This window comes from Micromys minutus (assembly GCF_963924665.1).
Source record: "Micromys minutus genome assembly, chromosome: 28".
Taxonomy (NCBI): domain Eukaryota; kingdom Metazoa; phylum Chordata; class Mammalia; order Rodentia; family Muridae; genus Micromys; species Micromys minutus.
In genome coordinates, this window is record NC_137963.1 from 7,256,267 (window position 1) to 7,400,445 (window position 144,179).

The following is a 144,179-nucleotide window of genomic DNA, read 5'->3' on the forward strand; positions in this document are numbered from 1 at the left end:
TAAGAACGGAAGCATCTGAGGCCTGTGGAGGAACATCTCCTCCTTTGCTTTCATCAACCCTCCCTATGTTCCCATGGACATATTTTTAAAGTGTTTAACTTATAACCTCTCCATTGTCTCACTTTAAAAACATCAAACTATGGTCATGTTGAAACACTGATTTGGGGGGTTGAGGTCTAGAGAGAAATTACTGGGAATAGCCTGGGATTCTGAAACCTCATATTGACACACCTCCTCCAATAAAACCACATCCCCTCATCTTTCTTAAACAGTTCCATGAACTGTGGAACACACACTCAAATACATGAGGCTATGGGGACCATTTTCATTCAGCCCACTAAAATTGACCTCTGCTTTCCCCAGGCAGGGTCTCTCAACAATCTTTACTGCTTATATATGACTGGGAAGGGAGAAGGCTAAAATGATCAGTTTCACATACTTCTTGTGGCTATTTAGTGTTGTTTGCCTTGAGGAGTTAGTGAGTTTCCATGAAGGATGGAATGCTTCACTGCCTCTTAGCCTGGTAGCTCTCAACCTAGGGCTCACAACCTCTTTTTGGGGTGGGGGGTTTGAAGGCCACTTTCACAGGGGTCACCTAAGAAAAATTATTATAGTACAATTCATAATAGTAGCAAAATTACCGATATTAAGTAGCACCATAAATAATTGTACGGTTTGGGGTCATCACAACATGAGGTACTATATTAAAGGGTCCCAGCATTAGGAAAGTGGAGAACCACTGCTTTAGGAGGTCCTGCTGTTTTATATCCCATGTAACACGTTGTATCTCAATGAATTTACATCCAAGGTAAACTGTTTGATCTATTAGTACATTGCTATACAACAGGTATACCCTAATGGTATCTTTAACAAAAACTATAAAATTCAAAGGGGGATGAAACCAAATACTCTACCTGGGCTATATCATGCTATAACCTTAAAAACTAAGTAATATCTCTGTATACTATCTACATCAGTAATACTTCATTGCTTAGCAGCATTTTGGATTAATTGTGTAATTAATATTCTATTTTAAGACACTATTAATTATTATTATTAGAGGTAATAATAGTATTGCTGCTGAGAACTGAACCTAGGGCTCTGTGCATGGTAAGCAAGTTCTACTACTGAGGTACATGCCTTGTGACATTTTGGTGTTTTACTTTGACACAGAGCTCTCACTGAATTGCTCAAACTATCCCTGAACTCATTCTGTAACCCAAGCTGGCCCCCAACTTGTGATCTTCCTGCCTTAGTTTCTACAGTTGCTGGAGTTATGGCCTCTGCTATTATGCCTGGTTAGGATATTTTATATTTCCTAAAGTGCATTAAATACAGTTTCTTCATTTGGTTTGACAGACTTCTGGAATCATGAAAATGATACATGTTATATATTTAATTTATCTCATTATTAGAAAAATAACTATGACTAACTAAAACTGTACCATTTTAATGTGTCTGACAATAATTTCTAAGTCATGTTTGTCTAATACTTAGCTAATATGATATTCAATGAATAATGTATCAAGGAAAGATTGTTAAACATAATAAGGAAGGGATCTCATGTAAATAAAAATGCTCCCAGTTGAATAATAAAAAAGCAAGGAAAAAAAGGCAGATAGAGGGTAATAAATATAAAATAAGGACAAAGGTTGACCATCTTCAATATATTCTAACACATATCATATAAAAATTATTAATTTCACAAATTTGAGACAAAACGTTTGTCATAGTAAAAACAGCCAAGAGTAAGAAAAACAAACAACTCAGAAAATGTGAAATATTCCTTGATTTAAGGTTTTTGAGAAATCTACTTTAAAATTCTTAATAAAAAAGAAAAATTATAGCGCAGTTATAAAGAATTATCTGCATTAATGTTTAATAATATATGGTGTCTGAAGCACGTACATGACAACCGCATAGAAGCAGAAAGTATAAAGCCCTTGGCACTAGCTATCTTTGGGGAATCACAAAGTGGCTTACAAGTTAGCTTCTCAAAGAATATGGATACAAATACAAGAAAATGGCCTGAAATTAGATTCCCCAAATTAATCCAAGTAAATTAATTCAATTAGCCACAAGAGGTCAAACTCTCAGCATTTAGAATTGAACGTGATAAACATGATTTTTTTTTCCAGTTCTATAAAAAACAATTGTTATCTGGGTTCAGGGTACTTTTTTAAACTGAGACCCTGATTTTTATCAATATTTCTTTGGGTAAAAAACTTAAAACATTTCACATAGACACACAACACACACACAGTGGGGGGAAGAGAGGGAGGGAGAGGGGAGGAGAGACAGAGACAAAGTGAGAGACAGAGGGAAAGGGAGAGAGAGAGGGAGAGAGACAGAGAGAAAGAGACAGAGAGGGAGAGAGACGGAGAGAGAGAGAGTCAAAGAGAGACAGAGATAAAGGGAGAGAAAGAGGAAGAGACACAGAGAGAGCCCTGAGTATTTTATAACTTTGTTCTTCTGAGGAGTAGGTTTATTTACATTTGACTCATATTAGAGTAGGCAAGAATTCAATATTCACATAACAATTGACCTATGAAAGTCAACAGAGAATAGATAGCCTCTGTCCTAGTAAATTGTTCATCTGTGAATTCCAATAGAAACTGGATACCTTTATTAAGAATTCAAATCTCTTCTGATAGCTTCTGACAGATACAAAATTTCTAATAAGATGCATATGCATTTTTATACCAAACAAGGAATTTAACAGCACGATGTTTTAAATTGATTGCATTTAAATTTCTACAAACATTTTTCACCAGTAATAGTGCTCACCTAAAGGTGCATAGACCACAGAGCTTCTGAAGGTTTAGGAAAACTTTTAGGTAAGCATGCAGAGCCTTCCCCCACCCCCCATCTGGATGTGAACCATAGGATTTAGCTGAGTGAAACTTAGGTTAGGTCTTAGGTTAGGCTGTTTCACAGTATCCCTGATTTCCTGCTTGTATTGTGTCAGGAAAATGTTAGGTTTAACATTTCCTTTGACGGATGTCTTGGTTTACCGACATTTTTCCATTTCCTGTATCTGTTGGTGATGTTTGCATCTCTTCTCTGCGCTTTCTGTCTCCAGGATTTTCCCAGACTGTGTTTTCTTTATAACTTCTCCTTCCTTATCCCTCTACTTTCAGGTCTTGTACAGTTTTAGTTATTTCCTTTGCCTGTTTAATTGTATTTTCTTTAGGAAATTTGGATTTATTCGTTTCTTCTTTAAAGACCTCTACCTGTTTGATTGTATTTTCCTGTATTTCTGTAAAGAATTTATCCATTTCCTCTTTAAAGGCCTCTATAATCTTTATAAGATTGGATTTAAGGTCATTGTGTGTGTGTGTGGGGGGGGGGTGTTGGTTGGTTTAGGATATTCAGGGCTTGCTGTATATGGTAGTATTGTGCCCAGATTGCAAAAATCCCAAAGAGACCACCAGGAACCACAGCTCTGATGCAAGCACATGAGAGTCTTTATTCAAGTTCTTGAGCCTGGGCCACAAACCTTCCTGATGAAGCAAGATAGGAGAGTGACCCCAGGACTCAGTGAAGGGGGGTTTATAAAGGAAAAAATGCAAGTGGGGGTATCCAAGTCTTGGGACCATATGAGAGGGTAAAGGAATGTTGGTCTTTAAGCTAAGTGGTTTACAGCACCAGGTTAACTTACAAGAAGGTAACATACATCGAAATAGGAACATCTTGACCTGGGAAAGACATGTTTTCTTAGCACACCCCATTGTTATCAGCTGGCTTCAACTACAGTGTCGATTTTGCTACAGCCAGGGACATTTTGAAATTTTTATCAGACCTCAAGAGTGGGTGGTCGTGCCCCTCTAAGGACAAGCTAACTTAGAATGGAGTCTTAAAAGAAAAATGGAGTCTATTCTGCTACCTCAGTTCCTTTAGTGGCTGTGTTCTAAGGGTGTCATATCCCTCTGACTTTTGTTGATTTTGTTCTTTTGAGGGCCTTTATCCATCTGGATGTGTTCGGTCCCTGGATGTTCTTGTCGTAGTAGGTATTGGAGGAGGTGAACCTTGATGGTCCTGGTGTGGCAGACCTCTGATGAATATCCTTGGGTTGCTCAGATGGGTTCTAGATCTACAGGTCTTTATGGCTCAGGAGCCACGGGTTTGCTGAAGATGGGCAGAGAAGTGATAGGAGAATGGAGGTCTGCCTGGGCTAGCAGGCTGTTCAGGATAGTTTGGCTTGGCCCAGAGGACTTAAGGTACATGGAAGATGGGTGAGAAAGGGGAGGTTAACTTATATGGCTCAGGATCCACAGGTCTGATGAATGGGGTGGGGGGAGAGGTGGAGGAAGAATGAAGGTCCCCCTTGGAGAGCAGGCTGCTTAGGGCAGCTTGGCTTGGCTTGATTTTCTTTTTTAAAGTCAGTTCATGTCTGATGTTATTTTAGGAACATCTAAAAGACAAATGAATGTCTGTTCTCCAATAAAGTTTTGCTTCATTTCTTGTTCTTTAAGCACTAACAACAAATAACCGTACAAAAGAAATTCCTAAATAAATATTTTTTCATGCCATGTGGGTTTTATATTAAGCCACAAATCCAAATGAAAATCAATACAATTGTGAACAATTGCATTGGAAAGAGAAGCCCAATAATTTTATGATGCCTCCTGTTGGGTTTTGAGAATGCTTTATTCTTTCTCTGAAAGTTGGCCATTGATGTATCTCCTTTGCTTCTTTGAACAACCACAGATTGTTGTCTCTGATACACTCCAAATACAAAGTGAGAAATATTCTATCACTTTAAATAAGAATCAAGTTTTAAAACTACTGAAATAGGAATCTCAAAAGATTGTAATGCTAATGTGAAGTAGAATTCTCACTTCATATGCGCTAGTGGAAAAGTAATTATTGGGAGCAGGGTAGGCTTTGAGATTTGTAATTGGTACTCTGCTGGAAGAACAAAATAACTGTTTGGCTTTAGTTCAAATAGTGAGGAACAATAAGAGAGATAAAAGAATGTTGTCCTATATTACTTATTGATCATTAACCATGGGAACTAGTGTCTGCCTTTAATTTTGTTGATTTTATTCTCTGAAATATGGTTTATCTGATATTCAAGATCTTTCTCCATTAGATGTCCACTTTTCATAATCTGATGCATTATGAGGTTGTAATGATGGTAACTGCTAAAAACCAATAACAACAACTCCACTCACCTTTTTTTCCTTTTAAAATATAACTATCTATGTATAAAATGCTCATTGAGTGAATTCAGTGTAAACAGGAGTTGTCGACTCATAACAAAATGATATACAATCTTAATATATGAAAAACAAAACAAAACAGGGCACTCACTTACTCAGTGCATTCTCAGATTATTATCTCTCTAAATAAAGCACAACTTAATAGACATAACTTCTGGAGTTGAAACCCTATGTCTGAGACTATTGGGGTTGGGCTAGAGGGATGGATTATCAGTTAAAGGCTCGGCTAACAACCAGCCAAACAATAGACTGATGGAGTCAAAGTCTCCAGTTTTTCAGCTCACTCTGGACCCACTGCAGTAAAGTTTTTGTTTTGTAGTGACCTCTGGGGACATTGTAGCCCTAGAACTGGTCATCTCTAGTCTTGGTGGAGTCTGATCATGAGGTATATGATGTTCCCTGGTCTTGCTGAGCCAGATCCATATGCGTAGATGTCCACACCCATGTCCAACCTCAGAGCCACAGTCTTCCTATTATTTTTATATCTTTTCAGTTTTGGGGAGCATCAGCATAGGAACATATAGTATCCTTTTCAGTATGCAAACAAGTACCAGAAAAAGCAGAAAAATAAGGTTAAAAAGAGTGTGAGATGTTAAAACTTATTTTCTGTCAACCATCTAAGTGCAACACCAAACAAAAGACATCACTTTTCTCCTTCTACGAAAGAAGAGTATGGATTCTTACCCAAAGCAAAACATTTTTAGTAAAACTCTTTTTTCTTTATATAAGCTAACATACTAGTTTATACACCAGCATATAGTTTGAAGGCATTGGGAAGGTTAAGAAAGTGTTTTATGCCTTTATAATGTTAAAGCAATAAATAGTAAGTACGATCTGATTTCCACCAGATATCTTTCTACATATTTGAGGAGTAAACAGTTTGTTAGAAAAATGTCAACACTATTATCATAACAGACTATATTTTAACTACATAAGAATAGGTTGAATGCAGCATTTGTGGGAAACGTAATATGTCTGGATTTCTTTTGAGTTATTCCAGAAAAGCACAAAGGTGAAAGGAACTGATACTATTAGTGTGGGGAAAAGGCAGCCCTCTACTAATGCTGCTGCCTGCTGCATTGGCTGGGACCCAATTATTCCTTCTATTCCATCTTCATTCCCCCGTGACTACCAATGGACCAGCAGAACTTTTCTATACTATGGATCCCACAAACACCACCCTTGTCTAGAACCAAGGACCAGCCACTATACTTTATTGAGACCAAAGAACACCACAGTTACCACACCTGGCAAAAATCCAGAATAGGCATAGTTGTTGTTAGGCTTACTATTGCTCTGGTGAAACAACATGGACAAAAGTAAGTTGGCGAGGGAAGGGTTTACTTGTCTTGTGTTCCCACATCACTAGTCATCATCCAAGCAAGCCCGGGTAGGAAGTCAAAAATGACAGGAATCTGGAGGCTGGAGCTGATCCGGAAGTCATGAAAAAGTGCCTTTTATTAGCTTGATCCTTAAGGCTCTCTCAACCTGCATTTCTGTAGCATCCAGGACCACAGTCCCAGGGGTGGTATCATCCACACAGGGTTGGGCCCTCCCACATCAAATATTAATTATAGAAAATGCGCTACATGGTTTTCTATGACCCAGTTTTATGAATTATTTTCTTAGTTGAGGTTCCCTCCTCTCTGATGACTCAAGCTTGTGCCAACATGACATAAAACTAACCAATGCTGTACACAAGAGCAAACAAAGAAAGCCACACCCCCTTGAGCAAAGTTAAAACCAGATGTCTACACCAACTTCAAACATTTGCTGTAGATACCTACATCGCAGTGCAGAAACACAAAGATGAATAGCTAAGATGACAGGTCAGCCATCCTATTATGATGAGCATGGAGACGCAGTATAGCTGAAACTCAAGAACCTGAGTGAAGGCCATGAAAACACAACAGTTGAATGTAATAATGAAAAAAAATCAAGTAGGAGTTTTGTTTTGAGACAGAAACTACTTTACTACCCTAGTACTTGCTATGTAGACCAAGTTGGCCTCAGACTTTCAGAAATCTGCTTACTTCTGCCTCCTCAGTGCTAGGATTAAAGGCATGTGCCATCACACTCAGTGAAATTAGAATTTAACAAAAGAGAATCACTAGGGAAAGGCTAAACCAAAATAAAGCTAGAAAAGAGAAACTTAGCAACTTAAAAAAATGTTCAGAGGTAAATCTTAATAAGAGATTAAAAGACTTGGAAGAGAGAATCTGGAAGAACATAATTCTAAGATAGAAGAAATTAATACCTCAATCTAAGAATATGTTAAATAGAAAATGGAGGTAATTAAAAAAAAACAAGGTTTTGGGGGGGGCTCTGAGATCTTTTCAAAACACCCCATTCTTAGATTGTGAGACCCTAAAGACACAGAAATGGTTAATGTCAGACTCAGAAATTTTCCAGTCATCCCAAGGCTATGAGATCCCGCCTGTGCCTGACAAATAAAAACAATGGCCCAGAGTAATTTTCATAAAAAACAAACAAACAAAAAAACACATAATATACTGACTGATAGCCACCTGGCTTTCTAGAAAGCCCTAGATAGGGTCCAGACACATGTCATAATTAGCTCATGCTCTAATCACCCAATTCTGAGAAACAAAACAAGGACAAAACTCCTCAAAGTTTTGAAATATATAAACAAGTCTCTGAAAATATAAAAACAAAATTTTAGTGGACAGGTGAAGCTATACTGACCAAGCTAACTTAAGACAAAACAAAAACAACTGCTTTAGGAACAGCTCTCCTATCCTTCCCTGTACTGAATTCCAAGAAGAATGCTAATTGTCAACAACCTTACTGCCAAAGTTTCTTCCCCCTTTCCTCCCCACTTCCTCTCCTCTTTCTAAAAATTATACTGCTGACCAATGGTAAAATAGTAGTTCACAGCCCTCACCAAAAAGTATAAAAAATGGATGCTTTTTAAGTTCGGGGTTGACTCTCCCTGGAGGATGAGCCACCCCACATACATGGAATAAAAACCTCTTATTACAGTGGTCTATCAAATGACATCCAATAAGGCAAGGCAGATGCTCTAAGACCGAGGCTAGACAGGGGAAAGGAGTACCAAGAGGAGGCAAATGACCCAAAGACACAGTGACTCCCACAGTTAGAAGTCCTTCCAAAACACCAAACTCACAGCTACAACATATTCACAGAGGACCTGGTTTAGAGCCCTGTAGGCCTCTTGCTTGCAACTTCAGTCATTGTGAGCCTGTATGCACCCTGCGTATCGGATTCAGTGGGCCCTAGTCTCCTGGTGTCCACCATCCTCTCTCATGCCTACAATCTTTCTGCCCCCTCTTCTGTGAGATTTCCCATGCTCTGGAGGGAGGAACCTGATGGAGAAATCCAATTCAGACTCTTTCTCTGAATAAAGTATTGCTGAGGGTCTTCCCAAACCCTCTGTCATCTACTGCCAGAAGAAACCTCTCTAATGACAACTGGATGAGGCACCAGTCCGTGAACTCAGAAAATATCACTAGGAATCATTTCATTGATTATTACTATTTTCTTTCTGTAAGGGGAGGAGCTGATTCTGAAATCTGGGTGCCCAATTGTTTCTTGATTACGTCACTAAAGACAGCTGAAGTTACTGATGGAAAAAGGTGGATTTACTAAAGACAGCTGAAGTTACTGATGGAAAAAGGTGGATTTCCAGGTCCCACGAGGAGGAGAACAGGATGCAAAGAGGATGGTGGAGTCAGATCAGGCCGTGGAGTAGACAGGAAGTAGCAGACATGTAGGTCTTGTGGGGCATTTATAGTATGTAGACTCCATCACTAGCAGAGGCCAAGGAGAATGGAAAAGGCTACTGTTGAGGTTAGGATAGGAAATTCTTTGTCCAACCATTGAGTTATCTGCTCAGTTGTAGAATAATAAAAGTCTCTAGTGTTTTCTGTCGGGGATAAATGGGGCAGAAGAGAGCAGGCAGCTGGGGGATTCGCTGGAAGCACTGGAATGGCAGCGCCCAGCATTTGGGGGAAGGGTAGTTGTTGGTAGCTTGGCAAAGCTTTCTTGGGAAAATGCCAGTTGGCAACTGACAGGGCTAGGTGACACAGTGGCTTGGCAGTGGCCGTACTTGGAGCATAGCCGGAAACTCAGGGAGAGTTCCCAAGAAAGTATTTATCTGTCTGTGTATCTATCTGTCCGTCTATCTATCTGTCTATCTGTCCATCTGTCTGTCTGTCTGTCTGTCTATCTATCTATCTGTCTGTCTATTTTCCTTCCTTCCTTCCTTCCTTCCTTCCTTCCTTCCTTCCTTCCTTTCTTTCTTTCTTCCTTTCTTTCTTACCAAGCATGTTGGGTTCTACCCTAGGCCTCTGGCCTATGCAATTGTTGGTTTCTGGCCATCCAAGTAATGTTGGGCATGGGCTCCCTCTTGTGGAGTGGGCCTCAGGTTAAGTCAGACATTACTTGGCTATCCCTACAAGTTCTGCTCCACTACTGTCCCAACACATCTTGTAGGCAAGACAGATTATAGGTCAAAGGTTTTGTGTTGGAGTCCATGTTTCTCTTTCAGTAGCCTGCAGAATAGAGACTTGTGCATGAAAGTGACTATAACATAGGGGTGAAGGTTTCATATAGGCACAAGCACAACCTTTCTACATTCAATGAGATGTATAGATGTTGTCTTTAGCAATGGGTTTCCACTGTCTGTTTCTGGAGAGTGTTCTAGCATACGTTATTTGGGGATGGTGAAAGTTGGGGATGAAAAGATTTATTCAGCTTACACTTCCACATGCTGTTCATCACCAAAGGAAGTCAGGATTGGGACTCAAGCCGGTCAGGAAGCAGGAGCTGATGTAGAGGCCATGTAGGGATGTTACTTACTGGCTTGCTTCCCCTGGCTTGCTCAGCTTGCTTTATTATAGAACCCAGATCTACCAGCCCAGGGATGGCACCACCCACAATTGGCTGGGCCCTCTCCCCTTGATCACTAGTTGAGAAAATGCCTTAAAGCTGGATCTCATGGAGGCATTTCCCCAACTGAGGCTCCTTTCTCTGTGATTACTTCAGCTTGCGTCAAGTCGACACAAAACCAGCTAGTACAGCAAGGCACCCATTTTTTGTATTATGTCTTCAGTACCTGAGATTATCTTTTCAATGTCTTGTATTTTGTTGGTGAAGCTTTTCTTTGAGATTCCTGTTTGATTTCTTAAATATTTTTATTAATTAATTTATTTTATCAAATGTTATTATAGCTCACAAAATTTGTTACATAAGAATTTATAATGAATACAAGGGTTGTTTTTCCCCCTTTTTCTTGTTCTTTTTTTTTTTTTTTCCTAAGAAAGACTGAGGCTTCCACATTTTGGCCTTCCTTCCTTTTGAGCTCCATAAGGTCAGTGAGTTGTTTCTTGGGTATTCAGAGGTTTCTGGGGCTAATATACAAATATCAGTGAGTGTATACCATGTGTGTTCTTTTGTGACTGGGTTACTTCACTCAGGATGATATTCTCTAGTTCCATCCATGTGCCTTGGAATTTCATAAAGCCCTTGTTTCTAATAACTGAGTAGCACTCCATTGTGTAAATGTACCACAATTTTTGTATCCATTCCTCTGTTGAAGGACATCTAGGTTCATTCTAGCTTCTGGCTATTATAAGGCTGCTATGAACATGGTGAAACATGTGTCCTTATTATATGTTGGGGTATATGCCCAAAGTGGAATAAATAAGTCTTCAGGTAGTACTATGTCCAATTTTTTGAGGAACCACCAGACTGATTTCCAGAGTAGTTGTGCCAGCTTACAACCCTACCAACAGTGAAGAAGTGTTCCTCTTTCTCCACATCCTTGCCAGCATCTGCTGTCATCTGAGTTTTTGATCTTAACCATTCTAACTGGTATGAGGTAGAGTCTCAGGGTTGTTCTAATTTGTATTTCCATAATGACTAGGATGTTGAACATTTCTTTAGGTACTTCTCGGCCATTCGGTATTCCTCAGTTGGGAATTCTTTGTTTAGCTCTGTACCCCATTTTTAATAGGGTTGTTTGGTTCCCTGGAGTCTAACTTCTTGAGTTCTTTGTACATACTAGATATTAGACTTCTATTAGATGTGGGATTGGTAAAGATCCTTTCCCAGTCTGTTGGCTGTCATTTTGTTTTCTTGAATGGTTCCTTAGCTTTACAGAACATTTGCAATTTTTGAGGTCCCATTTATCGATTCTTTATCTTAGAGCATAAACCATTGGTGTCCTGTTCAGGAAAATTTCCCCTGTGCCTATGTGTTCTAAGGTTTTCCCTACTTTCACTTCTAATAGTTTCAATGTACCTTGTTTTATGTGGAGATCTTTTATCCACTTGCACTTGAGCTTTGTACAAGGAGATAAGAAAGGATTGATTAGTATTCTTCTCCATTCTGACTGCCAATTGAAACAGCACCATTTGTTGAAGAGGCTGTCCTTTTTCCATTGAATGTTGTTACCTCCTTAGTCAAAGATCAAGTGACCATAGGTGTGAGGGTTTATTTCTGGGTCTTCAATTCTTTTCCGTTGATCTACCTGCCTATCTCCATACCAACACCATGAGGTTTTTATCACAATTGCTTTGTAATATAGCTTGAGGTCAGGGATGGTGATTCCCGAAAAAGTTTTCTTGTTGTTGAGGATAGATTTCACTCCAATAGGTTTTTGTTGCTATAGATGAATTAGCAAATTGCTCTCTCCAACTCTATAATGAATTGAGTTGGAATTTTGGTGGAGATTGCATTGAATCTGTAGATTGCTTTTGGTAAGATGGCCATTTTTACAATGTTGATTCTTCCAACCCATAAGCATGGGGGATCTTTCCATTTTCTGAGATCTTCTTCAATTTTCTTCTTTAAAGATTTGAAGTTCTTGTCATACAGATCTTTCACTTGCTTAGTTAGGGTCAAACCAAGGTATTTCATATTGTCTGTAACTATTGTGAAGGTTATTTTTTTACCTAATTTCTTTCTCAGCCTGTTTATCCTTTGAGTAGAGGAAGGCCACTGATTTGTTTGAGTTAATTTTATATCCAGCCACTTTGCTGAAGTTGTTTATCAGCTGTAAAAGTTCTCTTGGTTTTTGGGGTTACTTAAGTATACTATCATGTCATCGGCAAATAGTGATATTTTGACTTTTTCCTTTCTGATTTTTATCCCTTTGACTTCCTTTTATTGTCTGATTGCTCTGGCTAGGACTTCAGTACTATATTGAATAGGTTGGGGGAGAGTGGGCAGCCTTGTCTAGTCCCTGATTTCAGTGGGATTGCTTCAAGTCTCTCTCTATTTAGTTTGATGTTTGCTACTAGTTGGTTGTATATTGCTTTTACTATGTTTAGGTATGGGACTTGGATTCCTGCTCTTTCCAAGACTTTTAACTTGAAGGGGTGTTGAATTTTGTCAAATTCTTTCTTTGCATCTAGTGAGATGATCATGTGTTTTTTTTTCTTTGACTTTGTTTATATGATGAATTACATTGATGGATTTCCGTATATTGAACCATTCCTGCATCCCAGGAATGAAGCCTACTTGATCATGTGTTCTTGGGTTTGGTTTGCAAGATTTTTTTTTGAGTATTTTTGCTTCAATGTTCCTGAGGAAAATTGGCCTAAAGTTCTCTTTCCTTGTAGGGTCTTTGTGTGGTGTAGCTATGAAAGTAATTGTGGCTTCAAAGAATAAGTTGGGTAGTGTTACCTCTGTCTCTATTTTGTGGAATAGTTTGAATAGTATTGGTATTCGGTTTTTTATGAAAGTCTCATATAGAATTCTGCACAAACCCATCTAGTCCTGTTTTTTTGGGGGGGGGCTTTTAATGACAGCTTCTATTTCTTTAGGTGTTAGATGTTTAGGTGTTATACTGTTTAGATGGTTTATCTGATCCTGATTTAACTTTGGTATCTGGTATTTGTCTAGAAATTTGTCCATTTCCTTGAGATTTTCCAGTTTTTTTTTTTTTTTTTTTTTTTTTTTTTTTTTTTTTTAGTATAGGCTTTTGTAATAGGATCTGATGATTTCTTAAGTTTTCCCAGTTTCTGTTGTTATGTCACCCCTTTCATTTCTGATTTTTTTTTTAATTTTGATACTCTCTCTTTGCCCTCTAGTTAGTCTGGCTAAGGGTTTATAGATCTTGTTGAATGTCTCAGAGAACCAGCTTCCAGTTTTGTTGATTCTTTGTATAGTTCTTTTTGTTTCTCCTCGGTTGATTTCTGCTCTGAGTTTGATTATTTCCTGCAGTCTACTTTTCTTGGGTGTATCTGCTTCTTTTCATTCTATAGCTTTCAGCTGTGGTATCAAGCTGCTAGTGTATACTCCAGTTTATTTTAGGAGGCACACAGAGCTATGAGTTTACTCCTTAGTACTGCTTTCATTGAATCCCATAGGTTTGGGTATGTTGTGTTTTCATTTTCATTAAATTCTAAAAAATCCTAATTTCTTTCTTTATTTCTTCCTTGACCATGTTATTGTCGATTAGTGTATTGTTAAGCTTCCATGTGTATGTGGGCTTTTTGTTGTCTTTGTTGTTATTAAAGATGATTTCATAAAATTTTTAAGTTCCAGATTTTCCTCAATTTTTAAATTAATTTCATCTCCACTTTTAGGTCTTGAACTATTTTCTTCCATAGTTTGTGATTTCATAGATTTGAGGGATTTATTCATTATCTTTTTAAAGCCTGCTATCATATTCATAAAGACTATTTTACAGTCTTGTATGTGTGTGTGTGTGTGTGTGTGTGTTTCAGCTATGTTGTAACATTCAGGGCCTGATGTTGTGGAGTTTTTGAGCTCTGGTAACAGATTGTTTTGAGACACATGTCTAGAGACATATTTTCTTGTGACTGTTTTGTTTGTTTTTTTGTTTTTTTGAAATATGCTGGTGTCTAGGTATCTGGATTGGAAAAAATATATAATTCTAGGAGGTGATATGTAGTTTTGTTTTTGCTGGGAGGTTATTTTTCCACTAAGTTTTTGTTGCCCTCTGTTGTTCTTAGGAGTGTGTGATTATTGCGTATTGTCTAGTAGAAAATCTTCTGCGATCCTAATAGGCCAGGATACTGAGAGTGACAGGTGAAGTATGATTCTGTATTTTAAGGAGGTGAAGCCATAACAGAGATGAATAAGGAAGGAGGACCTGAAGAGTCAACAGGAAAGAAAACAGCATTTCACCAAGTTCTGCTTGTTTCTGTGGGAATGGGTGTACAGTGATGTGTTTATTCAGGTGAGGCTGGCACAGGTTAGGTCAAGGCCATTTCCAGAAAAATCAACAATACCCAGTTGTGTTTCAGATCAGTCCGCAAAAATTTAACCACAAAAATCCAATGGAAAGACCCAGGGCCAGAAATACTCAAAACAATGTTGTTCCTAGTGTGCACTTCATCATCTTCCTGTATCCATATCCTCTTCCCAACCTGCTGAGAGCTTTTGGTGCTGCTTCTAGAAACTTGACATCTGTCACTGGGCTTTGACCAGGACATTAGAAACAGTGATCGTGGGGGTGTGTTTACTACTTTGCGGAATCACTACCTTATGTGATATCTCTGCTTCCTACTTTACTGTCGTGCGTGATCTCCTTGTTCACTACTTGTCTTTGATCTGGGAGCTGGTCATGTCAAAGGTATAGAAGCAGCTGTTTCAGGTTCACTACAGTCTGGTGTTTCATTCTGTCTGTTTTTCCTTTTCAGCCCTCACTCCCTCCTAGAGACCCTGTTGACTGACTGAGCTGGCTTGGTCATGAACCCATTTGGTTTGCTGGTGTGCTGCGGCTGTAGGACTGAAGTTACACTTGTCAATGTCAGCCTGGGCCCACTCACCTCCTGACCCTTAGCTCTGAGTTGTATGTCTTTCTTCTAATATAAAACCTCCATTCTTTTAAGGCAGAAGGGTAACTGAGTTTTCGGTAACTTAGTGAAATCACAGACGTGAAATGAAGTCTGTGTATAGTGCATTCAGGTTCTTTCTTTTTCCTGTTCCATGATTCATGATGAAATGCAAACTTCTGACTCAACTGAGAAGACCAATATGCCCAAACTGCACCTTTGTTAACATGGAAGCATGACAAAGAACTCTGCTATACCTTCATAAAATGGCATCAAAAGTTTGAACCTACCATTCCTCCTTCAGTGCTAATGATGAGTACCGTGCGTGCTGTGGCTGAGATGTAGCATGCATTGTGAAAACATACATAATTAATTTTCTTCTATTTAACATATTATTGCTATTATTACTATTATTATCATTATTATTATTATGTGTGTTGGCAGAGTTAGACAAGCCTATAAGCCATAGGACATGTGGGGGAGGCAGAGAACAACTTTCAGGGCCTCGTTCATTTTTTTTTTCATTGTGGGATCTGAGGAACACACGCTGACTGACATGTTTGCAGCACAAGAGCATTTATCTGTTGACCCATCTCACCCCTCCATAGCCATGTTTTCAGAATACTAAGAGTTTTACTGAAGTTTGGTAACTGCTAAAACACAGTGTTATAGATTAATTACAGAAACAAAAGCCACCAAAGGGGAATGTCTCTAATGTTTTATTTAAAAACTAGACCAGAGGCAAATGTACAATGCTCACATTTAATAATTTTCAATAAAAGGTATATTAGTATCCAATTATTTTCTCATGCTTTTAAATATATATGTATGTTTTTAGATTCGTATATGTTAAACATATATTTAACATATAATATACTTTTAAATACATATATTTAATATATACATCAAATAAAAATATCATTTAAATATATATAAATATACAGACTTCATATATATACATATATACATATATATACATATATATTTCATACTGCATTCTTTTGTGTGTATCTTCAACATTTTCCCTTTCCTTTCTTGGGAATGGCAATTCATGAGTCTATATTCTTGAGAAGTCATGCCCATGCCGTGATATCGCTGTTTCTGAGTATTTCTGGACTTACTGAATAGTCCCTCAGTGGTGTGTAGCATTTGTGGGAGATTTAGTTCCATCTTAATTGGCCTATTGGATCTTTCTGAAACAGAATAAGTGCAGAATTAAGTCATTGTGTGAAGAAAGCTCTTGAGCCCAATGGAAACTCTACACTGTGAATTACAATGCATTTCCAGTAAATGCTTTTCCCACTTCTCAGGTAAAAAGCAGGTTGACCGGCTAGTGTTCATTACTGTTAATGGAAAAGCAAGCTAATCTACAACAATGAGCCATTTATTGTGAGTCCCAACTTTTTACTAACATGAAGATTCACCAAATTTATTGTTAAGAACATTTATTATGTAGGAATTTATTTAAATTAATACCACATCAAAGCCCAAATTAAAGAATTTGTATTTAGGAGATTGTCGCGCGCCCCACTTCCCGCCAGCAGGAGAAGGCGTGCAACAACAGGATTCTTCTGCGAACAACCTTTATTGTATGTTGAAGAGGAAGACCCTGAGCAGGAGAAGGCACCCTAATTTATACCCCCCAAGGGTGGCGTGTCGCTGTGTGATTGGCTGCCCACTAGTGGTCTGATCGTGACGCCCCGGGATGGGCGGTGACTTGGCTCGCACCACTCTTTGCACGTGTACCCAGTGGTTATTTACCACACTTCAGCTGATTCATGGCACCTGAAACCAGCGCCATCTTGTAGGGCGCAGCCTTCGGCCCTAACAGGAGATATTAATAGTTATATCTCATTCTAGAAAAGTTGTAGTAGAACTGTTTCCCAAGTTTGTTTCTGCAGCATTTCAGATCTCAAAATTCTTCCTCCCCAAGAAGATCTTTTAAGCATCCTTTTCCACATTTATATCTGACGTCCATACTTCTCAAACAGCCAGGGAGCAGGCTGTCCCTAGAAAGCACAGTGGTGACTCTGTCTGTGAAAGACTTCTGTGTTCTCTCCAAGTCTGTCTCACTCTTTTCATTGGTGATGCAGTAAAAGAAGAACTTCGTCTTTCTTGGCTTTCCCCGCAGAGCACTCCTGGTGATGTCCCAAAGGTCCCTGCAGCCTGTTACATGATATGGGGGAAGAGGATGATAAGCCTTGAACTCATAGGTGACAGATTGCAATGAAACTGTGGGAACCGGGTCCTATTTCTCTGACACTGATAAATACTGTCATTAGATGAGAGAAAGGGAAAAAGCCATATTTATGCTAATATTCATCCTCTTAACAAAGAGCTGTTAATTTACTTATATGATAAGTGTGGCTAAAGGGAGAAAGATTTACATTTCTACAACAGCAGGAGTTTGCTGAGGACTGGGACCAAGCAGAGTATCCCTTGATTCTCTCTAATTAAAGCACAACACAATATGTTTTGAGGTAGGGTGACTCTTAAGCCTTTGTTACACTGATATCTTCACCAGGTACTTTTATGATGGATAATCTGAGCATTACAGACTGTCCTGGAGTATGCCTAGTCTGTCTATTTGATTCCAGTATCATTTCCCTCTTCTTGAATTAAGATGAATGTCAAAAACTGTGTTTAGGTAGTTCAAAGTTGATGGGAGGATCAACGCTGCCACATGCCCGGGGACCATTAACTGGTGAATAACAAGTGTTAGAAAAATGACTGCTCAGCTGTGGCAGTGCTGGACAAGATGGAGGGTATGCATTAGTGCCTGCTATGGTGTCTTTGATAATGCCTGTTATCTGGTAATGGTCTACAGAGAAGCAAAGACCTCAGCATCTATGACTTTGAGTGGTGCCCTTTCACATTGACTTAGGTGTCCTTATATGACCTGCTCCGGTTTATGAAACAGCACAGACAATGATCTTTATAGCATAGGCTGACCTTTAAAGCACACTTGTGCATGGGACTTGTTATCTTGGGATGCTGCCAGCATGTGAAATAGCCAGTGCCAGTCTCCCAAAAGCACAGGCTAGCAGTCACCCAGCACCCCTCTGCATGTTTCAGAAGCTTGGTAAGTGGTTAGAGAAAGCAACCAGCCAAGTGATCCCTGCCCAAATGGAACTTACGCACAAATAAATGACCACTGTTGAAAATAACTGTGTATTGGCTTTGTTACTAAGAAATAAACAAACAAATAAAAACCAAAACTCAGCTAGCTTGTCTGGAGTAATTTAACCTTAGTGGGAATGAAATGTTTGTATATGATATTTTGAAAGTCTGTGTTTCTTGGTCTAAACAAAAGGCTGGGAGAATAGAAAAACAGGTAAAAAAAGACATAAGAAATACTGGGTGATAATCATGAATCAAGTTACCTGAACTATTTCTAAGAATACACTCCAAACTAAGCAATACAGAAGCATTAACTCATCTGTCTTCAAAATACACCCATGACTGTCTAACTGCATGAGGCTGAGCTTACAAAGAAACAGTTTAATTAGTTTACATGTAAATCTGTAAAGGTATTTCCAAGCTAGTCATTTTTTTTTTACATGAAAAAAATCAATCTATAGATTCAATAAGAAAGTACATGTAGCTTCCAGTTTCTTCCTGTGCCCAGAGCAGACCCGGTACCAGAGCACTCGGTACCCAAAACCTGCTGGGAGACTGCTTGCCTCACAATAGTGCTGACACATCTGAGGACACACGTGAGACCACCACCTCTGTTCAAATTCCTGGTCCAAGAGAAAGCTGCCCGGAGCACTCAGGACACAGGAACCAAGGAGCAGTCTGGGTCAGGATCCTTCTGGTATCCACCGGTGCCTAGAGCTGACCCAGGATCAGAGCACTCTGACCAGACCCCGCTGGGAGAGAGCTGGTCTCCTAGGAGTGCTGACACACCGGAGAGCACTGGTAAGGCCACCACTGCTGCTCTGAGGGACCTGCCCAGAGCCTTGAGAAGCAGGTTGGAACAGGATCCTTCCGGTTTCTGTCTGCTCCCAGTGCTTACCCTGTGCCAGAGCTCTTTCTACCCTGCTGAGAGAGAGAGCTGGTCCCTCATTAGTGCTGACACGCAGGCTAACAGGAGGGTCAAGCCACTGTTAAAATCAGCAAGAGCAGCTAACCCCAGAGATAAGCAGATGGTGAGAGGCAAGTCCAAGAACCTAAGTAACAGAAACCAAGGTCACCTGACATCATCAGAACCCAGTTCCCCCTCCACAGCAAGTCCTGGATACCCCAACACACTGGAAAAACAATATACAGATTTGATATCACAACTCATGATGATGTTAGAGGACTTTAATAAGGCCACAAATAACTCTCTTAATTCAGTAATCAATGTCCCGATCCAGAGAATTAGACAACCAAAGGAGGTCAAATGAACATAAGTTGAAAAGGAAGAAGTAAAAACATCACTATTTGCATACGATACGATAGTGTACTTAAGTGACCCAAAAATTCCACCAGAGAACTCCTGCAGATGACAAGCAACGTTGGCAAAATGGCTGGATGTAGAATTAACTCAAATAAATCAGTAGCTTTCTATGTTCAAAAGTAAACAGGCTGAGAAAGAAATTAGTGAAACAACACCCTTCACAATAGTCACAAATAATACACAGGACCTGGGTGTGACTCTGACTAAGTAAGTGAAAGATCTGTACGACGAGAACTTCAAGTCGCTGCAGAAAGCAATTGAAGAAGATCTCAGATGATGGAAAGATCTCTCATGCTCATGAATTGACATATTAATATAATAAAAATTGCCATCTTGCCAAAAGCAATCTACACATTCAATGCAATTTCTAACAAAATCCTAAGTCAATTCTTTATAGAGTTAGAAAGAACAATTCGCAAATTCATTTGGAATAACAAAAAAACCCAGGTAGTGAAAATTATTCTCAACAATAAAAGAACTGGGGGAATCACCATCCCTGACTTCAAGTTGTACTATAGAGCAGTAGTGATTTAAAAATGCATGGTATTGGTACACAGAAAGAAAGGTAGATCATTGGAATAGACTAGAAGATCTGGAAATGAACCCACACACCTATGGTCAGTTAATCTTTGACAAAGGAGCTAAAATCATCCAGTGGAAAAAAAGATAGTATTTTTAACAAATGGTGCTGGTTCAACTGGCATTCAGCATGTAGCAGAATGAAAATTGATCTATTCGAATCTCCTTGTACAAAGCTCAAGTCCAGGTAGATCAAGGACCTCTAGAGAACACCAGATACACTCAAAGAGAAGAGAAAGTAGAAAGTGGGAAGAGCCTTGAACACATAAGCACAGGGGAGATTTTTCTGAGCAGAACACCAATGGCTTATACTCTAAGATCAAGGATCGACAAATGGGACCTCATGAAAATGCAAAGTTTCTGTAAGGCTAAGGACACTGTCATTAGGACAAAAAAGGCAACCAACAGATTTGGAAAGGATCTTTACCAATTCTACATCTGATAGAGGGCTAATATCCAATATATATAAAGAACTTAAGAAATTAGACTCTAGAGAATCAAATAATCCTATTAATATCCAATATATATAAAGAACTTAAGAAATTAGACTCTAGAGAATCAAATAATCCTATTAATATCCAATATATATAAAGAATTTAAGAAATTAGACTCTAGAGAATCAAATAATCCTATTAAAAATGGGGTACAGAGAACTCTCAACTGAGGAATATAAAATAGTGGAGAAGCACCTAAAGAAATGCTCAACATTCCTAGTCACCACTAAATTCAGTTAGGAATCAGGTTGCTGGGATGAGAACTTCTGGTAGAAAGACTGTCATAATCTATTAGATGTGTGGATGGGGCTGTGCAGGTCTGAGACCTCAGAGAGTTCTGTGAGTGTGGCTATGCGGAGTCTACCGGTCCGGAAGAACCAATCCCTTTGAATATGGCCACAGTCAGTGCAGCATTCAAGGAGGAAGACTCCTCTAGAAGCTCAGCATTGAGATTTATATTTAATGGCATTTTTTCAGAAGGAATGTGCCAGGCAGACCCTTCTACAATTCCCATGCTAAAAAACGAAAAAAAAAAAAAAAAAAAAAAAAAAAAGAAACCCAAAACTCGTGATCAACAATCATTTATTCAACCTTTAGAAAACAATTTGAAGTGCTGAGTATGATGTTCATAATTACTAACTTGACAAGATCTAGATTCCAGAAGGGACAAGACACTGGCCACTGTAGTCTGCTTCTTGCCTGTGGATGCCATAAGACCTGGTAAGTCCTGCCTCTGCTGCCTTGGCTTCCTACCAGGATGCTATGTACACCCAGAAACTGTAAGCCAATAAACCCTGCCTTTCTCAAGTAGCTTCTGTAAGGCATTTTGTCACGGTAATGAGTAACTAATGTCCAGTGTTACAATAAAAAAAACGGTGATACATAAAATAAAGCCCTAGAGGTAGAGGGAGAATGTGGCTGCCATAAAAGCCAATGTATTTCAGAGTCCAGGGGTTTGATCACAGAAATCTGTAAATGAGTTTCAGACAAACTGAGGATTTCCTAGAAGTGGAAACGCAAGGGGAATTTTACTTAGATGTCACTGTAATTATTGTCATTATTGCTTTAATGTGATTAGGTCTTGCTCTGCAGCCAAAACTGACTATGGACTCATGGCAAACCTCCTGTCTCAACATTCGTGGACAAGAATGAAAGTGGAGCCGTTTTTAAAGACACTGTGCAGAAAGGAGTCATTGTTAAGGAAGCAAGTTAGCATTGTCAGCAGAAAAGTTTAAAACCAGAGGAATACCCAACACCCCACACTTTGTCTAGAGAACGTGGTCTTAACCCTGTGGCCTTTACAGCATCCTGCCTGCAAGATAAACTGGTGCAGTCACGGCAGAAATATTAGGGAGTGACCTTTTGACTGGATTTAAGGACGACTCCACGTATGAGAAACCACTAAAGTGGCCGAGAACCTACAACTAGACAGGTCATGGGCCTGGGGCAACTCCACTATTATTCTACTAAAGAACAGAGCAATGAAATGAGTCCGGACTGTCGCTGTACACAGAGCAGGCTGTGCCGAGCTTAAACCTGTCGGAGACGCTGCTTGCAGTAGATGGTAATGACACAAAGTCCCACAATGCACAGAGTGTGAGTCTGTGGAGCATTCCGCCCCACACTGGACCTCCTCGGGGTTCAGGGATCTGAGTGGAGCCAGCGGCAGTGGGTGACAATAGTATCTTCACACACACACACACACACACACACACACACACACACACACACACACACACACACACACACACACAAACACACACACACAGCAGGAGTGATATCCTTAGTGAAGTAACAGGACTGTGGTCACACATGATACCTGCACATGTTCAAGCCAGAAAAATAAAGATCCCAATGTGAAAAGGGAAGTGGACGCAGATTCCTACCACTAATCGGGAAACTATATGCAATTGTCAGGTGATCGCAGATGGAAAATCAGTGTTTTCCAATGGAGTGTCACTGCGCCCTGGCCACGGGGCTTTCATTGTTGCCACCCCCTTTTGTTTGTATTTTTTTTGTTTGTTTATTTTGTTGAGAGACGTGAGGGGGTAGATAGAGGAAAGAAGAGAGGAGTAAGAGACCGCTTGAGCGTGTGCTTGCGAGGTGGGGGAGAGAGAGGAGAGAGAGAGAGAGAGAGAGAGAGAGAGAGAGAGAGAGAGAGAGAGAGAGAGAGAGAGAGAGAGAAAGCACATAAAGTTGGGTAGGGAGGGAGGCAAGGAGGGGAGAATATGGGAGAAGTTAGGAGGAAATATGATTTAAAAAGTTTTTGTTTCAATACAAAAATGAAAAAGAATCTTTCTTCTAAGAGATTTTGGTACTAGTTTTCCCTGAGGCCGAGAAATCATAGAGTGACAAAGTTTGTTTCTATTTAGGGATATGGGAGATCAACATGACAATAAACATAAAATTATAGAATATAAGTCTTTTGGTACGTTTTTCTGTGATTTTTTTTTTAAAGGAATTTTACATATAGGCAGACTTACCACGTGTCTGGAATTAAGAGAGAAGACATGGCCAATGACTTTAGCCAGTTTGGAATCTTATCCCTTCCTACTTTTCCCCCTGTGGTGGGTGTGTTTGCTCTCAACTTGAGTACGGGGCCTGTATGATCTGTGCAGTAAGTCCCCCAAAGCTTAACCGAGAGACGGTGCAGCTGTCGCAGAAGAAAGCCCAGGAACCAGGCCTTGTCTTTGCTCCAAGGTAGGGTGGAGCCTACTCGCAGGGAGGTGGCCAGTGGCTCTCGGTGGCTCTGGGCGACAGTCTGGCTGCGGCTGCAGGAGGCGAGCACCTCGCTCTCCCGCGCCCCGCCTCACCCGGACATCCCCGCCCGCGGCGGGTGGCGGAACCGGCCGGACCTGCTCCACTGGCCGAGCCCCGGAGCTCGGAGCCCCGCGGTGGCCAGCGGCGCCATGGAGGCCGACGGGGACCCCGAGGAACTGGCGCGGCTGCGCTCCGTCTTCGCCACCTACGACACCAAGTGCTCGGGGCGCCTGGGGCGAGCGGAGTTCGGCGCGCTGTGCGCGGAGCTGCACGTGGCCGAGGCCGAAGCGGAGGCCGTGTTCCTGGGGCTCGACACCGACCGCGACGGCGCCATCACCTTCCCGGAGTTTGCGCGTGGCTTCCGCGGAGCGCTCGGCCGGGACGGTGCGGAGGCCCCGGGCGCCTGGGACGCGGCAGAGCCGGAGAGCCCCGGTCCCGCGTGGCGGGACTTCCACGCGCGCCTCGGAGACGAGGCCCAGCTCATTCCCAGGTGCGTGCTCGGGGGAGCGCGGGAGGCGTGCGCTGCGCCACCGGGACACCCAGTCTGTGCGTTGATTTTTCTGTTCCACAACTGGCGGTGACTTCTCCGAAAGGGAGAAGGAAAGGAGATCTGGAGTTACTGATGGGATAGGAGTTCAGGGTTTCCTGCAAGGCCAGGGTGGTTGACTCCTGTGGCTGAAGCTGGCACACTCCTGGTGGCTCACTGCCGCACTAAGACGCTAGCTTAAGCAGTTTGCCAGCCGGGCCTTCTATATAATATTAGTTGTGCATCTGTCGTTTGCTAAGGCCGAAAAGGAAGGAGCAGAATTACTGGATTCGCATACTCACTGATGAGCACTACGTCACTCGTTTTATTTTAAGAATACTTTGGGAAGTCTCGAACAGATTGAGAAAGAATACCAGACATTTACAATCACAAGCTTCAAATGGTTAACTTAGCTAATTAAAAACAGAATAACACAACCACACGATGACCTTGCAGATAAAAATAACTTACGACCAACTTACCACCAAGTGACTAACTTTATTCTCTACGAGGCAAGGAATACAAGGGCGATTTTAGGGTGAGGACTTCACTCTCATTTTCGCTTTTCTCTGGAAGTTTTTCTGCTTTGTGTTTGGAATTTGGCTGCGATTTTATTGAGCTCTGTCTGTTGTTAGAAAGACCCAAAAGGCTTCCTTTGAAGTGGAAGTCTGTATACCCTAGACTTAGATCTCAGAGAAAGGAAAGGGTCCTGGGAGGTGTAAGCTCCTTTAGACTGCCTCACAGCACAAGCTTCATCGTCGTTTTTCCCTCAGGTAAGGGAATTTTCTGCAAGGACGTTGAGTGACTCATTTTGTTGAAAAACTGGGCGTGAAGACTAATCCCTTACACACACGTGGGGGAAAAAACAAATAAACCCCACAGTGTCTCAGCCAGGGGAGTAGAAAAATTTAAACACTGTTGCTGTAGGCTGTGCCTTTTCTTTTAGCCGTCTGCCCAGCACATCTAGTTACTATTGTTTTTTAATTAAGGATTTTAAAAAACAGAAGTAGGGAGAGATACCATGAAAGAGTATGACCATCTCTCCCCCCAACCCCCATCAGTTGTCAACAGCAGATGTTTGACACTTAATCTCTCAAGGGTATATCGACTTTTCTAGAATCGGTTGAAAAACCAGGACTTAACATTCCTAGTGGATGATTATCTTTACAAATGCCATCAGAGGTTGTTAAACTATCAGTGTCACCTGATAGACCTAGCTTAAGGTCTTCTGATGGGAGGTTAACAAGTCCAGTGTTTGCCTTCCTGTGTTGGTCTAGTGAAAAAGAACCAAACTGAACTGAGCCACCTGATTGTTGCCATGGCAGCAATAAACTGTTTTGGTAAGTTAGGTTGCTTCACTGTACTTCCTCCAACAGTTGCTCACCTTTTCTTCCATCTCAACTTGATTAAACACACACACACACACACACACACACACACACACACACACACACACACACACCTCAAAATGAAAACCCCACAATTATTCCACATATTCTGTAGCATTCTTTTAGGCAAATTCATTCTGTGAACTTTTTTGAATGCACCACAGATGCCAAATATGATTTTCAGCATCTTTTCAGACCTCTGGGGGCGGGGGATGTCAAGGAAGGATGAGGTCCGTGTCTCTAATAAGCTTATATTGTTACCATAACATTTCTCAGATATTTCTTTAAGTAATATTTGCAGAATGGCTGGTTGTTTTCAGGAAACCATAAGTTGTGAATTGTAAATGACAATTTTTTTTTCTCTTTAATGGTTTGTGAATTTTTGAAAAGAGATCTATTTTATTCTAAATTGTTTGTACCTGCTGTTGGGTAGTTACACGAGTGCAGCTGCCTCCAGAGAGCAGTATTGGATCTGCCCAGACTGGGAGTTGCAAGTAGTTGTAAACTGCCTGATGTGGGCGCTGGGAACCAAACTCACTTCTGCTTGAAGAGCAGCCAGTGAACGCTCTTAACTGCTGAGCCATTACTCCAGCTACACAGTCTTGAATTTTATAGTCTTCAAGAAAAATGGTACTTGCTTATTTTACTGTGGGATCTGTTGGGGTTGTTTTGATATAAAATATTACGTTTTTCTTCTGCAGTAATAATGAAACACCCAGAAAGATGTAGCATTCTAGACAGTTTCTAGATTGGTATTTTATCTTACTTGGGGATTACCATGCCTGTTTTAGGATGTATACATATTCAGTATAAAATGAAAATATACTAGGTTTACGAATGTTTCCTTCCATATTAAATGGCTGAGAAGCACCTAAAGAAATGATCAACATCCACAGTCATCAGGAAAATGCAAACCAAAACAACCCTGAGATTCCACCTCACACCAGTCAGAATGGCTCAGATCAAAAACTCAGGTGACAGTAGAAGCTGGAAAGGATGTGGAGAAAGAGGAACCCTCCTCCACTGATGGTGGGGCTATAAACTGGTACTTTGGGAATCAGTCTGGCAGTTTCTCAGAAAATTGGACATAGTACTACCCAGTAACAAAAGGACTCATAACATGTATTCACTTATAAGTGGAGACTAGTCCAAAAAGCTTGAAATACCCAAGGAACCATCCACAGGACTTACAAAGGTCAAAGAGAAGAAAGGCCAGAAAGTACATACCTCAGTCTTTCTTAGAAGAAAGAACAAAATGTTCATGGGAGGAAATAAAGGGACAAATAGAGGAACAGGGATTGGAGAAAAGATCATCCAGAGATTGCCTCACCTTGGGATCCGCCCCATATGCAGCCACCAAACCTGAGCACTATTGCTGATGCCAAGAAGTGCTTACTGGCAAGAACCTGATATGGATGCCTCCTCAGAGGCTCTCCCAGAGCCATACTGTTACAGAGGAGGATGCTTGCAGCTAACCATCAGACTGAATACAGGAACCCAAATGAAAGGACTGAAGAAGCTGAAAGGATCTGCAACTTCATGGGAAGAACAAACTTATCAACTAACCAAACCCACCACAGCTCTCAGGGACTAAAACACCAACCAATGAATTCACATGGAGAGACCCATGGCCCAAGGTACATATGTAGCAGAGGGTAGCATTTTCTCAGCGAAGGCTCGTTTCCCCACTGTAGGGAATGCCAAGGTGCTGAGGTGGGAGAGGGTGATTGGGAGAGGGAGCACCTTCATGGAGGCAAGGGGAGGAGGGGAAGAGGGGATGAGATTGTGAGAAAGGGATAACATCTGAAATGCAAGAATTTCCAATAAAAATTTTTTTTGGGGGGGGAATGTTTTCTTCGCAAAGAGGTAAAGCAAATCTGTGCTGACACCTTCTACATTTTAGATCATCCAAGCAAAATATGAAGTGATTTTTATGCTTAAAAGCCACGGTCCACATTAATTTTGAGATTAGAGAAGAAACTAAATTGCACCGTGTTGCGGTAAATATTATTGGGAATTTCTACCCCACCTGAGATCTCAAAAGACACAAACGTGTGTATATATAATAAATACTAAAAGCACTCTATTGTTTTGGCTGCTTCTTTGTCAAGAACCCCGAGATCACTTGTCAAGTTCTGCCTAGGCTGCTTTTACTCCAACATGCCAGCCCTCATGACCATGGGCTCGTGATCCATGCTATCCCATGGTAACTTCTCTGTTCTCATTTCTGGTCCCTGCCTTAGACCCCAAGCAAGGAGCCGAAGCCCCACCTCCCTCTCTTCTGCCTAGCAACAGACTGTAGGCATCTTTCTTAACCAATCATAGGTAACTTTGGGAGGCAAAGCTTATACAGCAAAAGCTGGTATACGTGAGAATCTGCTCAAATAAGAGCAGCCAAATCTTGTGGTACAGAATTTATCATTTGAATCTAAGCAGCATCAGACCAACCCATACCACACAGTAAAAGACCGTAGTAAGTCTTTGTGACGTATGCCCATACAGGCTTAAGTTTGTTTTCTCTTAGGAAATCGAGGGACTACTTCCCTTACTTTTTGGAAGTTTGTGACTTGTAACTTGGCATCTGATAGCTATAAAGATAGAATGTGGTCTCCTATCAGTGGAAATGAAAACGGAGCCAAGGTGACTCACTAATGGGAGAGAATTTATCAAGGAACTTGGTCAAAGGCCAGCTTCAGCACCAGAGGTAAACCGAGAAAGGTAGTGCGGTATGGCATTGGCTGGGGACACTGGGAGGACTGGGATGTGGGCAAAAGCTGGTAGCTCCTGGTAATTCAGCTCTCCTTTGCTGACGACTTCTGGCAGTTTCCTCCCTTTGGTACTCTAGAGAGAGAGAGAGCAATGGCTGGAATGTGGTGCTCGGATATAGAGCAGACATAAAGTGAGGCCTAGAAAACTTTTGGAGCCTGAGTTGTTATATTGTTTAAAAGGAGTTTTTTTTTTTTTTTTTTTTTTTGGGGGGGGGGGTGAGTTCTTGGTTCCTGCATTTGCGAAGAGCAGAGAACTCCCTGCTGGTTTTCCTTACTCTTTGGGTAGATTCCACCGCTGTCTTAAAAGTTCTTGATGATAACGTCCCACACTGAGCAAAGTAGACATTTCAGGAAGATTCTTGGTTACTGTCTCCCAGAAAAAAGGATTTGAGCAGAGATAGTTAGACAGCAGCAGAAACAGATTCTTCCAGGGGAAGAAGTAAATCAGAGCAGAAAAAAATAATACACCCAATGATTACTTACATAAAGAATTGCAGCTTTTATCTGAGATATTCTGGGTTTAGGGAGTTGTTAGCACAGGTTGGGCTTTTTTTTGTTCAAGCTCACTTCTATGTCTTTTTCTTTAAGTTGATTGATCCTTTGGCAATTTCATCCATGTATATAATTCAGTCTAGTTGCATTTTTTCTTCTAACCAATCTTTTTTTTTTTTTTTTTAAAAAGATTCATTGTATATAAGTACACTGTAAATGTCTTCAGACACACCAGAAGAAGGTATCAGATCTCATTTACAAATAGTTGTTAGCTGGGATTTGAACTCAGGACCTCTAGAAGAGCAGTCAGTGCTCTTAAGCACTGAGCCATCTCTCCACCCCCTTCTAACCAATCTTATCCTCCCAATCCCACCAGCTCCTCATTCTACCAAGTGTCAACCCACTTGCAAGTTTTTTTTTTTAACTTTGTGATTGATTCAGTTTAAACAGGTCTACTCATGAGCACACAGATGTGAAACTGTTTCCTTAGTTTCGGTTCCTGTTGCTGTGATAGAATTCTAAAGTACCTTGGAAAGTAAAGAGTTTATTTCATCTTACACATTTCAGGTCACTGTGTGTCACTGAGGGAAGTCGAGGAAGGAGCTCCAGGCAGAAGCCTGGAGGCAGGAACTGACGCAGAAGCCATAAAGAAGTGCTGGTTATGGGCTTATTTTATTAGCTTGCTAGCGTACATTTTATATACCTCAATATCCCAAGAGTGGCATGCTCTATAGCGGGCTGGGCCCTCTTATATAAATCACTAGTAAAGAAAATGACGCACAGACTTGCCTGTATGTGGTTACTTCTTCTCTTAAGCTCTGGATTGAGTTCAGTTGACAGAAGAGCAACAGCAACAACAACAAAACCCAAACCAAACCAACCAACCAACCAACCAACCAATCAACCAACCAACCAACCAACCAACCAACCAACCAACCAATCAACCAACCAATCAACCAACCAACCAACCAACCAACCAACCAACCAACCAACCAACCAACCAATCAACCAACCAACCAACCAAAACCAACTACCAGTACAACTTTCACTGGAGCATGAGTAATTAACCAGTGGTTACATCACTGAAGACAGTGATTTCTTGTCTCCCCTTGCTATCCCCACTCCTACCACAACTCTCAGCTGCTTTCCTGGTTAGTGTGAGGTCCTTTGAGGCCCTATACATCTATGACTGTACGGCTCAGTCTTGTGCAAGAACTATGCAGGCAGCCACAGATGCTGTGAATATGAGTGCCACAACCATGTCATGACCATATTCTTTTTTTCCTCTCTCAATTTTACATTTTTATTCAAAACAGTTCATATTTCACAGTATAACTATTTAAATTTCTGAGTTCTCGTATATACAAAAGATGAACCATAATAATGTAATATTATTAAAATGTATGATTTAATAAATCAAATTCACAATGAAACTAGAGTATAAAAGGTAAAATATAAAACAATTAAATATAGATAATTCTGGTCCTTTCATTTGGCACACATTTAGTTCCTTTAAATCCAAAGTAATCAAAATATTCAGTAAATTATTGTTTGAGGCCAGTATCACAACATGTTCTAAAACCTTACATTCAATTATAGAGATCAATTTTGCAAAAAATACTAGTAATCAATGATTAGTATTTTTCCTCTTGAATTGCATTTTACTCTACAGCACAAGGGACAATATCATCAACTTTGGGTGCTCTCATGAGATAGATAGTTAGTCCATTGAACCATATTAGTACCAATTATTTTTCAGATTTGCTTTCTAGGAGCAGAAAAACCCTTGGGCTCCCTATTAAAAGATGGGAGCTTATCTAGGCAGCATCGTTTCCTGAAGTAAGCTTTCCATGTATTCAAGTATAGACTAGGCTGTTTGTGTGTGTGTGTGTGTAGTTATATATTATAGCCTTTATTAAAAATTATCTTTAATCTTTTTTTATAGTCCAGTCATTATCCTCCTCCCAGTCTGCCCTCTGACCTCATCCCATTCCTCCTCCCACATCTCCATCCCACCCCACCCGCCAGGCCTCCTCACTCCCTGCGGCCTCAAGTCCCTGAAGGGTTAGGCTCATCTCCCAAGGAGGATAGAGCAACCAGTCTTCTGTTGTGTGTATGTCCAGGGCCTCTGACCAGCTAGTGTATGCTGCCTGGTTGCTGGCTCAGTGTCTGAGAGATCTCGCAGCCCACTTTCTTATAGTTTAAGTCTTACATTAATTCATCTTCTTTTAAGTGTTGTGCACTGAACGTTGGAAGGCGTAATGCTGGTAACTCCTTTAATGATGAGCACTCAACATGACTTTTCTCAGTACCCTGACCAAGCATGAATCGACTATAATGACTATTCACTGGATAAAGCTTTCTAAATTAAGGCTGAGGACAGCACTAATATATGCATAAAAGCATAAGTATCTGAGAGGAACTTTGACAATATGACCATTCATATTGTATTTGTACCTATGGTGATTTGATTGAGATGTCCCCAGTACTCTTGTCATCTGAATACTTGCTCCTCAGTTGCTAGTACTTCTGAAGAAGGCTTAGAATTGAGACCTTGTTGAGGAAGGGAAATCACGGGAGGCAAGCCTTGAGAATTTGGAGACCTTTGCATTTTGAGTTTGCTCTTGAGGCTTAAGCTTAGGGTTCAAGATGCAAGCTTTCAGTTGGTTTTTCAGTTGCCTTGTTTACCTGCTCTGCTCTGACATTATGTACTTCTGAAACCACACGCACAAATAAACCCTTCCATCTAGAAATGTAACCAGAATGAGTCAGGACTTTATCCAGGGAAGGAGGAGAGCAGTACTGAAGAAAAAAGGGAGGGAGATATTTCTATTACTTTTCTGTTACAGTGATAAAGTACTATGACTTCATAGAAGGAAGTGTGATCTGGACCAGCAGGTCATTTGTCAGTGACAACTTCCTAAGGGGGAGGGTTGGGGAAGAGATAATAAAGAAGACAAGAAACTTGTGACCAGGTCTTGCATAAGTTGATGGCTTATACCAAGAAAGTATATTTAGAAACACACTAACTTTTATATAGTTTTCAGTGAAAAGAAAATCGGGCCAGACTCACAGATGCAGTGTTACACAAAAGGCTCTTATGTGCACCACCAAATCAAGAACACAGTGGCTTTGGAGTTGATGATGTCATTCTCATCAGAAGGAAAATTTAGGCTCCAGGAACTGAAGCCTTCCTCAAGTCGGCCTCTGTGCAAACTCATTGATGTAGCATGCCCTTAGTTCTTCATCATGACCTGAGGATGTCTTGGATCATCCTGGTTCCAAACAGAAAGGTTTATTCGGTTCCAGAGAGTAAGGTCTGCCATGGCTCTAAGGCAGCAGACATAGGTGCTGGAGAAAAAGTTGAGGTCTAATGTTTGAACATCTGGGAAGGGTGGGTGGATTTGAAGCACCTAAGTTGCTCCACAATGATGTGCTTTCTACAGCAAGACCTCACCTCTTAAACCTGCTCAAATAGTGCCACCAACTCAATCTAACTATTCAAATGGCTGATCCTGTGGGAAGCATTTTATTCAAGCCACTACACAAAACAACACAAGTAAGTTCACCCCTACTGTCCATAACCTTCAGACACAGGTCTTTGTTCATGTTGCCAACTCTTTGAACATGTGGTCTCTAGCTGGTAGTGCTGTTTGAGTAGGTCTAAAGCATGGATTCTCTTATTAGAAGTATGTCCCAGGTCTGATCATAAATCAGATGGTCATTTCCCTCCAGCAGTTGTTTCACCAGGAAGCATCTCTTGTGAGCAAGTTGTTACTGTACAACAAAAGGGATAAAGCTGGGGAAGAATATGGCTGACTTCACTTTCCCAGCTGTCAGAATAGTGACTTCCTATAACAGTAAGTATATGTGTGTGTGTGTGTGTGTGTGTGTGTGTGTGTGTGTGTGTGTGACTGAGGAACCTTCCAGGTTAGTTCTAACATCTGTGACCAAGATGTGTGGTGTCTTTAGCAGTAGGACTGCCCCGTTGTGGTTAGCAATAATCATAATCTATGTAATTTGTGGGATCCATGTGCTTGGAGGAGTGAGCATTTTACTACTGTAATGAAATATAAGGCCATCTTCAGACAGTTTGAAGAACCTCTCTTCTTATATTGTTCATGTTATTTCCTTCATCTCTTTTCCTAGTCCTTATTTAAGTCATTTGTTCATAGTCTCCTTAATATTCTTAAACTCTTTTTTTCCATTTCCATATTTAGTTTTTGTCGAGAACTTTGTATGCAATGTACTTTGATTATTTCCCCTTTTCTAATTCCTTAAAGATCTTTTCCACCTCCCAACCTATCCAACTGTATGTTCTTTCTGTCTTCAAAAACTAGGAGCAAAGAAACAAAAAGAGAGAGAGAGAGAGAGAGAGAGAGAGAGAGAGAGAGAGAGAGAGAGAGAGAGAGAGAGAGAGAGAGAGAAAAGGAAAGGAAGAACAAGAAACACAGAGAAACCCACACAATAAAAATCAAATAAAACAAAACACACGTAAGATGAAAAATGAAGCAAAATAAAAAGGCTACAAAGATTCCAATGAGTTCATTTTGCCTTGGCCAACTACTTGGGCATGAGGCCTTTTCCTGAGGTGAGGTTAATATAACTTGTGAGTCTCCATAGTAAAAAGCTAATTTTCTCTTTGCCAATGGGTATCAGCTGTAGACAGACACTTGGATCCTGTGTCTCTTTACCCTATTCAGTGCTGGAATCTTGTTTAGTTGAACCTTGGCAGGCCTTGTGAATGGTGCCACAGTCTTTGAGTCCATTTGCCTATCAGTCCTGTGGTGTCCAAAGACACTGATGTGGCTCCTCCTTCTGGCTCTTACTATCTTTCTACCTTCACTTCTGCACAGCTCCCTGGGTCTTGAAGGATTTGATGAAAACATCTCATTTAGAACGGAGTGCTCTAAAGTCAGTCACTCTGTCCATTGCCTACCTGTGGGTCTCTGTGGTAGTTCTCATGTACTGTAAGAAGAAGCTTGTCAGATGTGTGTTGACTGATTTATGGGTATAGCAGTATGCCATAAGGAGTTATTTTGTTACTGTGTGCCTTAACAGTAATTATAGTAGTAAATTTTCCACTGGGCCCAGTTAATCTATCTCATCTCAGGTTCTTGTGCACATGAGCAATGTCAGCTATGGGTTTCATATTACTGTGTGGGCCTTAAGTCTAATAGGTGGCTGTGCTGTTTTGAAGGCAGGTCACTGTAGTATGTAGTAGGCCATAGGGCTTGTAACTAGGTGATACTGATAATTATTTTTCTCCTCCAACAATGCACAGTTTATTCCATTCCCATGAATGCTAGTCAATTGGGGTAATGTTTCTAGTTAGATACCAAATTGATTCTGCTTTTTGAATATCTTTATAGTCACTGTCTTGTATCATTGATTATACATTATCTAGAAGTTGATTTCCTCAGAGAATGTTACAACAAAGTGGGTAATTTCTGGAGGAGACATATTGTCTTGGCTGTTATGTTGTTTGACTTTTTTGCGATGGGGCTTGGGTATCTAGAATAGGGACACCCATAATGTTTTCTGGTCAGGATATCTAGTCTAACACAGGTTAAGTGCTTCTTTGGATTTGTGGTTGTTGTTACTTATCTTGTCAGTCAGCAGTAAGTTTGGCTACACTGTTTTGTGCTCCCAGCGGGTCACATGCTTCTAGCCACCCACCCATGGATATTTGAATGAAAGTCACCCACACATTACCTTAGTTTTAAAATGCTTTGGCTAACTCAACGGCTGGACATGCCTAAACCTTCCCTTGCTACCCTAGGCCCAGTTGGGGAAGTGGCCAGTGGCTACTCACCTGAATTCTCACTTGGATGATTGGTTTTCTTTTCTGCAGCTCCTGAATCCCATCCTTTTCTCCCGCCTCCTGGCAATTTCTCTTTTCTGTCAGTTGCATCATAGCCCATGCAACTCTAAAGATCTCACTGCACCTCCCTTTGCCCAGACACTGGCCACTGGCATCTTTATTGATCGATCAAAAACCAACTGGGGACAAGGACCTTAAGCTTTTGGACATGCAGATTCAGAACTGAATTGAAGCATTAGAACCAATCTCCAATATAGTTGAACAAAATGGTGCTTGGGTCACTGTGTGTTATGTGGGAATGGAGTGCCAGAAGTGGTCTCAGCTTGGTTTGGAATAGGTAAAAAACTTTAGCCTGGGAGTGTTGGACTGTATGATTCTTGGCAAATGAGAGGCTTGAATTAGATGCCAAAATGAGAGCCTCCTTTGCATTCTCATGTTTCAATATTTTTCTGTTTTTTTAACCTGCTTCTGCCTCAGGACATGTCTGTATACTTCTGTAACTAGAATACTCAAACAAACAGTGACAACCTAAATGAAAAACAATGCAATAAGGAAGTCATGTTAGTTGCTTAACCATCAAGTTCAGCATTCTAAGAGCCAGTAGATGAATGAGAAAAACAAAATGAAACTGTAGGACTTCGCTATTTTGTTTCCTTAAGGTAAAGGGAGATTGAAGGAAGGAGGTGTTGGGTTGTGGCTGCTTAATCTAGCTTCCAGGACCAGAATGAGTACACAAGTATCTGAGAGAGCCCAGTGAAGGCTAGTGTCAGCCTCTGTCCATTGAAAACTATGGCTCAAGAGGTGTCATCCAGTGTGGCTTTCATCCATAGTCTACTACATACAGCTACATGTGGCCTGCTTGGATACAGACTCAAATGAGGTTTGAAGTAAGGCTTACAGAGCATTTGACTGATTCTGGGTTTTGTTCTAATGTAAAAGGTTTTGTTCTAATGTTCGTGTAAGACACAGTGCGGTGACTTTAGGTTTAAGGCCACAATGTTATTCAGGTTGGCATAGTGACTAAAACTAAATGAAAATAGGAGTCTTAGAAAGTGAGAGTGTATTGAATTAATGTTCAACAGAAACTGAGGTTTGAGTCCAGTAGATAATGTGACCGTGCTAAATTAGTTTAGCTCTAGACAGCATACAGTGACTTACACTACTTAACTATCTGAATCCTTTAGGGAGAAGAAGAACCTGTGTGTGAGTAAATACACACTTGTATATATTACCTGGCTTATTCTGCCTTAGTGAGGAGTCTGGCCGATTTCAAAGAATTAACTTGCTATGGAGGCTGTTCCAAGCTGCTTGAAGCTGGGTGGAGGCGTGAGACTGGAAAGGAGACTCTGGGAGGAGTTGAAGGTCAGCAGTTTTATCTGGAAGTCAGTACGTTGTGTTAAAGGCCTTGGATAGTTAGGTGAGGCCTACCTCTCTCCCACTGGGGCAGAATTTGGTTTATTCAAAACCTCCTGATCACGTGGTACAGAAATAATGTTCACTTGCTGCCCCTGTGTCAAGATACTGATAATAAGGATAGTTCATATATTTCAAATTATATAATTTTATTGGAATACCATTTTCTAATCTGACAAATTACTTTTATTGTAGGTACCATTATAACCATTTATTCAAAATGTTCTCTAAAGGAATATTGTTTCTGACATATATAAAGGTACCTAGGGTAGTGCAGACGTGTGTAGTCCCAACTCCTCAGGACTGAGGCATCTCATCCATGTAGACTCTGGCCACGTTTCCCCATGTTTGTGCCTCATTCTCTTTGCAGGAGTGCTTTCTTCAGTGTGGTCCTGTTCTGCTGTGCTGTGTTCGTAGTACTGTTTTCAGGGCTGACGGATGCATGGTTATGGTTATTCTTGTTACTATGATTCGTAAGTTAAAATTTGCAGACATCAGTAGTTGGCTGTTCTCTGTCGATGAGATTGCTTTGGACTAAGAGAACATTCCTGTCCAAGTTTGATGCTTGCTGTTTTATTAAGAGATAGACATTTTTGTTTGTTTTTCTTAGTCTGTTGGTGTCTGAAGGGTTTACTGCAGAATGTAAACATATTATCATTTAAATAAAACATGACTTGTAAATTTGAACAGTATGACAGTTGACTGAATCACGTAGACAGAGCTCTGGTTGCTAGCTGTTTCCTGCCCTCTGTGCTTGTTGCCTAGAATAGCCCAGCTTTTCTGGACACCATTTGAGTTCTGAAGGAGCTGCCTGTCTCCTTTGGTCTGAGCCTAATTATTTTATGATAGAGGAGCAGGAAAACAGAAGATTTACATTCTGAACATCAGTAAAGGTTTGACCTTACAGTACACAAAAGTGTCAGTTCTACCATTAAATTCCCTGTCCCTCTGTGGTTACAAAAACTGAAGCAAGGAAGGTTAGGTGTTGGCTCTTGCACATAAAGCTGTGGTGGTGTTGACTGCATTTAAGTCTGCCTGAATTCTAATGCACGTACTGTTCTCTGTTAATCTATGATGTCAGAAGACATCGGTGACACTTCTCAACTTGCAGCACACTGCCTTCTGTTCTTTCTGTTTTACTGTTTTCATTGGCAAACTCCCAAATACTAAATGTCAGTGGTTTTGACTAGGAAGACGTTTGCATTTTGAGTTCTTCCTTTTGTTTGAGTGAATCTAGTTAATTTTCTCATCTTTCAGGAACTCTCCTTATTAAAACTTTTAGGAGAATGAAGCACAGATAAGGACTTAGATATTTAAAATGTGTTGCTGTGACACATCTGGATTTCTAGCTGTCAGAGATGTACATAGGCAAGGGGCCCTGACGTAGACCTTGGTTTAATCATTTTGTGAGATCTTCCTTAGATCTTTCAGCAGCAGAATAGAGCTAGGACAGCCCAGGTCTGCCTGTTGGTATCTTAATATCTCCAAGTACTAACTATGACCAATCACACTTACCAGTTCTGCACTGATTTATCATCATGGAACTTTTCAACTTTCATGTAGGATAGAACTTAGTCTGATTTTTTTTTCCTCTTGAGTTGTATGGATATGTTGATTTCCTGTGTTTGGATGTTAGGATTAGAGTACAAGTTGACAAGTTGGGCTTTTTGTTTATTTGTTTGTTTGTTTGTTTGTTTTTGTATATGTGTGTTGTTCCTTAAATTGAATAATAAATATAGAATTTCTTATTACTTAGTACAGTTTGATTTTGAACACAGAATCAGGATCTGTATAATGTGTCTTTTCAACAAACAGTTCAGCTATCTAGTGTAAGGGTACATTTGCATGAATTGTACTATGAAGGCAAGTTTTCCAAGTAGCATTTCTGGTCATTCTGCATCACATGTTCCTCTGGAGCTGTGGTATCTGCCTTTGATTGTTTTGTAGGAGTGTCCTGAAACTCGGTGTGCAGACATTTGCAGGAAAACCCCAGTACACCACACACAGATACAAACACAGACATGTGTCATCTAAATAAAATGCTTTTTTATAAAAAAAAATGTGTGATCTTTGAAACACTTTACATGCTCTATTTGATTTTTTTTTTTTTCCCTTCAAGGGTCTGATACCTAGAGCTCTGTGCAACAGTTGTATATTCTTTTATATTTTAACTTTTGACATTAAGAGTGAGTGTAGTAGGGGAGGCAGATTGCTGACACACCCCTGGAACAAGAGAGTATCATGACATCAAGTCATGACATCAGAACTTTTAATGAATCCATGGATATGTTGCTTGTGCAGGATACATTCAACTCTTATCTTTTTTCTTGTTGTGGTTCCCAACTTGAGGTTTGCAACACCCTTGAAGGTTGAACCACTTCTTCGCAAGGTTGCCTAAGACCATTAGAATTAAGAATTGCATTAAATGGTTGTAGCAGTCGGAAGGTTGAGACGCACTGAGCTAGAATCTGAAAGTTCTAGTGGGAGGCTTTGAACTCATGAATCTGGGGGCATTAGGGGTAAGATGTATCTTGTAACAGACTTTTAGATCTGCCTGATTTACAAAGTAACTTACTAACAATCTGGGGTTGTTACAAACATTCCAATAGATGACATACTAAAGTTATGGAGCAGTGATTCTGGGATCTGGTGAGTATGATCTTCCCTACCATAGCCAACGCCTCTTTGAATGGAAGGCTTGCTTCCTGGGGCACCATTTATCAGATGCAGTTTGGCTTCTTTTCAACACCAGTAGAGAGCTAGGCTTGCTGCTATTACGACGATCCGTGGCTGTACGGGAACAGTAACAGAGCACTTTTTTTTTTTTTTTTAAACAAAGAGCATTTATTCTAAATCTTCCTGCTTTTGATTTATCTTACTGTTTTCTCGCCGATTACAGATAATGGTGGCTTTGTAGAAAGGAAGTTACCCAATTCTTTGCATAAGGAATTACCCCATAGATAAGCTTTATTAGAAGAATTACAGCACCACAGCCTTTAGTCTATAGTGTGAGGAGTAGCATTCAGGTCCAGATAAGAAGTTTATTGTAAGACACAGCTCTCAGGTCTAGTGTTAATGGGGTCAAGAAGGGATAGAGGCTTCAATTTTCCTCAGGTCTGAAGGACAAAGAGAATTACAACTCAATGGGAACCCGAAAGGAAAGGTAGACCTTCTGATCCAAGGAACAAACTGATTTCTTTCTCTCAAAGGCAAGTTGTGGAGGTGGTAAAGTTTCATACTCTGTAAGCTAGCCTGCATGTAAAAGTCACAAGACACTTATAAAGGGAAGTGATGATTCAAGCTCGTCTTGGGTTTAGGAGCATATGGTCAGCATCTGCCAGAGGGAGGGTTCTGTGTGAGAACTGCAAGGTCACTGAACACCTTCTCAGCACTGTCCAGGGAGTGTGTAACCTGACCCACCCTTCCTGTCTTTCCTCCTGCCCTTCACCCCCTTCAACCTTCAGTTTCTGTACTCCTGGGATTTTCCCCCTTTTAATTAAACAACATCAGCAACAGCAACTTGCTACGATTTAGCTTGAATGGTCTCGATTAAACTCATAATCTTCCTGCCTTAGCTACCCAGGTTTTTTTCTTCTGACCTCCGTGGACTTCAGACATGCATGGAACCCATAAATAAACATGGGAGTAAAACACTCATAACATAAACAAATAACATATTTAAAGCAAACATGAAGACATTACTGCCCTCAACAGATTCTGGGCAAAGTGTATGGAGAAGAAGATGTGAGGTTTCCGTTCAGGGCATTTCAGTGATTTGTGCTCATCAAATTGTGGTCCAAAGGTACTGCCAATGACCATGAAAGGCTTGTGAGCTTCTTGATTTCTTGTCCTGCCCGGGATCTTCCCAGTGTAATACATGTGCATCAAGAGCAATCTCTCCATATCAGGGTCAGGAGTCAAGAGATACTTTGCACTGTTCAGGAATAACTATAAAATTAGTGTCAGAGCACCAAGGAGAAGAAATAACCAGCAGCTGCTGTTTTTTCACTAATGCAGTGTGCATGAAAGGATTTAATCTTTTGTGAGTGTTGGGATTCACCCCTCAGTTACCTAGCAACAGCCAGGTATACCCTACCTGGTAATAGCCAGGTTTGCTCCGCTCCTGTGACCTGACACTATAAAAGGGGCTGCTTGCCCCCTCCTCTCTCTCTTGCTCTCTCTTGTTCTTGCTCTCCCACCCTTACTCCTCCTCTCCCCTTTCCCTTCCCTTCCTCCCTCTCATGTGCTCATGACTGGCCCCTTCTCTCTTCATTCTCTCTCTCTCTCTCTCTCTCTCTCTCTCTCTCTCTCTCTCTCTCTCTCTGCCTCTACTACCCTCTTAACTCCACCATGACCCGAATAAACTCTATTCTGTACTATACCATCATGTGGCTGGTCCCTTAGGGGGAAGGGATTCCCAACATGGACTCCCCAGAGGCATCCCTCTCCCCTCCAGGCTTGCAGCACCTCCATTGGTCATATCCCTCCCACCCCCACCCCACTTACTTCATCCTTTCCTAACAGTGAGTACTAGCTATCCCTAGGGTTTTTTTTTTTAACTCCAATGAAAACTGGTAATGTTTCTTTTGTGCTAGTGTTGTGATGTTGTTTCAGTTTCAGATCTAAGAAATGATTTTTTTTTTCAAATACCTGCTGTATCTTTTAGTCAGTATATATGTTATTTGCTCTTAAAAAAAAAATCCCTGCTTCTATGATGTGCTGTCACAGTCAGAGCTCATGTCAAACCACACTACTCCTAGCTCTCTAGTGGAGGAAGAAGGATGGATGGACTGCATTGTCTCTGAGGTACCATGTCAAAGTAGGTCAGTATCCATCACTTCTGTTGAGGAAAACTTTGGTGCTTACAGACAGTCCAGTGATCATTAAATTCACACAGACTGTGTGCTTTAACTGGGGTTTCTATTGCCGTGATGAAACATCATGATCAAAAACAACTTAGGGAGGAAAGAGTTTATTCCACTGACAGTTCCATAAAAAATTTCATCATCAAAAGCAGTGAGAACAAGAACTCAAGGCAGGCGAGAATCTGGAGGCAGGAGCTGATGCAGAGGCATTGGAGGGGTTGCTTACTGGCTCATTTCCCATAGCTTGTTTAGTCTGCATTCTTGTAGAACCCAGGACCACCTGCCCACATCAGTCTAGAAACTGTTCTGCAGTTCCATACACAGCCTCATTATCCTGAGACAGTCTCTCAACCTAGGTTCTCCCTCCTCTCCAGTGATACTAGCTTGTGTTAAGTTGATATAAAACTAGCCAGCACAGTATGTGTGTCTGTAAAGACAGAAATTGTTACTCAAAAACCACTCCCAGTTCCTTGTAGGACATTAGCTGGAACGCCACTAGCCTATCCAACCGTTTTTCTTCTTCTCTCATGTAATGAAACAGATGACACAATTAAGCCGGAAGTTGCTTCAGAACGGATGCTGATTACAGAAAAGCAAAGGAAACCAGACAAACAAGCAAACAAAACAAATGTAAAGCAGTATCAGAGGGCGGGGACTTGGAGTTTTATCCGTGACTCTGGGGAAGAAAAAAGGGCTGGACTTGAGTTTGACCTGTGCTTATAAGAGTGTTCTGGAAGAACTTCCGGGCTGGTGAACACATCGAAGTGTAAGCAGAAGAAATGTAACAGGAAGAGACAGGTCATGAAAACTGTGGCCCCTAATGTCATCCTGTATGCCCCTCTCATTTTGCCAGTCTTCGTGGTGAGCTGTTAAAAGTCAATAACTTGTTTTCCTGAGTTCCGTGAGCCACTTTAGGAAACTGTCAGACCTGCGGAAGCCTCTGATGCATGGCTGTCTTGTTAGAAAGAGGCCTCACTTGAACTGGTGTGGAATCTGAAGTGAGACAGCGGCGTGGATCAGAGCCTGGGGGCTTCGGCCAACTTTCAGGAGTTCTTAACTCAGGGAAAATGTTGAATATCTGATTTGTGCCTTGAAAATAGAAAATTAATTGGCGAAAACTCCAAACATTTGGGGGTTGAAGGAAGTACTGGAGTACAAAATATGTGTGTAAACACAAAAGTGAATTTGTTTGGGTAACGCTCACTGAGCACAAAATAATAAGTATATCCATTCTTCAAAGCTCAAGGATTAATACATATCTTGTTAGGGATTGGAGAAACAGGATTTGATAATTAGGCCACCTTTCTATGAAGTTCTTTACAATTCAATTTGTAACAAGTAAAATGAAGACCCTTCATTCTAAGTTGCTTCCCCCTGCCTTAGGTAGCCATCTTCCTACACACGAAACACAACAGGCTCTCTGCCTTGTCTGTTCTCATCATTCTGGGCCGCTCTGGATTTTTACACCCTTCCTGCTTCTTGTTTTTAGTTGTTTTTCTCTTCACTATACATTTCCTGTTGTATTTTTAAACTGATACCATTTAATTTCCTATTTTTGGCAGAAAAGAACATGTTAGTATCCTGTACCAGAACATCAACCTTGTGGAGCCAAGACTAATCCAGCCATATGAGTGTGTGATAAGGAACTTTCTCCGTGAGATCAAACTCCAGAGCACAGAAATGGAAAACTTGGCCATTGCAGTGAAGAGGTATCAAACCACTTCCTTCTTATGGACACATACGGTCCTTTATCTTGTCCTGTGACCTGAGTGTTAACGAGACCGACTGGCAGAATCACATTATGATGCAGGTGGATTTCCTGAACGTTAGAAATGTAGAACATTCTAGAATGTTCCACACAGGGTATGTTTTGTCAGGTAGTAATTTCGGGGTTAAACAGCAACCTGTTGGTAGATCTTTGCCATCCTATGATGTCAGCTCCTCAGAATGTTTCCTGCTATCTAACTACTTGACAGATGCTCGCGCTGCCCAGTTCACTGAGGAAGGCGGTGAAGTGGGGTACGGAGTTGGTGATCAGGACCAAAGCTGCGTTATCTTTGGCAACACTACCTCTGTTGGTGTTCACACAGCCAAGAAAACCAGGCTTAATTACTTAAAGTCTTTTCTCTCTAGCTCAATCCCTCCCAACCCCCACCCCAGAGAGAGGAGAAGCTTGGAATTCCTTAACTCTGTGAGCCAGAGAGACAAGAAAAAGAAAGAAAAAGAGAAGCTAAGCACATATAGACAACATGTGTGAACGTGTGTGTATGTGTGTGTGTGTGTGTGTGTTGCTTGTGCCTGACCACTTGTTTCATCAATCCACAAATGTTCACCTGTGCTTGCATACATACACATATACCTATACATGGAAGTATGTACATATATATATATATATATATGTGTGTGTGTGTGTATATATATATATATATGTGTATATATATATATATATATATATATGTATACACACACACACACACATACACACACATCCACAGATATATACATATATACATTTGGTGAATAGGGCAGACTCCCCAAAGCCACACTTTCTTTTTTCTCTTTGGGCAATTTATACCTTCTAGGCAAAAGCGATTAGAAGCTATCCCTGAGAGAGTTCCCCTTTTAACTTTAGCCTACTAGTGTGAAATTTACATAATAGAAATTTAAAATTAGACCTAATTGTTCTTTGCCTTAAAGTTCTTTCCTTTGTCTAGGTTTGTCTCTCATTTCTGGCAACAATATATCACAGACAGCATCTCTATAATTCGAAGCCTGGCACTGATGAATTTCTCTTCACATTTTAGTCTAAGTGTACACTGCATTTTTTATTTTTATTTTTTAAATTGCAGAGCCCAGGACAAGGCGGCCATTCAGCTAAGTGAGCTGGAAGAGGAAATGGATCAGAGGATTCAAGCTGTGGAAAATGAGACCCGGAAAGATGTGAGTTTGTGGATTGGCCATTCATTCATTTGGCTGAACTTTGGGGAGTACCTTTTCTTGTGGAGTGATGGACTCTCCTCTTGGTGCTAAGGAGTGGGTACAGCAGACCTCTCTATTTAGTGCTCTATGTACAAATATCAACGCTCAGGATTTTTATAATCAGAAGTGTTTTGTGCTCATGGGTTAAGGCGGTGCAGAGATGACAACCAAGTAAGAGAAGGGCGGCCCACACGAGCCGCCACATGAGGTTCAGGTGAGTTGGAAAGGAGTCAGCTTTCATGGGAAAGCAGAGGCCTTTATGAAAAGAATGTCATGGAGTGGAAGACTGGCGGATTGTGAGTTGGCTTCGGTGAGAAAATGGCTGAACATGTATATTTATATGGGCTTCGCTACCCAGCTTTAAATCTCGACTGCAGTTAATTCAGCATCTGGTCTCGTAACTGTCTGGTTTGCTATTGGAGGAACTCTTCAGTTGGAAGTTTTATGCTCCCTTTAGCAATTTCTCTAGAAAGTGTTTTTCAGTATAAATAAAACATATTTGGGCAGTTGGTGTTTGCTGAAGGCAGAAAATGATACGTTCCTCCGAGTAAGTCATGTTAGGATGTATTTAATTTGATGCTGAGAGGGAATAAGTGTATAGGCTGGAGTGTTGGCATCTGACACACGTAAGCCTGTGTCCTGTGTTCACCCTTACCAAGGCCAGGAGGCGATGGTAAGGTAATCTCATGTCAGTGAGTCATAGAACAACCCTGCTGCCTACCAACCTCAAGGAGGATGAATCATCATGATATATACAAAGTCCTGTGATCAGCACAACCATGGCTGTTATGATTTTTTCCTTGTGCCTTCATTGCTTCCTTTCAGATAATTTACCTTACTTGTCCTTATCACATACTTAGATCCCGTTAGGTCCCTTTATTGCTCTCTTTTAATAAAAATATATTTATTAACTCCTTGAGAATTTGATACAATGTATTTAGATCATCTTCAAATTTTCCACTTACCGTATAGCCGGACTGTGTTTAGAAACAGTAAATTCATCTTTAGCCTTTAAGACTCTCCACCACCGCTGACCCTCTTTTTCCACTCAAGATCAAACAGTTCTCATAGTCACATTTTATACCACGACCATCTCTCTGTGTTTCCAGGGCTTCCCGGATCACTTGTTGGGAATGTGGATATTAACATGGCCCTTTTATATATATATATAATTTCATGCTTTACTGATGATAAGCTCTTACTTTCCTGACTTCACTGTAGAACTAAGAAAGAAACATAGATGACTGATAGCTTCTTTTCTGTAGTCCATTTGTGCTCAGTCAGTTTCAATGTACATAAACCTGAGACTATCGTGCCAGTCAAGGACTTTCCTGGCACTGGGAAGAGCCGAGTTTGCCAGCCCTTCCCAGTACCAACCTCACACTGTTTGTCATGTTTTCTCTGGGTTCACACACGCTGGCTCATTGGAGGCTTTCCCTAGCTTCCTCTAGTCACCACAGCATCCTTCTGCCTCCAAGACTCTTCATCCTGTATACCGCACTCCCAGTGACATCCCTTCACTGCTTGTGAATCTGATTTTATTATCTATCTATCTATCTATCTATCTATCTATCTATCTATCTATCTATCTATCTATCTCTGTCTGTCTATCTGTCCGTATCTATCTATCTATCTATCTATCTATCTATCTATCTATCTATCTATCTATCTATCTATCTATCTATCTATCTATCTATCATATATCTCTATCTGTCTATTTATCTATCTATCTCTGTCTATCTGTCCATCTCTATCTATCATCTATCTATCTATCATCTATCTATCTATCTATCTATCTATCTATCTATCTATCTATCTATCTATCTATCTGTCAGTCACCTATCATCTCTCTTTCTATCTATCTCTGAATGTCCTGGACCTCACTCTGTAGTTAAGGCTGGTCTTGAACTCAGAGACATACCTGCCTCTGCTTCCTGAGTTCTGGCATTAAAGGTTTGAGCTACTACTGCCCAGCTGCCTTGGTGATTTTTTTCCAAACTCCTCTACTTTTCTAAATTCTGAAAAACCGAGTCTCCATCTTGCACCAATTTTCTTGCCCATTCTCGAGCCAAGGGAGTCACCTTTGCCCATGACTTTTTTTTTTTTTTTAACATGAAATGAACAATTTGTTTTCTCACTGTGACATCTTTAGTGACTTATAATTTGTATTTGAAGATCAAGTTTAAGTAAGTGTGTGGTTCTATTTCTGGGTCTTTAGTTCTATTCTACTGATTACACTGCCTGTCTCTGTACCAATCCCATGCTAGTTTGTTTGTTTGTTGTTTGTTTTTTTTTTAAATCCTGATTGTTTAAGGTCAGGGATGGTGATTCCTCCAGTTCTTTTATTGTTAAGAATTGTTTTAGCTATTTTGGGTTTGTTGTTTTTACAGATAAATTTGAGAATTTATTCAAACACATTGAAGAATTGTGTTTGCATTTCTTAATCTGTAAACATTTTTATCCACTCTTTACTTTTATGATTCTTCTAAGAGACTTGTTCAAAAGTAGGAAAATCTACTATGGTCTTTCCAAGTAGAGCAAGTCAGAATGTTTCCCTTTGTGGGCCATGCTTTGGGTGATGTAATTCACACTCCTTGATTGAGCCAAGGCGACTGACCCTGTATCTTTGTTGATAAATTTTGTGTTTTATACTCTCAATTCACATTGTATATAGTGCAAATGTATAGTCTCAACTCTGTGTGTATATAATACATGTACATAGTGCAATATCTGACCATTGGTGTTTTCCTGTGCATTTATATCTAATCATGTTAGTACTGTTTGCTGAAAGCAGCATTTGTTTGTCCATTTTGGAGTTTTGTGCTGCACAACATTTGTGATTTGCCCAGGTTGTGTTTGTGTTTGTGTAAGTTTGCTCTGCCCTGGCTCTGCTCTGCGCCTGGTCCAGTACTTTCCTGAGTTTACAGCTGTTGCTTCATACTGAGTCTTGAAGTCCGGAGGCTTTAGTCTTTATTTTCATGCCTTTACCAACTTACTTTCATCGCTTTGCTAATTTGACTTATTTAATTTTCATAGAATCAACTTATATTGATGTATAAAAGTAAATCTGAAACAAGATCCTGCTGAGGGTTTGGCTTCCCAGTTATCTGTATGTTAGGATAGAACTGTCACATCCTAATAGTAACTACAAATGAGCCATTCTCTATAGCTTTCTTCTCAGAAGTGTTTGATAGTCTACAGCATATAGATTCTACACATGATTTTTCTTAATTGTTCTATTCTGATGATATTTAAAAGGTTTTGAATTTTTATTTCTGATTGTTACTAGTAAATCTGTGGAAAAATGTAAAATATTAGTATGTATAATATGTGTATATGCACACATACATGCATAGATACATACATATGTACATATATGCACACACTGATTAACTTCTGATGGATTCCGGCAAGTCTTTTTGGTTAATGATCACAATCTATGAAGTTTTAAATTTTATATGTATTATGAATATATATTTATTATGTGTACTTATCACTGAGGTGTGTTTACTCTATGAAACAAAGTGTGGAATCCTGTTACATATCCAGTCAGTCAGCTTATGTGTTTTCATTGGGGGAATTGAGTCCATTGATGTTGAGAGATATAAAAGATCAATGATTGTTGGTTCCTGTTATTTTTGTTGTTAGAAGTGATATTATGTTTGTGTGGTTTTCTTCCTTTAGGTTTGCTGTGAGATGATTAATTTCTTGCTTTTCCTTGGTTGTAGTTTCCCTCCTTGTGTTGGTGTTTTCCATTTATTATCCTCTGTAGGGCCGGGTTAATGGAAAAACATTATTTTGTCATGGAATATCTTGATTTCTTTATCTATGGTAATTGAAAGTTTTACTGCATATAGTATATTGGGCTGGCGTGTGTGTTCTCTTTGGTTCTGCGTGACATCTGTCTAAGACATTCTGGCTTATAGAATCTCTGTTGAGAAGTCTCTTGTAATTCAAATAGTTCTGCCTTTATATGTTACTTGGCCTTTTTCCCTTACCACTTTTAATATGTTTTTTTGTTTTGTGTATTCAGTGTTTGGATTATTATATGATGGGAAGAATTTCTTTTCTGGTTTAATCTATTTGGTCTTTTCTAGGCTTTTTGTACATTCATGGCCATCTCTTTCTTTACATTAGGAAACTTATGATTTCGTTAAAGATGTTTTTGGCCTTTGAATTGGGAATCTTCACTCTTTTCTATTCTTTTGATTCTTAGGTTTTGTCTTTTTATTGTGTCCTGAATTTCCTGGATGTTTTGGGTCAAGAGTTTTTTGCACTTTGTATTTTCTTTGACTGTTGTGCCAATATCTTTTATGCCGGAGATTGTGAGGCATGCGTCTGTAACTCCTGATTTCTTTCCTAAGTTTTCATTTCAGGGTTGCCTCCCTTTGTGATTTCTTTATTGTTTCTATTTCCTTTTATAGATCCTGATGGTTTTGTTCAATTCCTTCACATGTTTGTGGTTTTTTTTTTTTTTTTTTTTTTTTTTAATTTCTTTAAGGGATTTATATGTTTCCTCTTTAAGTGCATCTACCCATTTACCTATGCTATCCTGTATATCTTTGAGGGAGTTATTCATGTCTTCCTTTAGGTCTTTTGTCATCTACATGAGATAATATTGTAGGTCAGAATCTTGCTCTTTAGATGTGTTAAGGCATCCAGGGCTTACTGTGTTGGGAACACTGGGTTCTGATGTTGCTAAGTGGTATTGGTTTCTGTTGCTTAGGTTACTGTGCTTTTCTCTTGCCATGTGGTTATCTCTGGTGTTAACTGGCCTTGCTGTCTCTGACTGGGGCCTGTTTCTCCTCTGAGCCTGGTTGTGATGGACCTTCTCCAGTTAGGCAGTCTCTGGGTATAGGAGGGGTTCTGGATTTCCTGATCTGTGAGCCTGGTTGTGATGGACCTTCTCCAGTTAGGCAGTCTCTGGGTATAGGAGGGGTTCTGGATTTCCTGATCTGTGAGCCTGGTTGTGATGGACCTTCTCCAGTTAGGCAGTCTCTGGGTATAGGAGGGGTTCTGGATTTCCTGATCTGTGAGCCTGGTTGTGATGGACCTCTTGGGAATCAAAGTATCTCTTGATGTGGATGTGGGGGTGCCAGAGCGTCTTGATCTACGCACAGGTACAGACTTGGACCTGAAGAATGATGTGTCTCTGTTTGCACATGCTGGGCCCTATGTGGGTCCCAGTTATGCCAGTTCTTGAGCTCTACCAGTGTCTCACCTGGCAGCCTGGTCATGATGGACCACATCATAATCAAACTGTCTCTGGGTGTGGACAAGGAGAGGAGGCTAAAGCACCCCATTTGCTCCTGGGTACAGTTTGACTACATAGAAATTTTTAGTGATGTAATTTACTAAAAATAAAATAGGACAAGTATATCAGTTGCTCCTTCCTGAGTCCTGAGACAACACCCTATGGAGGCATTCAATGGAGCCCATAAATGTGCTATGTTTTTGGACAGTAATAGTTAATGGATTCATTGGTGTGTTTTGCTGTTTGCACAGTGCTGCAGTGTCAAAGCCTGTAGTTCAGGATGATGTGTGAATCTTGATGTCCTACATTTCCTTTAGTTTTGTAGGTTTCAAGTCCAGCACTGCTGCACACCTAAAGTTTCCTGGCGTTCTTCTATCTAGCCTTAATATTCTTGTACAGGAGCATTTTTGTCAGTTTAGGTTGATACAAAATGCTTCATGTTGATGTGGGTTTGAAGAACGTTTGAGAGCAGAAATTGCTTACATGATTTTTTTCTTCCTTTTAGGAAAAGCGCAAAGCTGAGGAAGCTCTCACTGACCTCAGACGTCAGTATGAAACAGAAGTAGGAGATTTACAGGTGACCATTAAAAGGTTAAAAAAGGTGAGTATGTGATATCTAGATATTCTAGAAACAGCCTCAACATCTCCCTGTATCTAAGACGTTGTAACTGATCTTATCCTTGAACCTGTCGCTTTAGTTTTCATTCACTAAGTGCTTTGAGTGAATCTTCTGTTTCGAGTAGAAGATTTGTTATTTACTGAAACTTTATCTGGATAGGTCATGTATCCCGATATTCCTGTTCCTACCTGACTTCAAGATGTGTAGCAGATAATTAGTAAATATTAAATGAAATAAAAAAAATATGGTCTTTTAAGTAGAAAGTTCCATGGGTAGCAATCACCTGATTATTGAGAGGTAAGAAAAAAATTAGAGATATAAGCAAAAGCATGTTTAAGTACTGGCGTTTTCTCTCAAGGTTCCAGTGAACAATTCCTTTGTGATCTGTGATTTTTCTGGCTCATGTCTAAAAGTAGCTATGGAGTTAGGCAGCAGGACAGGAGATTTGGAGGCCTGCCCCTGCCTTCTAGCAGATGTTTATAGTGTAATTAAAATTGTGCTATCAAATTGATATCTTCGTATATAAAAACAACAACAAAAAACCCTCTTATTGACACTACAAGCTGGTCTGTCTCAGGGTTAAGCTTACATCTTACATGTGGTTGTTTCCATAAGTACTGTAAAAAGCTTAAGTAGATTTTATATACATCAAAGGAAAAACCCACCAAAAATGTCTCAATTCTGAACATCTATGCCCCAAATGCAAGGGCACCCAATGTCATTAAAAAAAAAAAAAAAAACTTTTCTAAAGCTCAACACATACATTGAACCCTATACAATAATAGTGGGAAACTTCAATACCCCACTCTCACCAATAGACAGATCATTGAAACAGAAACTAAACAAAGACAATGAAACTAAAACACTGTTTTGATAATGAATTATCCTGCCTATCCATAGCAATTGATATTTTATCTATTATAGTTTATTAAGATCATCCTAATAATTTGAAAACTTTCAATATTTAAGTTTTTGGAGGATCTGGCTACAGCCTTCCATATGTGAATATCAACATTGGTTCTTCAATATTCTCATCTTTATGAGAGTCAAATGAGTGTAGCTTTGTGGATCTACTTCCCCACATTTTAGTCCATTAACCTGTTTGTTTTTATACATACCACTTCGGTGTTGTTTTTGTTACTATGCACAAGTAGTATAACCTGAATTTGAAACTGGTTATTTTGATTTTTTTTATTTTAAGAGATGCATTGTGACTTTTCTCCTGTGTAGCCAGATCTGCTTGCCTCTTGATTTATAGGAGGGTCAACTCAAACGTATATATGAAAAAGAAGTTTTCTGTCTGTGGAAGGATATAGCAGAAAACAATGTCTCATTGCCAGACACAAAACCTGATTAATATGCATCTTTTTGTCATGGTTAACCTCATGCTAGTCGTGTTAAATGATACTCTCTGGCAAGATGAGGACAGCTCATAGTTTAAGCACGTGAAGCACAAGAGCATGACCAAGTGTGGTAAACATTGGCTAGTGCAGAAAGAAGCCTGTTAGAAAAAAAATATGAAAAGAGTTGGGGGTTATGCCTCATGGAGGTGCGGCGAGGCCTGGGGTCAAGGGGAATACCTCTGGGAGACACATGTTGAGAATCTCTTCCCCCTGAGGGACCAACCACATGATGCTATAGTACAGAATAGAGTTTATTCATGTCATGGGGGAATTAAGAGGGTAGGAGAGAGAGGGAGAGAGAGAGAGAGAGAGAGAGAGAGAGAAAGAGAGAGAGAGAGAGAAAGAGAGAGAGAGAGAGAGAGAGAGAGAGAGAGAGAGGAGGAGAGGAGAGGAATAGAGAAGTAGAGGCTGGTCATGAGCACATGGAGAGAGGGGAGAAATGGAATGGGGAGATGAGGGACAAGGTGGGGAGAGCAAGAGGCCAAGAGAGCAAGAAAGAGAGAGGAGGAGGCAGGCAGCCCCTTTTATAGTGCCATAATGCAAAATTGAGCCTGGACTCTAACACTGTATCTATTAAACTAAAACAATAACAAAAGTTTTTATACTTTAACAAAATTTGTAATATTACAAATATTACAAAGCGAAACATAAAGTGTTAAGCACAGATTTGTTGTAGGATACTTGATCACATTGTGAACCCGAAGATTGTGTACTAGAAAAACCTTGTTGTGGTGTGGTTCACCTTTTATCCAAGAGCTTTCTGTTTATGTAAACAAGTTGTTGAGGTGTGATCAGCTCTAGCACACACCCTTAAGTCTTCTTTTGGCAAATCAACATTTTCGATTTTGTTTTAGAAAACAGCACACAGAATTAAAAAGAATGCCCGCATTCCTTTAGCAAACAAGGAAAGCAAGGATTGCTTTATTAGTGGAGTGGTTTCTCAAAAGGCTTTTATAGTGTTTTAAAGAAAATACATTCAATAGTAAAAATCCCCCTTCAAATGTTTGTATTATTTAAAACAAATGTCTTAATGGTATAGATTTTGTCATTTAATTATTTTTAGAGTCACAAAGTGTTAAAAATTAAAAACTGCTAGAATTTCCACATTTATATTCAAGAATATCTCTAATCCTCACCAAAGCACTTCTAAATGAGTTTTGTTTCCTTTTTCAGCTTGAAGAACAGTCAAGACAAATAAGTCAGAAGCAAGATGTGACTGCATTAAAGAAACAAATTTATGATTTAACAACGGTAAGAATCAAGCTTCACTGGGGGGGGGGGGGCATTTCTTGATTTAGACAACGTCTTAGTTACCTTTGATAGGTAGGACAAAGCAACATGACCCAAAATACCTTGGGAAGAAAAGTTTATTCCATCTTAGAGCTGTCAGATAATAATAAAAAGTCAGGGCAGGAAGGGAAGTAGAAGCCTGTGGAAACACTACTTCTTGGTTTGCTTCCATGGCTTTCCTTCTTGTACAACCTAGGACCACCTGTCCAGAAATGACACCGTCCACAGTGGAAACATGCTTATCAATTATTAATCAGGAAAATGTCCAACAGACTTGTCTGTGAGTCAGTTATATGGAGATGTTTTCTCAACTGAGATTTCCTCTTCCCAAATGACTCCAACTTGAACCAAGTTGACAAACACCTAACTAATATAGACAACATGCCCATACATGTGGTATTTATAGTTTTTCTGTTTCTGGAATTAAAGCTTAAAGAGAAACGAAGACTATAGTTATAAAAGGACTTTAAAATATATTTGAGTAACTGTATTATAAAAGATTTTTTTTCTACTTCAACTATGTACCATTTGCATGGTTTTATTTATTTATTTTTTATGTTTATTTACTTAAAGTAATGCACACATGGTACTGAAACTAGCTTATGTGGCTACCACTGCAGTTGTATGTGTGACTTCCTCTTCCTTCAGCTTTTCTCTCTGGTCTTTTACAATATCTGTTCCTACGTTTATATTTCCTTTCTCTGTTGCAAACATCAATGGCGTTTGCCTTTGCCGAGTTATTATTCTATTTGTTTTGATTTTAGATTAATCTCAAAAATTAAAAGTGCTTTTTTTTACTGTCTCTTGGGTAGGCATTGCGTACCTTTCTATCTAATCAGCATTGTTCAGTTTAGGAGAGATCTGCCCCAGCCTCCCAAACCTCATGTTTTTGCACTGTTGTTGGCTCTTCATTTGCACCATGACTTTCATGGGGAATTACTGCTTTCTTGGATTTTCTGATCGTCTCTTTGGTTTCTTGGTTTATAAGGTTGTTTAAATTTGTTGCTGTGCTGAAACACTGCAACCCAAAGAAATTTGGAGAGGTTTTATTTCAGGCACAGTTCTATTTAACAATCATCAGTACCAGTAAGAGCAGAAACTCAAGCAGAACAGGAACCTGGAGGCAGGAGCTGATGTAGAAGCCATGGGATAGTGCTGCCTACTAATTTGCTGCCTCTTGGCTCCTCAGCCTGCTTTTTTATAGAGCCTAGGTCAGGAGAAGAGCCACTTACAATGACCTGAGTTCTCCCATATCAATCTAATTAAGAAAGTTCTCTGCAGGCTTGTCTATAGCCAGATCCAAAAAAACTCAAGCTTGGGTCGAGTTGATATAAAACTAGGCAACACAATGATACTCAACCACTTCTGTAACTTTGTTTTTTGTTTTTCTCTAAAATATTAATTGCAGAGGTCAGGAAAAGACAGTTTTAGTTGAATTGTCTTAATCTTGTTCTACTTATATATCAACCTAAAACGTCTTTGAGGTGTTTATTGTAATTATATTTCCTTGACTTAATGAACCTTGAAGGTCATTAAACTCAGTGTTTCTTGCTTCTGGGAAAAGTGAAGCAGTACATAGCATGACTGTCACAGTCTTATCTTTCTTCCTTGAAATCATCCTGTTCAAAGAACAATTATTGATGCAACCAGTGGACAATATTAAATGAATATCCGAATTTTTAACATTGTTCATTATTCTTGAATGTGACATTTGTTACCAAAATATGATAGACAAGAGCAGGACATTATACTTCTGATATGTTACTCTAGACAAACAGGTACACACTCTCTCTCTCTCTCTCTCTCTCTCTCTCTCACACACACACACACACACACACACACACACACACACACACAGACATCCTTGAAAGTTTTTCTAAATGACTAGATAAGAAACTGTCTATGTAGAAGTTGGCTTCAAACTCAAAGACATTCACTGGTCTCTGCCTCTTCAGTTTTGAGGACAAAGACAAATTCTACCGTGCCCAGCTGATTCTAATTTATTTTCCCTGCCCCTTCACCTTTAAAAAAACATTTATTTTTATTTCATTTTTATGAGTGTTTTGTGATAATATATATGTTTATCATAGAAATAAAATACAAATGAATAAATCTGGTGTTCACAAAGGTTAAAAGAGGCCTTTGGATCCTCTGGAAGTGGAGTTACAGATGGTTCTGGGAGTAGAACACAGGTCCTCTGGAACAGCAACAAGTGTACTTAACTGGGGAACCACCTCTCTAAGTCCCTAGTTCCTCTTCACCTTTGGGTTTGGCCAGGCTACTTGGCCTTTTCTCTGTTCAACTGCCAGGACCTCATAAGCATTTAACTGCTGCCTTGGCGTCTTTTATTAGTATAATCAAATACTTGAGGCAGGGTTATTTTATAAGAAAAGGGTTTTCTTTAGCTCACCAGGGGAAGGATTCAAGATCCTGGGGGCAGTCTCCTCTTAACTTTCTTGCAGAGGTGGGGGTAGACAGTTGGAAAAGAAGCCAAATGAGTAAACAGGAAATAGCAAGTGACCTTCAGAAATCATTTCCAAGGACAGCATTCCAACTGATCTAAAGAACAGGTTTTTGGCTTTACCTCTTAAAAAGTTTCCATGCCCCCCTTACACCTGGAAACTGGTGGGGGTTGACTCTTAAAATCTATCCTTATAGTACCCACTGTCTTTTTCCCTGACTCTCTTCTTTTGGGTGGCATGCATCACCTGGTTTATGATTTATAGACATGGGTTTAAGTCACCTGAGTATTCATAGCTCCTATGCCAGTCCCTTAACTGTTAATGATTTCATTTCCATTGTAACTTCATATTCAGGAGGTTTTCTATGAAGGAAAAATAGACCCTCTATATGTATGATCTATTTGAACTGCAAGTGTCCAGTAATTTCTCTTTTAAAGAAAAATGTAAAATTTCATAATTATAACTGTTAATTATTAATTACGTTTTAAAGAAAAAAGTTAGATGATGGTAGTTATTATTAAAAGTTACTTGATGGTAATTATTACTAAAAGCAACTTCTTTAAGTGTAGCCAACTTTGGGAAGGTGTTTAGATACTTAGATTTTCTTAATTTTTTCATAAACACCAGTGAATTTATTTTTATTTATTATTATCAGTTCTTGTCTATTATAGTTTGGAATAGATATTGAGTTCAATGAAGAACAACTTTAAACTTTAATAATGTACAATATTTGAATATATAATCAGTTTTTTGAGCAGGAAAATAGGAAGAACTGAGGAAAGGTAGGTGTCATTTTTACGGGATTGCACTATATAGTGTGAAATAGTAATTTTAATTTAAATGTAAGATGTAACTTAACACAGCAGCTGTTTTTCTTTATCCTAACTAGTTCTCCATAATGACACAGAGACACCAATATATATTTAATTTGCGAAGCTACCTGGGAAGTCATTGATTTATGTTAATTCTTTAGATTAATCTGGCTACCTCCCAGCCAAAATCCCTGAAATACATGCACGTTAGTATATTTCTGGCTCTCTGAACTTCAGGTGACTTTTCCATGATTTCTCTTCTTGCTCTCCTCCTGGCTCAATCTGTCTTTCTCTTCTATCTTTCTCCCTTCCCCAGCTGACGGAAGTCCCGCCTATTCTTTCTTATGCCCAGCCATTGGGTGATCAGCATTTATTGACAAGTCAGAGAATAAATGGTAAGCATTGTTTACACAAACTTGAGGAAGGAGATTTTAAACACAAGCATTTCAATGCTGTGTCCAGATTGAAATAAGATATGAAGGTAGCGAAAACAACATTTGAATATTGCAAGAAAAAACTTCACACGTGCACAATAATATTATGACTACATATTTTAGATGCAAGAAAAGCCTGAGTCTAATGTCCCTGGTGATTTATTCACTTTAGGAAAATCAAAAACTCAAGAAAGATCTTTTGGAAGCACAGACAAACTTAGCCTTTCTTCAGAGTGAACTAGATGCTTTGAAAAGTGATTATGCTGACCAGAGTCTGAATTCTGAACGGTATGAAACTCTTCATAATAGAGGGTCCTTCATTAACTTTGGGAAATATATATTGCTTTGTAAACGTGCTACCTTTAGTGACAGATTTTCTTGTGTGTGTGTGTGTGTGTGTGTGTGTGTGTGTGTGTGTGTGTGAGGAGTAACTTTTTGAATTATAGGTATCTTAGGACAGTGTAGGGCTTAAAAATCATTTGCTTCAAGTGGCTTTGGGAGGAAAATACTGTGTAAAAACAAATCTTTGTTAAAAGTGCTTGTCAGATCGGAATCCTGGCTTACAACAAGAATGAGAGTCATTAACCCCAGTGCTTTACTTCTGATGTTAACACCATAACTTCACAAAATCAGAGACATACATTTTTATATGAGAAATACAAATATGCATATACAGAGCAAATGTAGATATTTGGGGGAAGGAATTTTATTTTATTTATTATTTTTATTTTCAAACTTTCAGAATTAAGGCATTACAGTTTTATTAAATGGTACAGCTTTTTACTGCATACATTCTGTCTGGATCCTTAGAGATAGTGAGGTGTGAGTTCAGATTTTATAAAATAAAAGAAACATATGCTACTGCTCTTTAAAAATTTTAAGTTCGGCTGGGAATCCAAAGCAGAAAGTTAAGCAGTGTACAGGAGAAGGACCAGCAGTAATACTATTAGCAACACCAGGACTGGTTTCAACCTTTGTTATGGAGACCCAGGAGGTGGATACCAGAGAAAAGATCTGCTTGAGTTGGCTAAGTAGCAAGAGGGTCCAGTAACAGCAATATCAGCTGAAGCAAGTAGCATTGCCTCCTACCAGGACCATCCTTGGCACATTATTAGTGTATTATTAGTGTCCATGACTTCATGCACAGAATATCCTCTCTTGTAGGGACCTTCGTTATTTCCACCTTATAGATGGGAGAAACCAAAAGTCTTAAAGATATAGGTAAGAGGAAAATCAGAGAAGCGAGGTCACCAAGAAAAACTGGCTTGGAAAAAGAAAGATGATTAGATCACTGGTTTGGATAAGAAAGAGTTTTTTAAAGCACGAGAAGTTGATAAGCTAGTGTACAGACATTCTGTAGGGACCACCTTTTGGGCTAAGGAACTGAAATTTCTCTATGCAACTGGCTTCTGACTCAGTAGCAGATGGACAGGTTTCTGTAAATGAAGCTCGTGAGGATTGGGAGATAGTGATGTGTTTGCCCACGCCCCATGCTCATACCTGCTGTGTCTTCTCTCCGCCCTGAAAGATAGCATATATTTTTGCAGGGATCTGGAAATAATCCGAGAGTACACAGAAGACCGAAGTAGCCTTGAGAGGCAAATTGAAATCCTCCAGTAAGTTCCATGAAATGCTGACTGCATGTCGACCACTCTGTGCTAATGAAACATGTAACACAGCCTGCCCTGTCCAGGGTTTAGGTAACTGTCTTCTCATTGCGGCACATTTGGCAAAGCCACTTCCCTTTCTGACTCATTTACCTCGAACTGAATTCCTCTGGCACAGTCTAGCTCTCAAAGTCTCTGCAGGTTAGAAGAGCGTGTCCTGTGTTTGTTTTATCGGTTAGGATACAGCCTTTACCAACGACGCTCTCTACTGCCTATCTGGAGAGCTCCTCAGGTTTACACATGAATGGAGCCATAGGATAGTGTTTAGTCATTTTTTCTTACTTTGTTATGCTGATTACAGCTGTGCATATATATATAGTCTTTTTGTTTAAAACACTATTGCCTAAGAAACTCTCCTAGACTGACAGCTTTACAATAAGTTGTAGTACTTTGATCCTTTGATCCTCTGAGAGTCTTTGCATACAGTCTATACTTCGGTTTTTCCAGTCTTCTCCATGAAATAATGTTGGACGCTGCAAATTTTCTTCTCCATCTTTTAGTATCCATTGAGTCTCAGCTGCGGAAACTGCAGAGGTCACATATTATGCACTCTTTTTGAGCTCATTTTCTCGTTGACTCAGTCCATAGCTTTCTCGGTTAACAGCTGTCACGGGGGAGGTACCCATGGAATTGGGGATAGAAGAGTGAAAAGAAAACAAGCAAGCAAACAAACAAAACAACTTTCTTCATGAGTTTAGATAGAAACTGGGTTACTCAGAAAAAAATACATATATATATATCACTATATGTATATTAATATATCAATACACACAGACAGGAATGTATATCACCAAGTTTAGAAGAATACAACAGAAGAAAAGTATATGCTTCCTCATGGCGAGCTATGGAAGGTCAGTCAGTTCTCCTTCCTGGTACAAGTGATTACAGGACTGGCAGATGAAGGAAGGAGTGGCTACAAACAGGAAAATTAGATGCTCCACCGGTAGAGGTCTCTGAGACCCTCATTGGTTTTAGCCAAGGAAAGTGGAATTGAAATGACTTTCATTATATCCTGTGAGGTTCTCACGCTCATATTTAAACTCTACATTCGTCTGAGATCAATAGCCAAGTGTTTGCTTGGTATAAAATCCCATCAGGACATGAAGAGAACGGGATGTAGAAATAGCCAGCATGCTACATAGCACACTGCATCTCTGCCTGGGACCGGGGTGTGAGAGCTAGGCGGTGAAGAACGCCATGAAGCCTGTTGACACAGGAGTTATCAGGGGGAAAGTGAGTGCCTCTCTCTCACAATGCTCCCAGATCTGCAGGAAAGTAAACTTGATTAATCCATTCAGTGCCATTTGTATCTGCTTCTGACTTGGCTTCTGAGGTTTGAAGGGAAACAAAATTACAAGGAGTGTAACATGTCTGTGCATCCTGAATGTCACTTGCCTAGAAATTGTGGGAGCACTGATCCCCCAGTGCTTCCTGTATCTGTCCATCTACTTCTTCCCTACAGAACAGCCAATCGGAAGCTGCATGACAGCAATGACGGCCTCAGGAGTGCCCTGGAAAATACCTACAGCAAGCTCAACAGATCCTTGGTACGCAGTGTCCTCTGATTCTGTTCTTTGTCTTGATCTAGTGTTTTGGGGCATGAAAACCCCGCGTCATTATTTTAGGATATCTTCATGTTGATCTTCTAGTGAGACACTCTTAACATAAAATAAAAGAGTAATGTTTTAAAATTAATAAAATTAAGTATGCTAAGGGAAAGATGCTAAATGTGGGATTTTTTTTCTTTTTTCTTCTTTTCTTCTTCTTCTTCTTCTTCTTTTTTTTTTTTTTTTTTTTTTTGCTTTTGAGGGCTTAAGGCAACATAAGCTAATTAATTTCCATAGCAGGACAGCAAATAAAAAAAAATGTGAGGGTTTGGAGAGATGGCTCAGAGGCTAAGAGCACTGGCTGCTCTTCCAGAGGTCCTAAGTTCAATTCCCGGCAACCACATCATGACTCATAGTCATTTATAATGCGATCTGGTGCTCTCTTCTGGCTCACAGCATAGTGCTGTGTACTTGTTATATATACATAATAAGTAAGTCTTTAAAAATGTGAGAAATACTGTGGTCATTAAAAAAAATGTTGCCGGTAAGGATGATGTAGCTATGATTCTGGCTAGTGATATTTTCTGTGGCACACACTTGACCTTGGGCCTTGGGGTTCTGAACCCTTTTGGCAGAAACAAGTTTTCCCAGATTGTGTTTGCAATGAAGCCTCTTATTGTGTTTTTGTGGCTCAGCTTTAGGAATGAGACTTTAGTGTCATATTAGGATGCAGAATAGTCAATATGATTTTGCTTCTAGAAGAGACAAGTTTGAGGAAGCTGGTATAGCACTGTCTGCCCTGACATACCTGACTAGCAAGCAGACTTTTGAGGAGTCTACAGTAGGGACTGATGAGAAAGAGAAACCAAACCATGTCTGTTATTCTTACTGAAACTTCCAAAAGGCTTTTTTCATGTTCACATTTGTTCATGTGAGGTCATAGATTTTTTTTTTATGTGTATTGGGAATTAAATTGTGTGGTTATGCATGAGCATGTCTGTTTGTGGTGTAGAGAATGTCTATATATTAACAACCTCTTGTTTATTACAGCGTATAAATAACATATCACCAGGGAATACAATTTCTAGAAGCAGTCCCAAGTTTAATCACCATTGTTCTCAAGCCTATGATAGGTATGTAGAACCTGCTTCTTTCATTACCCGAGTTCTAGATCAAAGCAAGACACATTATCTTAGAGCTGAATTAAAGTAGAGAGACATTTAAGTAAAAATATTTATTAAGATCTTATATTAATGTCCAGGAATGTGAAAAAGGAGAAAAGAGGAACTGAACAGATTTTGTACAGGACAGTAATTTTCTCAATGTGCTTTGAATGAATTTGTATACACCACTGTATGGTTCGCCTTGAACTGTGTCCTGTGCTGTTGTTGCCTTATGGATGATGTGTTGTGCTGAGCCATTTGTCATGATCTATCAGTGTTTAACATTCAAAACAAGTAGAAAATGTGGCTATGTTTTTGAGTTACTAAATACTAACGAAATCATTGAGCCATACTAAAAGTTAAATTTTAACTTGCCTTCTAAGAGATTAAATAATAAACAATGATTATGTGTGTGTGTGTGTGTGTGTATTTGCGTGTATTTGTATATATGCATGGGTACACATTCCCAGTGTCGCCAGCAAAAAGTTAAGTTGGTGGTACAAAGTATAAAAAACAAGAGGTCAAAAGTATTCTGTAGTAAATATATTTAAAATCCCAGCTCAGTGTTTCTTCCCCATCTTTGTCCATTTATGTTCCTCAAGGAAAAGCACACACACAACCTTTATATTTTAATATACCTTAAGCAGCACAATAGTTGGACAACTGCCTACCCTCCATGTTGTTAGAATCTACCTTCCTATTCATAACCCACATTATTACTTAATACGTCTCATCTGAGCTGCTCTTAGTTCCAGTTGGCACCCACACGTCCATGTTTTTATGGGTCAGCTAACCCATGATGACTCTCCTTTCTCCTCTCTTACATGTGTTTTCTTCTTTTTAACTTTCTTTGATTCTTTTTTTTCCTTATTTTACTTTTATTGATATATTTTATTTACATTTGAAATGTTATTCCCTTTCCCGGTTTCCCATCTATAAGCCCCCCCCAATCCCCTCCTACCTCCCCTGCTTCTATGACGCTGCACCCCCACCCTCCCACCCTCTCCTGCCTCCCTTCTTCTATCCCATGGTGCCTTCTTTTTCACAAGCCCATGAAACCTCATCTTCATCTATGTCTCTTCCGACCAGCTACTGGCTGATCAGAGTTAAAGTGGGTACAGGGTGCCAGGGGCTGGCAAACTCCAAGTCTTTGGGGGAGGGGAGCACACTTAGCATTACAATAGACAGTAAAAAACAAAGCCTCAATAGTAAACATTAAAGCTTCCCATGAGTTTGAAGGTGCTAAACTCAGTTTTGTCCTCTTTTGTGTGTTGGGCAGTACTTTTAGTAGAAATAAGCACGTTCTTGTGTATCCTGATATTTCTCAACTTTTCTTGGGTATCAAAGGAAGGCTAAAGATAATGTCGCATTCTAGTCCAACCTGATAGACCAGTGAGTGTGTAAAGCACACTCACAGGACGAGGGAACCCATACAATGTCACTGGAGAATCTCATTCAGGCGTGGATGATGAGTGGATCCCCTTCAAATGCCGCTTTCCACTCTCTCCTCAGTCCTGTGGGGACTGTCATCAGGTCCAGCCTGTGACAGATCTCCGCTCAGGTTTCACCTTGTTGGTGGTCTGTAGTGTTCCACCACACCTGGTGTCAGCTTACAGGCTTCGTTGTCCTCCACTACAGGCTGCCTGTGTAAAGCCATGATCCCGACTTTTGTTTGTTGATGCGCTAATTTTATAAAATGAATGGCTTATTTATGTAGAAGGAGGTGATTAGAGAGTTACTAAAAAAGATAACTTTTTTTTTTTTAAAGCAGATTTGCTACGCTTTTTCTGTACTAATAGTTAAGGACAGTTATCAGCAAGACGTAGAAAGAAGTGTACAAAATAAAATTAGTTCAGAAGTCTCATTAGGACTTATTCTTGAAAGAGTGGTGGCACAAGTGAGGTCTAGTAGTGAAAAGTGAGTTCCTCTCCAGTATCTTCTAAGGGACAGGGGCTTCAGTGAGTCACCAGGATCTCAAAGGCAAGCACATCTTCTCTTCTTCTTAATTCTGAACCCAACCACAAACTATTGTGGTCTGACCAAATCTTCTTCCCTTGGAGTTAGTTTGATGTATGAAGTTAACAGGGTCCCCCCCCCCCAATGCTAATGTATAGCTCAGCTCGCTTGCAGAAAATCTTTATGGACCGTTTATTTTCTGTCATAGAAGAAGAAGAGAACGGAGAGGGTAATGAGTCCTTCACCTAAATATTCAGTCATTTGTCCCCAAACCAGTTGAATGTAGTTTTGTACTGGTTGCCCCTAACCTTGAAGTCTTGGGGCGGGGCCAGGTTACATATCGACTGGGAAAGACTAATCGAATGGTCCACTTATATAGCTGTGGGGAATTGATGCACACTGGTTTACACTTTCCAGTGCAGCTCCTTCCGGCTCACTCATGGTCCTGTCAGTAGCCCCTCACCCAAGCTCTGTAAGTAAGCGCAATAAACTCACTGGTTTTCCAGGGGAAACTTGTGAAATTGAACTTTGTTTTATAATCAGGACATTGGATAAGGGTAGGTTTTCTTTGTCTAATTGGCCCTTCTCACCTCTAAGCAAAAAAAAATTTCCAACACCTTGTCTTAAAAAAAAATCAACAAACGAATAACACAAAAATACGAAAGAGTTACAATCTAGACGTAGACAAAGTGTTCAGAATGTGGTCTATAGAGAATGGATTATAGTAAAAATAGTAGTTTTGCATTGTGTTTGTGTCTAGGAAACTTATATTCTTTGTATCAGGAAAGAGATCAGCCAACTTAAAGTGGCATATCTGAGATTTGTCATTTGGGGGTTAGGGTTCAGCATGGACTGATTGCTCTTTGCACACTTCCTTTGCCAATGCTAAGGGATGTTCTGTCCTGTATCTCCCACCAGATGACAGTGTTGTCAACCTGTCCCTTTGTGTTATGAACTCCTTGGTAAATTGTCTCCTCTTTTATCACAAGGTCCTTCCATTCTTCATATGCAGATGAGGATTGTGACTCTCTGGCTCTCTGTGACCCTCTGCAGAAGATGAACTGCGAAGTTGACAGCCTGCCTGAAAGCTGCTTTGACAGTGGCCTGTCTACTCTGAGAGATCCCAATGAGTGTGACTCCGAGGTGGACTACAAGCCCCAGAGAGGATTTCAGAGTTTGCACAGAACAGAGGAGAGCCTAGGGGGAGATGCATCAGACACAGATGTAAGCCAGAAGCCAGGATGCTTTGATGCCTTCCTTTGACTGAAATCACCCATCATGTTTTATGGAACCCGATCTTAACAGCACATAATCTACGCTGTTAAGGTCATAAATAGGAAGCTTAGATATAAAAATTGATTTTTCCCTTAGCATACTAGAGAGGAATCTCACAGGTTTACCTTGAAGAGGAGGTTTGTTGAGAAGCCGTACTGGCAGTGGACTGGGTGGCACGGTTTTGCTTTCCTTTGGTCTGTGATATATATATGTATATATATATGAAAGATTTGTTTTTTTTAATAATTGATTTTTTTTGACAGGTTCCTGATATCAGGGATGAAGAAGCATTTGATTCTGAAAGCGTGGCCTCTGTATTACACTGGCATCCCCAGGGGTCTGCTGGTGAGGGCAGCTCTGTTAGTTCCTCTAGAAAGCCTATCTCAGCCCTTTCACCTCAAGTAGGTAGCTTCCAAGGATCTTTTCTTCATGGCATGTTACTTCGGGGGACAAGTGGCCCTGTCATCACCTGTGTGGCTGTTTCCTTCTAGACAGATATGGTGAATAACACCTCCAAGTCCACATCTCAGAAGGCCTACAAGATTGTGCTAGCTGGCGATGCCGCAGTGGGGAAGTCCAGCTTCCTCATGCGACTCTGCAAGAATGAGTTTCAGGGGAACACGAGTGCAACCCTAGGTATGGCTCTCCCTTCACTAACAGCAGGAGAATCACAATCTCTAGCCTGATTTCTTTTCTTTCAGGATTATATAAACAGATTAAAATACCAGTATACGAATTCATGTATAGAGACTGTGGGTTTGTATGTGTGCATAGAATGATCTTTTATTTTGATTAAAATCTAACGTGAAAAAGAAACGCAACAGACGATGGAAATCTTTGTGGACTGTTCAAACAAACCCTGCTTAGGTGTAGAAGATTCTTATGGTCAGCATGAATTTCTCAAGCGTTCTGTAGACAGCCTGCCTGGTGTTGTTGTAATGCTGCGGGTCCACGATGAAGAAAGCTGGGTAAATCTGAATCTTTAAGGAGGTTTCACACTCGTAGAAATAAGTTGTCCAGAATGAATTTCAAAAGTGAAATGCAGAAGGAAGTGCATATTTCTATAGGTAGCTAGGGAGAACTTTCAGTCACTTTGATTTGTTTGTAATGACCACGGCAAACTGGAGTTTAAGGTCAGAGTTGAATCTGTATCTGTGCAGGTTTCCCCAGGGCCACAAGAAAATGAGTTGCAGCAGTAGTGACTTTCTCTTTGTTGTTTCTTTATTTCTTTTCCACTCTTCTTTTTCTTTTCACCAAGCCTTTATAAAACACGATTTTAAATTATATTTTGTACACAATATGTTTCGATCATACTGGCTCCCTCTCCCTCCCATATGGATACTCCCATATCCCCACCCATCCTACTTCATGTTCTCTCTCTTTCAAAAGCAAAGTCCATATTCGAAAAGAAAGAAAAAAAAAAAAAACAAAACAAAGAAGAAACAAGACCAAAAAAATTTTTCCCACCCGAACCATGGAGATCAGTTCTGTTGGTTTGCAATACCTGGGTGTGGGGCCTGCTATAGTGTGTGGTTAATATGCCCAGTAACACAGTCAACAGGTATCGATTGTAAATATCTTCATTGTTAAGGGTACGACCCCATGTCCATGGAACCCCATCTGGCTTGTGCCCATCCGTGCATGCTAACATTGTCTCCGTCATTTCATATGGTCACCAGTGCTGTGGCCTCTGGAAGACTCAGGCTCCTTGAAGTCATCTATCCAATGGGGCTCTGGGAATTTTTTGGCACCTCTTCCTCATAGATTCCTGAGTCTTGATCTCTTTAAGAAATGAGTGCTCCAAAATTTTTTACTTGCTGAACCTTGCCCATTTGTAAGTTTCTGTGTTAATTCCCGTCTACTCTAAGAAGAATCTTCTCCAATGTGTGGCATAAGGTTATCCATTGGTGCAGCAGTATGTCCTTAGGGGTCATTTCATTGCCTTTTTATAGCACATTGAAAGGAGAAAAGCTAATAGGCACATATAAGGGAAAATGTGGGCTAGTTATTTTGGGGGGCCTTGGTTACCTCGCTACAGATTATTTTTTTCTAGCTCCAACTATTTGCCTAGGAATTGAATACATTTACTTTTTTATAAGAGCTAAGTAATATTCCATCATATAAATATATGATGTCATTTTTATTATTTATCCCCCAGTAGATGGACATCTGGCCCGTTTCCGATTTCTGACTATTATGATTAGAGCAACAAGACCATGGCTGAGCAAATATCTCTGTTGTAAGATGTATGGTGTTTTGGTTATATGCCTAATAATGTTAGAACTGTGTCTTGAGGTAGATCTGGTCCCAGCTTCCTGAGGAACTACTACACTGATTTCCATAGTGGCTGTACAAGTTCGCACTCCTACCAGCAAGGCTTAAGTGGTCCCCTTTCCCTGCATCCTCACCAATATTAGCTGTCGCTTATTTTCTTCCTCTTGACAATTCTGACAGGGTAAGATGAAATCTCCAAGTAGTTCTTATTTATTAATTTCCAGACGACCAAGGATATGGGACATGTCTTTTACATGTTTCTCGGCCATTTGTGTTTCATGTTTTGAGAACTCACCCCTTCATTCTGCATCATGTATTTTAATTAAGTGGTTTTCTGGATGTTCAGTTGCTTTTAGTTCTTTATATATTCTCAATATGAATCCTCTACCTGATAGATAATTGGTGAGGAGTTTTTATCATTGTGTGGGCTAAAATGTGTTCTTATAGTGCAGAAGCTTTCCAGGAGGAACCATTTATTGTTGACTGTAATGACTGCTTTATTGATGTATTGTTCAGAAAGTCCTTTCCTGTGTCAGTGAGCTCAACCTCATTCCCCATTTACTCTTGTATCTATTTGGGGTATTTGGTCTTACATTAAGCTCCCTAATTCATTTATATCTGCATTTTGTACTGGGTGATATTTCGTATTTATTGTCATTTTTCCACATCAATAGCTCACAACTTTCTTTTTTTCCTCCCCCAATTTTTTTTTATTGGTTAGTCTCTGCATTTACATTTCAGATGTTATCCTTTTCTCACAATCCCATTCCCCCTCCCCACTCTCATTGCCTCCATGAAGGTGCTCCCTCTCCCAACCACCCTCTCCTACCTCAACACCTTGGCGTTCCCCTACACTGGAAAAATGAGCCTTCACTGGACAAAGGCCTTTTCTCCAACTGATGTCAGAAAACACTATCCTCTGCTACATATGCATCTGGGCCATGGATCTTTCCATGCAAACTCTTTGGTTGGTGTTTTAGTCTTTAAGAGCTGTGCTGGGTTTGGTTAGTTGATAATTTTGTTCTTCCCATGTGGTTGCAGATCCATTCACCTTTTCAGTCCTTTCTCTAGGTCCTTCACTGGGGTTCCTGTGTTCAGTGTGATGTTAGCTGCATGCATCCTCCTCTCGTGCTTGGGTTTATTGATTGCATATTGCTGATGCCAGTTAGTGCTTACTGGCAGGAACATGATCTGGATGCCTCCTCAGTGGCTCTGCCAGAGCCATACTGATACAGAGGAGGATGCATGCAGCTAACCATCAGAATACTCAAGAAACTATGCACAGAACTTAGGAAGCTCAAAGAGAAGGAAGGCCAGAAAGTGGATGCCTCAGTCTTTCTTAGAAGGAAGAACAAAACTTTCATAGGAAAAAATAAAGGGACAAATAGAGGAGCAGGATTCATCCAGAAAAAATATCATCCAGAGAGGCAGAGATTTTTGGGCTAGTATTCACTTATAAGTGAGTACATACTATGAGTGTTCTTTTGTGACTGGGTAACCTCACTCAGGATGATAGCTTCAAGTTCTATCTATGTGCCTATGAATTTCATGAAGTTATTGTTTTTGATAGTTAAGTAGTACTCCATTATGTATGTGTCCTCCAATTTCTGTATCCATTCCTCTGTTGAAGGATATCTGGGTTCTTCCCAGCTTCTGGTTATTATAAATAAGGCTGCTATGAACATGATGGAACATGTGTCCTTGTTAGATGTTGGAGCTTCATTTGAGTATATGCCCTGGGCTCTCAACTTTCTTAACACTGCAACCTTTTAACATTTTGTTCAAATTATTTTGTGATGACACCAACCATCAATTTATTTTCCTTGCTAATTCGTAAATATAATTTTGCTACTGTTATGAATTACAACATAAATATCTGGCATGCAGGATATTTGATATATAATCCTATAAAAGGATCATTCAACTCCCAAAGGAGTCATAACCTACAGATTGAAAAAATATATATATAAAATGATAAATAAAATAAAATAAATCTGTATTTCAGTGAACTGGAAATATATATATCATACTAAAGTTAAATCAAAATGAAATAAACAATTTAACAAAGCCTATAGCCCCTGATAAAACAGGAGCAGTAAGTATAATCTCTCAAGCATGAATAGTCTAGGGTCAGGTGGATTAAGCAAAGAATTCTGCCAGATCTTTAAAGAACTAACACAAATATTATTCAAATTATTTTGCAAAATAGAAACTGAGAGAGCATTTTCTAATTCTTTTTACCACTGTTGTCCTGGTACCAAACCTACACAAGGAACTAACAAATAAATAAAAATTTTAGTGTTATTATTTTCAAATTTACATAATAATGAGAAGGTGCTTGAAACACATTACCAATTGCTTTTCTTTTTCATCTGGAGAGTTATTTAGACAACGAAAAATGATGAAATAAATTGATGGCTCTTATCACATTGGTCATCATTATAAATTTATAATTTTTTTGATAAATTCTGAGATAATAAAACTGAAAGTTCACTTCATTTTAATTCATAAGTGAACGATAATATTGTTCTGGTTGCTAAAGACCCTGACATACATATGTATGTGATATATACAGCCATATGTGCATACACACATATGTATACATACACACACACATATTTTTTTAGTATGTGGTGGTCATGTGTAAGCATCCATGCACTCGTACATACAAGGTTAGACTCATGCATATACTTAAAATATATAAATAGAACACATAAAACCTATATATGCCTGTGGATACAGATACATAGTTTTGCATGCACACATTTAGGTTTGTGTTTAATCATCTTAGAAAAAAAGAACTGAGCTTTCTCTATTTCTTAGAGCCAGTCTTTCCTTGAATCAGCCTGGCTTCAGATAGCACATCTATATATATGCATGTGATCTAACTTTTTTGAACCACAGTTTTTGAAAGCCAAGTGTATTTCTTTCTACTTTGGCTTTGGCTTTAGCTTTCCTATCATCTAAGTCACACACTCACAGAATTACCTGTATTTCTGTTTCAGGAGTTGATTTCCAAATGAAAACTCTGATTGTAGATGGTGAACCAACAGTCCTTCAGCTCTGGGATACAGCTGGGCAAGAAAGGCAAGTGCATTTCATAGTGTTTTGAATTAAAGGATACAAAGGCAAGACTCATAGAGTTAGCTATACTATTATTATTTGCAATATATTACAGTATATTTAGATACTGAATTTATACTTGTAAGGTATATATGTAATAATAAAGCTCATTTTTCCAACATCTACTACAATATGTATGCATCACTTATAGGAGAAGAGGGACTTTGCACTTCCACTGAGATGATGTTTGCTTGGGACATCACACTTTGCTCTGGCGAGGAGCCAACATTTCTGAATGCAGTGTCAGTTTGAGGGGTACTTATTTTTGAAGCAGCAAATGATGGCTGAGGAGAGTCTGTTAAATATCCTTGGTTGGAGGGCAATAACACCAGATACATGAAAGACACGCTCTGGTGATTCCATAGCTTAAAATTCTTGCCGATGACCAGAAGTATGAAGCACGAGTTTCGAGTTTACCTAGTTCTCCGTGGGTCAAAATTTATTCAAGTATCCAAAGTCTGAGATTCCTGTGTCTGGTCCATTCTATTCATTGTGCTAAGACTTAGTGGTGAAGGTAGGAAAGTAATTCCTGTCCTTGCTCACTACAGATTCCACTGCCCTGCTTTCCCCCTTTTTAGCCTTTTGGAGATAGGCTACAGGCGTGATACAACTTCTATCCAGGTTCTTTCCTACTGCCCCTTAATAAGTTGTCTCTTTTCATGTAAAAATCAGAACAAACACAAAACACAGTCAGTCCAGCCTTTTCGGAACTATTATCCAGCATCTAGAAGTTTGACCAGTTGTATCTGGAGGTTATACATATAAACCACATACACATGAACATGTGAAGTTTGTGTTGCTCAATATTGGAATTCTTTAGTCACTCTCTGCCCATTTTGAGGCAGCTTTGGTTTTCCAACTGTCTGGTAGGTGGTATCTGGGGTTGAATGCTGTTTTCCTTTTGCTTTTACCATGGTTGTGGCTAAAGTTTGGACTTGGGAGACATTCTTGGGGACTGTCTGGTGGAGAAAGGATGGGCTTCTTCAGTGATCATAATGAAGTTCATCAGTAATGCTTACTCCTAGGGCTTTATTTGTTGGAATTGGTTATAGAAAGTAGAAACTAAAAGGCACGGTGGAGGTGACATGCTCAGCAGTGACGAGATGGTGGGACGGCAATGAAATCGCATTTCCTCTTTTCCAGATTTAGGAGTATTGCCAAGTCTTACTTCCGAAAAGCAGATGGTGTCTTGCTGCTCTACGACGTTACCTGTGAGAAAAGCTTTCTGAACGTACGAGAATGGGTGGATATGGTTGAGGTAAGGAATATAATGAAGAAATAGCCAACTATGTAAGGAAGTCATGGACTGTGAAGAAATCCAGCTTTGTGCTGGATGATTAGGAACTAGTGATCTCTGCAACCTTAACTCTTCCTTGGGACTTTTCCGAAGCTGAAGATACTTCTTCAAGTAGCTTCTGAAAGCACCTTCTGGGTTCTTTGCTAAATAAAATGTAGAAAATGTGTGTAATGGAGTAGAAATACAGGTATCTAAGAAAGTAACTTTTACAAACATTAAAGTAGTTTAGCTGGATTTATAGTATGGCAGGAATTTTATGAACAGCTGAGATACCACTGGGATGTTAGCAAGGGCTAAGTTCAAAAGCTGACCTTGTTTTAGTTGTAATATGGGATTTTCAGACATCACAGATATGTTAGAAATATGAATTAATATCGGAGGACTTCAGTGTCAAGATGGCATGTCCCCACTTAAGGACCTTTCATAACATTTAGGTTGACAGTCACTATTTTTAGAAGGTGTACTGACAAGCATAAAAACAACAGGGTACTTCCTTGAAAATATAAATGAGTGGTAAATACAGCTTCCCAAGTAAGTATTTCACCTGCATTTTAAACATGTTAAGTTACAGTAATGGCTGAAGACAAGTGGTGTCTGAACTCAAGTGTGCCTGTGGATCAATATTCTCTTCCTGAATAAAGAATCAGTGGGGGAGATGTTGTGTGATGGGAATAATTCTTAGACGGTGAAACCTACATATGTCCTTTCTTCTACCCTGAGCACCCTCTCTTAAAAGTCACCATAAATTCAATGAAAGTTACTGTCATTTCTGTCCTATTTCACTTGATAAAGTTATTTGTATATTGCATTATTTCTATAACATCTGAAAAAATAAGACAGGATTTAGGCAATTTTACATATTATGAGAAACATGAGGCATAGTTAATATATGGTCCGTGCTCATGTTCATAATACTAGCATATAGAGATGGGATGGAGCTCACAACCTTTTGACTCAACATTGTCCATTACGAATAGCAGTTGCCTTGATGAAAGTAAAGGAAGCCTAAGGAGTGGTCAAGAGAGCCACCTGCTACTGAATAGAACACAGTGGGCTAGAGCACCGAGTTCTCTAACAAACATCTTACCATTAATATTTGGGACTTAGTCTCTGTCTTCAGGCTTTGTATATGTTGAAGAACATGCTAGGAACACTGCAAGAGCAAAAAAACACAAGGGCAGCCAATGAGGAAAATGTCCTTACATTAAGTGAGGTACGGCCTATGCATATTAGAGGTGAGCTTTTCATCCCTCCGTAACCCTTTCCATGAAGTTTGAAAAGGGAGAAAAGAAGATAAGTTCTTAGAGTTTTTATCAGAGAGAAGGTAGGCGTCGCATTCAAGAATGAGCCTTCTCCGAGGCTTGTTCTAAGGTGAGATATTACAATTATAGGAGACTTTATTAATTAGGTAAAAAGAATGGAGCCATTGCTGGCGGCAGACATGATGAAAACATCTGGCTAAAGCAAAAATGTACTGAAGGAATGAAATGACTAGAAGGGACAGGAATTGAAGAATAGAGGTGGTGATGTCTAGCTCTGTGACGAGGCAGGAGGACCAGGAGGCGTTCACGGAGGAAGCATTGTTTGATCCAGTGCTCGAAGTATGCTGCATTTCTGTTTATAAGGTGCTAGAAACTCATTTAGACACTCAGCTCCTTGGCCAGTGCGACTGGTCATTTGTTTGTATTCACTGAGAATTCTGAGGAGATTGTCAAAGAACATAGTTCATGGGCATCTGAACATCACGTGGAATAGCAAGTATGAAGGCGTGTCATGTTCTTTATGCTGCCCTTTGCAATAAATACACTTACATGTCTGAAGTCAAAGACGCAAAGTCACACACAGTCCTCTCTTTGGCCTGTCTTGATCCTGTATGAGGAACATACCAGACTGAGTGAGCATGCCGTTTAAGTACTTCAGTTTAATTCCCATGTGTTTGTGGTAGGATGGCTGCTTATCCTATGAACCTGAACCTTGTGCTTCTCTTCTGTCATGTGTGTCCATCTTTTAATTACATTGTAGCATGACAAGATGAAATATGTCTTCTGAGATCTACACTTCCAGAAGTGGGTCTCTGGCTCTTCTAAGCGTTCTGATACCACGTGGAAGTCTGCACATGCTGATGGGGTGGTTTTTGGATTCTGTGACATAAGGAGATGGATGGGGCTATTTCACTTTGTTGTCCATTAGAGTAGTGAGTGTAGAACCTTGAGTCCAATTTTATTCTAGGATAGATGAAGAAATACCTACACTTTGCACGTGGGGTAGAGCTGTTGATGTAGATTGACCATTGTTTTAAGAAGTCACTGTCACCCAATATTCTGTGGACATTTCACAGAATGGGGACATTCTGGGGTCATATCACTGGATTAGGCAGTAATTGTAGTACACTGTGCACCATGCACTGTGCAGCTAGCTCTTCTCACACCCTTTGACTTTTCTATTGTCCGAGAGAGGAACAGTTCCTAAGTGGACAATGGAGTAACTTTGGATCCAAACTTCAGCCTTACATGTTCTTATTTCACCTCTCTGAATTTCATAATTTTCAGTTGTAAATGAGGCTGATGGGTGATTGCGCTTCAAAGCATGTTGGGTTTTAAAAATAGCATCTTAAATTTGAGCAGTTTAATTTTTTGTTTAACACTAAGACATATACAATGAAAATAGCTACGGATTTTGTCCTGCAACTGTAAATGATTATGGATATAAATTTGGCGTCTTGAGACAACTGCTACGATCATCACGGCACCATGGTTGGTTCAGTGTTTGATGTATTTTTCACTTCTTTCTCTTCCTGGTAGGATGGAACACACAGAACTGTTCCTATCATGTTAGTAGGAAACAAGGCTGATCTTCGGGATGTTTCTTCGGCAGAGAAAGAAAAGTGTATCTCAGCATATCTTGGAGAAAAACTGGCCATGGTAAGAGTTGGGGGTTGTCTAAAATGAGGCAGTATTATGGTAGCTCATTGTTCTCAGAATCAAGGGCCAAACACTTAAACCTTTGACAAACCTATACTCTGTCTGATAGGCCATTTGCCTTTCCTACCAATAGATTTTCCTAATTCTGCTTAACAGTGAGTGGGCACTCACTTGAAGGTCAGATGACCTCACCAATGCTATCCTAGTATTTAGAATTTGTGGAGATCAGGCAAAATGTTTCTCACTTTTCTTCATAGATGCGGCTGGCTGTGGGGATCTTTCTGTAGTACAGGAATCCTATAGAGAAGAAAGTTAGTTATTTTTAAAGAATGTGATTGGCTCAAAAGAGTTGTCTTGTTAGTGATAGAAGTGTATTGGTATCTTGGCTGATGAAAAGGAATGTGAAGGCTTGGTTCTCTTCTCTAAGAACTGTGCTTAGTAGGAATTATCCAGAATTGTTTGCAGCACTGGATTTGTACAGAGAATGAGGTACAGTTTCACGCTGAATGCTGATGTGTGCTTGTTTCCTTGTTACTGCTATCATTGTTGAAAGATTACTTGTGTCCCTGACTCTTCTGACTCACAGTAGGAAGCCATGCAATAGAACAAAACAAAGGTTGTCTGATGAAAATGCGATTTCATGATGATATTCATTTCTGTTATGAGACGGTAAAGAATTGTGTACTAATTAATAGGAAATGACAGCTAAATGTGGCAAACATAAAACTAGACACAGAAGATTATTACTATGGGAGAATACTTCATTACAGACAGACACACACAGCTGAACAAATCATAACCCATGCTACCCACTGCTCTGAATTGCATTATATTGGCATCTTCTACTGAGTGTGTGTATACAGTTTTGTGTGTGTGTGTGTGTGTGTGTGTGTGTGTGTGTGTCTACCTCACTGTGTTAGATACAGTCATCCCCCCAGTGTATTACACTCTGATGGATACAGTCCTTACCTGTTGTGGCTCACTGTGCTGCAACATTCCTCTCCCTGTGCTATACGTCATTTTGGAAACAGTCTTATCATGTGCGTAGTTCATTGTTTTGGATATAACCTTCACCCCTGTGTAATTAACTGTTCTGGACACAGTCTTTAACCCTATGTCTTACACCTCGTTGGAGATAGTTTTTCACCTTGAGTCATTCGCTGGGTTATATATAGTTCTCACATTGTGTAGGTGGCTGTTTTAGGAACAGTTCATACCAGTGTACTTCACTGAGTTGAGACAGTCATCCTCTCCAGTTCCTTGTGCTTGAGAAAGTTCTTTTTCTCTATGTAGTTCACTGTGTTGGAGAAGTTCTTTATTCTGTTTGAATACAGACATGAATATAGCAGTTTGATACACAGACCTTACTCCCATGCAGTTCCCTACACTGGAGACATTTCTCATCCTCTGTATTGCCCTTGGAAATAGTCCTCACCCATGGAGCGATCCTCTGCCTGTATCTTTTACTCCCAGGAGCAGCCTTTTAATCTGCAAAGTTCATCTTTTGTTTATATAGCGGGATTTTGCACTTAGCCTCAGACCTAGGATCTAGGCTTGGCATTTGCTAGCTCCAGTCTGAGTTGTCACCTTGCTCCGTCATGTGTGATTTAGTTCTGTCATCCTCACCTGTGCTGTTTCTACTACTCGTGCATTAGTGACTTGTTTAGATTTTCCTACCAGTTTGCTTATAGAAACCTGCTGGAATCTATTTATTGCCAACTTTTCTCTCTAGGTGCTACGGAATAGCCACCAAATCTTTCCCTTGAATTTTGTGGTAATACTGACTCTTCATCCAAGGCTGTTAGTTCTTTAATTGCACTTTATTAAAAGAATTCATCTTGATCTTGATTTGCAATAGCTGTTCAAACTGCTGCAAGTATAAAAGCCTGTGGGGTTTTAAACGGTGTCTTGTTGCCTGTGGAAAAGCACTTGAAGATTATTTCAGCATCCTCTCAGAAGCAAAGGGAGAGGGGAAAGAACTCAGGGAGGGAGGACTAGGAAGGGGGCGGCATTTGGAATATAAATAAATAAAAATAATGGAATGAAAAAGAGTCTTTTAAAGGTTGGAAGGGAGACGGGCAACACAAGCAAGTGTACATGGGCAACCACAGGGAGCTGTCTATGGATGGAAATCTTTCGCTTCAGCAACACAGGAGCCCAGGCGGGGAGGGCTGAGAGTATGGAAAAGGAAGCCCGGCCACTAGAGCCAGCAAACACACCCTCTTCCCTCTCACTGAGACCAGATATTGCTATGAAGTCAAGGCAATCCTCGTAGTTACAACCAATCTAATAATTAGACTTATATAATCCCTGAATGCTTACCTTAAACTGCCGTTTTTGTCTGTCTCAAAATATTTGAACAGAAAACATGTGCTTGATTCTTATGTATAAGCACCCTTAACATGAAATTTTGTGGTTTTTAAATGTAAAATAGAAGTTTTCTGATTAGGTACTATTCCTACTGTTTGTAGGATTTTTGCTTGTCTTTTGCTTATTTGTTTGTTTCTGACAGGGTCTTATGGGTCAGGTTGGACATAAATATTTGCTTCCATCTTTCTAGTACTGGTATCCTAGGCATGGTCTCCTACATGTGTACACTCGTAGTGTTTTTTGTTGTTGTTGTTTATTGTTTATAAATCTTGAATCTCTGGAGTTTACTTTTCTTAGATGTTTCTCTTAGTGTTCTTTATAGAAAAAATACACACACACACACACACACACACACACACACACACAAACACACACATTTGCTGCATTTGCTGTTGCTTTTCAAGGTAGGTTTTGTGTGTGTGTGTGTGTGTGTGTGTAGCACTGACAGTCCTGAAACTCACTCTATAGACCTGACTGGCCTTAAATTCAGAGATTAGCCTGCCTTTGCCTCCCAAGTGATAGAAATAAAGGTGTGTGCCACTATGTTTGGCTTAAAAGATGTTTTTAATGTAATAACTTAAGTTTCTGAAAATTGTATCAAAGCCTTCACTGAACTGTGTATGCTTCTTTTCTACAGACCTATGGGGCACTATTCTGTGAAACAAGTGCCAAAGATGGCTCCAATGTGGTTGAAGCTGTTCTCCATCTTGCTCGGTAAAGTTTCCTTGTGGGTAGAAATGTCAGTGCAAATCAAATTTTCTCTTACTTAATGGATATGTCCAATTCCTTTATGATAGCATTTAGTTAGAATATCTGCTGCAATGGTAAGGAAAACAGTACATGTGTCTATTATAAAATCTAATAATTTTGCTTGTTCATGGTAAACATTGTCTAAATATTTTCTACCAAACAAGTAAGATGTAGTTGCAGTATTTTTAAACTCACTCCAAAATATCACCAAGAAAGTAATAATTGACTAATAGAATCATCTCCTGAAACCAAAATAATAGCAGTAGTAGCAATAGCTATTAATCTAACTATATATTAGGACATTTTACTGATCAAATAGAATATAGAAAACCAAAACCTCACATTGCATATCATAGCGGTTGGAATCACTGTCTGAGTTGCTCACTCTGTAATTATTAGAAGAAGGCACTGGTGTGGAGAATGTGGAGAATTTCGACATGTGGATTAAAATCAAAATTCACCATTATAAAACTGTATAAAAACATGCATGTCAGCTATTCAAGTATTCCCTAGACATGATGGTACTCTCTCCATGATTTATTGTTTTGTTTGGAGTGTGTCCTGATTGGATTTTGGTCAACTTGACATAAGCTATTGTTATTTGAGAAGAGAAAATGTTAACTGAGACAAAACTCCCAGCAGATTGATCTGTGGGCAAACCTCAGGCATTTCTTTATTAATAATTGATTTGGTACCAATATGTGTGCTACCACCTCTGGGCATTTGGTGCTGGGTTATATAAGAGAGCAGGCTGAGCAAGCCATGAACAGAAAGCTAATAAGCTACCTTCCTCTATTGCATCTGCTTTAGCTTCTGCCTCCAGGTTCTGTTCTGAATCCCATGATAAACTGTGGTATAAAACTATAAGCTAAAATAAATTATTTTCTCCTCACATTTCATTTGGTATTTGTGTCAAGGCAGTCGAAAGCCCAACTGAGAGAAATTTGTACCAAAGAGTGGACTGTTGCTGGGATAGATATGGCTGTATTGTTTTGTGGAGGACTGTGAAGGAATGGAAAATCCTTTGATCTTCAAAACTTAATGGACTTTTCTGTGAAAACTTGGAAGAGAAAGTAGAGGGTAATTCGGATGATAGGTACTTGAGTTGTGATGTTCCAGAGGGAAATTTTAGAGTTCTTTCAAAACTATCTTCTGGAGGTCCAAGGAACATCTGCTTGTGGCAATGAACAGAAAGTGTTCTGGGCTCAGACTTGTGTTGGTGAATAATTTCGATATGAGCCAAAGTCCAAGGACCTCCACCTCATCCAGTGTAAACATCTGCTTAAAGTCAAATAGCATAGACACATAACCCAGAGTAGACTGAATCTGGGATGTTTAAACGGTCTTCTGGACATGTTGTCTTTTGTTTTGTTTTGTCCAGAGCTAATGTTACATGTGGCAGGAAGTAGCCATTTCCACTGTCTTATCTATTAAGTCAAATGATGACTACATGCTTTGAAACCATTGGGAGCATCAACTCTTTTGTCTAAACAGGTTACATGTAGGGAAGGGGGGACTTTCAACAAAATGCAGTGTTTGCATAGAACTCATTGCAGGGAGTAGGTTTTAACTGTTTAAAATAATCGTCTTTGTTCTGATGCCCAGATAGATGCAGCTGGAGCACATATAGTTGGGAAAGAACCGACAGATCTTACGGAATTGCTGGTCCAAGGCTTAGTAAGAGTTGTCACTGCCCTTACACTTCGTTTCAACACTTGTTGGTGTTGTTACGATGATCAAAGCATTTTTAATTTGGAGCATTTAAGATTATGTTTTTTTTTTTTTTTAAATTAGGGATCCTCATCCAGTAAAATGTATGTAACATTTCCAAACATGCAAAACTCCAGAATCTGAAACACTTCTGGGCACAGGCATTCAGAGAAGAGGTACTTACAACCTATATATAGCAACAAGCTGCTGCCTACAGACTGGAAGGGAAGAGTGATGTGCAACTCAAAAGCTCAGTTTTTAGAAATGATTTATCATCACCACCACCACCATCATTTATTATGTGTCATGCAACATGTTTATATTTGTGTGTGTGTGTGTGTGTGTGTGTGTGTGTGAGCATGCACATACCATGGTGTACATGTGTGGAGTTGGTTCTCCTTTCACATTTACCTGGATTGATTCTGGGGATCAGATGTAAGACCTTCTGAACCTGGCTCTCAACATCTTATACGGAACACTGTATTGTCCTGGCATCTTATACGGAGCACTGTTTTGTCCTGGAATTCTGACGTTATCCACAGATCCCTGTTTTACTCAGACATCTCTAGTCTGTGAAGTGAGCATGAGAACTGGATATAATGGTCTCAAAGTCCAGTCCAGGGTTAGAAGTCTATATGTCTCTGTGTCATAACCTGCATTCTATGAAATAGTATAGCCACCACTTATCTTATAGAGCCATAGTCAATCACATGGATACAGTATCTTAGTCACACTCAAACTGGACGCTAAATTCTTTTTTATTGTATAAAGATGAAAAGGCCATTTCTGTTTGTCAGTTCCTATGTGAGCTGCAGTGTAATTTAGACACCAGATTTCTTTACTTACAACAACTGGTGTGCAAGGGTGGAAAACGGTCTATTGATTAGCAACATTTGCTCCAATTTTTGATATCCATATGGTGTTTTAAAACTATCTGTACCTCTAGTTCTAGGGAATCTGATGCTTTTTTTTTTTTTTTTTTTTTTTTTTTTTGGGTCTCCACTGGCACCAGGCATATAAGTGCACAGACATTTGCAGGCAAATGTCTTTAAAAACAACTGGTGGGCAAAGCATTTTGATGGAAAGGTCATCTCAATCATGTGACAGTCATGTCATAGCTGTGTTTTGTAGGCTCTTAGGCTATTAAATCAGATAACTTCTTATGAGTCACTTACTAGGGGTTTTCATTGTTGTAAGTTTTATTGCATTATGATCTGGTTTGGACTTCTAGTTTTACAATCCGTGTGCTCTCATGACTGCCTATTTGCTCCATGTAAGAACCTGAAGGTCAGCTTTGAATTTAAAATTATATGTAATAACATTAAGTATACAACTTGGAACCATAATACACAGCTGCCGTTAAAACCTAGCCACGCTGCCAGAGAACGGCTGATTGATTGGCTTTTGTATGTCTGCAGACCCCAGCCTTTACTCTCTCCTCCCCTTGAACTGGGCTGAGTGTTATAAAGTCCTACGTGGAGGCAAATGATTGTGCTCAGACTTCCCCTCTCTCATCCCTTCTATACTGTTTAATCACAGTGCAAGGGTTCCTTTTGTTGCCTGATTTGGCTTTTCCATTTCTTTTCCCCCAGTTGCTGGGCTGGACCTTGTGTGGGCTGCACAAGTTTCCCACCACTGACATATACCCTAGCCCTAGAATAATCTTCATAACTAGAATTGCAATTTCTGGATTGGTTCACAGTCCCCAGCTTATATTTTACATAAAGTAGAAAGTCCAGACTGCCCCCTTGTGGCTAATGAGACCCATGGCCTCGCTTCACCTACTGCTCTACTTGAATCCGATTTTTTTTTTGAAAATTGAGTAATAATTTGTAGACACAGAAGACTTTATGTCTAGTAATATCCAAGTTCTTTTAGGCCTTGCTTAGCTTTTGTGTGTGCTGTTTCTAAATCTGGGATTCCCCTGCTGAAATGACAGCAGGTGAATGTCACTTATCATTTTAAAATTTAATTTAATATTTTTAGAGTATTTCACACTTAAATGCCATATTTACCTTTTTTCTATCCCAGTTTCAATTCCTTTTATGTTCACCTGACTCCCTTTCAAATACATGACTTCCTCAGTTTTTATTACACATGCACATGTACAGAAGCACACAGACACACACATATGTACACACACACACACACACACACACACCTCTACTGAGGCATTTTGGTGTTGTTTATTTGTAGATATAGTTAGGAATGGCCACTCTGGGTTGAATAACCTGTAATAGAGTTTACATTACCTTGAGATGAAGAGCTATAGGCAACCCATGGCTTCTGAGAAAGAGGAAAACCTTGATCCCTGTGTCTTAATTAAGGTATTTCTTAGAAGGGTGATATTTGGGTTCATTATCATCATCATAGCAGAAATATATAGCAGCAGTCAGGCTTGGTGCCAGGAGATGAAAACAGGGCTGAGGGCTTCCTCAGCTCTCTCTTCCCCTTAAATTAGGTACATATATCTTTTTAAATATATCTAAAAAGATAACTCTTAATCAGGAAGCAGAGAGCAAACTTGGAATGGTAACCAGGTAATAAAACCTCAAAGTCTGCTCTGAACAATATATGCCAGCAAGGTCAAAGCTCTGGTCTAACCTCAGGTATTAACTAGGGACGAAGCCTTCAAATGCTTAGGAAGAAGGGGGACATGTAATTTGAACAAGCAGAGAAGTTCTTCAAAGGTCAGCTTCCCTGAGCAGCACCTCAGCTCCTACAAGGCATTGTAAATGAGTATTAGATGCATACTTGTGACCATGCAATTATTTATCTAGATATCTATCTCTTCCTCAGATCCTTGTAGAGGCCAGCTTACAATTTCAGCGCAGACGGGACATAGTTTTAGGCTAGAATGACCAAGTCTCTGCATTTGGAAACTTGGTTAGTTTTCTGTTCGCCCTGTCATTAAGGTCCACAGGGAAGTCAACAAGCAGCTTCTGTTTGTTGTAACTCTTTCCTCCTGTTTCCCAGGGAAGTGAAGAAAAGGACAGAGGACGATGACAGCAGATCCATCACCAGTCTGGCTGGTTCCACTTCCAGAAAGCCCCTGCAGATGAAGAACTGTTGCAATGGCTAAAGCCCAGCTGCCCTTCGCTCATCAAGTCCCTGCTTCCATATTTCTGGCTGTGGGGACGCTGGCTCTCAACCCAGCGATGCATCTTATGACACTGGCTTCTGAAGAATCCCAGCCCGGCAAACAGCGATGCTCTTCCCTGTTCTCAGCAACCGCAGGCTTGGTTTGCTCTGTCTCAGCGAGCCGTTCAGGGTGCCTGGCCCTGTACATCACTAAGAAAACGTGATCATCTTTTCAATATGACATAGCAAAATACAATGACGTTCTCAGATCAAAGCTATTGGCAAACCACACATAACATTGCTTCATAAGAAGACTTGTAGTTTTGTAGTTATCTGTGACAGTGTTGACTTAAAAGTTTGGACAAAGGAGAATAATCCTTTATTTGTATTATGGAAGTCAGTGCTTTAAAACAGAGAGTTAGGAGACGGGCCGTACATTATATCTTGCAGCTTTAAACCATGGCTGGTATTAGGTAGCATGGGTACTATGACTTGGCATATCAACTTTGCTCTTACCTAGCCTGATAATGTTGGGCATATCCAGGCCACAGACTGCTCCCCTCTGTAAAACAAGGAAGTTGGTCTTTAGCGCCTTTCATATTCTGTAGTAATTTAAGGAACAGGAGGGGCGGCAGTGGTCCACGTCACGAGGAAGCCTGTGAGTTCTACCTTTTAATATTGAGGACTTGTTTTTTCAAATTCCTGAAGTAAGAATAAAATCTATTTGAGAAAATGGAAATGTTTTAGACTCCAGTGAAAATAGAAAACTATTTTTTTCATGGAAAAAGAAGGTATGTTTGAAAAATGTAGGTAACAAAAATAGAATTTCAACCTGTGAAGTCTGTGGCTTAAATCATATGCAAAAGTTTTATTAAAGACATGCATAAGATACAACTGAAAGAACAATGCCAGCAAAATGTATCTCACATAGTGACTGCCAGAGGCTGGGGGAAGAAGGGAGTTGCCACTAATGAATGAGGAACAAGTTTAGAAGGATGGCCACAGTCCTGTGGAATCAGCCTGGTGGTAGTCATCGTGTAATTTTGAGTTTGGTAAAAGCCACCAAACTTAGTATTTAAAAAAAATAAGCTTTATAAATGTGAATTGTATTTTATGGAAAATATATGGTAACTAAAATAACAATACTTTGCCAAATGAATGTACTGTTGCTACTTCACACTGTCCTGTGGTTTAAATGTATTATCTGTAGCATAAGGCCAATCCCTCAGCCCCTAACCAAGCCTTAACTTCCTCCTTGATGAACAATGTAAGATTGTAATTACGCATAGCTTTGGAAAGTTATGTATTTAAAAGAGGACCAGCCTTTTAAAAGTTGAGTCTGTCCTTTTCTTAATGTAACTTGTAACTGCTTATCACTAGTTTTGTTTTCTCCCGGAACCTACAAGCGCCTCCCATTCCTCCTCAACAAAATGTCTTCCAAGAACCAGAGGCTGCACTATCTGAATCAGGATGGGTCAGCAAAATCATGCTTCCAGGGGCATGAACCAATTAGATTATTCTTTGTACGTGACTGAAATATCTTGGTGTGTATAGATCTAGTCTTTGAATAGCTTACACAGAGCATAAATAATCACTGTTACTTATAGTATAGTATAGTGTATGTTCAAAAATTCTTTTTATTGAACTAAAACAGTTGCTTGGGCTAGTGAAGTGTTTCAGGAAATAAAAGTCCTTGTTACACAAGCTTGCCCAACTCCAAATTGGTGCCCGAGCCCACAGTAGAAAGAGAGGAACTGACTCCTTCAAGGGGTTCTCTGACCTTCACATCAATATATGCACGAACATGCACAATCACACACACACACACACACACACACAGAAGCACTCTAGGGTTGTAACAAGAAAACTGAATCTCCCCTAACTACCGTTGAATTGCTATTTTATGGTTGATGGTTTCTAGGTTCAGTTGGAAGGTTACATTTCTGACCACAAAGAATACATTGATTGTGAGAAATGGATAGAGAAATTGACACACAGGTTGGAGTGGTGCTCATTTATATCATATGTGTCACAGTTACAAGTTTGCCATTTGGGGATGGGCTTCCTGGAGAAGGCTGAGTCCTCTGTATTGATCAGATGCACTCACTGAACAGACCCTGCTAGCATGCATATTACCTACAATGTTCTGTTTATTTATTTCCCCCCAAATCCTTTTGTCTTCTATGCTCTGGAAACAAGGGGTTGTATTATTAATGCAGATGTTCTGCCTGGGGTTTTGCCTCTAGTTGAGGGGCCAGAACAGCTATGTTTACCAGAGAGTTGTCTAGTAATGTGACCAACAAGCCAGTATACTCAGTGATCTGCATATAAAATATTCAAATTAAAGACTACTATCTCTGATTAACGAACTTGTTTAAGGAAAAGCTAATTAAAACTATTTTTATCTCATTTTTTGAGACTCTATTTTGATTTCTTGAAAGTGTTCTCAAATTTAAAGTATATTTTCAGTAAAGACAAAATAATGTTATCAGTTTAAGCTTACTTTGATATATTTACACATTTCTTGCAAGTAATGTTTTTAGTGTTCAGTTTTCCTTCGACAACTTTTAAAAACCCAGTGATTCTATATTCTTCTAAATACCCTCTAACACACTGGATAATATATTGATTATCAAAATTAATGTTGGAGAAGTAGGCATTTCTTCACTGTTAACTTCTAGGCCTGTTTATTTTTATAATTTATTTTTGCTGCTTTACACAATGTTATAAACAAACATTTAGCTATTTAATACTAGGTGTGATTTTAATAAAGAAAGACTGTCCTCCCTCCTCTAGAGATAAAATTGAGGATAAAGGTAAAGAGTTATTTTCATATTTAAGCAGTGACTAGCCTCAGAATAATGGTTTTGGAGGTTTTTGTTGTATAGATGAGCCAGATGTTCACTGTGTCTATGGCAGATAAAAAAACCGAGACCTGATTCACTGTTATGTGTATGTTTGCGATTCGTATGGTTCGAATGTATTTCATCCTACTGTTGATATCTTTTCAAAGAATTAAAACACCATAAAATGTAATTGCGTTACAATGCCAATATCCAAGGAACTACACAATTTGTGCCTTAAAACTACAATAAAGGTTGTCTTTGGGCCCCTGAATAGTTTCTTGAATTTCCCCGTTGGTCTTGTGAAGCTGCTGACTGCACAGCGTCTGCAGGAGATAGTGCTCCACCAACACTTGCAGTCTTTTCTGCTCATGCATTCTAGCAGGGGGGGTTGGGGAGGAGAGGGAAGAGGTGGGAAAGGGGAGGGGGTGGGAGGGGTGGGGAGGGGGAGGGGGAATGGATGTTTGCATTTGCTGCCTCAGCATTGGGCATCAAGGAGCTCACTGAGGAAACTGGAAGGCCACTAATAGGATGTTTGCAATATTACTGAATATGCCATACCTGTCCTTAGTTTTTTTTTTAAAGAATTTCATGCATTTGCATTGTGCTTACACTCCCACTGCACCCCTCTTCTCCCCCCATGTCCTTTCTGCTTTATGACAACTTTCATGACCTCTTTTGCTGTAATTCTTTTTAAACCCACGCCCCTGCTGTATCGGTGCAGGATTGCTTCTCTGTAAACACGTTTTAAGGGTCTTTTTAGGGATGAATACCTGGTACTGGATAACCTTTCAGGGTATTTATTCACCAAGAAATAGCATGTCTCAATGGCCACAGTTATGGATGGGCCCAGCAGTCAGCCTGCTTGGCCTTATTCTGTAGTAGAGTAACTGAGCAACGAACAGGTTTGTGTTATTTTAATCAGTGAAATAAACATGACAGCAGACATGAGAACTAAGTGAACCCACGTCTGTAGATGTCTGGAATTGTTCTCCCAGTACATTGATTTCCCTCAGTTTGAAATCCTAAACATTGCTTATTCTGGTTTAGGGCAAGGGGTTCTGCAGCAGTGAATCATTAAACTTGTCGATTTTCTGGATAGCATGGGAACTGAAGAATATGGAAGAACATCTCTTCCATTCACTGACATTCCCCTGCATGCATTCTGGACTCAAAAGACTCAGTTAGGGAGTCGTCTACGATAGGGTATGGTATAGGGAAGAATGGAAGAGGAGGAGTCAGAGGGAAAAGAAGGTTTGAGCATCAGAATGGAGGCGTATGAGTGGAATCATGGCTGAGGTCAGATCTTCACTAACTGGTGACAACTGTGGACGGATGAAGAAAATAAGGACTCTGTCTGAGACTCAAATCCATAAGAGAACAAAGTGCTGCTGGGTAATGAGCCTTTCTATGTCGAAAGTAACCTTTATGATTATTGTAAGGAAAAGATGACGGTACCAATGAAAGGAAAAATTACTGAAAGGAAAAGTCATGGGGCACCAATGTTAGGGGAAGGATGAAAAGAGTGGGGGACATACGGCCCATTGGGGTTCCGTTGAGGCCTGGGATCAAGGGAGATACCTCTGGGGGGGGCCCATGTTGGGAATCCCCCCTGAGGGACCAGTCACACAACAGTATAGTACAGAATAGAGTTTATTCAGGTCATGGGGGAGTTAAAAGGATAGTAGAGACAGACAGACAGACAGACACACACACACACACACACACATAATAGAGAGAGAGAGAGAGAGAGAGAGAGAGAGAGAGAGAGAGAGAGAGAGAGAGAGAGAGGAGTAGAGGCCGGCCATGAGCACATGGAGAGAGAGGGGGGAAGGGAAGGGGAAGAGGAGGGATAGGGGTGGGAGAGCAAGAGAGGCAGGAGGCAAGAGAGAGAGGAGGGGGCAAGCAGCCCCTTTTATAATGTCAGGTCACTGGGGTGGAGCATACCTGGCTACTGCCAGGTAATTGAGGGTGGGGTTTACAGAATCCCAACAATTATACTACCTGAGACCTGCAAAAATTCACAAACGAGTAAACCTCCAGAAAGCATATTATTTGCAAGCCCTGAGTAATAGTTTTCTAGTCTCATTGTCAACTTAAGCTATATTTTCCTATATGAAAATCAAAAGGGAATAAATAAATGTGATTGCAGGGTAAAAATGTTTCATGTGCAAAATTCTAGGAATATAATTTTATTTTCTTTCTTGGTTGTTTTTATTTTCTCTTATGTGTCAGGTTTAATTATGAATTTGTTTCATAATTTTTGCTTTTAAATTGGCTATTCTCTGTATTTTATTTCAAATGTTACCCTCTTTCCCCCCACTTCTATTCCCCCTCTCCCTCCACTTGCTTCCATGAAGGTGCTCCCTCTCCCAACCAACCTCTCTACCTCAGTGCCTTGGCATTCCCTTACACTGGTAAAACACACCTTCACTGTACCAAAGGCCTCTTTTTCCATTGATGACAGACAGCGCTGTCCTCTGCAACGTGTGCAAATACAGCCTTGGGTCTCTCCATGTGTACTCATTGGTTGGTGTTTTAGTCCCTGGCTGCTTGGGGTGGTGGTGGTGGTTGGTTGATAATGTTGTTCTTCCCATGGGGTTGCAAATCCTTTCAGCTCCTTCAGTCCTTTCTTTAGCTCCTTCATTGGGGTCCCTGTGTTCAGGTAGATGGTTAGCTGCAAGCATCCTTATCTGTATCTATATGACTCTGGCAGAGCCTCTGAGGAGGCATCCATATCAGGCTCCTGCCAGTAAGCACTTCTTGGTATCAGCAATAGTGTTTGAGTTTTGTGGCTGCATATGGGGTGGATCCCCAGGTGAGGCAGTTTCTGAATAATCTTTTCTTCAATACCTGTTCTTATATTTGTCCCTGTATTTCCTCCTGTGAGTGGTTTCTTCTCCCTTCTAAGAGGGACTGAGGCATCTACATTTTGGCCTTCCTTCTTTATGAGCTTCATAATTTCTGTGAATTATTTTTTGGGTGTTCTGAGCTTTTGAGGGCTAGTATCTGCTTATCAGTGAGTACATAGCATGTGTGTTCTTTTGAGACCAGGTTACCTCACTTAAGATGATAGCTTCTAGTTCCATCCATTTGCCTAGGAATTTCATGAAGCCATTGTTTCTAATAGCTGAGTAGTACTCCACTGTGAATATGTACCACAATTTCTGTATCTATTTCTTTGTTGAAGGAAATCTGGGTTCTTTCCAGCTTCTGGCTACTATAAATGAAGCTGCTATGAACATGGTGGAGCATGTGTCCTTGATACATTTTGGAGCATCTTTTGGGTATATGTCTAGGAGTGGTATAGCTGAGTCCCCAGGTAGTACTGATTTCTAGAGTGGTTGTACCAGCTTGCCATCCCACAAACCGCAGAGGAGTTTCTCCACTCTCTTGCAGCAGGTGCTGTGACCTGAGTTTTTGACCTTAGCCATTTTGATTGGTGTGAGGTGGAATCTCAGGTTTTTTTTTTTTTTTTTTTTTTTTTTGATTTGTATTTTCCTGATGAATAAGGATGTCCCATTTTTAAATAGAATTATTTGGTTCACTGGAGTCTAACTTCTTGAGTTCTTTGTATATATTGGATATTAGCCCTCTATCAGATGTAGGATTGGTGCAGATCCTTTCCCAATCTGTTGGTTGCCATTTTGTCCACTTGACAGTGTCCTTTGCCTTATAGAAACTTCGCAATTTCATGAGGTCCCATTTTTTCATTCTTGATCTTAGAGCATAAGCCATTGGTGTTTTGTTAGGAAAAGTTCCCCTGTGCCCATGTATTCTAAGCTCTTCCCTCCTCTCTGTTCTGTTAGTTTCAGTGTACCTGGTTTTATGTGGAGTCTTTGATCCACATGGACTTGAGCTTTGTACAAAGAGATAAGAATGATAATTAGCATCTGTCTGCATGCTGACAGCCAGCACCATTTGTTGAAAATACTATCATTTTTCATTAGATAGTTTTAGCTCCTTTGTCAACGATCAAGTGACCATTGGTGTGTAAGTTCATTTCTGGGTCTTTAATTATATTCACTGATCTACCTTCCTGTCTCTGTATCAATCTTATGCAGTTTTATGACTATTACTCTATAATATAGCTTGAGGTCAGGGATGGTGAATTCCCCAGATGTTCTTTTATTGTTGAGAATAGTTTTTGCTATCCTGTATTTTTTATTATTTGTTGTTGTTGCTGTTATTACAAATGAATTTGTAAACTGCTCTTTCTTACCCTATGCAGAACTGAGTTGGAATTTTGATGGGGATTGCATTGAATCTATAGATTGATTTTGGTGAGATAACCATTTTTACTATATTAATCCTGCCAATCCATGAGCACGGGAGAGCTTTCCGTCTTCTGAGATCTTCTTCAATTTCCTTTTTTAGAGACTTGAAGTTTTTTTTTTTTTTTTTTTTTTGAACATTTGTAAAAAAAAATTATTCTGCAGAAGTGAAGGCAGAGAGAGACCCCAAAGTTGCCACTGGGATGCACCTCTGCCATCCATGACAAGGAGACCAACATTGAAGCCAGCAGGGCCCCAGCCTGCCCATCACCCCAGGGCTGACCCGAGGCAGGAGTGATATAGTCACCAACAGGCAGCTTTATAATCTGGATTCCGGGACACCTGGACATGAAACCCAATCTCCTGCCAAATACAGGAAGGGCCCGAGGGAGGGAGGAGTCTCCTGCCTCCTCCTCCTCCTCCTGAGGGTATCCAAAGTAATGAATGGCTGGAAAAGGAGACCAGGATAGAGTGGATTCTGGTCTGGAACTTATTAGAAATTAGGCTCTTTCTCCTTCAGTCTTCAGGGTGCTTGAGCCCGGCACCTTGTCATTTGCAGCGTTCTTATACGCAACGTATAAGCAAGAAGAGATGGCAGGCCGGAGGCTGTAAGGACACCCAGGCAAGCACAGGGATGCTTCATACAGTCTTCGTAGGTCCAGTGAGAGGTGTATGAATAGTGTTGGGAGATCCCAACCTTTAGCTCCACCCCAAATCTGTCCAGCTGTTCAGCCTGGCCCTGTGGGAGAAAGATTTAGACAGGCTTAGAACCTTTCTAAGAGTCCCCGTGAGGCCAGGAGTCGAGAGGAAAAAGTGCTTCCGGCTTGGTCCTGAAGTCATGCAGTAGGAGGTTGGTACCGGTCATTTCTCAGTCCTAGGTCAGTTCTCGCTCCACCAATCTAAATGCGTGTATTTTGTATTCCTGAGATGCCAAGAGACATCTCAGGAGTGTCCACCAGCCAAAGTGAAGCAGAATAACCCACTGCAGACAAAGCACCCGATGTCTAGAAGTAGGGGACAGGAGAGATCTGGGTCTGATCGTTTGATACCATCTGCATCCCTCCCGCTGGGGAGAACTGACCAACTCTGGTGGGCGGAGCAAACCCGTTTGTAATGATGTTAACACAGAGAAGAGGGCTGGAGAGATGGCCCAGCAGAGAGTTCAGTTCCCAGGGACCACGTGGTGGCTCACAGCCATCTGTAATGGGATCCGATGCCCTCTTCTGGTGTGTCTGAAGACAGTGACAGTGCACTCATATACATAAAATATATAAATAAATCTTAAACACACACACACACACACACACACAGAAGAAAATTAACCTCTTCCCCTGCCTCACTTTCTATGAACTCACTTCTTGAAAAACTCACCCAGGGTTTGGTACCAAGATTCACTTTAGGATGGGGTAGGATCCACCTCACACAGCTAAGCATTTCCTAAAAACAAAGCATTTTCAGCCTTGCTGGACACCCCTCTCCACCTGGTGACACAAACATGCAGTACTCACAGCTGCTGGGACACTCTGTTCTGATCCTCTTGCTCTCAAAAACTGAAAACAAGCCCGAGTGTAGCTGGGAGGTCTGGGTGACATTTATTGAAAGCAGCTTACACTGCGTTTTCTTTCCTTGATGCTTCCTTCCGAGCACTGACCTACAGCCCTTCGGAAGGAAGGGCAATTTCTGAGAGAGGAAGTGGGAAGGCAGGCGCATGCGTCCTAGGCAGGTGCGCTCACCCCAGGAGGATGCGATCCATCAAGCTGGAATCCCACTGGGTATTTGAGAGGACTAATCTGGGGAGGGGGGTGGGGAGGGTAGGGGGTGGGGAGGATAATAGGGTTGGGGGGGTGGGGGTATGGAGAGGAAGTCTTCCACAGGACTCACATCTCAGTCCAGGCCTCTTGTCCTATCCAAGTCCATCCAAGCTTTAGGACGGACACTGCTGCAGCAGCAAAATTAGGCCCACCCATCCTGATCGGCAGATTCTTCACTCCGTGCCCTGTTAGCACACAACCTGCTTCCTTCAAGAGGGACTGGGCCATACAGTTAAGACAGACCACTTCCTCTGGCCCTCCCCAGCCGCATCTGTCCAGGTTTGAATGGCTGGAAAAACTGAGGGCTTGCCTTTGGTTAGTGTGAGCGCCACTGTCTTTAAATCTTCAGTGTATGGCAGGACGGAGGCTCCAGGCCTGCTCGGGCTGCCAGCTGCCTCCCCATGTTCCACCCACACTGCCCTGCCTTCCCTCTGCCAACTGCCAGCACCTAGGGCAGAAGGAGGGCCAGTCTGCATAGGCACTTGGCAATTCTGGAAATGAAAGTGGGTAAAAGGTGTAACCATAAAAGCTTCACTTGACAATTAGAGATCTGAAGTGATTTTCCCTTTATTTTCTTCACTTGAAGCCAATCATTCAATCTCACAGTGATTTCTGGCGTAGTGCAGAAGGAAGCCGTCATCCAGAATGATCGAGGCGGGGGCTTGGTTGGCCTCACCGGGGAAGCTGGAAGAGCACGGTGATGTGTTTCAGGATTTGGCTTGTGAGAATTTATTGCATATTTTTGCATTGATATTCATAAGGGAAATTGGTTTGAAGTTTTCTTTCTTTGTTGGGTCTTGTGTGGTTTAGGTATAAGTGTATTTGTGGCTTCATAGAGGGAATTGAGTTGTGTTCCTTCTGTTTCTGTTTTGTGCAGTAGTTTGGAAAGTATTGGTATTAGGTCTTCTATGAAGGTCTGATAGAGTTATGCACTAAAGCCATTTGGTCTTGGGGTTTTTTTGGTTGGGAGACTTTTGATGACTGCTTCTATTTCCTTAGGGGTTATGGTGCTGTTTAAATGGTCAATCTGATCCTGATTTAACTTTGGTACCTGGTATCTGTCTAGAAAATTGTTCATTTCATCCAGATTTTCCAGTTTTGTTCAGTATAGGCGTTAGTAGTAGGATCTGATGATTTTTTTTTTTAATTTCCTCCGTTTCTGTTGTTGTGTCTCCCCTTTTGTTTCTGATTCTCTTCATTTGATTAGTGTCTCTGTGCCCTGAGGTTAGTCTGGCTAAGGGTTTATCTATTTTGTTTATTTTTTCAAAAACCAACTCCAGGTTTTGTTGATTCTTTATATAGCTCTTTTTGTTTCTACTTGGTTGATTTCAGCCCCAAGTTTGAGTATTTCTTGCTGTCTACTCCTCTTGGGTGTATCTGCTTCTTTTTTTTTTTCTAGAGCTTTTAGGTGAGTTGTCAAGCTGCTAGTGAATGATCTCTCCAGTTTCTTTTTTTGAGGCACTCAGAGCTATGAGTTTTCCTATTAGAACTGCTTTTATTGTGTCCCACAATTTTTGGTATGCTATGCCTTCATTCTCATTAAATTCTAAAATTTTTTTAATTTTAATTTTTATTTCTTTCTTGAGGAAATTGTCATTGACTTGAGCATTGTACAGCTTCTATGTGTATGTGAGCTTTGTGCTGTTTTTGGTGTTATAGCAGACCAGTCTTAGTCCATGGTGACCTCATAAGATACATTGGATTATTTCAATATTTTTTTATCTGTTTAGGCCTGTTTTGTGACATATTATATGGTCAATTTTGGAAAAGGTACCATGAGGTACTGAGAATATTTTGGATGAAATATTCTTTAGATATCGGTTAAATCAATTTAGTTCATAATTTCTGTTAATTTTACCATGTCTTTGTTTAGTTTCTGTTTCCAAGATTGATGAGTGGGGTGTTGAAGTCTCCCACTGTGATTGTGTGAGGTACAATGTATGCTTTGAGCTTTAGTGAAGTTTCTCTTATGAATGTAGGTGCCTTTGCATTTGTACCATTGATTTTCAGAATTGAGATTTCATCTTTGTGGATTTTTCCTTTGAGGATTGTGAAGTGTTCTTTGTTATCTTTTTTGATAACGTTTGATTGAAGTCAATTTTTTTTCAATATTAGAATGGCTACTCCAGCTTGTTTTTTGGGACAATTTGCTTGTAAAATTGTTTCCCAGTCTTTTATTTTGAGGAAGTGTCCATCTTCACCACTGAGAAGAGTTTCCTGTAGGTAGCAAAATACTGGGTGGTTCTTATGCATCCAGTCTGTTAGTCTGTGTCTTTTTTATTGGGGAATTGAGTCCATTGATGTTGAGAGACGTTAGGAACCAGTGATTGTTGTTTCCTGTTTTTTTTTTGTTGTTGTTAGAGTTAGAATTATGTTTGTTTGGCTGTCTTATTTTGGATTAGATGCAAGATTACTTTCTTTCCTTTTCTAAGGTTTTTGTGTTGAAGTTTTCCATCTATTATTATTATTATTTTTTTTTTTTTGTAGGAATGGGTTTGTGAAAAGATACTGTGTAATTTGGTTTTCCCGTGGAATTATCTTGGTTTCTCCATCTATAATGGATAATCTACCATTATCTATGGTAATTGAGAGTTTTGCTGGCTATAGTAGCCTGGGCTGGCATTTGTGTTCTCTTAGAGTCTGTATGAAGTCTGTCCAGGATCTTCTAGCTTTCATAGTTTCTGTTTAGAAATCTGGTGTAATTCTAATAGGTCTGTCTTTGTATGTTACTTGACCTTTTCCCCTTACTGCTTTTAATATTCTTTCTTTGTTTTATGCATTTGTAGTTTTGACTATTATGTGATATGAGAAATTTTTTTTCTGGTCCAATATATTTGGAGTTCTGTAGGCATCTTGTTTGTTTATGGGCTTCTCTTTTGTTAGGTTTGGGAACTTTTCTTCTGTAATTTTGTTAAAGATATTTACTGGCCCTTTAAGCTGAGAATCTTCTTTTCCTTCTATAAATATTATCCTGAGGTATGCTCTTCTCTTTGTGTCCCGGATTTCCTGGAAGCCTTGGGTTAGGAGTTTTTTAATTTGCATTTTCTTTTTTCTTTTTCCTTACTGCTTTATTTAGAGAGAGAGAGAGAGAGAGAGAGAGAGAGAGAGAGAGAGAGAGAGAGAGAGAGAGAGAGATTTTTAAAGGCATTTTGGCATAACATTATATGAATATTTTTCTCAGTACTTAATTCTTTTAGAGGTTTGATAGCATGCATAGAAATCCCACTAGTTATCATAAGCATGAAGTACAGGTAGGACAGAACGTGTTGTGTCAGTGTTTTCTATTCTATCTTCTGCCCCTTAGATTCTCTCTTCCATTTCTTGGATTCTGTTGGTGATGCTTGTGTCTATGACTCATGTTCCCCTTCCTAGGGTTCTTTCTCCAGGGCTGTCTTCCTTTGTGATTTCTTTATTGTTTCTATTTCTGTTTTTAGATCCTGGATGGTTTTGTTCAATTCCTTTGCCTGTTTGCTCGTGTTTTCCTGTAATTTTCTAAGGTCTTTTACCCGTTTTCCCGTGTTGTCCAGTAGTTCTTTAATAGTGTTAGTTATGACCTACTTAAAGTCCTCTAATATTATCATGAGTTGTGATTTTAGATCAGAATTTTGCTTTTCTGGACTGGTGGGATATCCAGGAATTACTGTGGAGGGGGAACTGGGTTCTGATGATGCCACATGGCCTTAGTTTCTGTTGCTTAGGTTCTTGGCCTTGCCTCTTGCCATCTGCTTCCTTATCTCTGGTGTTAGCTGGTCTTGCTGATTCTGACATTGGCTTGACCCACCTGTAACCTTCTGTGTCAGCACTACTGGGGGACCAGTTTTTTCTCAGCAGGTCTGAGGAGATATAGCTCTGGCACAGTGTAAACCTGAAGGATTCTGTCCCTGACTGCTCCTCTGTTCCTGTTTCCTGAAGGCTCCTCAAGGGACTCACAGAACAGAATTGGTGGTCTTTACTGTGCTCTCAGGTGTTACAGCACTTCTGGGGGACAAGCTTACTCCCAGCAGGGTCTCGGTATAGAGAGCTGTAGCATAGGGTTAGCTCCTGGTGCAGGCACAAACCCAAAAGAACCTGTTGCAGACTGCTTGTCAGTTCCAGTGTCCTGAGTGCTCAGGGCAGGTTCCTCCTGAGCTAGGAATTTGAGCAAGGATGGTGGTCTCCCCTGTTCTCAGATGTGTCAGCACCTTTGTGAGACTGGCTCTTTTCCAGTGAGATCTGGGTAGAAAGGGGTCTGGCATCAGTTCAGTTCTAGGCACAGGTGGAAACTGGAAGTATCAAGTATAAGTCTTTTAACTGTGACTTCCCTGATAGTCCCTCAGCCACACTGATAGGAGACAAAATGGACAGATGACCTCTCTGTTTTATAATATCACATTTAAACTTCATATTGTAGAAAAGAATCTACATGTCACTAATGATGAGCCTGCTCTGAGTGACCATTTAACAAATGAAGACTAAGACAGGACTTAGCACCCACTGTTGTTCTTCATACTGTACTCTGAATGAAAGTGAGATGGAATATCATTCTTCAGAATGTTAGTTTTCTGTCTTTTCAAATTGATCATTCTCTGAGTAAAGCAAAATGTAAGGACTGAATTTCTCTCTCTGCTTACTGGATCCATAGAGAGAGATACAAACACCTAAACATACAAAGGGGGTTCATTATAGTGTCTTATGACTTGTTTTAAGTAGTTCTACAATGGCTGTCTACCAAGAGCACGTCTCAGAATCCAGACTTGTTCAGTCCTAGAGGCTGGATCTTACAGCTAGTCTTCAGTTCATGCTAGAATCCTGAGGAAGTCAGATTTAATGGCAGTGGGGGAATGGAGTTGCTAGAAAGATGGAAAACAAGCAAGCAAAAAATGGAAATTTCCTTCTCCCATGTTCTTAATATTTATAGACTCCCATAAGAAGATGGAGCCTAAATTAAAGGGAGATTGATCTTACCACATCAAAAGATTTGAATTAAAGTTGGATTCTTCTTCCCTACTCATTTAGATTAAAGGTGCATTTTTTTTTCCACTTCAAAATATCCTGACTAAAAGTGAGTCTTTCCTTTTCAAATGAGTTAAGAAAATTTGGTTCACTGGTACACCTAGCCACTTAGGTTTTAGTTTATACCAGATGTAGTCAAGTTAACAACCAAAATTCACCACCACTTGTATAGTTTCTAAATGTGAGTTACTCAACCTGTATAATGCTACGTCTCTGCCTGTTTTCAGCACTGTTTGGTATTTGATAATAAATTGTTATATTACTCCTTGAGGATAAATTAACTCCTGATCTAAGCATTAATTAGTGCCTGTAGTACTCTGTGCAGTGTTAAGGTCTTGTGCAGTTCTCTCTGTCAATTTTCACATGTCTGTTGGTGATGTTCTTGCTCAGCTTAGTTTTTAGGCAGTCACATTGGTGAGACTTTATGTGTGTAGCTTCTGATATCACTAGGAGACTCACAACAAGCACCCTGATCCTTTTTGGCTCTTTCAATCCCCCCCCCAACTCTTCTGTAATTTTCCCTGAACTTATGTGTGGGAGGTTTTGTAGATGTATCAACTAGGACTGAGTTCTGCAAGTTTTTATTTTTATTTTCTGCGTGTGGTTTCTATCTGTTGCAAAGAGATACAGTGTGGGTATATTGGATATAATGACAAATACTTACAATGTAGTTAGGGATTATTCTGGTTTAGTAAATTGGTACCTGTAGGTTTTCTAATACCTATGACTTCACTAACACTGAGTGTTTAACTAGGTTTCCACTATCATGCGTGGTTTCCTTACTGTGGAACATGTGTTTCTTAGTCACCATTCTATTGCTGTAAAGTGACACTCTTGACCACTGCAATAACTATAAAAGACTTTATCTGAGGCTTGGTTACACTTTCAGAGGTTGAGCCCATTTTCATCACAGTGAAAAACCTACCTGAAAGGGAATCTGGGCACTTGCAACCTCAACGTGCAGTCCCAATGATACTTCCTCTAGCAAAGCTGCTCTTAATCCTTTTAATCCCTTCATTAAGTACCATTTGCTGACAAGTAAGCATTCAAATACAAGAGCCTCTGAGGGCCATTGTTATCAACACACCACGGTATGCGTGCCACCACTGCGCCGTTAGGATTTTCACTCCATGCATTTTGTTCATGGGGCTCATAAGCATCATAGCTTGTTAAAATTCTCAGTTGTCTACCTCCTTTGGAACGCTGCATAGCCCCTTCTGGTACCATGAACGCTATTCCTCCAAGAGAACTTATTTCGGTCAGTTCTAGCTCAAGGACTTCTAAGACATATTTCTGAAATGCCTGTTTTCTTCTGCACTAGGAACTTGCACTTCTTGGTGATGGGTAGAGGCGACCAAGGGCAGTGGTAATAGGCTATATGTTCTGAGAGTCTCTTGGACATTCCTGACCAAGGCCTCAAAACAAGACTTCTCTTGTTTGGAATTGGGTATTTTTTTTTAAGTTAATCTTTGGCTTTCAGAGGGAGCATTGTTAGTTCAGATGAGAAAGGTTAAGTAAAACTATGTATGTATATTAATATCTAGAATTACATACACTAATAATTTTGTAAGTTAGCTAATAGTATGATTGGTTATGACGTTCCGACATCTATATTGTTGTTATAGCATTTCCTTCCTTCCCTTATTTTTCAAATTATAGAAATACTGTAATATTATACTGTTTGAACTTGTATTTATTCACAATATTACAATGTTTAAATATTAATATGTAATACTAGCATCAGTTCTCCACCTGAGACAGTCTTAGATTTATTTCAAATGATTATCCTTTCGATATTGGTATAAACACAATTTTATTTTTTTAATTTAAATTAAATTAAATTTTCATTTTAAATTAAAGGTTTTATTTGTCCCAATTATATTTGCTTCAAAAACTGACTAATGTCTAAGGACATTAGCCCAAGAAGTAGTGAACTGTGTGCCCTGAAATCATGAGCCAAAATGAATATTTCCTATCTTTACTTTTGTCCTAGATATTTTGTCACAACATGAAAAGTTGCCCAATGAAGGAACTAATTTTAAGCAAATTATATAAACAGCAGTACAAGTAATAAAAGGAAATATGCAAATACCTCTTAAGGTGTTCCTAGCCATAATCACTTATTTCCCTTGAATCAGCCAATATTATGTGCCCAGCATATCATTGTAAATAGAGAATGTCCAGTCCTATTGCAAATTTTATCTTCTCCATTTCATATTTGGTGGTTGAAGTTTTTGAAAGTACAATCTAAGTTCAAATATCTGTCTTGATGGGAATGCTGCATGGATCTCTTGTGTTAGAAGTTTGGTGTTATCTCTAATCCACGCTTGTCTGATTTTTTTTATCTCTCTCTCTCTCTCTCTCTCTCTCTCTCTCTCTCTCTCTCTCTTTCTTTTTCTTTCTTTCTGTTTTAATTAATCATCTCACTTATTTACATTGCAAATGATATCCCATTTTCTGGTCACCCTCTCCAACCCCCCATCCCATGATATCCCACTTTTCTGTTACCCCTCCACCAAACTCTCATCCCAAATCCTCCCTCTCCCCTCCCCTTTGCTTGTATGAGAGTGCTCCCCCACCCACCCATATTCTTTTGCCAGGCCACTTCAGCTTTCCCCTACTCTGGGGCATCAGACCTCCCTAGGACCAAGGTCCTCCCTTGACGTCAGGCAAGACCATCCTCTGCTGGAGCCATAAATTGTTCTAGGTACACTCGGTTGGTTTCTAGATTCTAGGAGAACAGGGTGGTCAGACCAACCTATGTTGTTATCCCAACTGGGTTGCAATCCCCCTGCCTCCGCTCTCCTCGTTCTTCCCCCAACTTCCCCACCAGGTTCCCTGAGCTCAGTCTGATAGTTGGCTCCAAACATCCAAATTTACATTGGTCAGCTGCTGGTTGAACATCCTCAGGGACTGCCACACCAGGTTCCTGTCAGCAAGTGCTTCTTGACTAGGGCAACAGTGTTGGGTTTGATGTCTACAGACATGTCAGATCTCCAGGTTGGGTAATCCCTGGTTGGCCCTTCCTTCAGTCTCTGTTCAATCTTTTCTTCCTGGTTGTCCTTTGGAAAGGAACATTTCTAGGTTAATAACTTTGAGATGGGTGGGTGGCCTCATCTGCCCACCAGGGTCCATGCCTCTCTACTGGAAGTGATCTCAACAGGTTCTATCTCCCCCTTCTCTGTGCCTTTCAGCTAAATCATCCCCTTGGCTCCTGGGAGTCTCATGTTTCCCTGGTGTCTGGGAGCCTCCAGTGGTTATCCCCAGTTCCTCATTGCTCCTGCTAAATATTTTTCGTTTGATTTTCTGACCCTTGGTACCTCTCACACATCTCTTCTAGTTCCTGATACTGCAACCCTTATTTGCTTCCTTTCCTTTCTCTGTCCCCAGTCCACTTCTCCCTCCACCTTCCACAATCTTTCTATTTCCCACTAATGCAGTACTGAAGTATCCACACCCCGGTCGTCCTTCCTTCTACTCCCATTGGGATTGTATCATGGGCATTGTGAGTACATGCCCTATATGTTCTTTTGTGTCTGGGTCTTCTCACTCAAGATGACATTTCTAGTTCTATCCATTTGTCTAAGAATTTCAGGAAGTCATTGTTTTTAATTGATGCTTAGTACTCCATTGTGTTATTAACCACATTTTCTGTATCCGTTCTTCTGTTGAAAGACATCTAGGCAGTTGCCAGCTTCTGGTTATTATAAAGAAGACTGTTATGAACATGGTGGAGCATGTGTCCTTGTTGTATGTTAGAGCATCTTTTGGGTATATGCCAAGGAGTTGAATATCTGAGTCCTCAGGTAGAACTATTTCCAATTTTCTGAGGAACCGCCAGACTGATTTGCAAAGTGGTTTTAATAGGTTGCAGTCCAACAGCAATGGAGGAGTGTTTCTCTTTCAACACATTCTCCCAGCATCTGCTGTCACCTGAGATTTTGATCTTGGCCATTCTGGGTGGAGGTGTGAGGTGGAATCTAAGGGAAGTTTTGATTTTCATTTTCCTGATGACTAAGGATGGTGCTTCTCAGCCATTCAAGACTTTTTCTTTTTGTGTATATAATTTCAGGGTGAGTCACTTTGTATTTGTTGACCAACTCTTAGCCTTATCCCTGGGAGAGGCGAACTCTCCTTTTCTGGGCAGTCATTATTTGCATATTGTTCTTTTTCCCTCTGTGTGAGCATACCTGTTGATATGGTCATTGCTCTGGTATACAGGCAGCCATTTCTAGGACCCTCAATCTTAGAAGACTTCTTGCTCCTCTAGTTCTCACAATCATTCTCCTCATTCTTCCTGAGCCTCAGATAGGAAACCTATGACCAATTGTACTTTTTTTTTTTGTTCACAGGAACTCTTTATCACTTTTAGGGTTTGGACTTCTTAATATTTTCCCATCAACTTTTTTTCCTGCACATTTCCTAGCTTTATGCCACAACCATGATACGCTTAAATATCCTTCTGTGAAGAGTCTCATAGCTGGTTTCAGTGTGATTTTAGTGACAAAATAAATATTACTAATTTTGCCACAGGCACCTTTTGCTAATTATTCAAGAAACAGTTACTTAACTCTTTTGGTAAAATCCAGCGAACAGCATGTAATTTGCTTTGTAACCTAGCTTTTGCCTGTCCATTGACTAATAATTTAATCAGTGACCATTTGTTGAGCTTCAATGTTTCCTGCATAATGTTATAAACAGTGGCAGTATTGCTTGGATCTAAAACGCTACCGCATTAGTTTACTAACATTTAAAAGAAATCAGGACAAAGTTTGAGCAAGAAAATAAGTATCTTTATAATTTATTTAAACTAGTGGCAGAAAGAAGTCAGATTGCATTCCTCAAATGCCTTTGGCCATTGTGCAAATTTATCAAAAATTTAGGGGATAGACCTTGAGCTCATCTTTCTTTAGTTTATAACTCTTAATTTATAAGCTGCTTCTGCTTGAAAGCATTTTTTCCCTCACAGTTACAAATGAATACAAGATGAAGTCTGGCATCTCTGCCTTTACCTTGGGACTATTGCTTTGGCTCAGACTCCTGTTTGATTCCACACACGCCTGTTAGTCATTGAAGTAGTGTCAGTCTACCTAACTTATCAGAATAAAGTCTAATAATAATACCTAACTCATCCCCTAAAGTCTAAAGGAACAGTAAAGTAAATAATGTTGCCAGAGGTTCTGCAGTCAAAGTCTGAACCTATCCTGCTACAATAACCTAGTGCTTGACACATGGCTTCAATAAGACAATTAAAACAGCAAGCAATATTGAACATCTGAAAAAGGAAATGTATTCCTCGTGGCAGCATTCAGAAGAGTAATGAAGAAAATGGTCCAGCAATTCATTACCCCTCCCCAACCGACATTTATCCATCTTGGAGTCCTGAGATGATTAGATTTAAATGGCTTATAAGTAGTATGTACAATCGAGCAGTCCTGTCAAGGTATGATTATGTCCATCATTTGGCAGAGAAACCCATGGTTCTCTCCAGTGTGCTGTGCAAAGTGGTCTGAGAAGGCATCAGTTCTGTGTTGAAGACCAGCTTCAACATCACAGAGTAAACCAAGGAGGGCTGAGTGTGGTGTTGGTGATTAATCACTTGGCAGACTTCTTTATTAACTTCATATACATCCATCCATATATCCATCCACATATACATACATACATAATACCTACACATGTACGTAGATACATACATAAATACATACATACAGACAGACAGACATATTTGATGGATGTAGCAATGTTCCAACAGCTTTACACATACACATATTATACATGTATATGTACATACATATATACAGGTGAATGGACAGCATATACATATTCACACATCAAGTGGATGGAGCAGGGCTTCAACAAGCAGGATTCAACAACTTTCTTTTTTCCCTTTGGCCTTTTATACCCCCAATACAAAATTATCTATGTAAGAAGTAAATTACCTCATAGCCAGAAGCTATGTATTCTCTAAAAACTATTACCATGAAAATATTCTTCACAGATTAAAATCATTACACAAAGGAAAATTCTAACAAGATGATTGATTATATATTCTTCATTTGAAATTCATACCTAATTAAACACTTTACATAAATCTTTCTCCACACAAATACTTCATATCTCCAAAGCAATAACTCTTTTGTCATAGAGTAACAAAGTTTAAGCAAGTTAGTCTATAGTATTAAGTTCTATCCTAGGTTTAGATGATGACAATTTGTATTTATAAAGAAACAGTCTACTATTTGTCTTACATTTTATTTTTGAAGTCTTGATAAGCTAAACTGGCTGATCATCTGTTCTCTGTTCTTACATATGCAATAGAATCACCTGTTCTTTGTTTGTGACCTTCTTTTGCAGTGTGCACACTGAAAACTGTGGTCACATTTCTAGATACAAGATCCAGGAACTCCGACCCAACCAAGAACATTTCTTTGATCTTTAACTTGTTCCTAGCCAATTTTTCCTCTTCCTATAATTATATTCTTACAGTGCATGAAACTCACTGTATTTCTTTGCTAACCTATACAACCCTTGCTACTCTATGAGGAAAGGGTACACTCTATTCTTGATTCTAAATTTAAATTTTCTACCAACTACCCTAAGTTCCCAAATACATTTAAACCAAACTAACTTCCTAAAACTACTTATATCAAACAGTAATTCTATAAAATCATTAACTCATCTAAACATTATCTCAAGAACATTTATCTTCATGTTGATCTGAAGGAAACTTGCCCAACAAAATAGGCTATCACCCAAGAAGTAATCACACTGGGTTATAGGAAATGAGGATCCCTCCAAGCCCAGTAAATGAGGAGTATGGCAATGAAAAACATGAAAAGGCACATCAGTAAGCAAGAACCAAAAGTGGGACAAAGCCTCTGGGCTTGAGCATTTCCAGCATATAGCTATTGCAGCCAAGCAAAATGCTCAGCCATCTTCAGAAAGCTCACTTGCCCACTGCAGCTATTCATGCATGGCATCTGCCAATGTTCTGTGTCCTAGAGACAAGTTCTGGCACCTGCCTGCAACCTTGTTCTCTTTAGAGAATGAGGATTCTGGGCTAAATTCCATGTTAAAAGGGTGCATTTGTTCACTAGTTTCATAGTGAGGGAAAGAAATGTCTTTGTAGACTGTCTACTAGAACAGTTACATCGTAATTACAGTCACTGCTCATTCCAGCAAGAGCTATGGACTTGAACAGAGTAAGATATTCTTTAGATGGAGTGGCTACCTGTAAGGGAGTGTCTAGACTTTAGAGCAACAATTATAATTTTATATGAACCAGTATATTCCTCCTAGCAATTACAACAGGAAGGACTTCTTCAATACCTTTCTGAAGCAGATCTGAGAAATTGATGTCATATCACCTGGTCATAAGTTACTCAATATTGTATAAAACAGTAGTTTTTCAAATCATACCTTGCCTTGAGAGATTCCAATTTATAAGCAACGTTTGACTTTGTCTTGAGAATAAAGACTGACATTGCACCTTTGACAGTAAACAGCAGAATCTGTCCACCCCACCCCCATAGCGTATAAAGGGATAAATAACCTACCACTTAGGCTGGCTTGTTGTGTGCTAGAGTCATTGTGAAGAAGCCAGGACTTAATGTGAGAAAATGTCCCTGCTAATTTTACCTACAGGCAAGCATGTGGATCATTGCCTTCCTGATAGAAAACTAATGAGGGAGGGCCAGTTCATTGTTGGTGCTGCCACCTATGGTAGTTCTGGGTGCTATAACAAAGCAGGGATAGCAGGCCAAGCATCTCAAACTAGACAGCATTCCTCCGTGTACCAGAACCTGCCTACAAGTTCTTGCCTTGAGTTTTTGCCTCGTCTTAAAGTCAGCCTCTAGTAATCTATGGCTTCCCTCAGGACTTCACTTCCTTAAAGTTTCATAATGTTCACCAAACAGTGCTACTGAAGAGGAAGCAAATACTCAAATTTATGAGCACTGGGGCCATTTCTCATTTGATCATCAAACTGTGAATAGGTGTAGTCCTTTTCAGGACAACATGTAAAGACAGATGATATATAAAATGATATCTGTTTTACAGTTTTAAAACAGGGATTGCTTTCAGGATAAATGATGAAGAAGGGAGACATTAATAGTCTTTTTGACATTTTGTTTGTTGATTAATTGCCTTTTAAGGTTATTTTATTGAAAACTTGTCAATTGAAATGCAATATATTTTAAATATATTTTCTTCCCAACAATTCCTCCCAGGTTTTCTTCATCTCCCTACTCAGGCCACTTTATGTTCTTTTTTTCTCTGTCTCTGTTTTAGAAGAAAGAATAATAATAAAAAAACCTCCACAAAACCAGAAATTTAAATAAGCAAAAGACTAAAACACCAAAAAAAAGTCTAAACAAAAGAAAAAGACAAAAGTTTACAAAACCACTAGTTTTGTGTTGACAAACTACTCGTAGATACAAGACCTGCACTGAACTTTGGTTAATATAACCAGAAAGAATTCATTGGAGAATACTGAGTTTTTCTTTGACACCAGATACCAATTCCAGACAACTTTCCGATAAGGCTAGGAGCCCATGCATGTCTTCTTTCCCATCTCAGTATTGCGATTTCATCTGACTTGCACCTGTGCAGGCATTGTGCATGCTACCAGAGTATGTTTGAGTTCATATGAGCACAAATCCTATCATATCTGAGAGGCACTGTTTCCTTGAAGTCACCTCCATTACGTCATGTTTTTACAGCCTTTCTACATCCTCTTCTGTACAACCGACTGAGCTCTGAGGGGAGGCATTTGATAAAAACTTTCTATTTAGGATTGAGTGCTATTTTTCAGTTGTATGTCTGTATGTTAGCTCCCATCTACTTCAAGAAGAAAACGCTCTGATGAGGACTGAGCAAGTCACTGACTTTTTGTGAAAAAAAAATATGAACATGGAAAATTCAACCTGGTACCTACTTAGAAACTTATCCCTATTGACTGGTGTCCATTGTCTTAAATTGTATCACACCTTACTGGAGAAGAAAGGCTACAGATCCTGAAACTTACAACAGTGACCAGTCTGCAATATATGCAGGTGCAAAAATGTCATAAGTATAATTAAGCACTTTATAATTAGAGTTACAGCTCACTAAGTAAAATGGAATCCATGGTTGACCTTGCCAAAGGGTCCTGCAACCTGACACTACGTAGCAGTACATTAACGTAGGGGCAAACATACTATTATTATGCCAAAGGAACATAACAATAAAATGACTCTTAATGACAGACTCCCATACTCGTAAACATTAATAATCTTAAGACTCAAATAGTAATTGAATTTGGTCTCAAAGAAGGAAAGGTCAACATTTGAATTACCAAATGAATGATAGTGTTCCTTGGAGCTCTGTTTTGACTTTTATTGGAATCTTTATCCAAGATGATTAGGTCTGAAGAAATTAAATACAAAATACAATTAAATAAAATGAAAGTTCTAGCAGAACTCATTCCTATGGCAAACCATATCCATTTTTTATAGCCTCATAGAAAGATGAAATTAAAGGTGGGAAATAAATAAAGAGCAACAGAGAGAGGATAGGGAGATGGCGTGGGCCCAATCAGATGGAGATAGGTATCTTGCTTTAGTCCAGGGGACACCTGGAACTAAGGTCATACCTAAACAAACTCCTACATGAATGTTTTCCAACCAGAACGTCATAAAACTTATAGTAGGATGATCCAATTTTAAAATTATCAGCCCATTAATGGACAACTTGATATTGATAAACCCTTAGTTTTTAAGGTGTTTCTATGTCAGAAAAAAATGAATAGGAAGGAGTAAAAGAAAGAAAGCAGAAGCCACTCCCCTTCAAAAGCCTTTTGCATCTGTTTCTGAAATTTTCCATGCCTCAAATATACAAACTATTCCATACCCCAAATACACACACTATTTTGATAGGGATCATTTTTTAGACATAATTTCCAATAATTCTAACTCCAAAGTAATTTAATGTCACAGCTACATTTCATGTCTCCCACATACTGGGCATACCCGTGTTTTATATACTAAGGAAGACTTCCTTTTCTCTGTCTCCCCACAATGACTTCCTACTGAGTGGGGGGCCCTGTTGATAATTCATAATATAGAATAGTTATGAGAAGGGAACCCAGGAATCCTGGAGTTATGACAGAGATTACTGGCTCAGCTCAGCCTTAATGTAAACTGCGTTTCTGCCATTTTCAGATTTTGTGATGCTTGGGTAGCCTCTGAAACCTTTATTTTCCTCAGAGATAGATACTAACTAAAAGAACAAGACAAAACAAACAAACAAACAAACAAACAAACAAAAACAACAAGACAAAGACAAAAGAGAGCACAGCCAAGTATCATGGCTCCTAAGAGTGCCTGACTTCACTCCTGTTTTTACTGCCTGTTTACTCTAATTTATCTCTTGCCATAAGAATTTCTGTTGGTCCCGGGGGTTCTCCTTCTCTTTATCACCTCTGGTCTCATTTATCCTGGCGACTCTTTTCAAATGTGCTTTTCTGGCTCCATTGCTTGATGTAATGCTGAATGCTCTGTCTCTTTGAGAGTTAGCTGGCTAGAGCCTACCATCTTGTGGCCAGGTCTACTGTGTTAACAGAACCATGTACCTCACAGTCTCAGAAACTATCTGGGTACCAGGAGAAATGGTCTACATGGTTGGCATAGCATAGATATATAAGCAGGAATGGCAACTGCAACATATTAAATCTTTACTGGAGAGCTTGTTTTCTTTCTTTCTTTCTTTCTTTCTTTCTTTCTTTCTTTCTTTCTTTCTTTCTTTCTTTTTTTTTTACTGGTTATTTTATTTATTTACATTTCAAATGTCATCTCCCTTGTGAATCATTTCAAATGTTTCCCCTCCACAATCCCTCTGTCCCCTCCTTCTTCTCCCTGCCTTTAAAAGGGTGCTCTCCCATTTACCCACCCACTCCCACCTCAGCAGCCCAGAGTTCCCTTATCCTGGTCATCAAGCCTTCAGAGGACCAAGAAACTTCCCTCCCAGTGATGTCAAGTAAGGCAATCCTCTGCTAGATATCCATCTGGAGTAATGAGTACCTTCTGTGTACTCTTTGGTTGGTGGTTTAGTCTCTGGGAGCTTTGGGGGATCTGGTTGGTTGATATTGTTTTCTTTATTCACTGTTTTTCTTTCTTAATTGATTTGTTGATTCTTTTGTTTATTTTTTCATCCAGTTCTTCTGAAGAAGAGAAACAAAACCCATACTTCTACAGACTTTAATATTAGAAATGGACTTAGAAATCTTATGTCCCTTTACTTTTTCCACATTTCTGGATGGTTCAGGTTATTATTATAACCGGAGGTTTAATGATCACTTTTTCTAGGTGCAATGGACAGATACGTAGTTCAATGACCATTGCAGATGAGCTTTGTTTCCGCTGGCTGAAGGGTTTTTCCTTTTCATCAGTAAGATTCTTATTATTGAAGTATATAGAGAAAAATTAAACAAGTCCCACATACCAGAAACACCCATCAGGTGTCTTGGGTAAGGTAAAAAATTTGTCCAGAATCTCATCAATATGAAAAAGAGTTTGGTTTCAGTATGTCTCAGAAATGAATCAAATTCTTCTATTCAAATATTTATTGAATATATACCTAAGACATGAGATACTAATTGAACTAAGAAAACTTACTTTTGTCCAATGCATAATAAGAAGACATGCACTTAACAGTGGGTAAGATAAGAAAATGTAGATGAGTGATATTTCAGTTCCAAGCAAGAGCAATCCAGGCGAAAAAGATGCTGGATCCCAAACGACCAATGAAGGTTTATGATCATTGTCAAAAGCTCTAAAGTCTTATTTGAATGGTCGTTCAAGAGGTAAAGAAAGGGCAAGCAGTGGCAACAGTGATTCCATATTGAACAGGACACAGAACTAAGTGTTTGTTACTTGGACTGTCCCAAGTTTAACTCTGTTAAACTTGGAGTTTATAAGAGAAAGGCAGTCTAGGCTTAAACCTAGGCTGTTTCCCTCCGTGCTTCACAATCCCATCTGTAAACTGGTGACATAGAAGCATCTTCCTCATGAGCTAGGTTGACACTGAGTCAAAGTCAAAGTCCTAAAATAGAGCTAGAACCACAGTAAATATTTTCAAATCGGAGCAGTTATCTTAGTGGTAATTAAATTTTGCTCATTCTCAAAAATCCATATTTTCCAGAAGCAGGATTGTTAACTTACTTAATTTTGAGTTCTGCACTTGCATGGACAGCACAAATTTTTTATTTAAAGAATACTTTACAATTTTGTGACTTTGTTTCTTTACTCTACACAGTAAAGATATCTGTAGCACAGGGTCAGCTCTGGGCACAGGCAGAAACCAGAATGATTCTGTCCCAGACTTCTCAGTTTCTGTGTCCTGAGTGCTCTGGATGGGTTTCTCTTGGGCCATAAATTTTAGCAGGGGTGATGGTCTCCTCTCAGCTCTCAGACGTGTCAGCACTTCTGTGATACCTGCACTCTGACAGCAGGGTCTTGAAATCCTCTTTTAAAAAACTTTGTTTGATATAGAAAGTATATGTCTATCAAAAAATTTGAAGGTGAGTTGGTGCCTTTATACCTCCATTGGGGTACTTTTAAATGCTGAAAATGGTCTCTTCGGGTTCCATCTTCCCATTGTTGGGCATTTTAGGGTAAGGTCACCCCCCACTGAGTCCTGGGAGTCTTTCAAATTCCGGGTTCCTAGGACTTTCTAGAGATTCCCACCATCTCAAAACCCCACGCCCCTTATGGCTGCATATTTCCATTCATTCTCTTGGCCCTCTGGGCTTTTCTCCTTCTTGTCCCATACTTGCCACTGTCTCACCCTGTTACCCCTCTCATCCAGGTCTCCCCCTCCCTCTGCTTCCATGATTATTTTGTTCCCCCTTCAAAGTGGGATAGGAGAATTCTCCCTTGGGCCTTCCTTTTCCTAAACTTCTTAAGGTCTGTCGGAAATATCTTGGGTATTCTGTACATTTTGATTTATATCCACTTATCAATAAGTTCTTACCCTTTCTGTCCTTTTGAGTCCGGGTTACCTCACTCAGAATATTTACCTACAAAATTCATGATGTCTTAATTTTTAATAGCTTCATAGTCTAAAAGAAACACAGAGACAGAAATGGAGCAGGACAAAAATGAAGAAATGACCTACCAGTGACAGGCCCAACTTGGGATCCATCTTATGGATGGTCACCAAACACTGACACCATTGCTGTTGTAATGTTGTACTTGCAGACAGGAGCCCAAGATGGCTGTTTCCAGAAAGGCTCTATCAGCTGCTGTCTGAAACAGATGCAGATACTTACAACCAAGCACTGGACTGATGTGGGGATCCCATGGAAGAGTTAGAGGGAGGATTGAAGGAGCTGAAGGGCATGGCAACCCCATAGGATGACCAACAGTGTCAACTAGCGTAGACATCTGGGAACTCCCAGAGATGAAGCCACCAACCAAATAGCATACATGGGCTGGTCCAATGCCCCCAGCACATATATAGCATATGACAGTCCTGTCTGGCCTCAGTGGGACAGGATGAGGATAATCGGGTAGAAATGTTTTGGCCTAGGGACAGGGAATGCCAGAGAATGTATAGCACTTTCTCAGTTGTTGTTGAGGATGGATTTCGCTATTCTAGGTGTCTTGTTATTCCAGATGAAATTGCACATTGCTTTTTCCAACTATATGAAGAGATGGGTTGGAATTTTGATGGGGATTGCATTGAATCTGTAGATTGCTTTTGGTAAGATGGCCATTTTTTACAATGTTAATCCTTCCAATCCATGAGCATGGGAGATCTTTCCATTTTCTTTTCTTTTTCTTTTCTTTTCTTTTTTTTACTTTATTTTAAAAAAACAAAGATAAATGTACAAATTTTCAGCATTTTTGCATAAAAGAATACGAATACATTTTTTAAGGTTGTAATTAAGTATTTGTGGGTACATATACATACACATATGTATATATGTAACTATAATATAGGAAAAGAGGCTTGTAATTTGAGGGGATAGTAGAGAAACTAGGAGAGGCTGTAGGGAGGAAAGGGGGATGTGATACAGTTCTATTTTAGTTAAAATATATTCTTTTGTTTTTTGTTGAACTTCACACAGTCTGTGAGTTGTTTCTAGGGTGTTCAGAGCTTTCTGGGGTTAGCATCCCATTATCAGTGACTGCATATTATGTCTGTTCTTTTGTGACTGGGTTATCTCACTCAGGATGATATTCTCTAGATGCATCCATTTTCTTAAGAATTTCGTTAAGTCATTGTTTCTGATAGCTGAGTAGTACTCCATTGTGTAAATGCACCACAATTTTTGTATCCATTCATCTACTAAAGGACATCTGGGTTCTTTCCAGCTTCTGGCTATTATAAATAGAGCTGCAATGAACATTGTGGTACATGTATCTTTGTTGTATGTTAGAGCGTCTCTGGGGTATATGCCCAGAAGTGGAATAACAGGGTCTTCATGTAGTACTATGTCCAGTTTTCTGAGGAACCATCAGACTGATTCCAGAGTGGTTGTATCAGTTTACAACCCCACCAGCAGTGGAGAAGTGTTCCTCTTTTTCCACATCCTTACCAGCATCTGTTGTCATCTGATTTTTGGATCTTGGCCAATCTGACTGGTGTGAGGTGGAATCTCAAGGTTGTTTTGATTTGCATTTCCCTGATGGCTAAGGATGTCAAGCACTTCCTTAGATGTTTTTCAGCCATTTGATATTCCTCAATTGAGAACATTTTGTTTAGCTCTGTACCCCATTTTTTAATAGGGTTGTTTGATTCTCTAGTGTCTAGCTTTTTGAGTTCTTTGTATACCTTCGATATTAGGCCTCTATCTGATGTGGAGTTGGTAAAGATCTTTTCCCATTCTGTTGGCTGCCATTTTGTTTTCTTGACAATGTCCTTAGCCTTACAGAAACTTTGCAATCTCATGAAGTCCCATTTGTCAATCTTTGACCTTAGAGCTTGAGCCATTGGTGTTCTGTTCAGGAAATTTTCTCCTGTGCCTGAGTTCTAAGGTTTTCCCTACTTTCTCATCTAATAGTTTCAGTGTACCTGGTTTAATGTGGAGATCTTTGATCCACTTACACTTGAGCTTTGTACAAGGAGATAAGAAAGGGTCTATTTTCATTCTTCTGCATGCTGAGTGCCAGTTTGACCAACACCATTTGTTGAATAGGCTGTCCTTTTTCCATAGAATGTTTATAGCTCCTTTGTTAAAAATCAGGTGACAATATACGTGAGGGCTCATTTCTGGATCTTCTATTCTATTCCATTGATCAATGTACCTCTTTCTGTACCAGTACCATGCAGTTTTCAGCACAATTGCCTTGTAATATAGCTTGAGGTCAGGGATAGTGATTCCCGCAGATGTTTTTTTGTTGTTGAGGATGGATTTCGCTATTCTAGGTCTTTTGTTATTCCATATGAAATTGCACATTGATCTTTCCAACTCAATGAAGAACTGGGTTGGAATTTTGATGGGGATTGCATTGAATCTGTAGATTGCGTTTGGTAAGATGGCAATTTTTAAAATGTTGATTCTTCCAATCCATGAGCATGGGAGATCTTTCCATTTTCTGAGATCTTCCTCGATTTCCTTCTTTAGAGATTTAAAGTTCTTATCATACAGGTCCTTCACTTCCTTAGTTACAGTCACACCAAGGTATTTCATATTGCTTGTGACTATTGTGAAGGGTATCTTTTCCCTAATTTCTTTCTCCACATGTTTGTCCTTTGAGTAGAGGAAGGCTACTGATTTGTTAGAGTTAGTTTTGTATCCAGCCACTTTGCTGAATTTGTTTATCAGCTGTAGGAGTTCTCTGGTGTAGTTTTTGGGTTTACTTAAGTACACTATCATGTCATGTGCTAACAGTGATGTTTTTACTTCTTCCTTTTTAATTTGTATGCCTTTGATTTCCTTTTGCTCTCTAATTGCACCAGCAAGGACTTCTGTCACTATGTTGAATAGGTAGGGGGAGAGTGGAAAGCCTTGTCTAGTCCCCGATTTTAGTGGGATTGCTTCAAGTTTCCCACCGTTAAGTTTGATGTTGGCTGTTGGTTTTCTCTATATTGCTTTTATTATGTTAGGTATGGGCCTTGTATTCCTGTTTTTTCTAAGACTTTTAGCATGAAGGGGTGTTGAATTTTGTCAAATGCTTTCTCAGCATCTAGTGAGATGACCATGTGGTTTTTTTTCTTTGAGTTTGTTTATATGATGGATTACATTGATGGATTTCCTTATATTAAACCATCCCCACATCCCAGACATAAAGCCTACTTGATCATGGTGAATGATCATTTCGATGTGTTCTTAGATTCAGTTTGCAAGGATTTTGTTGAGTATTTTTGCATCAATGTTTATAAGTGAGATTGGTCTGAAGTTCTCTTTCCTTGTAGGGTCTTTGTGTGTTTTAGGAACAAGGGTTAATGTGGTCTTGAAAAATGAGTTAGGTAGTGATTTATCTGATTCTGTTTTGTGGAATAGTTTGGAGAGTATTGGTATTAGTTCATCAGTAAATGTCTGATAGAATTCTGCACTGAACCCATCTGGACTTGGGCTTTTTTTGGTTGGGACGCTTTTGATGACTGCTTCTATTTCTGTAGGTGTTATGGGATTATTTAGATGGTTTACCTGGTCCTGGTTTAACTTTAGTATCTGGTATCTTTCTAGGAATTCATCCATTTCCTTCAGATTTTCCAACTTTGTGGAGTATAGACATTTGTAGTAGGATTTGATGATTTCTTGAATTTTTTTAGTTTCAGTTGCTATGTCTCTACTTTCCTTTCTGATTTTGTTAATTTGTATACTCTCTCTTTGCCCTCTAGTTAGTCTGTCTAGGGGTTTATCAATCTTGTTGATTTTCTCAAAGAACCAGCTCTTGGTTTTGTTGATTCTTTCGATGGTTCTTTTTGTTTCTGTTTGGTCTATTTCTTCTCTGAGTTTGATTATTTCTTGCTGTCTACTCCTCTTGTGTATATTTGCTTCCTTTTGTTCTAGAGCTTTTAACTGTGCTGTCAAGTTGCTAGTGTATGCTCTCTCCAGTTTCTTTTTGGAAGCACTTAGGGCTATGAGTTTTCCTCTCAGTACTGCTTTCATTGCATCCCATAGGTTTGGGTATGTTGTGTTTTCATTTCCATTAAATTCTATAAAATCCTTAATTTTTTTTATTTCTTCTTTGACCATGCTATCATTTAATAGAGCATTGTTTAGTTTCCATGTGTATATGGGTTTTTTGTTGTCTTTGTTGTTATTAAAGATCAGCCTCAGACCATGGTGATCTGATAGGATGCAGGGGAGTATTTCAATCTTCTTATATCTATTGAGGCTTATTTTGTGACCAATTATGTTGTCAATTTTTGAGAAGGTGCCATGAGGAGTTGAGAAGAAGGTGTATTCTTTTGTTTTAGGATGAAATGTTCTGTAGATGTCTATTAATATTAATTGGTTTTTAACCTCTGCTAGCTTTACTGTGTCCTAGTTCAGTTTCTGTTTCCATGATCTGTCCATTGATGAGAATGGTGTGTTGAGGTTTCCCACTATTATTGTGTGGGGTGCAGTGTATTTTTTGTGCTTTAGTAGGGTTTCTTTTATGAATATGGGTGCTCTTGTATTTGCAGCATGTATGTTAAGGATTGACAGTTCCTCCTGACAAATTTTCCCTGTAATGAGTAAAAAGTGTCCTTCCTTATCTTTTAAAATTACTTTTGGTTGAAAATCTACTTTATTCAATATTAGACTTGCTAGTCCAGCTTGCTTCTTGGGGTTGTTTATTTGGAAGGTTTTTTCCCAAACTTTTACTCTGAGATAGTGTCTGTCTTTGTCTCTGTGATGAGTTTCCTGTATGCAGCAAAGTGCTGGATTCTGTTTATGTATCCAGTCTGATAGCCTAGGTCTTTTTATTGAAGAATTGAGTCCATTTATGTTATAATATGTTGTATTATGGAATAGTGGTTGCTATTTACTTCTATTTTTGCTTATAGAGGTAGAAATGTGCCTGTGTGTCTTTTTTCTTTTTGTTTTCTTGCTTGGGTATTTTCTTTTCTTTCTTTCTTTTCTTTTTCTTTTTCTTTCTTTTTTTTTTTAACTAGGATGTTGTTTCCCTCTTTGTATTGGGTTGTAGTGCTGGGTTTGTGGTCAGATATTGTATAAATTTGGAATATCTTGGTCTCTCCATCTATGGTTATTTAGAGTTTTGGGTATAGCAGCCTGGGCTGACACTTATGTTCTCTTAGGGTCTGCAGGATGTCTATCCAGGCTCTTCTAGGTTTCATAGTCTCTATTGAGAAGTAGGGTGTGATCCTGATTGGTCTGCCTTTATAGGTTACATGACCTTTTTCCCTTACTGTTTTTAGTATTCTTTCTTTGCTTTGGGCACTTGGCGTTTTGACTATTATGTGTCGGGATAAATTTTTTTTTCTGGTCCACTCTATTTGGAGTTCTGTAGGCTTCTTTTATGCTTATGGTCATCTCATTCTTAAGGGTAGAGAAGTTTTTTTCTACGATTTTGTTGAAAATATTTACTGTGCCTCTTAGTTGATATTCTTCGCCCTCTTCTATTCCTATTATCCTTAGGTTTGGTCTTCTCATTGTGTCTTGGATCTCCTGGTTATTTCGGGTTAGGATCTTTTTGGCTTTTGCATCTTCTCTGATTGTTTTTTCTATATTTTCTATGTTGTCTTTGGCCCCTGAGATTCTCTCTTCCATCTCTTGTAGTCTGTTGGAGATGCTTGCATCTGTGACTACTGATTTCTTTTTTAGGCTTTCTACCTCCAGGGTTGTCTCTTTTAGTGTTTTCTTTATTGTTTCCATTTCCATTTTAAATTCCTTCTTCAATTTTTTCATCTCTTGGTTCTGTTTTTCTCTAGTTCTTTAATATCTTTGAGTGTTTTTCTTGTTTCCTCTTAAAAGCTAATTCTTTATGCTTTTCCTCCCGTTCTTGTTTAAGGATCTCTATCATCATCTTGAGGTATGATTTTGGGTCTGAGTCTTCTTTTTCTGGAGTGTTTGTCATTCTGCTGTTTGCTGTGATCGGAGAGTTGGGTTCTGATGTTGCCAGGTTCTCTTGGTTTCCCTGGGGTACGTTCTTTAGCTTTTCTCTTGCCATCTTGATGTCTGTGATTATACGTGAGTCTTTTTGTCAGTGATTGGTCCCCGTGTTCCTGTGTACCTTGCCTGTGTCTCTGGATCTTTGCTGTTCCCAGTAGCAGATAGCCTGAGTGTTTAGTCTGCAGGCATGGGCCCTCCAGGTGGTAACCGAGTCCCTAAGACAGAGTTCCTGTTCTCCTGAACCAATTGTGGGTTGGGGGGAAGCGCACATTGTGTGTGCTCAGCCCAGACCTCTCTGTGCCCCTGCTACTCACAGTGCAGTCTCACCTGGTTTTCGTCCCTGGATCTCCTCTGTTCCTAGTGGCCCAAAAGTGACCATATTATAGTTCACAAAACAGACCTCAACAGATACATGAAGACTGAAATAATCCAGTGCATCCTATTAGAACACCACAGACTAAGCCTGCTAAGTCTGGTCTTTAATAACAACAAAAGAACAGAAAACCCACATAAACTTAGAAGGTGAACAATGCTCAACTCAATGATAGCTTGGTCAAGAAGGAAATAAAGTAAGAAATTAAGGACTTTTTAGACCGTAATAAAAATGAAGTCATAACGTACCCTAACTTATGGGACACAATGAAACCAGTGCTAAGAGGAAAACACATAGCTCTGAGTGTCTCCATAAATAAACTGCGAAAATACACTAGCAGCTTGAAAGCACACCTGCAAGCTCTGGAACAAAAGGAATCATAAACAGCAAAGAGAAGGAAAAGACAGGAAATAATATAAATCAGAACTGAATTCAACCAAGTAGAAACAAAAAAATTATACAAAGAATCAACAAAACCAGGAGCTGGTTCTTTGAGAAAGTCAACAAGATAGACAAACCCTTAGCCCAATTAATCAGAGGGCATAGAGGTAGTATTTAAACTAACAAAATCAGAAGTGAAAAGGGAGGTATAACAGCAGAAATTGAGGAAATTAAAAATATCGGATTCTACTACAAAAGCCTATACTCAGCAAAACTGGAAAAATCTAGAGTGGAAAAGATAGCATTTTCAACAAATGGTGCTGGCCTAACTGTCAGTCAGCATGTAGAATAATGGAAATTGATCCATTCATATGTCCTGTACAAATGTCAAGTCAGGGTGGATCAAAGACCTCCACATAAAACCAGATACACTGAAACTAACAGAATAGAAAGTTGAGAAAAGCCTTGAACAAATAAGCACAGGGGAAATTTTCCTGAACAGAAAACCAATGGCTTATGCTCTAAGATCAAGAATCCACAAATGGGACCCCATGAAATTGCAGTTTCTGTAAAGCAAAGGTCACTGTCATTAGGACAAAATGGCAACCAACAGAATGAGAAAAGATCATTCCAATCCTATATCTATAGAGGGCTAATTTTCAATATATACAAAGAACTCAAGACTCCATAGAATCAAATAATTCTATTAAAATGGGGTACAGAGCTAAACAAAAAAAATCTAAACTGAGGAATATCAAATGCCTGAAAAGCACCTAAAGAAATATTCAACATCCTTAGTCATCAGGGAAATGCAACTGAAATCAACCCTGAGATTCCACCTCACACCAATCACAATACCTAAGTTAAAAAAACTCAGGTGACAGCAGATGCTTGCCAAGATGTGGAGAAAGAGGAACACTCCTACTTTATTGGTGGGATTGCAAGCTGTTATAACCACTCTGGAAATCAGTCTGGCCATCCCTCAGAAAACTGGACATAGTACTACCTGAGGACCCAGCTAAACCACTTTTGGGTGTATACCCAATAGATGCTCTAATGTACAATAAGGACACATGCTCTACTATGCTCACAAAAGCCTTATTTTTAATAACCAGAAGCTGGAAAGAACCCAGATAACCTTCAACAGAGGAATGGATACAGAAAATGTGGTACATTTATACAATGGAGTACTTCTCAGCTATTAAAAACAATGAGTTCATGAAATAGAGATATCAGCCCAAAAGCTTGGGTTACCCAAGATACAATCACAGACCACATGAAGCTGAAGAAGAAGGAAGACCACAGTGCTGTTGCTTGAGTCCTTTTTAGAAGGCAGGTACAAAAATATTCTCAGGAGGAAATATGGAGACAGAGTTTGGAGCAGAGACTACATGAAACACCATCTAGAAACTGCTCTACCTGGGGATCCAGCCCATATTCAGCCACCAAACCCAAACAATATTGCTCATGCCAAGAAGTGCATGCTGACAGGAGCCTCATTTAGCTGTCTCTTGAGGTGCTCTGCCAGAGCCTGACAAACACGGAGGCAGATGCTTGCCTCCCACCATAGAACTGAGAACAGGGTCACCAATGAAGGAGTTTGAGAAAGAATTGAAGGAGTAGAAGGGGTTTGTATGCCCATAAGAACAACAATACCAACCATTCAGAGCTCTCAGGGATTAAATCACTATCCAAAGAATGCACATGAAGAGACCCATGGCTCAGATGCATATTCAGCAAAGGATGGCCTTGTTGGCCATTAGTGGAGGAGAAACCCCTGGTCCTGCCAAGGCTTGATTCCCCAGTGTAGAAGGCTGTCAGGGCGGGGAGGTGGGAGAATGTGGGTGAACATCCTCATAGAAGCAGGTGGAGATGGAATAGGGTATTTGGAGAGATATCCAGGAAAGAGACCATCATTTGAAATGTAAATAAAATACATCTAATAAAACTATAAAATAAATAATAAAATTATTAAATAAACATGGTTGCCATACACTGAGTTTATATGTTCTCCAAAATTGAAACAAGGGCCCATCATTTGACTTAAAATGCGACAAATTTCTGTACTGTAAATAGTCATAGTAAAACGTGGTCTCAGAATTTTGTTCATTTTTTATTTCAGTTACAGTTAACAATTAATCCTTCCCAGACTAGTGTTCATTTTATTAATAGTTTTAAAAAGAAGACTCCATCATAAAATACATGTTACAAGTGTTCATTAAAATCTTCCATGTTTACTTAAACACTTGGCCTTTGTGTGCAGTTAACAGCTAGCTAAGAATTTCCATCTTAGAAGGAAGATCCTGCTTTCATTTCAAGTAATTTAAGCCTGTATTTCCCACGAAAGCACCAGGCAGTGTTTTCACTTGCACCACTAGGTGGCAATACAGCATAAAAATGATGTTCCTTGGGCCTCTGGGTTTTCCTTCCCTTGTACTGTTGGCAGCAGAGGTTAGATTGGCACGGGGGAAATAATCATTAAAAAGTAATTCAATAAAAAGGAGTAGGTTATTATAGTGGTGCACTGGAACTGCTTTAGCTAGAAGTATATCAATTTCCCATTAGAAATTGTGAATGGGCAGAGTTTGCTGTTAGATTCCAACAATTCGTTAGAGGTTAAACGGGATGCTGGCACCTAGCCTCATAGCATGCTTTTGTCCTATTAAGTTTGATTTTAGATATTGCATATCTTTGAAGGAGCATGAAAGACAGATGGATTTGTTTTTCTTTCAGTGATTCATTCTAGTGACATGCTGTAACCCTATTGACTGTACGAGAGAGTATGGCCTTAATAGGTCTTCAAATTTAAATTCTGAAAAATTACTTGTGTATGCAGAAGAGGAATGATTAAAAACCATTGCATAGTAAACAAAAATTTAAAATACAATCATTTTTAGCACCAACTGGAATCTCAAGTTTATCTGAGGCCAGTGTCTCCCCTACATCTTTTTCTTCTTAAACAAACCATAGATCCTTTTCTCTTACAACGTATCCCGATTATAGTTTCCTTTCCCCAAACTTTTTGCAATTCATCCCACCTCCCTCCTCTTCTGGATCCACCCCCTTTCTGCCTCTAGTTAGAAAAGAACTGGTTTCTAAGAGATAATAACCAAACGCAACACATTTAAATAGGATGAGATGAAGCAAAACCATTCATGTCAAAGTTAGACACAGCAACCCAACAGGAGGGTGAGCCCCAAGAACAGGCAATACAGTCAGAGACCCGTGATTTCATGGGTCCCTTAAGAATACCAAGCAAATAGTTATATACGCAGAGGACCCGATGAAGACATATGAAGGCCTTGTCCTTGCCGTTTCAGTCTTTGACAGCCCATATGTACCTCTCTTAGTCGACTCAGAGGTCCATTTCATTCCGGTGTCCTTCACCCCCTATGAGTTTTGCAATCATTCTGCCTCATCTTCTGTGAGATCGTCTGAACTTTCATGGGAAAGGTTGGATGGAGACTGCCAATTCTGGAGAATATCTGGCTGTGGGTCTCTGTGTGTTGCTAACTCCTGCCAGAGGAATACTCTTTGATGAGTAGATAATATACTACCAATAACGGTAGCAATACAGTACAATAGCATTAGGAATTATTTTATTGATTTTCCTTGTATTTTAGACTAGTCATGTTTGTTTTAAGCCTAGATCTCTTGGCTTTCTAATATCTGGTTCTTGGTTCCCCAGGCAGTGTCAGGAATGTGTTCCTCAGTGTGGAATGGGCCTTAAGTCAAATCATACATTGGCTAGCCACTCCTCCACCTTCTGTGTCACCATTGCCATCAAATATTCTGAAGGCAGGGCAGATTGTAGGTCTGAGGTTTTGTGACCGGGTTGATGTCCACATTTTTCTTTACATAGCTTGTCAAAGAGACTAGAAGGTAGTTATAAAGACTCCTGTATGCACCAGTTCTATTTCTCCATATTTAATGACTTTCATAGATGCTGTCCTCAGCCACGTGGCCCCTGTGTCAGTTTGTGGAGAGCAACACTTTGTCTTAGCCTCCATTAGCTGGGGATTTACATGGGTTCTCCTTGGCCAACAACTCACTGGACTACAATCTAGTTCCGTTGCAAGCCTTGTCTAGTTCTAAGGGATCGTCAGTTGAGACTTAGTAGTCAATCCCCAATTAGTAGGAGTCTTCAAATGGAAGCCCGGAATCTATAAAATAAAAACAAAAGGATACATAAGATCAATGAAAAAAAGAGTTGTTTCTTTGAGACAACCAAGAAGACACACAGAAAACACCCTTAGGGAACCTAACCAAAAGGCCAACAGAGAACATTCAAATTATCAAAATCAAAAATAAAATGGGAAACACAACTACCGACAGCAAAGAAATGCAGAGACTTATAAGATCATGTTTGAAAATCCTATATTCTACCCCATTGGAAAAGCTAAATGAAATGGACGATTTTCCTTTTATAGATAACACCAATGTTAAATCAAGTTCAGACCAGTCAATTTAAATATATTCATAACTCTTAGTGAAATAACAGCAGTCATAAAAAGTCTCACAACTAAAAACAAAGTCACACAAAACAAAAGAACAACAAAATAAACCAAACCAACAAAACAAAGGCCCCTCAGGGAGAGATGGTTTTTAGTGCAGAATTCTACCAGACTTTCAAGGAAGTTTATTCTAATGCTCCTCATATTATTCCATAAGGTAGAAATAGAATGACCATTGCTCAATTTATTTTATGAGGCCAAAGTTATTCTGATTCCCTACATTTTCCATGGACACATTTGTTTTCACTGTTAGTGAAGAGTCATTCTCTGAGGACACCAATATCCAGGTGTCAAGGCACAGACTCTGAGTTTGGTGCGAAACAACTGATTCACATTACCAGGATCTATCTCTCATGTAATACCTATGACTGGTCCTCAGTGACAGTGCTTTGTGATATCATTGAAGGCCTCCTGGGTAAAACTGTGCCTGTAGTATGTGTTCTCTGACCTTCTGTCATATGTTCTGTCTAGAACAGAGGCACTGAGTGATTAATTTTGCTTCCTCCTCCAACTCCTCCAACTACCTCAACCCAACAACCTTGACTATAACTCCTTTGCTCAGAACTAATTACAAGCTCCCACGTCTCTGCAAAGAAGTAGGAAAATTAAAGGCAGACATCACAACCTCTCTCTTAAGTCATCTTAACTCTGCCTTTTAAGATTCCGTGGTCATGGGTGGTTATGGTCCTTTCCTCTTCCTGAATGCCCTCACTGGCGATGACAAATTTATGTTAACTTCTCAGAAACGGAATTGGTTGGGTACTTTCGTAACTTCCGATCTTTCATCAAAACCGAGCCTTACGTATTTTTCTATGAATCCTTTCTCTTTTAGTATGGGTAAAATCTATTGCTCCTCACCTCTGTTTCGGATGATCTGTTCACACTGATGGTTTTATGTGGATCACAGAGAGCTTTGTTGTTTCTTCACCTCCTCTTGTACAGAGCGACCTTCCTGATAACAAACTTATTTTTCTCAATCTTTATGGTTTTTGATGGTGTCTGAAACAGTATGTGAGGCAGAATAAAATATAGAAAGCTAAGGGAACATGGTACTTTGGCTTGGTTTTTCATGCAGGCACTCACAGAGCCAGGAGACCTCAAAGATGACTGATAGAAAAAGTTGTCTACAGGGACTATATGGCACCTCCTAAGCCATTTGTGTCCACTTGGGGCCAGATTGACATGAAATATTGAGTTCCAACATTCTCCTCAGATTCCTAAAGCCTTCTGTGCTGACCTACCTCCAGAATGACTTGCAACTCTCCATTTTGACACGTCTGTACCTTCATATCAATTTGACACCCTCTTCAGAACACTTTACCCACATAAAGGTCACTATCTGAGCATTGTTGAAAAGGACAAGGGGCTCTTAGCTACTATTAGAGATGTTACTAGAGACCTTAGAAAACTCTATATATGCCTATTGTAAAGGCAACTAAGGGCAGCTCTCCCTTGAGAAGCCTCAGTCACACTTGGATGTGTCTCAGTCTCTCCTTGAACACCTCTTTGTATCAAGCCCTGTGCTTAAGACGTGTGTTAAAAATGTGTTTTAAAAAAAACTCCAGCAGTGCTTCATCTCAACTGATAATGACATTCTCTTCTGTGGTAACAAGGTCCTGGTTTTGCCTGAGTGTAGCTCCCTAAATAGAAAGAGAACTTTCTGCTGGTAGCAACGCCGTGGAGATGAGTCTCTCAACCTGCTGCCACTGGCAGCCTATGTAAGGTAAAATAATAAATGGATAGAAAAAAAACTATAGAAACAATACTAGAAATATTATTGAAGATAGAGCTGGGATCTACCCTCATTCCAAATTACAATGATATAAAAATCAACCAGGTTTTAAGCATATATATGATGATCAGACATCTTGTGATTTTTCCATTCCTGTAGTAAACCTGTGAAGCAGGTAAATGAAGTCAGTGTGGAACAGTAGTCAAATTACCGGGTTTTTTTGTTTGTTTTGCCTTGGTTTTGGTGTCTTTTTTGCCACTGTTTTCATTTTTTAAGTTAATTTCTCTTTATTCAGCTAAACCTGGCCATGAACTCCTGGTCCTATTTCATTAGCATACCCAGAACTGGGATCATTACCTTTTCAAATACATGAGATTTCTATTCAGTTCTCTGATAAGTTATTTAGGTGAGCCAATATCTTTTTAAAATATGCCCCTTTTAAAGTATGCCCGTCCCTCTTCCTTTCTCTTGTCCCTCTCAACCTATGGCAGGCAGAAGAGCTGGACTTATGTTTGTGAGAGTGGAGGAACTGGACCTGATGCATACTGGATGCAACATTTAAAATAGTGGGCTCTGCACATTATCTGGTCAGGAGAGCAGAGCTAGTCTTGATTCCTGAGGTTGCCAATGAGGTAGTCATGGGTAGGGGGAGCTGTGGGCTGACCAGGTCAGATATATCTTAAGATCAGATCCAGGGCTTTGAATTGACTCACCCCAATATCTACCCCATTGATGAACTGCTGGAGTGTACGATATTCTGCAGATCCAATACGACAGTGTCTCATTGACACAGAGCAACAGGATGTCTGAGAGCCGACCCAGTAAGGTTCCAGTATTGATAGAGAGGCATAAAACAGAGGACATATACTAGACCAACGAGTCATTTGAATGAACATTTGCAAGTAAAGAAGTGTGGACAAAAGGGTATACTGTGGGATATACTATGACACACTACCTCTTTCCTAATCTCTATTATCGTTAAGGTTGCAAGAATAGTCTCTGCATCAGCTCCTGCCTTCAGGTGCCTGCCCTACTTAGGTTCCTACTCTAATTTCCTTCACTGGTGAGCAGTGAGGTGGAAGCATAAGCCAAGCCAGTCCCCTTCTTCCCAACTTGCTTTTGATCATGATGTTTCATTGTGGCTATAGAAATCCTAACTACAATATTATGTCTTTTGGTTGTATGTTTTTGTAGGATTTCTGTGTTGTGAACATTTGTTTCTCTATGTCTCCATGTATTTCCTGTGCTGTTTCTTTGACATTTTTTTTTTCTGTTTGTTATGTTCTGTTACAATTTGTTTGTTTTTCTGACTTATTTTATTCATATTCTTTAGATACTTGCTTGTTTTCTTATGAGAGACAGATGGACAGAAGGGGAGAGAGTGAAAAGGAGGAGAAAGACAGAAAGAGACAGAGAGAAGAAACAGTGAGACAGAAAGGCAAGAGTAAGGGCAGGGATTCATATGGCAGAGGAGCTGAAGAAGATCTCAGAGGATTTGGGGGAGGGGAAACTATAATCAGAATAAATTATATAAGAACAACTACTTTTCCTAAAAAAACAAAAAAACAAAAAAAACAAAAAAAAAAAAACATGAATAGAGGTGCATAGCTATTTTACCCCGCTGCCTTGGGACTGCAAAGTGCCCACCGAAAGAGTAGGACCAAGGGACAGAGTGAGAGGAGGAAACGGTTGGGAAATCTTCTCAGATTTACTTGCAAAACTCTTACCCATATATGGCAATGTAAATTTATTAATATGTGTATGTGTTTACTTGTGTATGTGTTTGCTTTTGCATGTGTGTGTGTGTACACTTCATATATGTGACTAATCAATTTAACATTAGTAACTGTGCAATAAGAGCCTTGAAGTGGACCTGGAATCTATGTTCAACCTGGGAGAACAGACAGAAATGAAAATTCAAAAGTCAGAATTCCAGGTGAGGGCCAAGTAGAAGCATAAAAGTATCTCAGAGGTACAAAATGAAAGAACACTACAGAACCACTGTAGATCAAAGTTAACAGATTGAGAAGACAAAGGGTTAAAAAACTGAAGTCTACAAAGAAGCCTTGAACTTCTGGATAGCAACCTGGGCTCTCATTTACATATTAGTTTTGGACACCTTAGCAAGTGAGGGAGTAATCACAATTATAAAAAAACCCAAGAGAAAACAGGAGTCTGAGCTGCCCAGACAGGTCATCACATGAGAGACATAAAAGAAAAACTGAAGCATGGCAATTCGAAAACTTCTTTTACTGCCCCTCCTCCTAATCACTGCCGAGTATATATATAAGTTTCCATATTTGTTATCCTGACAGATGCAGTCATCACAAATTGCCACTTGAGACTGGGAAGTAATTATGCGTGTCACAGGTAAATTCCTCTTAGAACAAAAGGCTTCACTTTGACCTGAAGCAAAAGCTATTGAAATTTTATTAAGGAAGCAGACCTTACTATATACATTTTTGTGATCAAAAGGAAATTGTCCTGTAAAATGTTCAATTACATGTATCCATTAAATGGCTTCCTGATGGTTTCAAGCTACCTTAAAGGAAGAGAGCAGAGCAAGTATATATTTGAAGGAATAACACCCAATCTATAAAGCAGATTGTCTGAAAAGACACAAAATCACTGTTGTTCCCATTCATGAGCAAGCCTTCAACCACCACAGATGTGTGCTTTAGTGTATTCTAAAATCAATGTTCCTATGCCTGTTTTGGTCAAGCTTTGGTGATTCTGGGACATTTATCCATGTCATAGCATGGCCTTCTAATCTATTGTTCACACAGCGCTTATTCCACAATGAATTTGCTTGATGGGATGCAGACAAGTTGCTGCTTAGTATACATTATGTTTTTAAATGAATATTTATTACACACAAAGGAGCAGACAATTAAAGAATGATGTAACTATTTTGAAACAGGGAGCTAACCAAGTGTTTATAGTGTAAAATGACTTGCATTTTATGCACCACCATTGGTTTGACTCTGTGGTGTGTTGTACTATATTAATTTGCTTCAATAGTCTCTGCATATTTATACATTAATTATTCAGCCAAAATACACCATAGACTATATTTCCAACATTTTACATTGGATTAGTTATTCTGTAATTGTCACTTGTCTATACAAAGATGTGGGTATGGGAATATTCTGAAAAAAATATTTTTTATTGTGAAAAATTAGATTAAATTTCCATCAACAGAAGTTTATATTACATACAGAATCATAACAGGATATAAAAGAGTTTCTAAAAAATAGCAAAATAGCTCTATATTAGCTGGCCAAGAATTATATATAAAAAGGAATCTATAATAGATATATTTAATGTCTTATTTTATTAAGTTTATTGTTCACACCACCACCTGCAGTCTTTGTTTCCTGACCTTCCTCCCAGAAGGCATTCTCTAACCTGAGACACACAATTTTACCTGCCTTCCATGAGGCCTGCTCCAAACTAGGACAACTAAGCCAACCAACTGTAGAGACAATTAGTTGGCAAATGGCAAGCACAAAAACATAATCAATGGAAGCCAGGGCAATATGTCACCATCAGTACTCAGGTTTCCTATTAGTAAGCCATGACTATCCTAACATACCTGAAGTCTGTGACTTTAAATCCCATCTCAAGAAGATGATCAATAGGTTCCTTAAAAAATACAGGAAGACACAATCAGAAAGGTTGCCCTTAAAGACAAAACAAATGAATTCCTTAAAGAAATGCAGCAAAATTCAATCAAGGAGACAAAAGAAAAGAACAAACAGTTCAAGCCCTAAAAATTGAAAGAGAAACAAATATAGAAAGCATAAATGGAGGTAACCCTGGAGATGGAAAATTTAGGAAAGAGAACAGAAACTATAGATGCAAATATACAAGAGATGGAAGAAAGAATCTTAGGCATACAAGATACCATAGAAGAAATTGACACATCAGTCAAAGAAAATGTCAAATGCAAAAGTATCATAATTCAGAACACCCAGGAAATTTGGAACACCATGAAAAAAACCAAACCTAAGAATAATAGGAATAGAAAAGGATAAAAATTTTCAGTACAAAGGGTCAAATTTTTTTAAAAAGAAATCATTGAAGAAAACTTCTCTAACCTAAAGAAAGATGGCTATAAACATACAAGAAGCTTAGAGAACATCAAATAGATTGGCCTGGGAAAGAACTTCTTCCCACTACATTATAATAAAAATACTAAATGCACAGAAGGAAGGAACAATACTAAAAGTTGCAAAGGACAAAGGACAAGTAACATAAAAAGGTAGACTTACCAGAATTATACCCAACTCCTCAACAGAGACTCAAAAATCCAGAGGTCCTAGACAGATGTCTTGCAGACCCTAAGAGAATACAGATGCCAGGGCAATTTACTATACCAAGCAAAACTCTCAATCACCATAGGTGGAAAGATATTACATCACAAAATTATATTTAGACAATATATATCTCCTAATCCATTTCTGCAGAGTATACTAGAAGAAAAACTCCAACACAGGAAAGGTAGCTACAACCTCTCCCTCCAAAAAAACCACAAGAAATTAATCTTCTCACAGTAAAGCAAAAAAGAGAAACACACACACACACACACACACACACACACATACACACACATATTCACACACACACACACACACACACACACGCACGTGAATACGTACACATGCATGAGTAATGCATCCAACATTAAAATGACAGTAACTAACAGTCATAGTTATTAATTCCTCTTAATTTCAATAGACTCAACTTCCTAATAAAAAGAGACAGGCTAACAGAATGGAGACATAAATAGGATTCATCATTGCACTGCATACAAGAAACACACCTCAGCAGAAAGATAGACACTATCTCATGGTAAAGGGCTTTAAAAAAGTTTTGCATGCATACTGGTCAAAAAAAAAAAAAAAGCTGTAGTAATAGCTAATATCTAATAACATAAGATTTTTAGCCAAAGTTATCAAAAGACATAGGGAAGGATAATTCATAATCATGAAAGGAAAAATCCATCAAGATGACATATCAATTTTGAACATTTGTGCTCCAAATGCAAGTGCGCCCACTTTTGCAAATGAAACTTTACTAAAGCTCAAATAACACAGCAAACCTCACACAATAATAGTGAGAGATAACAATACCCCATTCTAAGCAAAGAACATGTCATTAAACAGAAACTAAACAGAAACAATGAAGCCAACAGATGCTATGACCCAAATGAATTTAACACATATCTTCAGAAACTTTCACTTTCAAACAAAACAATTTACCTCTTCTCAGCACCTCATGGAACATTCTTCAAAACTGATCATATAATCTGGCACAAAACCCACATCAATAATTACAAGAAGATTGAAATAACCCTATGCACTCTATCAAATCACCATACATTAAGAATTTGGTAACAACAAAAACAACAGAAAGCCCATATACTCATAGAAACTGAACAAGTCTACCCTTGGTCCGGTGTCAGGAGCCATAATGGGACAAGCTAATAACTGTAGGTGATCATCGTGAGATGGCCTGCCTGAGATTATTATATAATCTGCCACTGGATTGTCATAGCAAGGCTATAAGAGATTCATTTTAGGGTAGAGCCCTGCTATTAAAATGCTTTTCTGTTATTATTAAACATATATAACAATTATTAAGTAAAATAGCACATTTCTTTGGAGCAGATATCTACAGATCTATGAAGATGTACTATCTTATAGTGATGCTATATAGACAAATAAATGATTTTTTAATTCTTAATGATGATTCTATAAGAATTCCCAAAATTATGACTGATTAGTTAGCTCTTTTATAGTGAGACTACCATTAGGTCATTTCTGATAGTCCAAACTGCAATGAGAACTCTGCCAGTCTCCCAAGTGTTACCAGCTAATTGCTCTTAGATAGTTACCAGACTTTCTCCTCCTCAAAGTACATTCCAAAACGATTAACCAAAGGTCAGAAAAGAGAATAACGATTTATTATAGGTGCTAGGACAGAAGATAAAATATTGACTGGGATTATCTATACAAAACTTTACTAATAACTTAGTTGTGGTTTTAAACCTTCAGTGAACCTGTGAAGCTAAGACAGGTGATGGATGTTTTGCCAGATAATTACTCCTAATGGATGTGCATGTAAACATTATCTGTTGTAAGTTTCTTTTTCAATTTATGATTTGATTTTTGTGCGAACTTGTGTTGAACTTTGTAACATGTGATCACACATTCTAAAAGATGTATAAGTACTGTGGAGAGGGAGGGGGGGCATTTCATCATCCCTTTCCCTTAGAAGAATCTTTTCTCCTGAATACCTTTTTTTCCTTAGAGATATTTTTTCCCTTTCCCCACTTAGGATTCTCTGCTCTTCTCTTAGAAAGCTTTCATAGGACACTTTTTGCAACTTACTAATAAATATTATAATCATGTTTAAAGTGTTCCTTTTACTTCCAATGACTTCCAACTAGCATGTTGATATATAGAGCCTAGCAGTTCCAGCTGAGATGATATATAGGCTATTTACTTAATCCTTTGCTGTTTTAGGAAGCGGTGTTAAGTGCCAGAGGCTGCAGTTTCTGGTCTCAGAGGAGCACAGAAGATAGGCCAGCTACAGTAGCACAGTAACTTAGACTTAGATAGTAAACTTTTTAGTTTACAGCAACCCTAAATATCTCATAAGACCAAATCTTATCCTCAGCCAATGCTCTTCCCCCTGTGCTGCCTCAAGAAGAATCAACAAGAACGGAGAACCCCCATGCTGGGGCTGGTCCCCAGAGCCAGGGAAGAATAAAGAAAGAAATGAAAGAATTTCTAGAATTCAAAGAAAATGAAGGCACAACATACACAAGCTGATCAGACACAATGAAAGCAGTGTTAAGATAAAAATCCATAGCACTAAATGCCTTCATAAAGAAATTAGAGTTATCTCATCGTAGCAACTTAACAGCCCACCTGAAAGCTTTGGAACAAAATGAAGGAAACACACTCAAGAAGAGTAGAAGGCAGAAAATAATCAAACTGCTGGTTGAAATCAACCAATTAGAAACCAAGAACAAAACCAAGAACTGGTTCTTGTAGAAAATTAACAAGAAAGACAAAACTTTAGCCGAAATGACTAAAAGGCAGAGAGACAGTATCCAAATTAACTGAATCAGAAAATACAAGGGAGACATAACAAGAGAAATTTAGAAAATTTTTAAAAATTAAATTTTACTACAAAAGCCTATACATGACAAAACTGGAAATTATAGGCAAAATGGATGGTTTCCTTGACAGTTTTAATATACTAATGTTAAATGAAGATTATGTAAACTATCTCTATGGTTTTATAACCCTTAAGGAAATAAAAACATTAATTAAAATAATTCCTTAAAAAAAGCCAGGGCCAGATGGGAGAATTCTACAACACTTTCAAAAAGAGCTCCTCAAACTCTTCCATGAAATAGAAACAGAAGGAAAACTACTACCTAATGCATTTTCGGAGACCACAATTATTCTGGTATCTAATCCACACAAAGACACAACAAAAAAAGGGAACTTCAGAGTAATTTTGGTTTTGAACATTGATGCAAAAATACTCAATAAAATTCTCAAAAACCAAAGCCAAGAACACATGGTGTTGGTCCAACTGACACTCAGCATGCAGAAGAATGAAAATAGACCCTTTCTTATCTCCTTGTACAAAGCTCAAGTGCAAGTGGATGAAAGATCTTCACATTAAGCCAAGTACAATGAAACTATTAGAAGAGAAAGTAGGGAAAACCTTAGAACACATAGACACAGGAAAAAATTTTCTGAACAGAACACCAATGGCTCATGCTCTAAGGTCAAATATCGATTAATGGGACTTAATGAGATTGCAAAGTTTCTGTAAGGCTAAGGACACTATCAAGAAAACAAAACGACAGCCAACAGAGTGGAAAAAGATCTTTACCAACCCCACATCTGATAGAGTCCTAATATCCAAGGTATACAAAGAACTTAAGAAGTTAGACACCAGAGAATCAACCAACCCTATTAAAAATGGGGTACAGAGCTAAACAAAAAGTTCTCAATTGAGGAATATCAAATGGCTGAAAAACATCTAAGGAAGTGCTCGACATCCTTAGCCACCAGGGAAATGCAAATCAAAACAACCTTGAGATTCCACCTCACACCAGTCAGAATGGCTATGATCAACAATTCAGATGACAGAAGATGCTGGTGAGGATGTGGAGAAAGAGGAACACTTCTCCACTGTTGGTGGTGTTGTAAACTGGTACAACCACTCTGAAAATCAGTCTGGAGATTCCTCACAAAATTGGACATAGTACTACCTGAAGACCCAGCTATTCCACTTCTGGGCATATACCCCAGAGACACTTTAATACACAACAAAGATATATGCACCACAATGTTCATAGCAGCTCTATTTATAATAGCCAGAAGTTGGAAAGAACCCAGATGTCCTTCAGAAGATGAATGGATACAAAAATTGTGGTACATTTACACAATGGAGTACTACTCAGCTATCAGAAACAATGACTTTATGAAATTCTTAAGAAAATGGATGCATCTAGAGAATATCATCCTGAGTGAGATAACCCAGTCACAAAAGAACAGACATAATATGCAGTCACTGATAATTGGATACTAACCCCAGAAAGCTCTGAACACCCCAGAGACAACTCACGGACTATATGAAGTTCAAGAACAACAAAAGCCAAAATAAAAAAAAGAAAAAAATGAGGAATCATTATGCTTAATCTTTATACACCAAGAAAACATTTCCAGGTTACATCTTGTTTTACAAGTACTTTATGCTCATTGTAACTAGTAAGATTTTAAGGCATACTATCAAACCTTTAAAAAAATCAAATACTGACAAAAATGTGTTCATATAGTGTTATGCAAAAATGCTTTTAAAATCTGTACATTTATCTTTGTTTTTTAAAATAAAGTTGTTCAATTAAAAAAAGAACACATAAAAAACATCATTCACTATGATCAAGTAATCTTCATCTGATGAATTCAGGGATAGTTCAGCAAATGAAAATCCATCAGCTTCATCTACTATATAAAAAAACTGGAAAATAATCATATGATTACATCATTAGATGCTGAAAAAACTTTTGACAAAATACAATACCCCTTCATGTTAAAAGTCTTGGAGAGAACAAGAATTCATGGCACACAACTTAACATAATAAAAACAATATACAGCAAGTCAAGAGCCAACATGAAATTAAATGGAGAGAAACTTGAAGAAATCCCATTAAAATCAGGAACAAGACAAGGATGTACACTCTCTCTTATATATTCACTATAGTACTCAAAATTCAAGTGGGAGCAATTAGGCAACAAGAGGAGGTAAAGCGAAACAAATTACAATGGAAGAAGTTAAAGTATCATTATTTGCAGACGATGTGACAGTTTTTATCGGTGATCTCAAAAATTCTGCCAGATAACCCTTACAGCTAATAAACACCATCAGCAAAGTGGCTAAATATAAACTCAATGTATTAGTAGTCTTTTCTTATACAAATCATAAAGATGTCGATAAAGAAAATAGGAAAGAATAGTATTCATGATAACCATAAATAATGTAAAATATCTTAAGTGTAACTCTAATCAAATGAGTGAAATACGTGTATGACCCGAAGAAAGAAGTTGAACAACACCTCAGAATATAGGAAGATCTCCCATGCTCCTGGATAGGTAGAACTAATAGTGAAATTTGGCCACCTTACCAAAAGCAATCTAAAGATTGAATGCAATTACAATCAATATTCCAACATAATGTTTGTAAAACTTGAAAGAAAAATTTTCAACTTCATATAAAACAATGGAAATTCCATCTTAGCTAAGAAGAACTTCTGGAAGTATCCCCTACCTCAAGGTGCAATAAAAAGCAATAGTGATAAAAACATATTATTGGTATTGAAACCAACAGGTTGATCAATGGAATAAAATCAAAGATCCAGGAATAAACTTATGTATTTATGGACACTTGATTTTTTGACAGAAAAGCAAAAACAAAACAAAAGCCCAACAAAAACAAACAAAAAGAAACCCTTCAGTGGAAAAAAGAAAGAATATTCAACAAATGGTCAAGTGACCATGGTCTCAATAAATCTCTGCATGTAGAAGAATTCAAATGGATTCATATTTTTACCCAGTACAAAACACAAGTCTAAGTGGATCAAGGACCTCAACATAGTACTGGATACATTTCATCTCATAATAGAGAAAGTGGAAAATAGCTTTGCATGCATTTGTACAACAGTCAATATACTGAACAGTATACCAAGGACTCAGGCTCTAAGATTAAAAATTGATAAATGGGACCTCAGGAAACTGAAAAATGTTTTGTAAGGTAAAGAAAAGACATTGTCAAGAAGACAAAATAGTTGCCTAAACATTGGTGAAAGATATTCAGAACATACAAAGAACTCAAGGAGTTACATGCCAAAGAACCAAATTAACTCTGTTAAAAATGGGGAACAGAGCTAAATAACAAATTCTCAACTGAGGAATCTCAAATGGCAGAGAAGTGCCTAAAGAAAAGTTCAACAATCTAAGTCATCAGGGAGTTGCAAGTCAGAATGACTGAGATTATATCTGATACCAGTCAGAATGGCTAAGATCAAACACTCAGGTGACAGCAGATGCTGGTGAGGATGTGGAGAAAGAGGAACACTCCTCCATAGTTGGTGTGATTGCAAACTGGTACAGCTGCTCTGGAAATCAGTCTGGTATTTCCTCAGAAAATTGGACCTAGTACTACCTGAGGACCGAGCTATACCACTCCTGGGCATATACCAGGAGTGCTCCAACATATAACAAGGACATATACTCCACTATGTTTATGGCAGCCTTTATTTATAATAGCCAGAAACTGAGAAGAACCCAGATGTTCCTCAAAAGAAGAATGGATACTGAAAATGTAGTTCATGTACTCAATGGTGTACTAGTCAGTAGCCATTTTTTAAAAAAAGTAGAGGGACTACCTGTTCTGTAGAGGGTGTTTAATATAGTGCTTTGGGTTATCAACCTCGTGATTAGACTGTTTCTTTCCTCTTCTGCTGGTGCGGGACTAGTGGTAGGGGTGGTTTCCGGTTCCACAGTTTCCATCTTAGATCAGTCTCAGTGTACAGCATGTTTAATTCAATAATCTGAGTGTAAAGATTGAGACACTGCCTTATAAACTAGCCAACTTCCTGGTTTATGAAGCTTATCGAGGTCAGAGCTCTTCACAGAACTATTTGAAATAAAAAAAATATAGTCAGCATAGTTCTAACAGGCCAATGAATGTTAAAATGAAATCCTTTGAGCATTTTTAATGCACTGTGTTGCCATGTTAACGTTTCAAACGTATTTTAATGGTGGATTTCTACCTCTGCAGTAGAAATACTATTACATCTTACCTACAAATCAGACTCTCTTACTACAAGAAGAGTTTTAGAGAAAAGTCAAGTAATGTTTAAAGTGAGATTATTACCAATACCTTATTTTAGCTGCATAAAAGATGCAGTATTTTAAGTGTTCGTTAAAACAATGGGACCTATGTTGGGTACTTTCCTGTTAATTATACACAAACTAGAGCCATTTGAAATGCAGAAATCTTTTTTTTAAATTTATTTTAAATTATTTTTTTTACACTCCAGTTTTTATTCCCCTCCTGGTCCACCCTCCGACTGTTCCATATCCCATGCCTCCTCCCAGCCCCGCCCCCTATCTCCACAAGGGTGTCCTCACCCCACCCACCCTGCCTCTAAACTCTCTGGGACCTACAGTCACTTGAAGGTTAGGTGCATCTTCTCTGAAGAAAATCTGACCCTGTAGTCCACTGCTCTGCCTGTGTTGAGGGGACTCATATCAGTTGGTGTATGCTGCCTGGTTGGTGATCCAGTGTCTGAGAGATCTGTCCTCCCTAAGGCTTGCCTGCAGACAAGTCTAAGGCGGTATTATTTTACTTAATGATTGATGGGGGAGGATCCAGTCCACTATATGTGGTGTCATTCCATGGTGGATGGCCCTGGTGTTTATAAGAAAGCATGCTAAGATGCAAACTCAAAGCAGTTTCAGTGATCTGCCTCTCCTCCACTTCCTACTTGCTTTATTCAGTCATGGACAGTAATACAATCCGAAATAACACTTCCTCTTGCCCCCACAAACTACCTGTATTCATGGTATTTTATTACATTAATAGAACCCTAAGATAGGACCTCAGTGCTCGAGTCTCTCAGAGTACTGTGGGTGACCTGCTTTATGCTGAGAAGGTTACTCAAAGAGCTTTGAGCTCTCAAACACAGCATTTCATTACTTCCAATTTCAGTAGAGTATCTGAAATGCCAAGGGTGCCTGTCATTGCCAAATCAGGGGCATGCAAACTGGTTGGCAGGAGGGAGGATTTTTCCCTTTGAATGACGCTAGCACAAAGGTTTCTTTCATATCATGTGGGCCTGAAACAGTCTTTCTGTTCTTAACTAATAGATGCTTTCTTTATCACTGCCTGGGGCTGAGGTGCAGGGGAATTAGCCTATGTCACAGGAGGTCCTAGAAGAGTCATTATCAGTCATAGTTCTATGTGAAAGACTGAAAACAATGATTAAAGCCCTGGAAGCTGTCTTTGCAAATGAACTTTGAGAGAAAAAGCAGTTTCAGTAGAAATGTGGCTAGTCTTCATATTGGATATTGTAACTTGATGAAATTCAAGGCAATGCCAGAGAACATAAAACAGTGTTGAATCTCCTTTTATTAAAACTTGGCTAAAATAAAGAATAGGAATTCGTCAGGTGCAGTAATTACTTTTGTACTTAGAGATGCTAGCTCCCTTAGGGAAACTCTTCTTCCTGTCTATTTTCCATTTCTTCTGAGTTCTACTTTCACCTGATTAAAACACACACACACACACACACACACACACACACACACACACACACACACACACACAACCACAAAACTTACTGCCTTTTTCTTTATGGCCTAAATATTTTTTAAGATTAACTCTTTTTTTTTTTCATTTGCCCTGAATTGCTACCTTGAATAAATTGGTAAGTTGTCGTCTCCTTTTTCTTTTAAATCTTTTTATTGGATATTTTATGTATTTACATCTCAACTGTTATCCCCCCCCCCCCCGCTTCCATCCCACTTCCCTCTCATCTTGCTTCTCTGAAGATGATCCTACTCCTAACCATCCACTCCCACCTCATCACCCTAGCATTCTCCTATACTGGGGGAATGAGCTTTTACTGCACCAAAAGCCTCTCCTTCCTTTGAAGCCAGACAATGCCATCCTCTGCTACATATGCAACTGGAGCCATGTGTCTCTCCATGTGTACTCATTGGTTGGTGTTTTAGTCCCAGGAAGATCTGAGGGATTTGGTGGGTTGATAGTGTTGTTCTTCTCATGGGGTTGCAAACTCTTTCAGCTCCTTCAGTCCTAACGTTTCCACTGGGTTTCTTGTGCTCAGTCCTATGGTTAGCTACAAGCATCCTCTCCTAAAGGGAACATGGAATTTCCTTTTTAGGTTTACATGAAAACAAAATTAGAGAAGCCCAAAATTTTATAGGAAAATATTGGTAGCCCCAACTCTTGAGATCTGTCGTCAGCAACATACATAGATTATCTGACAGGCTCAGGACCACTGTACTCCAAACCAAACACTCTCTTTAGCAAATGTCTCAAGATCCTTGTGTTTTTCCTATTCAATTGTCTGCACTGACTACACCTTTCCAAGAGACCTCTTGAAGCTACTCTACAGAGACTCTAGTCCTGCCACAAGACAGGAGGCTAAGCTGTTCTCCAAGTCCCTTTTATGCCTTCAAAACTTGTTCTATGTGGATAAATCCTAGGTAATTTCAACTTCAGCTATCATTCTGAGATGCAGCTTTGCCTCCTACTCACTCCCAGGACCATAGTCCTTGTATGCTGTTATGAAGAAACACCCCCCAGCAGATTTGTTTTGACAGTGATCTCATATTAACATTAGATGGTTCTTCAGCCACAGGTTACGTCTACTGTCCTTGCCAAGCATAAAAAGTCTCTCTTTCATAGAAATTTTAAAATTTAAGTATAGCACAGAAATATTCCTAAGATGCTCTTTGAAAGACATTTATGCAGTGTTTCTCAAACTTTCTAAGGCTACAACCCTTTAATGCATTTCCTCATGTTGTAGTGACCTCAACCATAAAATCATGTTTGTTGTTACTTCAACAACTGCAGTTTTGCTACTGTTATGAATCATAATGTGAAGCCCTGCTACATAACCCCAGTGAAAATGGCCTTTGGGTCCAAAGGGGTTGTGCAACACTGCTCGTTGGACCATCCTAAACCAGGCCTCAATCGTGAGCATTTTCTCTGTTTTCTTATCTTCTGGGCCCTCACAGATCATTCCATTGATCACTGAACAGTTACCATCTTTTTAAGCTTAAGTTTCTAAATATTTCCATAATTTTCCAACAAAACACCATGGCCAGGTTCAGCAGAGCTACATTATGGTCTGCGTACAATATCTGTTATAGTTTGCTGTAATAAAGCACTGTGCCCAAAATAACTTCAGAAAGAGAGTGTTCTTTTAAGCTTGTACTTCCAAGGCGTCAGCCATGATTGAGGGTAATAAAAGGAGGAACTCAATCAGGGTCACAGATAGAACCACTTTATTACTATTTCTGGCTTGCTTCCTCTGGCCTGTGCTTAGTCTGTTTTCTTATAACACCTAACACAATCTGCTCAGTGACGTCATGACTCACACAGAGCTGGGCTCTCCAACATCAATCAGCAAACAAGAAAATGGTATACAGGCACTAGAGAGATGTTTTATCAGTTAGCAGTCATCTGAGGACTCAAGCTCAGTTCCCAGAATTCACATTAGGTGGCTCTCAACTGTCGCAACTCCAGCTTCAGAGGATTTAATGTTGCTGGCCTAAATAGGCACCTGTACTGGTATATATTGATACACACTCACACACACACAGCAATACACACACACAGACACAGACACAGATACACACACACACACACACACACACACACTAAAGATAATACAAATGAATCATCTTTTTTTTTTTTTTTAAGGAAAATGTCCCTCAAACATCTGATTGTGGAAATTCTTCAACTGGACTTCCCTACTGTGGCAACTAGACAACAGATTCTGTCCAGGACAGGACTCATCCTGACCTTTCTGGAGCCCATCTTAGCATGTTCCTTTTTCATAGTTATCTGTGCCAGACATCTTTGATTTGTGTCTATTGTGTGGCTTTTCTGAGGATAGATGACATAGGAAGGAAATGATACACCCACAGTGAACTAGTGAGTTTATTGCAGTGACAGAAGTATAGGGGAAGGGTGACTCAGTATTCTGGGTGACTCATAGCTAATGATTCACGACACTGTGTTTTGGGAGCTCCTTACAGGGTTGCAGGCAGCTAGGGAGAGAATCTCTGATTACTACGAGCACCTCACAATGTTAGTCATCAAGCTTTAAGCTCCAGCTACCTTGACTCTGCATTGACATCATGAGCTGTTATTATAATAAAGTAAGACATAAAGTTCCTTTTATAAGCTATCCTGGTCATAATATTTTATCACAGAATGACTAATTCAGGGGTTACATTCCCCACCATTAGCTGTATGTAAGCACCGATTGTACAAAAGTCCAACCTCTCCATATCACTGAATACTACTCACTCTATCAACCTTCATAGACTCAGCATTTTTCAAGAGTTTTCATTCACACTTAGTATCCATTATATGTGAATTACATACAATACAATATAGTATATAAGATATATGATATATTTAACATTTATCAAATTTGTTATTAAAGTAGACTATTGGTCATTCCATGAATATATTATGACAGATTCGCTTTTAAAACTAGAAATAAAAACTATTTGTTCTATGTTTTAAAATACTCATATAATTATATCATTTCACCCTTAGCTTTTCTACTTGCTCATACATACCCTTTCTTGCTCTTTCTCATTGGTTTTATAAAACATGGGAAGCAACACATAGAAACAATTTAAAGTGTATTGGTGGGTGCCTCAGGAGTGTGAGTGCAGAGAAATGGGGAAGCTTACGATAGGCTAAGGTGATGTTTGTTGACATTGTTAGTTCAGTGGTTAGCAGAAGATAGTGTTTGGCTAAATTGGTACATTATGAAAAGGATTTATCTACTGTCACATGTTAGTTATGACAAGGAATAGCTGTTCTGGAGAACTACACTGTAGCCCGAGAAGAGATAGTTAGCCACGGGGATTGCAACATTCCAATCTCTACACCGTACAAAAATTCTAATGATCCAATCACTCTGCAGACACAGCTTCTCTTCAGGAACTTTTGTTTACAGATGTATCTTGAACATCAGACAGACAGAAAGAGAGAGAGAGAGAGAGAGAGAGAGAGAGAGAGAGAGAGAGAGAGAGAGAGAAGCAGAGACAGAGAAAGATAGAGACAGATAGAGAAAGAGAGAGAGAGAAAATGTACATCTGTATGTATAATGTTAAGATAATTGCTTGGTCTCTCTTAGAGAAGTTTCTATTTAACACAGGGCTTTACAAGTCTTATTGCTATCTTAGCAACTTTTTAATTCTTCACTCTCACTCCTAAGTCTCTATATAAAATATTTAATAAAATTTCCAACTCAGCTTTATTATATTGGTTAGTTCTGAAATTCCTTTATGCACCAAAGTCATGAATCCTGGTTTGGCCCGAGTTATATCTGTAGAAGTCTAGAGAAAATCCTCAGGATTGTGAAGGTAGCAGTTTGGAGCTGTGCACTCTCCCGTTGCCAATGACAAAACTGAAGGTTTGATTCTCTAATCCCTCTACCAAATGAACAGAAGGAATGGAATAATTACCCAATGAGCAGCCTTGATAAAAAAAAAAAAAGAAAACTGAATGTTTAACTTGTGTTTTTAGGTTGCACATCATAACTTCACAAAGGGTTGTGAGCCATCACTCCTGGTAAGTTACAGGTAGACCCGGATATGAATCTTCATAGGGTACTAGATCTATAGCAAGCACTTGTGTGCCCTTGGGACAGATTCCTTTCACTCTGAAACTGTCCTGTCGGAACTGTTTTCTAGAGAGCTGTCTGTCACTCTCTCCAGTGGTAAGGCAATGAATGCTTTGGGCTTAGCCCAGCCATTGAACAGAAAGCAGCCTGGGCAGATGGTGTTGCGGCTGCTCACACAGTGGTGGGCCTCTCAGCACTGGAGAGCTCTGCTGTGCTCGTTCAGAAGTTGCTCTGACAACATTCCTCTCCTGGCAGCCATGTCCTCTCTGCTCCAGTCTTGTGCTAGCAAATGGCTTTTCCGCAGCCTCTCAGACACACGGCTATAGGCTGGTATGGTTGAAGAGTACTTCGCAGCTGCGTCTATTCATTTCATTCATCTAAACTTTCCGTACACTTCCTCCCGATTTTATTTCTCCTTTGTTTGTTTCTTTGGGGTGTATGAATGTAATTTAATTCTGTGTTTGGTAACAGAGTTGTGGAAAACATGGGAAGAGATCCTTTCTTCTCTCCATGTTTGAATACAGAAGCAAGTAGGCAATGAAACTAATGTATTCTGTAAACTACTCCATGTAGCCTTCAGTCTGACCCTATCCAGCTTTCTTAGGACACAAACCTCTTCGATTATGATTTGCATCTTTCCAGTCTCTCTGGTGCCAATGTTGATTCCTTTCTCCTCCGGGTTCAGCTCTGGTCTCTTCTCTAATGTGTTATTATGACAGGCTGAATTCTCTGTGGCCCCAGACGTGTATTCTGAAGCCTGGCTGCGCATTAAAATTGCTTGGAACCATAATTTAGGTTTGTTAAGTCCCGTATGTGCATGCGTATAAAGATATCTCAAATGTTTTGTGACTAAAGGATAGCATGAAATAGTACACATATGTAAATAGTATCAATTCTTTTCTGCCTCCACCTAGATAGTCGACCCTATTCCTCTTCCTGGAATTTGATGAGTTTGGACACAAGCATACACTGGTGAAACCATCACAAGCGAAAAAGTCAAAGATACTACCATTATCTTCAAATAAACTTTGTATCTTTTGTTTTTTGCTGTTTTTCTCTTCTATGATATGCAGATTTAATTTGTACTAAATGGGATATACTAAATGGGATATGTCATATTCATGTTTTAAGTGAGTGATATAATATTGTTAATTACAGAGTATATGCTGTATAACATACCTGTAGACCTTACTCCTGTTGCTTAATGAAAACTATGCCATTTGCTATGATTTGGGCTGAAGTGTTGCTCACATGCTCACATGTTGCAGTCCTAGGTCACAGATGACCTTCAGTACTAGTAAGAAGTAGTCTAACCTTTATGTGGTAGGACCTAGCAGGAAGAAATCAGGTCACTGCCAGCATGACCTGGAACGGGACAGTACAACCGTACATCCTTTTTTATCTCCTCTTTTCCTTTTTAGTTGATGCCAAGTGTATCTTGGCATTTGTTACAGGAACAGATATTTAACTAGTTGATCAGTTAAACAGTATCTTCCATTTAGAAGCATATTGATTGTTGGTTAATTTTTATTGATTAAACAAATGAAGGGAATATGAACTCTAATTCTAGGCATTTGTGTAGAAGGAATAGTTGTTACAACCATATGAGAGGTTAGTATGTATAACATACCAAATAAAATATCATCATTTTGATTGTCTGAGGTTTGGTTCTTTTCAACATACTTAGGGCCATGCTGGCAATGAAGGTCCAGGACATTTTGCACACATTATATCTTTAAGTTCATGAGAAGAGTCATAAACTCCAGCTCATGTCCACCTTTTGCCAGGTGTTGAGAAAACTCTTTGCCGAAGCACCTGTGTTTGGATCGATCCAGCAGTAATTAATCTCCAGGCTAATTATGAGCTCTGTTGTCATTTTGCTAGATATGATTAAACCGCATAGCTGGAGAAAGTTTGGAAACTAAGGTTTCCAAGAACAGTCTTCCCCACAATCTGGCGAAGAGCTCGGGAGTGACAACATAATCAGCCCATTAGTTACACGCTACCTGCTGGATGTCCTTCAGGATGAGTCCACGGGAGGAAGACAAATGTGTATTCACACAGAGCACCTGCTGTTCTGCTGTTGCCTGTTGGAAAGAGTGTGGAGCCTTCTAGAGGGTTCCTTTCATTAATCCTTTTGATAGCTTTATTAAACAGGAAGCCGGAGAAACACAGTAGTCTTTTTCAAATTGGTTAAGTGATTAACCCCACAGAGGCCAACCGTCTTGTCAGGGGGCCCAGTGACCAAGGATCAGAGGAAACTTATCTCCTAACAAAATGGGAAGTTTGTCCAATCAGAGCCCTAGAACTAGATGGGCACGAAGTGATGTGGAGCGTATTTTCTATTATGAACACCTTCTCTAACTTTTGAGAGGTCAAGGTTGTAGTTCAGTCCTGAGAGCCCAAGATAAGGGGACACACCTCATCTGCGAAATGTAAGCACATGTAGGAAGTATTTCACTCTGGATTTGTTCTTGCTTAGCAAAGGACATTTACTGCAGGTACAGTGCTTCCAAAAGAATATATGAACATGTATGGGCCCAGCCACTTATGCTCAGACACTCAGTGTGAGTGGGAGTGATGTATGGAACCAGAGTATTAAAGTTGCTGCACACAGTTTTATGGTTGTTTTTATATTATTTCATGTATTTTCATTAATACTTATAGAAAAATTCCATTTCAACTGCTTACTTTAGTAATACTATAGACTGTGTTAGTTGTTAAATAAATGAGAAAGCCAATATATGAGAAGAATTCTACGTCCATGAAGATTGTACGTAGACAATGGAAGTACACAAAGTAGGGGTTCCCAACGATTATTTCCCAAGACAGGAGATTCGCCTTCAGGAATAGATTGCCCGAATGGTAATTTTATGAATTGTGAACCAGACAAGAAAACTAATACATTATATACTCAAGTCAGAAATATGCATGCCACTCTTATAGTAATAAAAATATACTAAAAACATAGGCTTTGCCTAATGGTGAGTGAGTGATGTTAGTGTCCAATCACTTAATTAATAACCATTTATAAGCAAACGTCTGAGGTTGATGATCCTGTGTGAACGTGCAGACCACCAGCACAGATGAACCTACATTCTTACTTCATCAGCACTGGCAAAACTACCAGTGGTCAGAGACTGCAAATTAGCTTTTCCTTTAGAAAGTAAGGAAGTCTTAAAAACAAAAGCATCCCAAATCCATCTTTCTTGAGTTTGATTTGCAGAGACATGGGCACATCTCAAATGCCCTGGGCTGTATAAGCGAAACCAAAATAAATTCTTACACACAAGCTTTTCTTACAGTTGTGTAATATTTTGGGCTAAGGAAAAGTGTAAGTCAATGAGACATTCAAAGGGGTATGGGAGGCTTTAAAAGGCACAATTAGCCTCATCTTGATTATGAAAACTGCTGTGTGACATCTGCTTGTCAAAATTCCTAGTAGTATGCACTAGAATGAATATTGGTCACTGTAAGTTATTCCTTAATGTATGTGACACATTCTTTATGCTCCATAAGACAAATTTCAAGTATAAGGTGACATGGAAATCCCACTAAAACATAAGGTTTGAAAATTGCTTCTTGAGGAAGGAGAAATCTTCAGCCTTTGAGTCAATTCATATTTTCAGACAAGAATTTCATCTTCAGATTAAAATGGAATGGAAATGCTAGGTGTAGGTTTCAACACAACCATTCTCACCAGGTCTCTTGGTTCACATGTTACTCATGATGTTATTTCAGACTTACTTTCTCTTATTGGAGATCAACATCCTTTATCAAAGAGTGATTTCTCTCTTTGGATACCACATCTAACAGTTGTTTATTGTTTGTCTGTAATAGACCTTTCCTATCAAACAGTGTCATTCAATAATGAATGAAAATGACAAAGTTAAGTGAGTGTGATCTTTTAGAGGTAACATATCCAAAGTTATTGGAAATGGCCAACTTATTCAGTAGTGTGATTAGGTGCCCATAATGAGTTATATTTATGTAAAATAGATTAATTTTTCAGAGAGGAAGGCATTTGGCTAGCATGTGTGGGATGCCGCTTCAGGAATATGCAGAGATGTATGTTTTTCTGCAGTCACATGCCTCCGTGTAGAGGATTCCTGAAATGCACGGTGCTTGGTTAGTAAGAGTAAGAGATACTCAAAGCTCTTAATGAGTTTAGCATGGTGTAGTTATTATATAAATTAAGTCATTTAAGTAATAAACTGGCACACTTATAAAGCCCTTCTACCTTGAAAGTGCAGCATGTATCAAATGAAGCCTGTTTTCCTACAAATCATTTTTGTAGAACTGGTTTATTTATAATATATATGTATACGTATATGTATGTGTATGTGTATGTGTATGTGTATATGTATATGTATATAAATTTAAAATAAACTGCAGATTTTCCTATTTCAGATTATTCTATAGCATAAATATAAGTATCATTTGCTTATAGCATTGCAGAGAATTTTAGGTCTAATGAAAGAAAATGAAATGTCTATAACTCTTTTTAGTATAGAATATAGTTTACTCAGGGCATGGGCAGCGGATTTAAGAGGATAGTAGGGGCAGAGATAGAGAAAAGAAGAGGAGTAGAAGAGGAGAGAAGAGGCTGGCCATGAGCACATGGAGATAGAGGGAGGAAGGGACTGGGGAGAGGAGGTATACAGGGGTAAAAGCAAGAGAAGGAAGAGCAGACTACTGTAACTTATCAGTCTATGTTTCATAACCATAAATACTACCCAAGAACCTATATTTACATTTCCTATTTAATCTGATTTATTTACTTATTTTGTTTTGTGGTGGCAACGAGCTATGAAGTTTGCTCAGCTCCTGATCAGGAGCAGAAGACTGAGTTTACAGGAGTGTTTACTGGCTTTAGCTCTTCTTTTCTGGTCCCACATCACATCTTTCATTGGACGTTTGCTGTGATAAAACACCATGACGAAAGGTTTATTTCAGAAGGAAAGGATTTATTTTCCTTATAGATCTATATAACAGTTTATCATCAAAAGCCTTGAGTGCAAAAATAGCCACAGAGAAGGAACCTCAGGCAGGAGCAGATGCAGAAGCCATGGGAGGGAACTGCTTATTGTCTTGCTTAGAATTTCAAAAGTTTAGGCCATTGTCATCCAGCAGGACATATGGTGGCATGCCTATCATTCCCTTTGTGACAGATACATGTTTTGTGTCGTATCCTGGACCTTACTGAGCACTAAAGCCTTACACTTTGATTTCCATGGAGAATACCTGCTTCAGGTTTTGGTCATGGATGTTAGTTGTCTGACCATGTTCTTCCACTCTGTCTCAAGAACACATGGACATATAACCTAAAACAGTACAAACATGTTTGCAGCGTGTCTCTAGAAGACATGTTCCGCCTTTCTGAGCATTACCAATCGGGTTCAGTATTTCTAAAAAAATAAACATAATCCTACAGTATCCAAAACTGACCTTAGACCACTTTTAAACTATAAATAGACAAGCCAGAATTACAAGCATATTATTTTTAGTCTCTGTGTTAATAAAAACCATTGTTGGTTAGAACAAGCTATATGTGAAAATAATTTAAAAAGTACAAATTTTTGATTTACAAAGTTAACCAATCAAGTGGAAACTAGAAAAGACAATCGCATAATATTATGTTAACACCTCTATTTACCAAACATAATTCAAGGATTTTTGGCAGCTACCAAATGACCAATTCAGATCCCAGCATCCTATCATTTGGTTAAATTGTATCTTTTTAAAAATTAATTTTTTTTGTACTCTGGGTCTTTTCTTTAAATTGCTGCCACTAGATACTAGATGACTTCAAATATTTTTGTTCTACTGGGCAGTAAAAAATTCTGAAACTCAGTATTGGATAAAAAAGCACTTTTGGAAATGAGACATTCAGGAATGTATGAAGAAATGCTTTATTATTGTAGCGGTTTGATTGTGCTTGGCCCACGGGAAGTGTCACTGTTAGTAGGTGTGGCCTTGATGGAGTAGGTGTGACATTGTTAGAGAAATTGCATAACTGTGGGGTTGGGCTGTGTGGTTCTATACTCAAGCTCCACTGAGTGTGAAAGATACCTTTTTCTCCTGGTTGTCTGGGAAAAGTCTCTTCCTGGCTCCCTTTGATTCAAGATGTAGAACTATTAGCCCCTTCAATATGTCTGCCTGCATGCTGCCATACTTCCCACCATGGTGATAGTGGACTGAACCTGTGAACCTCTGAAACAGCAAGTCAGCCTGAATTAAACCTTTACATTTATATGAATTG

The 144,179-nt window shown here is 39.3% G+C and overlaps 1 protein-coding gene across 1 annotated transcript; it reads left to right on the forward strand.

The window, feature by feature from the left end:
- Nucleotides 1-23,442: 23,442 nt before the first annotated feature.
- Nucleotides 23,443-80,969, forward strand: RASEF (RAS and EF-hand domain containing; the record flags this gene model as incomplete). Its single annotated transcript, XM_080940062.1, has 17 exons — nt 23,443-23,783; nt 42,132-42,278; nt 43,419-43,509; nt 49,308-49,403; nt 51,998-52,075; nt 55,995-56,110; nt 57,370-57,438; nt 58,952-59,036; nt 60,087-60,169; nt 63,145-63,379; nt 63,694-63,831; nt 63,922-64,066; nt 68,710-68,791; nt 69,971-70,085; nt 72,926-73,045; nt 76,053-76,129; nt 80,852-80,969. 17 exons carry the CDS (start codon nt 23,443-23,445, stop codon nt 80,955-80,957), a joined length of 2,124 nt encoding a protein of 707 aa, XP_080796188.1. The 3' UTR covers nt 80,958-80,969.
- Between the last annotated feature and the right edge of the window lie 63,210 nt (nt 80,970-144,179).